Source organism: Phocoena phocoena, chromosome 10 (assembly GCF_963924675.1).
Source record: "Phocoena phocoena chromosome 10, mPhoPho1.1, whole genome shotgun sequence".
Lineage (NCBI taxonomy): Eukaryota > Metazoa > Chordata > Mammalia > Artiodactyla > Phocoenidae > Phocoena > Phocoena phocoena.
Genome location: NC_089228.1, coordinates 35,474,098 through 35,585,437, shown reverse-complemented (window position 1 = coordinate 35,585,437; position 111,340 = coordinate 35,474,098). Strand labels below are relative to the sequence as shown.

The window sequence follows — 111,340 nt, the reverse complement described above, 5'->3', positions numbered from 1 at the left end:
ACCCCTCAAGCCACAACTACTGAGCCCACGTGCCATAACTACTGAAGCCCGTGTGCCTAAAGCCCATACTCTGCAATAAGAGAAGCCACTGCAATGAGAAGCCCGCACACTGCAACGAAGAATAACCCCCACCCACCGCAACTAGAGAAAGCCTGCGCACAGCAACGAAGACCCAATGCAGCCAAAAATAAATTAATTAATTAAAAAAAATTACCTGGCATGAAAAGAAACAGGAAAAATACCAATTGAAACTGACCCAGAACCAACACACATATTAGGATTTGCAGACAAGGACATTAAAACTAGTTATTAACTAAATAATTATTATAACTATTCCATATTTCAAAATGTTAAGTAAAGGATGAATAGGCAGAGCACAACAAATGTTTAGGGCAGTAAGTAAAACTATTCTGTATGTTAATGTATTGATACATGTCATTATACACTTGTCCAAACTCATAGAATGTATAACGCCAAGAGTGAACCCTAATGTGAATGTGGGCTTTGGGTGATAATAATGTGTCAATATAGGTTCATATCAATTGTAACAGTTGTACCACTCTGGTGGGGGATGTCAATAGCTGGGGAGGCTATGCATGTGTTGGGGTAGGGAGTATATGGGGGCTCTACCTTCCACTCAGTTTTGCTTGTGAACCTAAAACTGCTTTTAAAAATGAAAACTATTTAAAAAAAATAAACAGAAATATAGAAGATACAAAAAAAGACCCCAATTGCACAATAATGTCTGAGATTTTAAAATATGCTGACTGGGATTCACAGCAGATTAGACATAGCAGATAAAAATTTAAAGACATAGCAACAGAAAGTATCCACAATGAAACCCAGAGTGGGGGAAAAATTAACAGCACCAGTAAGTCATGGTACAACCTCAAGCAATCTAATCTATATCGAAGTGGAATCTCTGAAGGATAAGGGGATGATGGTACAGGAAAAATATTGGAAGAAGTAATGGCAGACAATTTTCTAGACTTGATGAAAACTATAAATCCATAGCTCCAAGAAGCTCAATGAATCCCAAGCACAACAGACACAAGGAAAATACACCAAAGCACATCATAATTAAATTGCTAAAAAGCAGTGATAAAGAGAAAATCTTAAATATATCCAAAGAAAAAAGTCATGTTACAGGCAGAGGAACAAAAAAAAATAAGGATGACAACAGATTTCTCTTTGGAAACAAGGCAAGTGAGGAGACAAGGGGGCAAGCCTTTAAAATACTGAAAGACACACACACACACTCAGAATTCTGTGGCCAGCAAGGGTGTCAAGAGTTTTTCAGACATCCAAAGCTAAAATAATTCATCTCCAGCATTTACAGAAAATGTTAAAAGAGGTCCATCAAGCAGAAGGAAAATTATTCCAGCTGGAAACAGGGATCTACACAAAGGAACAAAGCATACCAGAAATACGAACAGTATGGATGACTTGGTATAGTAATGAAGCTTTGGTGAACTGTTTTCTGGAATTGCACATGCAGGGCAATTCGTTCCAGAGGTGACATGATTTAACATTTCTTTATAAAAATGTCCTTATTCCTCTAGGGGTGGACGCAAGGCAGGAAAACTGTTTCTACAGATAATGAAGGGCAGGAAATGAGCAGTGCATCTGCATACGCCTTTCCCAACCACCACAGTGAAGTTTTTCTCAGGTTAATTGTACTCTTTTGCTACTCATTTCTCATTTACCCACTTTGTTGGACAGCTATTCATGTGCCGTCTGCCCCATGCACAACACTGCAACTGGCTATGTGGAGAAAAAGAACCAGAAAATTACCCAGGTTTTAAGGATTTCACAGTCTAGAACCAATTGCCATAATAGCAAGTAATAAATACAACTGCCTGATGAGAGGAAGAAATATAGAAGAGGCAGGGAGGGATTCCTCCCAACCAGAGATCTAAGGAAGGCCACTTCCTAGGTAACCCTCCAAAGCGTGAGAATTTAGAAATATTTAGTTAAGAAAGGCTGCAGCTTATCTGTCAAGTGTTGGCAGCTTCTGATGAAAGTATTAAATTTCTGGTTAAAATATAAAATTTCTCCTCCTGCTTCATGCCCCTGCCTTCTGTTACTCTACTGTGTTTGAAACTGGAGGAGCGTGGAGGGGGAGGGGGAGGGGGAGAGACACAGAATGGATGGTGAAGCAGCAAAGTGGAGGAAGATAGTTTTCACCACCGGAATATCTTGATGATCTCCAAAGGCCGCTGGTAGCAGGGTGAGTGGCCTTGGAAATTACGACTCTAATTTGGGCTTGCTTGCAGATTTCTCAGGTGTGTAGGGGGTGTGAACAGAAAGACGACCTTTTGGTTTGGGAGCTTTGGAATCTGTGGAGAAGTGTGATTAATTTTTCAAGCACTCTATGCGTTGATATCCTTTTTGTTTTCTCTTGGTTTAGTGGACCCTTTCTTGAGAATTTCAGCCCATCTTGTCTTTGCTAAGGAAAGCCACAGAAAGGTGACATTCTGGGCCTGGGACTTGACGTGTGTGTGGGAATCTCCCATTCTGTTCATTAGCCAGGTTTGGGGAATCACTGGCCCAGAGGACATGAATTAGGGCTGGTCCAGCTTTGGATTCCTCTTTTCACAGGACCCGGGCCATGGAAAACATTCAATAAAATATTGGTTGGAGAAGGGAAAAAAAAGAAGTTCCTCTTCCTGTGAAAGTAAAATTGGAAGTCTTTTCAGGCATAGTTGAGATCCAGATTACTGACATTAGCATTCAAGGCTGCTTTCTTCCTCCCGCAGCCCCCCACCGTGTGTGCCCTCTAGTTACACTAGGCATGGGCTGTCACCCAGATAGGCTGTGCCTTCCTTCTGAGAGGCCTCTGCCCCCCAACCCAAGCTTTCTCTTCCTCCTCCTCAGTCCCCCTGTTTTCTTCCTGTTGTCAAACTGCCTTGTGTTTTTCTCAGCACTAAGTGATCGGCACCATCGCAGCCTGGGGAGGGGGTGGGAGGGAGAAGAGGAAGTGGGAGAGACCATGGAGGAAGTGACAGAAGCCCGGGAAAGGAGCATTTGGTCCCTGGCTGCAGTGAGACACCTCACATTCTGCCCACCCTGTCCTTACCACAGAAAGGACAAGAAGTGAAGGCCTTCAAGTCCTATGAAAAAGACAGGAACTGGTGAAATCTGAGTAGGGTTTGTGGTCACCTGAGACGTTGTACAAACGTGCATGTCCTGGTCTTGGTGATGCACAATAGTTATGTAAGATGCCACCACTGGAGAAAGCTGGTTGAGGTCATGAGACATCTTCTTTTTTAGCAACTTCTTGTGAATCCACAATTATCTCAACAAAAAAGATTTTAAAAAATGGCAGACCCACAGAACAGGAGAAAATATTTTCAAATCATAATTCTGATAAGGGACTTGTATCTGGACTACATAAATAAAGAACTCTTACAATTTGTCTCAGTTTGGGCTACTGTTATAAATTACCATGGACTGGGTGGTTTAGCCAACAATTATTTATTTCTCATAGTTCTGGAAAGTCCAAGATCAAGGTGCCCTCAGATTTGGTGTCTGAAAGCCCTCTTCCTGGTATGCAGATGGCTTTTTAGTTATGTCCTCACGTAACATAAGACAGATCTTATTTGCTTCCTCTTTTTTTTTGGCTGTGTTGGGTCTTCGTTTTTGTGCGAGGGCTTTCTCTAGTTGTGGCAAGCGGGGGCCACTCTTCATCGTGGTGCGCGGGCCTCTCACTATTGCAGCCTCTCTTGTTGCGGAGCACAGGCTCCAGACGCGCAGGCTCAGTAGTTGTGGCTCACAGGCCTAGTTGCTCTGCAACATGTGGGATCTTCCCAGACCAGGGCTCGAACCCGTGTCCCCTGCATTGGCAGGCAGATTCTCAAACACTGCGCCACCAGGGAAGCCCCTTTTGTTTCCTCTTTTAAAGGGGCATTAATTCCATTGTAAGAGCTCCACCCTCATGACCTTATCCAACCCTAATTATCTTCCAAAGGCCCCACCTCCAAATTTCATCACACTGGGGATGAGAATGTCCACATATGGACTTTGAGGGGATACAAACATTCAGTCCATACAATTCAATAAGAAGAAGAAAAATAACCCAATTTTAAAAATAGGCAAAGAATCCATATAGATATTTCTCCAAAGAAGGTGTGCAAATGGTCAATAAGCATATAAAAAGATGTTCCACACCATTATCCATCGTGAGAATGCAGATCAAAACCATGAGATACCACCTCACCTGTAATAAAAAAGATAATTACAAGTGTTGGCAAGGGTGAAGAGAAATTGGATCTGTTATGCATTGCTGGTGGGAATGTAAAATGGCACAGCCATCAGCCTTGCAGTTCCTCAGAAAGTTAAACATAGATAGTTACCAGCAATTCCAATCCTAGGTATACACCCAAGAGAAATGAGAACATATGTCCCCCCAGACCACAAATGTTTATAGAAGCATTACTTATAGTAGACAAAAAGGAGAAATAACTGATGAATGGAAAAATAAAATGCGGTATAACCATACAATAATATATATTATTTGGCAATAAAAAGAAATGAAATTCTGATACATGGGTGAACCTTAAAAACATATGGTAAGTAGAAGAAGGCAGAAAAGACCTGTATTATTTTGTCAGGCTCACCTAGCTCAGCCTCGCCTGAGAACCGAGAAGTCCCCAGGGCACCCCTCACCCCTGTAGCCATGTCACATGCACGGCTGTGGGGTGGTGCAAAGAAAAGTGGTCCCTGGCCTCCCCTCCCTGCCAGCTGGGCTGGGAGGCCCTTCACTGGTGCCAGGAGTTTGTCCTGAGGCTGTTGTGGGGCCCTGTAGCTGACCCTCCCCAGGCCATACTGACCTCCCACTCAGCTGCCTAAGCCATGAGACTTGGCCAGGCCTTTCTGGCTGGGAGGTCAGGCCAAGGAGAGCCTTGGGCACTGTGTCCTGGCTTCTCATCCTCCCTGGCCAGGGGCTGAGGAGGAAATAACAGGTTCCTCGGACTCTCACGAGGGCCCAGCTGACTGGGCTTCCTGCACATGCTTGGCCACACCGCACAGCATGTGGGGTCTTAGTTCCCTGACCAGGGATCGAACCCGCCATCCCTGCAGTGGAAGCACGGAGTCTTAATCGCTGGACCTGTAGGGAAGTCCCTACCAAGCATGTTTTATACTATGTCTTCTCAGCCAAAGAGAGGAAGCAGGGTTTCAAAGGCTCATCATGGGCTCTGGGTCCATAAGTGTCCCAGTTTCCTGTGTCCCTGATGTCTTAGGACTAGGTCTGGGGCCTTGGGAGTATTGTCACTTCCTTCATATCCTGCCTAAGCCCCAAGGGCCTGCCCGCCCAGGCCTTTGTCTTTTCCCTCACAAGCTGTGTGGGTTTTGAGAGGCTTAGCAGGCTGGGGTGTTGGGGGAGCTGCCTGTCCTGTCCCTCTGCTTGGATTATCCAGGGCTGCCCAGGTCCTTGGGGCCATGGCTGATGCATATAGATGGGCCCAGCAGGTCTACCCCAGCCTCCCTGCAGGCCTGGGCCTGTGTCCATGGCTCAGGTGCCCTTTTCCCACCATTTGCTTCTAGAAACTTACGTGCATGGGCCTTAGGCCCCAAGGACCACAGGTGGCTTTGCTGACAGCTGTACAGAATCTGAGCTCCAGCGTGCTCTGTCCACGCTCCCCATGGCCATGGTCCTGCAGGACCCAAGGCCCTTCTCCAGGTGCCCGCTGCACAACCCCTTCTCCAGGGGGCTGAGGGTGCAGAGGCTGAGGTCTGGGAGTGAGAGAGAACCGGGTTCCAATCCCAGCTCTGCCTTTTACTACTGTGCTGGAGTAACTGGTGTCTCATCTGAGCCTCAGTTCTACCTCATCTGAAAGATGGGGATGATCCAGGTGGAAGGGCTAAATAGATGTATACACATAAAGCGCTGGCTTGCAGGAGGTGTTCAGCAATGTCACCTTCACCTCCCACTCCTCTGGTCCTGGCTGGCTGCAGCCCAGTCCTGGGACAACAGCCGCCGTCCCACTCCTCGTCTCAGCCCCACCTTGGGGATCCATTCCAGGCATCACAGTACCAGGGATGACCACCAGGTGGCACCCACCCCAGCTCCCTGTCCCCAGGCTGCTGCTTTGCAGACCTCCATGGATTTCCTTACTCTTTTTTTCTGGTTTACTGTAGTTTATTTTGGATTATACAAGAAGGGGCATCAGAGTTGTGTCAGGACCCAGAGCTCTGGCTGAGAACTATCCTCTTCCCCCCATCCCACTGGTCCCAGGCGGGAAGAGAGGGCTTGCCTGCTCCCCTCCTCCCCCTACCCATGTGGGCTTCCTGCAGTGCCTGGTGCCAGCCTCCCTGGTGTTTGCCCTGATGTCCGCTTCTGGTGCTTAAGTTGCCTCCAGTTGGTGCCAGGAGGCTGATAAGCCCTGGCTCAGGACTCCTCCCCGCCCCTGCTCTTCCTGGCACCCTTTGGAATTGGTGTTAAACACAGGCACACAGCCTCTGGTCCAGCCAAGCTGGCTGAGTAGCCTTGTGAGCTGACTGTGGGTGTAACTGCTTCATACTGTCCAGGTTGTTGGGCAGACAAATAGACATGTCTGTGAGTGTCTCATCTCCCCAAGGGCTCCGGATTTCCTGGGAACCCCACCAGTGGCTGGGAACACCCAGCTCTCTTTCCCTGGCATCAGTTTGTCCTAGGTCGGGATAAGGTTCGATGCATTTGGCTACAGGCAAGGCCTACCGTAGCTGAGCCCAGGGAGCAAGGGAGAAATAAGCTGTGGTCACGGGGGTGAGGGAACCAGCCCCACGTAGAGGCTGGAGCTCGGGCCTGGACAGCTTTCTAAGTGTGAGCAGAAGCTCCTGGACCAGCTGTCAAATACAGAGTCCGGCCCCAGAGGCAAGGCCCAGGAAACTGCATTTTCACAAGTCGTGGGGAGGCAGTTCTGCACACTTGGAATTGAGGACTGCTGGGTCTGTGGTGCTGGGTGGGAGATTCTTGTTTTTCTTGCTGCCTGCAGCTCTGATGCCGACCTGAGAGCTTCATTCTTTCTCAGGATGGGGCTACCTGTTTGCCTCTGCTTCTCTGAGGCTGCTGGTTAAGAGGGCATGGGAAGGAACTGGAGCAATAAGCGAGTGCCCTCCCTACCCCAGGAGACCTCGGACCACAGGGGTCAGACTATGAGGCAGCTCCCTAGACCCCTGGGGCCGGGCCAGCTGAGGGTGAGAGCTTCCGCCTCTGGGCTGGAAGGCAGGTTGCAGGCGAACCTGGTGGTGCTTGGGAAGCAGCAGCAGCAGCTCAGAACCGACTGCGCCAACCTCCCTCCTTCTCCCTCCACCCTTCTTCCTCTGAACCAGCACTGGCTGTATTCACATCAAAGAAAAAACATTTCAGGAGCCAATTCATTTTTCTCAAAACATATATTTATGACTCCTCTCGGCACATCTTTGAGCACCTCTGCCAGGATCTCAGGAATGTGTAGAACTCACTCCCACGCTGTACCCCACACCCCCCCACTAGGCCTTGGTGACCAGGCCCCGCACGGCTTGCGCGATGGCGTCCTTGTCAATGCCGAACATCTTGAGCAGTTCTGTTGGTTTCCCGCTTCTTGGCACATGGCTGACAGCCAGGCGAGTGACAGTGACACCAGGCTCGCCCATTACTGCAGAGGCCACTGCCTCACCTATGCCACCTGGACAAAGGAAAGGAGGTGAGTCAGGTGATGCAGCCTCAGGTGAGCAGTGGGCGGGTCCCCAGAGCCCCTAGCTGCCCCCCCAGGCCCTGAATCAGTTGGAGTTTATTCCCTTTCCCAAGGGTGGGGGGATGGCATATATACCAACCACCGTGCCCTACGCCTGTAGCCAGAGCAGACATCACCAATCACAGTACTTATTTTTTTCATAAGCCCAAATATGGCCTCTGAATCACATTTAACACCATCCTCTGGGCAGCTGTCATCAACCGACATCTGCACTTGACCTCAGGGTCTAAGCCCGTCTATTCCCCTGGGGCCTGCTTTGGAGGAAAGAGTAGTGTGTATTTGTAGAGGATGGCTTTGTGAAAAACTCATTAAAGCCAGAAATTGTGTCGCTTTGCCGGTTTGATTCTGCACAACAGCCTTAACGTTCAGGTACTTCAGGGACATGACCACTGTATGCTCTTAGCACGGCTGGAACCCTCTCGGGCTTCCTGGGTCAGGCGGGGATCCAAGGAGCCATTCCAGCCATTGAGTTCAAGGGTCCCCAGGCCAAGCCTGAGGTCTGTTAAGAGGCCAAGTCCCAGCTGCTCTGGGTTTCCTGGGCCGCAGCTACCTTCCTGGGGCTGGGATAAAGGAGGACGTCCAGCCCTATGCCCCCAGCCCTCCCAACCTGTGTGTCCCTGGCTCTCTCACCTTCATAGTAGTGGTCCTCCACGGTGACGATCCTGCCCTTGGTAGCACGGGCACTGTCGAGAATGAGCTTCTTGTCCAGGGGCTTGATGGTGAAAGGGTCCAACACACGAATGTTGATCTTCTCTGTGAGGGGAGGAGAAGTGGGGCGGGCTGAGGGGAAGGAGCTGGGCACCATGGGTCTGCCCTTTGGGGGCCTTTGATGGGCACCCTGCGAGGGGGCCTGTCACACAGCTGCCCACCCCCAATGGCTCGGCCACCTCCTCTGTTGATCTGTGATGCCCGTGTCCTCCACACCCACCCCTCCACCTCGGAGCCTCCCTGGCCTGACAGGAGCAGCAGGTCTCATGCAGGAAGAGGAGCGCCTCCTCTCTCCCCTCACGCCCTGGGCTGCAGTATCTTGGCCTTTGGACCGACTGTCAGGGAAAGCCAGAGGGACGGCCGCCTCCAGGGGTCTGCCCTGAGGTAAAGTGAGGGCATGTGGGGTGGTGGGGAGGGGAGCTGTGGCTGCAGGCAGGACAGTGTCAGGTCAGGAGGATGGGTCAACCCTCCCCCTGGATCTCCAGCCCGTCTCGCTCCTGCTCTGGCCCTCCCCCCAGTTCCTCAGAGCTCTGTTCCTTCTGCCTGGGCCTCTTCGATACCCTCTTTGCGTATCAGTTCCTACTCACATCTGAGGTCATTTTCTTTTCTTTTTTTAAATTTATTTATTTTTGGCTGCATTGGGTCTTCGTTGCTGCGCGCGGGCTTTCTCTAGTCGCCGTGGCTTGTCTTGTTGCAGAGCACGGGCTCTAGGCGCGTGGGCTCAGTAGTTGTGACTCCCAGGCTCTAGAGCGCAGGCTCGGTAGTTGTGGCGCGTGGGCTTAGTTGCTCCGCGGCAGGTGGGATCTTCCTGCACCAGGGCCTGAACCATGTCCCCTGCACTGGCAGGTGGATTCTTAACCACTGTGCCACCAGGGAAGCCCTGAGGTCATTTTCCTAAGGACACTCATGTCCACCCTCTCCTGGGTGCTCAGCACGGCTGAAATCTGTTGTGATTCTACTGCAGGGGAGGCTAATGCCTGTCTTCCCTACAGCTAACACTTGTGAGCTCACAATGATAATAATAATGCCAGGTCACGTTTATTAAATCCTCAGGACAGCCCCGTGGGGAAGGTGATAGTACCTCCATCATGGATGGGGAAACGAGGCACAACGATGCTGAATAACAGACTTAATTAGCAGCCAGCTAAGTAGATTCAGGCTCCAGGGCCTCTGATCTGGCCACCATGCTGGGCACACAGTGAGTGTTCCAAGCCTGGCTTTTAGTAATATTCTCATCATTTAATTAGACGAGATTTTTCTTCACCCAAGACTGGGTCTGCAGTTAGCACCCCATCTAAAACTTTGTGGGTCCCACCCTCCTTACCTTTCTTTAGCAGGTCAGCAGCAGCCAAGGCCTCATGCAGGGTCACCCCAGCCCCGATCACAGTCACCTGGTCGTCCCTGCTCTTCAGGACCACCTGGGGGCAACATGGGGGCCAGTGAGGCTCAGAGTCTGATAGACCTGGGTGGGTCCCGACCTCAGGCTCTCTCTGTGGGGTCTCATTGGGGCATAAACCACACTGACCTTGGCCTGTCCGATTTGGAAATCCTCATTGTTGTTGTAGATGATGGCGTTTTCTGGGCGGCTGGTCCGGATGAAGCAGATGCCCTGGAATGAAACAGAATAACTGAGGATTTCAGGATGCAGGACTTCCAACCTTGAGGACTGGAGTCTTTCCTCTGCAGCACGTGCCTCTCCAAATACTCCTCCTGCGTGACAGCCAGCCCCAAGCCCCAGATGGAAGATAACTTCTCCATCAGGTAGACTGGCCTCCAAGGACTGCACCCCCCCGCCCCCCACCCCAGAGTGCTGTGGCTCACCCCCTGCCCTCAGAGGGACGAGAGCCATGTGAGACATTCCAGTCAATGGCAGCGTGGCTCCTGTTCAGGACTCAGTTCATTCCGTCTTGGAGAATTCAACTCAGGGAGGGCAGACAGGCAGCAACTGCTGGATCGGCAGGGGCTGCCAGGATGCTCAGTGGTGAAAGAGAGCGGTGATCAATTAGCAATGTCTGCCACGCAGCAGGAAGGGTGGTGTGTATTTCATTTTTCCTGGTCTAACTCCTCCAAAGCCACAACACCAGTGCAAGGTCAGGAGACACCACTCTGGGGCAGCAAATTATCAGCTCTGGGCCTGCATACTGGCCTCCCTTCCCGTCCCTTTAGGGAAGCGCTAGCTGCCAGCTGAAGAAAGAACAGTTAAGTGACCTACCTTTTTATTGGCTGCTAATTCCACTGCCTTCTCCGTAGACACCCCATCACTTGGGTAAAAGACGGTTGACATGGGGACAGACCGAAACATAGCCAGATCTTCCAGGGCCATCTGGGAGGGCCCATCTTCCCCTGGGGTGTGGGAAAGGATATGCTGAAGTAAGACCTCATGCGTGGAATGGAATCCTGGCCCCAAACCCTGTTTCAGAAGTCCGGGGACAGAATTTCGCGCCAAGCTGGCGGGCTATCCCCGGCAGTGTGACGTGCTAGCTCGGAAGTGTTTTCTGCCACCGTCATGGTTCGTCTGCTAAACCGCATTGTCGCTGTGTCCCAGAACATGGGCATCGGCAAGAATGGGGACCTGCCTGGGGCCCCTGCTCAGGTAAACAGAATTTGGTGATTATGGGTGGGAAAACCTGGTTCTCCATTCCAGAGAAGAATCGACCTTTAAAAGGACAGAATTAATATAGTTCTCAGTAGAGAACTCACGGAACCTCCACAGGGAGCTCGTTTTCTTGCTAAAAGTCTGGATGATGCCTTAAAACTTATTGAGCAACCAGAATTAACAAATAAAGTAGACGTGGTTTGGATAGTGGGAGGCAGTTCCGTTTATAAGATATCCAGGTGTTCCTTCTGATGTCCAGGAGGAGAAAGGCATTAAGTACAAATTTGAAGTATATAAAAAGAACAATTAATGTGAAAGTGATTTCTGATCTAAAGCCTCCCCCCCCCCCAAAATTATGTATTTTTTGTTGTGGAGAGTGTTGTTGACTTTAGATCTATGGTTAATTATTTCTAAGCTAAGTACTTTTTTTTTAAGCAAAGTACTTTTATTCCCCATTAATCTTAACTAGACTGTATCAGATACCATTTGTGAAACATTTCTTGCTGTAACTGCCTGAATGCCCATCAAGAGTCAAGAATAGGTGACCAGCACGTGCCTAGGGTAGAACATCTACCAAGACAGCCCGAAGTGGCAGAGTCCCCTGGTAGCATGAGCTGAAACCAGAGCCTATAGAGCTAGGAGCTAGGCAGATGGGTCCAAAGGTCAGAAATGGATTATAAACAGAAGAGTTAGCATTCAGTTACTAAAACTAGATGAAAAAAGGGACTGTGAATTACTGTATATCACACTTTTGAAAAACATTCTGTTCACTTAGACTAGGAGTCAATAAGTTGAAAACTCCAGGATACTCCACAGAGATAGTAAAGAGGCAGGTACGAGACTACCTTTTTGGTGGTTAAAGGAGAAGGTCTGAGACCTTAAAAAACTTTGTTTCTGATCTTCAATGAGATTGCATGGGATGTTACAATGATAGAATAAGAATTGGCTGCTCTTTACAAAAAAGAATAACCTAATATCAAGCATAATGGCTAAAATTAAAAATTCAAAGAGGTGAAAATTGAGAATGAATATTGCTAGAAACCAAAATTAGTAAGTTAGAAACTAAACACAGAATTAAAAAATGAAAATTAAAACATGTTTTACCCATCACTTTAGCAAAGATTTAGATTAAGTATCAAAAAAAAAATTAGCATTTTCTGCCTTATAAATTGGTACAACCTTTTTAGAGTGTAAGTTAGCAATATCAATTAAAATTCAAAGTATTCTGGGTTTGGACCCAGAACTTCCACTTCTAGAAATTAATCCTGAACAAAGAAATGGACCCAAGAGTATTTCTTGCAACTTTCTTTTTCAAACTTGGAAACAGCCCAAATGTTGATTAAAAAGAAATAACTAACCAATATGTCTATAGAATATAACATCTGCAGCAGTTAAAGAGAATGAAGTACTGACAGAAAAATGACAAAAATTGCTACGTAAAAGAAGCAAATTGTGTATAATACTCAAAATGTTTAATAAATGTTCATGTGTGGGAAAAAGCAAAAAAATAAAATAAAATAAAAAGAACTCTGGGGACGTCACAGGTGTGAGCACCCGGCCACAGCTCCTTACCGATGGACACGCCGCAGTGGGAGCCGCAGAGGTTGATGTTGCTCTCGGAGATGGCTGCCATGCGAATCTGGTCAAAGGCCCGCGTAAAGAAGGCTGCAAAGGTGCTGCAGAAGGGCACCGTCCTGTCACGTGTGGCACAGCCCACGGCGATGCTCACCTGGGGGCAGAGTGGGTGGTGTCAGCCCAGAGGAGGGGAGAGGGTGGCCAGGGGGCCCAGGACCCCCAGGGCCACCTCTTGGGAGGTGAGGGGTCCGTCATCCTAGTAACTGTTAATTCTCCTCCTCCCATGCAAGTGATCCTGTGCGCTCACGGACTCCACAGTCTGTTTCCAAACTCCTTCAACTTGAAATCGTAATTTCACAAGTTCTCTTAAAATCACCCTCCTGGGGGACACTTTTCTAGCAAGAAAAGCCTTTCACAGAGCAGGCCAGTAAGCTTGAGCATGGATGGTCCATCCTTCCCAGGCCTCTGCAAGTCTCCTTCACCATCTCCCTGCCACCCCAAGGCCTCTGCAGAGACCAGCCCTCGCAACCCCTCTGTATGCCCAGAGGCCCCAGGCCCCAAATGCTGGCCCAGAAGCACTGAGTGCAGGCATACTGGTTCTAAATTGGCATCACCTCCACAGCTCTGAAACCCACCAGCTGACAGGAGCCCTCCTTCCCCAGCCCCCCACCCCCCGGCCCTGGCCCCTCCAGCTGCCAAGGCTGGAAGCCAGAGACAACTTCAGGTTCAGGTGGAGGAAGAACTCTGGATGCAGCAGAGTCAGGCGGTCTCCAGCGGGAGGAAGCTCCCAGTTCCTAGAAGCCTGCAGGCCAGGCTGGGCTCCTCGGCCAGGATATTTTGAAAAACAGGACAAAACACTGTTCCTTATGTAACAACCATAGATCCTGACAAGGAGCTGTTAACCCAACTGTGTGCATGACAGGGGTCCACAAAGTCCTCTCATCTCTGTATTCCACAGGGTGGCAAGGGCCAAAGCCTTGTGCATAAAAGGGCCCAGCAGACTTTGGCTGCTAGTTCCAGCCTCCTGGCTGTGCCTGCCCTTCCACCTGGAGGGCCCTTTACCCCCAGAGAAAGCCCATCCACCACAACGACTGGCCTGCGTGCAGCATCCCCTGCTCAGCTCCCCGGTGTGCACTCACCCAGCCCTTGGGTGTCACAACACCCCTCCCCCACCAGTTACTTGAGGTCAAGGGTCAATGCTGGGTCCTAGCTGTTTCTAGGGCCTAGCAGGCACCTGGCACTGCCAAACACAGATGCTCAAGGGAACAGGAGGGGTTCAGCCCTGCCCCTGCACCCCTCAGAGCCCAGCCGCACTCACCATGTTCTGCTCAGCAATGTAGCACTCGATGAACTGGTCTGGATGCTCCTTTTTGAAGAGCTCAGAGAAGGTGGAATTCTTGGTGTCCCCATCCAGGGCGATGATGCGGTCGCTGGCGTGGCCCAGCTTGGCCAGGGCCTGCCCATAGGCCTTGCGGGTGGCTATCTGTAGGGAGGAGAGTGGGAAGGCTGAGCACCTCGGGGGGCATGTGGCCTGGAGCCCAGCTCAGCCTCTGGGCCATAGCTTCCACCAGGGAGGAAAAGGGTAAAACAGCAGAAGAAGGAAGCCCAGCAGCATACGGCCCTATGGAAACTTCTGTAAGGGTGCCAATAAGAACTTAAAACGATGAATGTCTTGGGTGCAGCCTCTCGTCTCCAGCCCGGCTATGAACCATCTGAGCTGGAAAAGATGTCCTAACACCCCCATTTCCCCAGCCCTGTGAAAGAGGCCTGTGAACGCGCTCCACTCTGCACGAGAATACACTGAGGGCCTGGGAGTCAGAAAGCCTGACTCAGGTGGCACTGATGGGTCCACAAGGGGGAGTGCCCAGAGCCGGGCAGGCCTGCCCTTTGCCTTTGCCTGGCCAGAAGTGGGGGAGTCCTGAGCGCAGGCCAAGGCCACGATGGACCGGGGCTGGGGTGGGGGTGGGGGACTCAGAAGCTGTCAGCTTTGATCCCAGTAGCTTGCTGTGTGACTATGGGCAAATCCCTTGCCCTCTCTGAGCCTCTCTGCATGTAAATAATTCCAGAGCTGGCTGGCCCCATGAAAGAACTGGCAGGAGCAACATCTCAGGGTTCTTCCTCACCCAGAACTAATCTAATCTCTCTTCTCTTTCCCAGCCCCAGCCCTGGGGAACCAGAGAACCGCTGCCACCCTAGCCCAACCAGTCCAGAAAAGTGAGGCCCAACTGGGTACCTTGTCCCCAACTTTGTAGCTGGGTGGGGTGGGCATTCTGATGTTGGTAATGTCCACCGAGGGGGTGTCCTCCTGCGGGGGTTTCGCCAGGATCTTCTTTTTGCTCTGGATCTGGCTGTAGATTTCCTGGATGATCTGATCAGCCATGTTTTTGGGGAGGGGCTTCCCATGCCAAGACTCCTTATCTTCTATCCCTATGGGTACAACGTAGGAGGGCAGAGGGACAGGTAAGGTGAAAGCTCCCAGAGGGCCAGGAAGCTGCTCGAGGGGGCCTAACCCTCCACACGTCAAGGGCAGGCCACTATGGGGGTCAGGGAAGGAGGACCATGGTGACCAGCACTCAACTGCAGGCCCCTGTTGAGTAGCAGCCCAGTCCCCCAGGAGCTCCCAGTGGGGAGGGGGCATGTGTGGTAGATGAATGTTGCTGGCATGCCACCCCATCCCATTCCCCTTGCATCACCTCCCCACCCCAAGCCTGCACAGCGTGGGGTCTGCTGTAGAAATCACACTCAGTTTGTTGCATAGGTTGGGAGAGGAAGCTGAGGCCTAGGGCAGGGGGAGCACTGCCAAGGTCACCTATGCATCAGTGAGCAGCAGACGGGGCTCTGTAAGCCCCCAGGTGCAACCCCCGTGTGGCGGGGCATCTTGCCGTGTGGGGACCAGTGAGACTTAATAACCTTCTCCTCTAAGGTCACCTCAGATGTCACCACAGCCTGGAGAAAGCCAAGGGCTAACCCTCCCAAGCAGCCCCCAGGAGCTGAGGTTTCCAGATCCCACGTGGTGGTAACACCTGAGGAGTCAGCATCAGCGGCACTGAGGCCATGACTGTATCCCAGAGTCCTCTCCCAGAAGGTTCCAGAGCTGTGTACTTCTTCCCAGATACCAGTGAATATCCTCATTTACCTCAAGTCCACACAGGCAGAGGGGGACGTGACCCCTGGTGGGCAGGGGCAGAGCTGGACACATGGCACAGTGAAGCCAGCCCAGAGCCTGCAGTTAGCCCTTTTAGTGCCAGACTCCCTGTATCCCTGGGCAAGTCCCTGGCCACTTCTAGCCCCATCTTCCCATCGTTACAATGGGCAAGGGCCATCCCAGCCCCAAGCAAGGGTCTGGAGCCCGTGCCTAGGTGCTAGGGAGGGGCTTATGTCTGCATGGCTCTCAGGCCAGGCACAGGAACCATCTTCCAGACGCTCCTGGGCTGCCCACCTGCACAGGCCTCTGGAATCACTTTTCCATTGCATGAGGGGTACCCCGCTTGCCTCCTAGGGAAGAATCTAGGTCTCCCCAGGCTTTCCTGGGGCTCCCGGCATCAGCCCTTCGGCTCAGGGCAGACAGCTGGAGCCGTCAAGGTCGCTCTGCAGATGCCAGGCAGGGAGTGTCTTCTCTCCTTACCCACAGTCCTTCCCAAGTCCTCCCTCTCCTCCTGCCTACACATGACCCCCAGTCGAGACCAGCCAAACCAGGCTCTAAATCCCAGCTCAGCCACGCTGCCCAGCAAGTCTCCTGCTCCCCCTTCCCTGGACTGGGTGCACTCCGCTGAGGAAGCAAGCGGCTGGCTCAACCCCAGGCACGGGCTCTCAGAGGCATATGCCTCCTAAACCACCCCCTCTTCAGTCAGCCGCAGGGCCCGGTCCCGGGGTGGTGGGTGGGAGGAGACTCGAGCATACAGACCTGTGATGCCTCGACCCTTGAAGGTCTTGGCAATGATGACCGTTGGCTGGTTCTTGACCTGCCCAAAAGCTTTGCACAGCTCCTCCACGCTGTGTCCATCTACGATGATAGCGTGCCAGCTGGGGACAGAAAGAGGGCGTGAGGGGTGAGGGCCCTGAGAAGGGTCCTGGGGAAAGGCCCTGCCCTCGCTGCACTGCACGGCTGCGATCTGGAAAAGAGCTGGAGGAGCTGGGGCGCCTCAAACCTGCCGGATTCCGATTTGCGTTTAATTTTCACATTGTTTTACTTCCTCTTGTTTGCCTTTGAACAGATTTCCCTCCTCTCCTAAGTAATGCAAAGCCTAGTTACTTATTGTCTTTCATTCCTGAGCTATTCATTTCCTACTGAAAGCTGCTTTTAGGACAATGCAGTGGGTTTGGAATCTACTGCTAGATTTTTGATGAATTTTTATTTAAGGGACACATCCGATCACTCTGTAGATGGTGGACGTGGTGCCGGAAACTTGTATGTCCGCCCGCCTGCAGGGGACACGGGTTTGCGCCCCGGTCCGGGAAGATCCCACATGCCGCGGAGCAGCTAAGCCCATGTGCCACAACTGCTGAGCCTGCGAGCCACAACTACTGAAGCCCACGTGCCTAGAGCCTGTGCTCCCAACAGGAGAAGCCACCGCAATGAGAAGCCTGCGCACCGCAACAAAGAGTAGCCCCCGCTTGATGCAACTAGAGAAAACCCATGCGCAGCAACGAACACCCAACGTAGCCAAACATAAATAAATAAAATAAATTAAAAAAAAAAGAATAAAAGCAAATTATTAAAAACAAACAAAAACCTGTTGTTGTCCCCATTTTATAGACATGTAAACTGACATACTGAAGGTGGAGTAATCTGCCCAAGGCCGCAAAGCAAGTTAAGTGATGAAGCCAGGACTTAAGGAATCTGGCTTCGTAGCCACAAGGTTATGGACACAGACCCAAGGATGCTGCCGGGGTTATACTCCAAGTCCCCAGCCCGATGTGGCCTTGAGGAGGTCTGTCCCTGAGGCATGTTGTGGCTGTTTCTTCCCCTGTCCAACAGAGAATCTTTCTTCTCTTCATTTTCTCCCTCTGTAAGGTCACTCAGGTAACAGCCCTGTGTCTGCTGTGTGATCAGGTACTGCAACTCCAACTCAACTTTCCCTGGTCATCGGCTCATCTATGAAGGGTGGCCTTGAAGGCCCTGGGCCCTCAGAGCCCAAGTGCAGAACTTGTATTTGGGGTAGGGGAGGGACATCAAGGTGAGGCCCTCTCTGGCTGACACCCGCCCAGATGGACCTCCCTGCTTTGTAACACGTGACTGAATTCACAACCATCCAAGGCCCATGGGGGAAATCTGGAAATCCTGTCTCCCATTTCCCTATGAGAGGCCTGTTCCTCCTCCTGTCACAGGAGGTAACCAGTGGCCTGACGTACTGAGCGAGCCTGGTCCACACCGTGCACCTCCTGCCTCCTCACCCAAGAACAAGGTGAGGATGTGTGAGATCACGTTATGTGGAAGCTCTGAGAGCCATCACACCACCCAACGTGCAAATAAAGGAACTTGCTCAGAGCTGGGCCTCAGCCCACAGATCCATGGCACTGGCCAGGGCGGCCAAATGCCCTGTGAGTCAGACCCTGAAGGGAGACCTTCTTCTGATGGGGCTTAACCTCTGGCTTCAGCCCCTGCGTCTGCAAAGCTTTTGGTACAGAGGTATCCTTTGCTATGAGGGTGCTCAGGCCACAGTTTCGTACGTACCCGAAGGACTCGCAGCGCTTCTGGTAGACGTCCATCTGATGCTGCAGCGGGGTGGGGTCGCTCTGGCCCAGGCGGTTGATGTCAAGAATGGCGACGAGGTTGTCCAGCTTGTAGATGGCCGCAAAGGCCATGGCCTCCCACACGGAGCCCTCTGACAGCTCCCCGTCTCCCAGCAGGCAGTAGACACGGTAGCTGTGGGGGGGGAGGTGGGGGGGGGTTAGAGACCGGCCCCCCTGCCTGGCCCACGTGCCCCTGGCCTTTCCCTCTGGGACGTGCAACAGCTGTGCCTACCCCAAGTCCACACCCAGTGAGGAAGGGGCTGTGAAGGAAGCTGTCAGGAGCTCCAGAAAGTAGTACCAGCTGCCAAGAAACAGCTCCAGACAGCAGCGTGGAGTGGTTAGGGCATGAAGAAAATGGTGAGGTTCACAGGGGCTAACTACTCACGCTGGGCGGGAGGGCCCTGAGCCGCCCGCTGCCGGGGCACACCCACTTCTCTCCACCCCACCGTGAACCAGGACTGCTGGGGGAGCCCTGGGACTCGCTAAGTGGGCCAGAGAGACAGAGCACCTTTCTGCTCAGAGGAACTGGGCCAGGGAGGCCATCTGTGATGCACCCTAGAGGGAGGCTTCAGGTGAAGATGAGCACGCACGAGGGGCCTGAAGGCCGGGATCACGGTGTGGGCAGGTGCCTCAAAGGACGGTCTCCTCCCAAACTTCTGGGGCTGGTTCTTACCCAAGACTAGAGCTGGGCCTAGGCTTTCTCCACCCCAGGGTCTATCTCTTGCCATCAAAACAGGCAGCCATGATTGTTCCAAAGGCAGTGTGACACGGTAAAAAAGAGCAATAAAGTTGGGATAAATTACCCAGAAACAGAACCTTCCCTGGCTGGGGAGGGTGGAGCCATGGGGTGAGGCTGGAGGCAGGGGGACCAGTTCAGGGACCTTGACCCCAACCCCCAACCCCCCAACTCTGCTTATCACTGAGTAACCCTCTCAAAGAAGGTAAGTGCAGTTGTTATTCCCAAGAAAACACACAGACAAGGAAACAGGCTCAAAGGTCAAGGCACCTGCCTGAAGATCACGCAGTTGGGGAGCAGCTGAGCGAGCATTCAGACACAGGCCTGACTGCCCGGCCCAGGCTGTCCACTCCTTGCTGACTAGGATCGCACACAGGGGTAGGGGCAGCAGGATGCCGAGACCCCCTTTCCCCCGCCCAGCGCCCAGATGCGTGACCCCAGGGAGCGAGGCTGGTGCCTGGATGGCTCGGAGGGACGCAGCCGCCCTGTTGCTGAGTGGGTTGGGCCTCCAGGCCTCCCTGCTGCAGGGCCAAGGCAGGGGGAGCTGAAGAGAGGTGGGGACGGCTGTGGTGCTGCCAGCATGACTCAGCACCCCTGCAGGCCTCCAGGTCAGGGAGGGCTCCTGCATCCTCCCCTTGCCACGCCAGGCCCGTACCTTCGCTTCTGCGGCCTCCAGCAGGCCAGGCCACTGGTTCCCCCACAAGGAGCAGAAGGTCCCACTCACAGAGGCTTATCTGAAGCTGGGTCTTGCATGCTGCAAGGGGGGGCCCAAAGACACTGCAGGGGTGGGGTCTGGCACAGCAGCTCCCGAAAATGACCAGCCTGATGGGGCTAAGCCAGAGAAACCTGTAGGGAACTCGACTTCCCCAAAAAGGGATTCCAGGGAAGCAGATTGGCTGCCTTCCCAACCCCACACCCACTTCCAAGGAACCTGAACTGGGGCCAAGCGTGGAGTTCCAGCATAGCCTCAGACTCAAGTCAGGAGGGCGGTGTGGGGAGACACTGGGGGTGCTTGTGAACAGGAAAGGGGGCCCTGCAGAAGCCAGGGCCAACCCTGAGGCCGCATATTTCCTGAAGCTGTTAGATTCAGGGTAGGGCTACAAATGCCCACAGTCCTGAATTACCATAAAGAGAAGAGACCCTAACGAGAGGGCCAACATTTGCTGCAGGAGTTGGGGAACCACCTCAAATATCCAACAACAGATGACGGTCTAAACGTGTTACAGCATCCCCATAAAACAGAACAGTATCAGTCATTAAACCTAGCTCTTGGACTTCCCTGGTGGCACAGTGGTTAAGAATCCGCCTGCCAATGCAGGGGACACGGGTTCCAGCCCTGGTCCGGGAAGATCCCACATGCCGCGGAGCAACTAAGCCCGTGTGCCACAACTATTGAGCCTGCGCTCTAGAGCCGGGAAGCCACAACTACTGAGCCCGAGTGCCACAACTACTGAAGCCCGCGCACCTAGAGCGCGTGCTCTGCAACGAGAAGCCACCGCAATGAGAAGCCTGTGCTCCGCAACAAAGAGTAGTTCCCACTTGCCGCAACTAGAGAAAAGCCCACGCACAGCAATGAAGACCCAACACAGCCAAAAATAAAAATAAAATATACAAACACTAGCTCTTGACAGGGTGTGAGAAAGTGTTCAGATTTTTCTAAAAAGCATGTAAAATTGTATAAATACTAGGATTATAAATCCATTAAGTTTTTTCTCACAATAACATGGAGGAAATAGGATACACTGTTAAGTGAGACTGAAATGGGGGAGAGGTGGTTAAGAATAAGGAAGAAGTTTCTTTTTTTTTTTTTTTTTGGCCACACCTCTCAGTATGCAGGATCTTCATTCCCCGACCAGAGAGTGAACCCATGCCCCCTGCAGTGGAAGCTCAGTCTTAACTACTGGACCGTCAGGGAAGTCCCTCGTTTCTTTTTAATGCATTCCTGTATTTTAGATTAGTATGTATTTTATAATAAAAAAATTATTTAAAAGAGAAATGGGGAATTCCCTGGAGGTCCAGTGGTTAGGACTCAGTGCTCTCGCTGCCAGGGCCCCAGGTTCGATCCCTGGTTGGGGAAGTAAGATCCCATAAGCCATGTAGTGCAACCAAAAAAAAAAGAAGAGAAATGGAAGAGACCCAATTGGATGTGTGCTCCCTGGTTGATGGCTGGACAGACCTGACTGGAGGCTGGATCCAGGACCTCTGGCAGCTGGTGCAGCCTGGTAATTCCCTTAACCCCTCAGCCTTAGCCAACCCTGGCCACTGAGAACCCAGCTAAACGCTATCTCCCTACACTGGCTTTTCCCATTATGTTAAGGTCAGGAAACGACCCTTCACGAGGAATTATTTCAAGCAACTGTAGAGAATAATTAACTCACAGCTCTGGTTCTGTGCCAAATAAAATACTCTTAAACACACATCCCATTCTTTGTGACTTTCTTCACTGCAAAGTGAGTCACTTCTGGGTGTAGCTGAGCCTGGCCCCAGAGCCCAGCCTGGGAGGCTATGCCGTCAGGTAACACTGGCCTGAGTCTGGAAGGCCTCGCAGCCCCAGCCCACCTCCTGGAGAGCTGTCTCATGAGCTTGCCCTGCACATAGTAGGTGCTCACTGGGGTGGAGCATCCAGTCAGGCTCCCTGTAGCCACCTGCCGCCTGCAGGCCAGACTCCCTTGGCCTCTCCTCTGGGAAGCTTCCCGCCCACAGAGCTCCCCGAGCCTGCTGTGCTTCCCTCAGGCCCCTCAGAGCAGCCTGGGGACCCTGAATATGGACTCCAGATGCACACCCTGGGTTCACATCCTGCCTCCACCATAAGGCAAACACCTTACCTCAGTTTCCCCACCTGTGAGAGGGGCAGCTGTACGCACCTTATCACCTCATCAAGGTGAAACCCTATAAAGCACAGAGCACAGGGCCCTAAACGGTAAAGGAGTGAAGAAACCACTCGGACGGTAAAGGAGTGAAGAAACCACTCGGACAGCCTGCAGCCGACACCCCTCCCCTCCGCAACAGACACCTGTCTGCAGGCCACGGCGGATGGCCTTGCAGCTGAAACCTGCCTCGAGGAGCTTCTCTCCCAAGCTGCCTGGTGCTGCAGCAGCAAACCTCTCTGACCAGGCTGCTCACCCTCCACAGGCCACTCTCTCCAGGGTTCATCTCTTCCCTGGCTGCCACGTGGGGGTCAGGGAGGCCCAGAAACACCCCCGGAACACCCCATTTTCTCCTTTCCCGAGGTAAAGGCGAGTGGCTCGGGCCTGGGTTCTCGGCACCTAGTCAGGCATTGAGAGGTGGGCCCACCTAAGACTTCCGGGGTCCAGGTGCCAGGCTTGGGGGGAACACGGGAACTCATGAGCCAAAGCGCTCTGGCCAAAGAGCATGTGACTCTGGACGCAAGGCTGGCCCTACCAGTCGCTATCCAGGGACTCTGGGCAGGTCCCTTCACTCCTCTGAGCCTATTTCCTCATCTGAAAAGGGAGCTGGTCCTGGTACCAGCCTCATGCCACACATGCATGGTTAGTTACTCAGCTCCTACTCCGCCCTGGGCAGGCCAGGAGGTGCTTGGAGCCAGCGAGTAAAGCCGGGCCACCAGGACCCCTCCCAAAACCATCGTGGGTGGGGATGGGGAGTGGGAGTGTTACCTGGCTTTGTCCAAGTATTTGCCGGTGTAGGCCATCCCGCAAGCGGCCCCGAGGCCTTGGCCCAGGGAGCCCGTGGCCACGTCGGTGAAAGCTTGTTTCTGTCATGACAGGGGGCTACAGTTACCACAGGCAATGTTTCCCAGAAGTGCCTCCCAGGATTCTAGCCCTGTGGCCTTGGGAGCCTCGAAGCCACACCCCACCCATACCCGGGGTGCAGGCAGGTCTGCAGAAGGCAGTGTGTGACTTCTCATTATTCCCCTACAGCAGTAATTGTGGGTGTGGTTCAAATACCAGCTCGGCCCATGGGGAGCTGTGTGACCTCAGGCCACGGACTGAATCTCTTTGGGCCTTGGTTCCTTCACCTGTAAACAGAGCCCACATTATTCACCTCACACAGTGGTTGGGAGAATTCATGACAAAACTGAAGTATTTGGCCTTAGTGGGTGCCCAGATGGGGCGTCACAGTTTCCATGGTAACCCCATGAACTCCAAACGTTTGCAGCGGCCCGAGGAGCACACCGGGCCCCTTCCGTGGGTGTCACCAGCATCCTGCTGTGACCCCCTTAGAGAATCCCTGGTGAACCTCTTCGCCCAAGCTGTGTCTAAGTGGCCAGGGAGGCCCAGCAGGGAAGGGAAGCCGGTGTTCGGTGCCTGGGGAGAGGCCCTCCCTGCAGTTGACCCAGAGTGCCCTGGGCTGGGGCCTTAAAAGTCTCACCTTTCAGCACAAGCTTGGGGTAAACAGCGTGTCCCCAAACCCCTGCTTCTTCCTCCCTTTAATGCCCTCCTCTGCCCTCCAACACCCTCAGCTCCTCAGTGGGTGCCCTGCCCCCTTCCCGCATGCCTTGAGAAACAGGAAGTGGAAGCAGAGGCCTGGAGAGGCTCCTGGTGGGGTGCACTTACCGGGACAGGGTGCCCGTCCAAGTCAGAGCTGATCTTCCTCAGGTTCAGCAGCTCTGCCTCGGGCAGGAAGCCGGCTTCAGCCCAGACGGCATACAGGATGGGCGCTGCGTGGCCCTGCAGGGGATGGACGGTGGGGGGATGGGTCAGATGAGGAGCTGTTCCCACCACGCCCCGAAACCCAGGGCCTGGCCAAACCGAACCTACCGGCCTGGGTATCCCTTTCAGGAAAGGAAGCAAGTGAAGGCTACCTTCCCTCCTTTCATCCCTCTCCAGCCCAAGGCTCCCACAGCCAAGGCGGAGCAGGCCCTAGGACAGGTGCAGGGGGAGCGCAGCTGTGAGGACTGAGGCCAAAACCCCAGCAGGCAGCCGGCCGCCCTAATCCCTGGGTTCTGGCACGTGAGTGGACTTGGACAGACTTCTAGCTCTCATGCCTACCCCGAGAGACCAGAGGCCATGGAGCCAGGCCTGGGTACAGGTGGATTTCGGGGTTTCATGGCAGTTTGTGGCTATGGTTCTCAAGCGGGGCGGCGGGGGGAGGTGGTCAGTGAGCCCCATCCCAAACCCTACTGCAGGGCATCACCACTCTTGAAGGAGCGAGCATGGCCTGGGTACTGGCACAGCAGAGACGCGTGTAGAAAGCCACAAAGCTATATCCCCGACCTGGACTCCAGTCCTGCCTGTCAACACCAAACATGGGTGGAACACCCAGAACCATTTCCATTATCCCCTCTACTAATTTGGTTGTTTATTCCTTAGCTTGGGGTTAAGCTTACCAGCTGGGTCAGCACAGAGCAAGACACTGAGGGAGGGGCCGGGCGGAGCAGCTGGAGAAGAGTGGTGAGGGGCTGGGTTCACACCAGGGAGGTAGGTCCCCTTCTTACCGTTTCAGGGCCCGCCCAGCCCCAGGTGAAGGACAGAGGGCTGGCCTCCTACCTTGGAGAGCACAAAGCGGTCGTTGTGAGGGCTCTGGGGGTCCGTGGCCTTGTAGCGCATGGTGTGGAAGAAGAGGACAGCCATGATCTCGGCGGCGCTGCAGCATGACGTGGGGTGGCTGCGGCCCAGGAGAAAGACAAACGCATACGTCACAGCCCTGCACCCCTGATCTACGGGGCTTACCTCACGCCCACAGACAGGGACCTGGAGGTGCAGGTCCCAAGGAGCCACGGGCTCCTCCCTCCTGGGAGGGTTACATGGGGGTCTCAAGGAGGCACTGCTGGCAGCATGGGGGTTGCACCCTCCCAGGGGCCAACAGTCTGGACCCTCAGAGTCACGGTAATTGAAGAATCCTGGGGCTGGACTAGAGTCAGAAAGGAGGAGGGGTCCAGGAGACTGCGGTGGCCCCTCTATGAACAGTTAGCTAAGTCCCCGTGGGACTGCCCAGGACTCTGCCCACTTGTCGGGGCAACTTGGCGTCCCAGGCCCCCAGGGGTGCTGGGCCTCCTACGGCCCTGGGCACGGGCTAACGGACGAAGGCTCCCAGCAGCCTCCACCCGCAGGGTTGCTAGTCTGAAAACTGGGCCTTCGGGCTCTCCAAGAGCGTCACTGGGCAGCTCAGCAGGCTTTTAATGGGCATTCTGAGGGCTGGTATCGCCACCAGAAACCATGTTTCTGCACAGAATTTAACAGGCAAAGCAATCTCTTATCTTCTACAAAGGCTACAATCCTAGAAAAGATAAAAACTCCTTCTGCCTGAGACAGGGCTGGGCTGGCGCTGACAGCAGCAAGCGCAGGCTCAACGGTCTCCCTTTTTCAGGCTCTTGTTCTATTGGCTGCACAGTTATTTGAATGGCTACTGGGCAAAGGACTTAACCGGAGAACGTACAAGGATTATGTCTTAAGAAATGCGACATATTCAGGTTTCTTAGGACCCACTTGATTGATTCAGCCCCAGCGCCCAGGAGTGGAGACTGGAGTTCCTGGCAGGACAGCTGTGATTCCTGAAGCCCTCTGGTCCGCAGTTTGATTACAATGTCAGCCTCAGGGCACGTGCCTCCCAGCCGCTCCCTCCATGCAGCTCAGCCAGCTCAGCGCAGCCTTCTGCCGCTGCTCTGAGGCCCTTCACACTAAAACATGCCCACTGCCAAACCCAAGGGCACATGCACCACCTGGAGTTCAGTGGGCCTCCCTCCTCCCTGCCAGCCGGCTCCCACCATGGGTTAGGGGTGAGTCACTCCCAGAGCAGACACATTAGTAGAGAAATCCGGAACTGTCCATGCTGGTTTAGTACCCACATCCCCAGCACACAATCGTCTTATACTTAACCATTTCTACGAACTCCTGGTCATGGGGAAAGACACTAGACCTGAAAGAGGGAGGTGAGGAAATGTGAACGAGAAACCTTTCCCCGCCTGGCAGGAACCCAACTCCCTTGTCGCTAGCACAGAATTCAGCTGGAGGACACCCCCGTCAACACCAGCCAGGCTGACCTCCTGCCCTTCCCCTCCTAGGGCAGCCCCATCCCTGAGGAACCCCTCTTTCAAAAGTCATGACCCTGTTAGGAGAACAGTGGGGGAAGGATGTGGGTGGAGAGCAGGCCAAACTGCTCCAAGAGAAAGAACGCAGACAGGGACGGGAGCCTGGCCTGCCCTGCGCACCTGGCGGTTCCCAGGAAGGGGCTTCCGGGAGAAAGGGCTGTGACACAAGCACTTTTTGCACATGGTGGAGGTGTGCCTGGCCCCGGCAAAGCTGACGTGGTGGGAGGGAGGTCACCCACGAAGAGACACCAGAAGTTGAAAAGTAGTCGATTTGAACCCTTCCTTGTGAGACCCATGGGGGTTGAGCCTGTATTTCCTCCAAAGCCTGCATCCTGGACACACTACTAGCCCTACCTTCATACCTGCTAAATAAAAACATACAGAATAAGGGATCCTTGGGGGCCAGGTGTCTGCTCCACCGCACCCCAGAGCTTCCAGGGAACTCCCTCTGAGAGGTGTCCCAGGTGGGGAATATGGGCCACTCAGGCTGTGACTTCAGCACATGCGTCACCTCCCTGAGGCTCAGCTTCCTCACTGGTAAACGGGGTGCTGTGTGGGGATGGCGGGGGGTCCCTAAGACAATGAACTCAAAGTGCCCAGGTGACCATCGGCCACCACCACCTGCTGGAAGACCAGATGCCACACTTCTCAGGGCCTCCAACTCCTCATCTGCAGGCTGGGACCGCGACCCTCTGCGGACCACGGGGCAGGCAGGAGGGAAGAAGTGAGCCGAGAATTGAGATGACGCTCTGCAAACCGTAAACTGCTCGACACACAGGAGACAGTTACTCTCAGGTGCAGCTTACGAGAGGAACTTCAGTGTAGAGTCTGTGGTCTGAGGGCCTGAGATTCTCCTGTAACCCCAGCCTGCCCTGGGGGGACAACTGTGGGCGGGGGCCCACCCCAAGGGGCTGTACAGGACAAACCCATGAATGTAAACTGGCAAGAGGCAGGGAGGGGTGTGGGCAAGGTGGGAGGCTGCAGGGAATTTTATCCACCACGCAGCTCTTTGTGACGCATGGGGGTTATAAGTTTGTTCCGAAACCTGTCCACTTACTCCTAATTAGTTCAATCTATGAAGGTGGTGCTGAGGCCTTACAGCTGGGCCTAGGTAAGGCTCCCAAAGGCCCCCCACCTCTGGGAGGACATTCTTCCAGATGTCCCCACCACCACCCTTCCCTTCAGCATTCACTCTGCTTGCTCACAGGTTTCCCTGCAGAAAAAGTGCAGAGAAGATCCCTCACCCCCTGGCTGGGCTCCTCTCCATTATCAGCAGATAATGCTGCCAGCTGCTGGAAGATGGCCCTTCTCCCACCCTACACATGCCATACACATGCCTCAAGGCCTCAGAAAGTGAACCAGGGAGGTAAGCACTACCAACAGCCTCTCCCATGCTTAAAAATACAAAGAAAAATAATCTGTTATGAAGAAGAAATAAGTCCCCGAAGGAAAAAGTAAGAAATATGAGTTGAAAACCAACAGTTAAGGTCCAACCTAAAACGTTAAAAAATACAGTGAGCTCAAAGACACTAGAAAGATAAAAAATGGAAATTTATGAAATAGGAAGCAAATGTACAATTTTTAAAAATCGAAGTCAAGAGTTAGCTCTTCAAAAAAGAAAAAAAAGGGACTTCCCTGGTGGTGCAATGGTTAAGAATCTGCCTGCCAATGCAGGGGACACGGGTTCGAGCCCTGGTCCGGGAAGATCCCACATGCCACAGAGCAGCTACGCCTGTGCACCACAACTGCTGAGCCTGCGCTCAAGAGCCCACGAGCCACAACTACTGAGCCCATGCACCCCAGAGCCCGTGCTCCGCAACAAGAGAAGCCACCGCAATGAGAAGCCCACGTACCGCAACGAAGAGTATCCCCCGCTCGCCTCAACAAGAGAAAGCCCGCGCACAGCAACGAAGACCCAACACAGCCAAAAAGAAATAAAGAGGATATTTAATGACAATATATTCCTATAATGGAATACTATGCAACAACCTCAACAAGATCTCACAAATACAACACGTGAACAAAGCACACTGCTGACAGATCTCTACAGCAGGGAAGACCACACTCTTTATGAATTTATACAAACGTCTTAAGACTATAATAAAACAATAAAATGCAAAACTCAGTGTACAGTTCTTTCTGGGGGAAATCCTCCTTCTGTGAGGAGGGAGAGACACCCAGCAGGTTCTAAGGCACTATAACGTCCTAGTTCTTAAGCCTGGAGGTAGGTACACCCAGGATAGTTATTTATAACATGTACATCATTTATATTCTTTTTTAGGTATATATTAAAAAAAAATACTCAGGGGACTTCCCTAGTGGCATTCTTAACTAGTGGTTAAGAATCCGCCTGCCAATGCCGGGGACACGGGTTCGATCCCTGGTCTGGGAAGATCCCCCATACTGTGGAGCGACTAAGCCTGTGCGCCACAACTACTGAGCCTGTGCTCTGGAGCCTTCGAGCCACAGCTACTGAAGCCCGCGCGCCTAGAGCCCGTTCTCTGCAACAAGAGAAGCCACCACAGTGAGAAGCCCACGCACCACAACAAAGAGTAGCCCCCACTCACCGCAACCAGAGAAAGCCCGCGCACGGCAATGAAGACCCAACGCAGCCAAAAATAAATAAAATAAATAAATTTATATATTAAAAAAAAAATTTAAGAAAGAAAATACTCAGGCAAGAGAATCTCAGGATGCCAGGACACAAGCCATCCTTGTTCTTCCTGTTCCTAGAACCACTTGGGCTGGCTCCTGCCTGGAAGGACTGCCTCCACACCTCAGACTGTGAAGAAACAGAGCTATGCCCCACACCACTCTCTCCGAGAAGCCCTCCCTGACCACACTATCTAAAATACCTTCTTCAAGACTTCCCTGGTGGTCCACCGGTTAAGACTCTGCGCTTCCACTGCAGTGGGCTTGTGTTTAATCCTTGGTCGGGGAACTAAGATCCTGCATACTGCGTTAAAAAAACAAACAAAAAAAAACCTTTTTCCCCTTACTCATACTTGCCGCCAACTGACATTATGTGGCTATTTGTTGCCTGTCTATCCTAGGTGCAACTCCAGCTCCAGGAGGGCAGGGAGTTTGAGCCTTTTCACTGTTGTAGCCTCCGGCCTAAAGAGCAGCTGGAACAAAGAGTGCACAAATAAATGATGTATCCTGGCTCCAAGACTCTAGGGACGTGACCTCTCTGAGCCTCAGTTTCCTCAATGGAAAATGGAGACAGTAGCAGAATCTGACTGAATGAGGTAGTATTTGTGTGTCAAGAGCTTGACACAGTGCATAGGAAAACGGCAATTGCTCAGTAAATATCAGCTCTAAAAATACCAGATACAAAGTCGAACCTCCTTCTCATTTTGAGGACGGGACCACCAAGGTCCACGGAAGGGGGAAGTACCTTGCCCAAGGTCACACAGTCTACCATCAGAAGAGCTAGGAGAAAAGCAAAATGCTAAGAGAAAGTGAAGAATGGATAAACAAAATGTAGTATATCCAAACAATGGACTATTCAGCAACAAAAAGAAATGAAGTACTAATTCATGCTACAACATGATGACCTTCCAAATATTGTGCTAAGTGAAAAAAGCCAGACCCCCAAAGACCTCATTCTGTAGGATTCCATTTATATGAAATATCCATTAGAGTTAAAATGGGAAGTGGTAAATTCACTAAAACTTACTGTAAATCACTGTCGATATACTAAATTTACTAAAAGCCACTGGACCATACACTAAGAATGTTATGATATGAAAATTATACCTCACTAGAGCTATAAAAGGATGATCTTTAAAAGGAAGAAGGTGCTCAGAGCCCAGCAGAGGAAATACTTGAGCAGCCACACTCCCTTACCCAGTTGTGCAGCCCTCAGAGATTACAGCCAGGCCATGGGGGAGACTGACTTCTGAGCAAGAAGGCCAAACAGTGCAGGCCCCCGCCAGCTAGACCCACATGCTGGGGCAATCGCCCGCTCCCACCAGCCCACCCCACGGAGTGGACTTCACCTCACTGTTCAGGGCAGGAGCACAGAGTCTGCCTAAGGACCCAGCGTCCAGGGCTGGTAGCTGTGGTCTGTGGCAATAAGGGAGTTCCTGATTTTGTGAGACTGGGCTCTAGTGACAACAGGCCTCTGCCTAAAGAGGCAAAGTGAAGGGGAGTAAGAGCTGATGGTCCAGGGGCCACAGTGTGGTCAGCTAGCTCACGGGAAGACAGGAGAACACCTCAGACCCTAGCCAGGTGGCTGCACCAGGTTCCCAGCTTCAGGAAGCACTGCCCGTCAGCCCTGCTGAGTTCGGAGGCAAAGAACAGGGTCATCGCGGGACAGCCGGGTGTCCACACACAGAGTGGGGAAATGCTGCTGCTGGGGTAACCTCAACGGGCTTGCTCTTGCCTCACTCAGGGCCAGGCTGGGGTGAAGAAAGCAGGCCCAGACGGCAGTTATCTGCCCAGAGACAGCACTCAAAGCCTCTCAGAGTACCAGAGCTGGGTAGCAGGGAGGGATGTACTTCCAGCCACTTCAAGGTCACGTGAATCCCCCAGGACATGAAACCCACAACAGGAGGTGGCAGGACCCCAGAGCTGGCTCATTCTGGTCCCCCAGCCCCACCCTGGAGAAACCCAGTTCAAAAACCACCTATCTGTGAACTTCTCCTTTAGAGATGGGGAAACTGAGGCCCTGGGATGGGAAGGGTCTTTCTGACAAGGGCACAGCCAGTCGGAACACAGCCAGGGTTAGATTCGTCTCCCTGTGCCCACCAGCCAGGCCTGGCCAGACCTTACGTTCCTGAGTATCCACCCCAACACTGTGGGTCAGAGTCCCGGGGACTTCTAGGCACAGCCTGCACCTCCAGACCCGGGCCTGACTCTGATGGCGTCCTCAGATGACACTCAGCACTGTTTGGATAATGCCAGTCTAGCCCACTTGGTGAGAACTCAGAAATCTCCACCATGAGCCTCAGCAGTAAGGGCCCCTCTGACAAGGCCATCAAGTCTTATCTTTTAAAGCCTGGATGAGCTGAACCCTTGCCACGGCTGCCACAGCTCCCCCAGCACGCGGAGGGAGGGGCAGGTGACCTGGAGAAGCTGTGGGTGTTGCCACAAGGAGCCCTCTGTGCAGGCTCTGTCCCTCAGCTCCTCGGACACAGAGGCCAGTGTCCTCACTTCCCGGGCCTGGTGACGTCCACTGTCACTTGGTCAGTGATGGCACAGGAAGGGGAAAGCTACCGAGATATCAGGACTTCACCGAATCCTGAACACCACGGCCTGGTCCTCACTGATCCAATGTCAGTCCAGCCTCTGCGGTGACCATGAGAAGACTTTGGCCTAAGTGCTGTTTCACCACCGGGGCGTAAGCTCCCCCAGAAAGGAGACAACCTGACAGGATGGTCACTTTGGCCGCGACTGCGCAGAGCTGGGGCCTCTAAGCTGAGCCTTCACTCGATGGACCGCACCCATTGCTGTGAGGGAGTAGCCGGCCTCAAAACCAACATCTGGAGACCTGTTCAAGTCTTCCTTCACTGTTTGTTTGTGTGTTGTGTGCACACAGAGCTCTTGGCACATGCCTTTCAAAATCCCTTGTGAAAGAGGTAGTAATCGTAATGTTACTTCCTTCTGGAAAATTAAGTTTTTTCTAAGTATTTCTTTTTTTTTTTTTGGGCCTTGCAGCATGTTTTTTCCTAAGTATTTCTTTCCTGCACTTTTTACGCATGCTTAAAACGAACAGGAATCACTGTATCTTGTACTTTTTCTTTTTGTAAATGGACACTTTGAGTTCAGTGAGTTCCTCCCTAAGGCATTACAGTGTAAACCTGGGTGTAACTTAGTTGCCAATCCAGTATCTTGTCCCCATAGAAATCAGAGTTTAACTATCTAACAAAGACCCAGGAGACCCGTTGGACACCCTCTCCCTTTGGGAGCCCCCCTCCCCCAGCTGTAAATGTTATTTCATTTCTTTCCAAGTGCCTTCAAACTGACTGAGATCCCTCATCACTGTGCCTTATCTTCCCCTTTCAGGTTTCTCTCCGTATTCTGGCCTGGTGCTTGCTGCCTGCCTGCCCAAGAAGTCTTCTTGGTTAATGGGAGCCCCTCACTGGACAGCATGGAACAGCTACCAATGACCAGCTTGGGCAAGTCACTCAACACACTGGCCTCACTCTCCTCATCTATGAAATGTGGTATGACAGCATCTGTCTCATAGGGTTATTCTCAGAAGCCATAAGATTATATTAGCAATAGAGGATGCTCTGTGCCACACCAGGGATACTTATCGACCACTCAGGATCCCTGTAATTGTCTACAGGTTTTATCTAGACCTGTAAGATGCTCAGAAGTGTAACACTGTTTTGTGTCCCTCCAGCTAGATCGTCAGGAATCTAGCTAGAGAGCTCCTAGCATACAGCAGGGCTCAACAAGGTTCTGCAGGGCAAATGATCCCCTGAAGTGGTCAAGGGAAGGGGATCCAGTAGTACTTACCAAGCGATATAGGTGTGCAGACCTACTGTGTGCCAGGCAGGGGAGAGGGCACCAAGAGTAAGCCAGATCCCTGCCTGGCCAAGGGGTACCCCACATAATCGGGTATCAGCCAGAAGCAAGAAGACTTGGCTAGGAAGGTTTCTGGAAACCATCCCCCACCCACACTTCAATATCATTTCATGAACCCATCACATGCTGTCTGGGCAGCCTCATGCCCCGCCCCAAAGGGCTGGAATCCTGAAAACCACTCAGTGTGTAGGCCCTACTACTGTTCCCATTTTACAGAGCGGGGAAACAGGCTCTGAAGCGACTCACTAGCTGACCCTCTCAACTACCCCACCTGATGCCTCCAGCTGCACAGTGGCCAGTTATCATTACTGTCCCTTGCAACTGGCCATCTTCAGAGAAGGCTCCTTGGGATGGGCAACAGCCTTTCTCCATCTTCTGAGCCATTAGGGCTGACGGGAAAGAACGCTGGGGGATGGGCCTCTGACTTGAGGAAAGTGCACCTGGAGGCTGGCCCTGTATGTTCACCCCAAGGCCCTGGGGCTTGGTTCTTGGTTCTCTTAACCTTCCAAGTCTCCCCTCTTCCACCCCATCCCCTCCTCCTGCCCCCACCCCAGAGGAGATCTTAGACCTTCCCTTCACAAGGGATGCCAGGGTTCTGCATCCACGTGGCCACCTTCCTCCTCACTCTCCACTCCTGGAGTCTCAGCACCCCTGCTCCAAAGCCAAGAGTGGCAGGAATGTGACTCTGAACAGGAATGTGAGGTGGAGAAGGGGACGGGCAGTTTGAGGTAGGGACAAGGCCGGGGCCCCCAGGCTCCTCTGCAAGATGAGGGGTTAAAACAGGTGCTCTCGAGTTGGGCAGCACGGGTTCAAATTCCAGATCTCGCCGCGTGCGACCTCGTGCGAACGTTACCAATTACCAGGGAGGAAAGGGTCCTGGGGCCGCGCGTGCTGAGGGCACGGTACAGGGCTTGTCTCTCGGCGAGTGGGCACTAATGGTGGCCTTCCCGGCACGGCCGGCGAGGGGCCTCCGCAGTGCGTAGCCGCGCGTCCCCTGCGCCTTTGAGCAGCGGGGAATGAGGGGCCGAGCCGGCCTGAGGCCTGCTGGGAGCCGGGCCCCAGCGGGCGGAAGCCGGGCCGAGCGCGGGCGCGGCGGAAGGCTCCTCCGGCGCTGACCTGCGAGGCGCGCGCTCCGCCATGTGACCGCGCCCCCGGCCGCCTCCCTCGTGGTGGCACCGTGCAGCGCGACACGGAGCCGGCGTGCCCGCGGCCCCGGCGCCCTCGCCCTGCGCCCCCACTCACCCCGAGCCGGCCGCCGTGGTGGCCTGGATGGAACTGATGCGCAGGCGGTTGGCTGTGTCCTTCAGGGCCTGCAGCTTCTGCTGGTCTGGCTTATGGTAGGCCTCCATGGCGCGGCCGGGCGAACGGGCGGGTGGGGAGGCCGAGGACGCGGAGACGCAGCGCAGCGCAGCTGCCGGCAACTTGCTAAGGCTGGCGTTAAGAGTGCCGGGAGCCGCCCGCAGGGGCGGGGCGCCGGCATCACCCCAGGTTGCCCCGCCCCGCCCCGCCCCCGGACCCGCGGAGGCAGCCCCGCCCCAGCCCTCCGGCGCTGTTAGGGAACCGAGACCGTCGGGAGCCTGGGAGTCTCTGGACCCAGCCCGATGCTGTCCACCCGCCTAACCTCTCCGTCCCTCTTTCCTTCCCTGCGGGGCAGCTGCGGGCTGCCAGGCTCCTGTGAGTCAGGCTGCACTGCCATGCCGGGATTAACCACAGACACAAATAATGTGATAATAACTGCAGGTTCTAGGCCCGGCTCAGGGTTCTTCTGTTGAATCGCATCTTCACTGCAGACCGCTCTCCTTCCTCCACAAAGCCCTGGAGTGAAACTGAGAGGGGAGGCTTCATTGATTGTACCTTAGTAAAAATGAGCAAACTGAAACTGGCAAGGTCAATTAAGGTCACAGGGCTGGTGCGTGCAGGGGGCTCTGCCCTAGCAAACACGCCCTATCCTCAAGCCCCAGCCCCAGAGAGGGACCCCAGGGCTTGAGGAGCCTGTAGGAGGATGAGGATTATGAAAATGAGAATACATATTAGTAGTAATGATAATATCAGTTAATGTTAACTGAGAAATTACTAGAGGCAAACCCTTCATAAGTTATTAGGGCCTAATAACACTGTTGACTCTTAGGGAGATCACTAGATTTGGTTTCCAGGCCTGTAAGGACAGGAGAACCCACCTCTGCTCTTACCAGGTCCCCTGGCCCCCAGGGGGACAAAGGTCCCCCGAGTGGGAGTAGGGAGGGGACCGTCATCACAGATGTTGTCGGTGGAGTTCACCCACCCCACATGCCCCAGGAGGCTGATACCCTTTACCACGTCTTATACAGGAAGAAGCTCCATTTTACAGAGGACAGAGAAAGGTATCCCCTCAAATCAGTGGCTGAGGAGGGGGCTGCATGAGATCTGTCTGATGCTGAGCCCCTGAGCAAGCTGAGGGAGGCAAGCAGCCAGGCCTTCCTTGCCTGTGTCCCCTCTGTGTCTTTTGCCAACACTCAGAGCTCTGGGTCATGAGGGACAATGGACTGAATGTGACTGAGTCCCCCACCCCACTTCTGGGTGCTCCTTGGCTGTTCCTCTGCTGGCCTGGCTCCCAGATGCCCAGCCAGACCCTAAGCCAAGTGCATCTCATAGCACTTGGGTCCTGCTGGCCCAGCCCACGGAGGCCTGCCCACCCAAGGTTGGGTCCAAAGCTGGCAAGGGCTGAAGGCTGGAATGGAGTGAGACAGCCCCAGGGGTATGCCATGTCAGAGACCTGACATGTGCCTCTGCCCTCAGTCTGATAAGAAAGGACATACCTTTGAAACCCTTTGGAAGCTCTGTGCCTTCCAACTCTGGCCTTTAGAGCAGTGTTTTCCTGTTCCAAACCTCAATTTCTCCCTCTGCCCAATGGGACTAATCCTTGCCATTCTGCACCCACCCTGGTCTCTAATGGTGACACAGTTCTCTCCATGGCTCTGGGGATCCAGCAGTGATGGAATAAAATGCCCCTCCACCTGCCCCACTGTGGGGCTCTAGGGACCCCTGGGGCAGCTTCTTGTCATCCCAGGATTCCAGGTGAATAAGACCCAGTTTGGCATCACCACAGCCTTCTCCTCCTGCCCCGCTCCCCGACCCCCCTGGCCTACAAGGTCTGGGCGCCTTAGCTAAGGCACACTGCAGAGCCAAGGTCTAGCTCCTCCTGCTGCTCAGACCTGGGCACCCAACTAGACCCTTGGACATGAAGACCTCCACAGTGCTCGTGCCCTTCCACTAGGAACTCTGTGCCTGGGAGATGATGTTGAGGGAAGTTCCATGGGCAAGCATGTCTGCAATGGCAGCAGGCACGGGCTGGTGGGGCCCTACGTGGTCATTTCACCCAATCGGTGTGAAGACCAAGCCTCCTGAGAAATGGGGATACTCTAAAGTATCCCCATTTCTGACTTGCGGACAGAAATTGGAAGGGCCCGTGGGGAACTGTAGCTCCTAAGGGTCCCAATCACCAGACATGACAGTCCCCTAGTTGGCTGAGTCATAAGAATTGCCTGAAACAGTTATTCTACACACGAATCCCTGGTCACCACATCTAACCTTCTGAATCAGAATCCCTAGGGTGGGGCCTGGGACTCTGCATTTCTAAGAAGACACTCAGGCAATTCTGTTTTGGGGCTCCGAGAACTCTCCATAGAAAAACATCAGGGAGACCTGGACAGACCTGAGTTCAACGCCTCGCTGGTTACGCCATGGGGCTAAGTGAAGCACTGAAAGTCCAGCTGTGGTGGGGAGATGTCTGTGACATGTAAACAGAGTAAAGCAAGGTATAGAATAGCAGGTGGAGCGTGATCCTATTTCTGTCAAAAATAAATTAAAGTGTGCACACGCATGTGTGTGTGTGTGCATGCATGTGTACCCATGCATGTGTGTGTTCGTAAGTGTGTCTGGGCAGAACAGAGGCTGCAAGGACAGACTTCAAGCCATGGGGGACTTTGGAGGGTTGGACTGAGGGAGACTTTGGGTTTCTACTTTACGAATATCTCTTTGGCTGGAATTTAGTGCTAGTGAACACTGTTGACTTTTATAATCCAAAAAAAAAGCAAAACAAAATTCCGTCTTGAAAAAAGCACTGTTGAGATTGTGAGATGCATTTTTTTAATTTTAATTTTTAAAATTAATTAATTAATGGCCGCTTTGGGTCTTCATTGCTGCGCGTGGGCTTTCTCTAGTTGTGGCGAGCATGGGGTACTCTTCGTTGCGGTGCGCGGGCTTCTCATTGCGGTGGCTTCTCTTCACGTGGAGCACGGGCTCTAGGTGCACCTGCTTCAGTAGTTGTGGCTCGCGAGCTCTAGAGCACAGGTTCAATAGTTGTGGCGCTCGGGCTTAGTTGCTCCGTGGCATGTGGGATCTTCCTGGACCAGGGCTCAAACCCACGTCCCCTGCATTGGCAGGTGGATTCTTAACCACTGTGCCACCAGGGAAGCCCTGGAGATGCATTTTTATGAATGCGCTTTTTCTTGTAATTCTTCATGATTATGTAAAGTTGCCTCTGTGTTTCATAAGCCAGGCTGTTTCCTTGGATGTTTTTGAGTTGGGAGCAAACCTCCAGGCGGTGGGTGCTCACCAGTGGGAGGTCCCTCCTGCCCTTGCTCTGCTATCTACATGAAATTCAGGGCAGAGCTATCCTGATGTGCTTCTGCACATCCCCTGAGTGGACACCAATGAGGCGTGAACAGGTCCCGAGCAGCTGTGTTCCTGAATGACAGCACTGGGCATCACTTTGGCAGGTCTGGCCCACGTGCGGCTCCTGGGTCAGGCCTGGGCTAGTGCTGGGGGCCCTAAGTCAGCACTGGGCTTGCAGTGGAGGTAACACCCCAGTCTGGGTCTTCAGAACACTGTCTTTGACTCATATCCGGGGCTCAAAGCCTGTGGGGGCCTGGGATGGGTCCTTGTGTGAGGATGTGTCCAGCCTCGTGTCCACCAATGCGTAGCAGAGGGCCCACCCTTGGACACTCTCTAACGGGCTTGTAGGTTGATGAAGCATTCAGTTTTAATAAATCCATCTCTCCTCTCAATGCCGGCAATTTCCTTCCAGAGGCATTTTTGGGGTAAAGTTTCTTTTGATAATGTTGCCCCCAGGGACGTGAGATGACACACAGTTCAACTCACAGAACCTCTGATTTTTCTGATTTAACTTTTGTTTTTGTTCTTGGTTTTTAAAAACACTGCCCCCCCTCCAAAGGTAAAAGTAAAGTACACTCATTGTAAAAACCTGGAAGGTATAGAAAATTTAGAAGTAAACTAAAATTGTATGTAATGCCACCCAAAGAGGACCACTGTTAAAGTCATTTGTTCGTTTGACAAATTTTTTTTTTTTTTTTGGCTGCACCACGCTGCATGCAGAATCTTAGCTCCCTGCCAGAGATTGAACCTGTGACCCTTCCAGAGGAAGCTCGGAGTCCTAACCACTGGACCGCCAGGGAATTCCCTCATTTGACAAATATTGATTTATTACAATTGTTTGAAGAAAATAAAACAGGGTCAAGGGTCAGGGAGAGGGGCTGGAGAGTAGAAGTGGGGGTCCCTTCAATAGGTGTTTGCTACTATAGTTTCTTTTGTTTTCTTATTGTCAGGATCACATAAAATTTTTCATTTACATTTTCCCATTAGCATTCCCAAATTCTTCAAAGACATCGTTTTTACTAGCTGTGTATTGTCCCATCATGGAGCTATGTCCTCATTATTAACCATCCCTCAGTGATGAGTATTTGGAGTGCTTCCAGGTTTTCACCAAGATGTATTACCCTGCAGTTAGGTACCCTGTGGTACCTAAATCCTTGTCCTCCTGGCAGCTTAGCTGGGAGTTTTCCCAGAGTTTTCAATGGGAAACTGCTAGGTCAGAGGGTGGCAACCCTTCTAAAGCCCTTGATACACATTTGGCAATCAGCTCTCCAGGAAGTCTGGTTGTGACTCAGTCACCTCTGCCTCTCAGCCATGTGCTTGGGGGAGAGGGCAGAGGGAGGGAATCCAAGACCTGCATGGCCTTGAGTGGATCCCTGCATGTTTCTGGGCCTCTGTTTCCTTACATTTGTAAAATGGGCTCATTCTCACAACAAACAGAGGTTTCTTCTTGTTTTCCCTTTCTCTGCCTGGGGAAAGCAAATTCAAGGTGGGGAGGCTACCCTCATTTTCACAGCTGTAAGCTCTTCCTGGCAGTGGTATGTAGGCAGCAGGAGGTATTAGACCCCCTTGGCCAGTGAGCAAAGGGAAAATCAATGAGAAGAGACAATTCTGAGATGAGTTTTATAGATGGTTTTCTCTAGGACACCTGCAGACTCTGGGACCGTGGGCACTGGGCAAGAGCCCCATGACAGGGAGGCAGCGGTGGGGAAAGGGAACCTGGACACAGGGGATAACTCACCAGCTCCTCGACTTTGCTAGAAGTCAGCTCTAACCCAGGTGCACATGGCTCTCTCTCCTTCCTTTCTCATTTTATTGCTTTTTAAAAAAATCACAACTTGGGAATTCCCTGGTGGTCCAGTGGTTAGGACTCAGTGCTTTCACTGCTGGGGGACTGGGTTCATTCCCTGGTCGGGAAACTAAGATCCCATAAGCCGCGTGGTACTGAAACTGTGCACCTCAGATTGGGACTTGAATCCACATGCCGGGACTCGAACCCAGCTTAAACCCAGATTGGGACTTGAACCTACGCGCTGGGACTCGAACCAGTCAGGGTTTGCTTCTTTACTCCCAAATCTTCTCTCTGGATTCACTTTTCTTCTTGCAGAAATGTATCTTTTAATAATTTTTTAAAATAAATTTATTTTTATTTTTGGCTCCATTGGGTCTTTGTTGCTGCACGCAGGCTTTCTCGAGTTGTAGTGAGCAGGGGCTACTCTTTGTTGTGGTGCACGGGCTTCTCATAGCGGTGGCTTCTCTTGTTGCAGAGCACGGGCTTCGGTAGTTGTGGCACGCAGGCTCGGTAGTTGTGACGCCCGGGCTCGGTAGTTGTGGCGCACGGGCTCGGTAGTTGTGGCGCACGGGCTTAGTTGCTCCACGGCATGTGGGATCGTCCCAGACCAGGGCTTGAACCCATGTCTCCTGCATTGGCAGGCAGATTCTTAACCACTGTGCCACCAGGGAAGCCCATCCTCTTGTCTTTTTTATTTTAACTAGCCTTGTAGGTGCAAAGTGGTATCTCATGGTGGTTTTGTCACTTACTGCTTAAAAAAAAATTATACAAATAACAACACATGTTCTTTGTAGAAAATTTCAGAATATAGCAAAATACTGTGATAGTCTGTTTTATATGTCATTCTGAAACTGTGCACCCCAAATTGGGACTTGAACTCACATGCCGGGACTCAAACCCAGCCAAAACCCAGACTGGGACTTGAACCCACATGGCCGGGACTAGAACCCGGACCAAACTTCCAGTCTTCCAACTGAGATGGCACACCTGGTTTCAGGACTTAATGAAGCTCAGGTTTTTGATGTCTCATTGCAGAAAGGATTCAGTGAGACAAAGTAATAGGTAAGAAGTGAGAAACACTCCACAGACAGAGTGTGGGCCATCTCAGAAGGTGAGAAAGGCACCAAGGTATGGGATTGTCAGTTTTTATAATGGTGGGTAATTTCATAGGCTAATGAGTGGGAGGAGTATTCCAGCTATTCCGGGAAGGGGCGGGGATTTCCATGAACTGGGCCACTGCCCACTTTTTCATCCTTATGGTTGGCCTTGGAACTGTCATGGCACCTGTGGGTTTGTCATTTAGCTTACTGATGTGTTACAATGAGCGTATACTGAGGCTCAAGATCTAGTGGAAGTCCACTTGTCCACCATCTTGGACCCATTTGGTTCTAATCCATTTATGTCATGTCCTCGGGCTATGTCATTCTTTTAAAGGTTGTGCCCTGCCTCCCTTCCCTCCTGTTTCAATTCAGCTAGGCTGTGTCCCCAATTATTCAATCAAACACTAACCTAGGTGTTGCTGTGAAGGTATCTTGTAGATGTGATTAAATCCCATAATCAGTTGATTTTAAGTAAAAGAGATTATTCTAGATAGCTGGGTGGATCTGATTCAGTTGGTTGAAAGGTTGAAGAAGAAAAGTGACTTCTTCTGTGGCAGCTCCAGCCTCCTCTGCAGTTTGTGACTTACCTATCAGTCCCCTCGGCCCACCACCTTGGAGCAATCCAATTCTTTGCCACAAATCTTTAATATAGACCTACAGGTTCTGCTTCTCTGCTTGTATCCTGCCTGATACACAAAGAGGAAAACTTCATCCCCCATAATCCACCATCCAGAGGTCACAAAGGACAACATTTTGGTTATTTCCTTCCAGCCTTTTTTTTTCTTTTTCATCCATGAACATGAATATTTTAAGTAAGGTCATGATCCCTCTGGTTTATATCACCGTGCATCTTAAATGCTTTCCCGCAGAGTCCACATGCTTTTCTCCCCCAGAATTATTACTGGCGCAGAGGAAGGTCATCCACTGTCCCCACTTGGTTGGACGTTTACGTTGCTTCTGCGTTTATACTGTGTCAAACAATACTTGTGCTTTCACTATAGCTAGCACTTGCTTCTGGGAGAGAGGGCTTCTTTTCTGGTCATCACTGTGTGTCCTTGGCCAATCCCAGGACCAGATTGGGTGGTCGACCCTCTGAGTCACCCCCAAAGGCCGGGGCTGCAGGCACCTGGCACTCCTGAAAGGTGAGCACCAGCATGGAGCCCAGCGCAGCCCTGCCAGGCCTACTTTCTTTGCACACAAAGGAAAAGTGCCTAGTCATTGCAGCTTGCGGTTTGAGTAGCAGAGCCTGGGCACCTCCCTGGGTGGGGAGTAGGGAGCTGCCTCAACAGCCCCCATCAGTTCCTGTCTGGGTGTGCCATGCCAGGCGGGGCTTGGGCAGTGCTATTGACAGTCAGGGCACTTCTAAGGGCAGCCGGGCCCGCCTGCATGGCCTGCGGCACAGAGTGGGGAGAGATTGTCACCCTGTTCCCTCTTCTGGTATCTCCTGGTTTCCTTGAGCAAGCTGGGTGGTAGAGGTGGCTTTTGTTCCTGTGGATATTAAAGATGAACATTTTTGTTTTGTTGTGGGGAGATTAAGTGGATTTTCTCCTGGGCAGTTGTTGAATAGCTGAAGTGGTGGTTATTTAGGGTAGGGCTGCAGCAGTCTGGAGAAAGGCATGGAGAGGGATCCTTTCCCTGTTTAGAGCCACACGGCTCCTCCTGGGAAACATGAAGCCGTAACAGTGTTTGGCTGGGAGGAACAGTCAGCAGCCACAGGAAGTCCCAAACCCAGGTTGGTTGCCCTCCAAACACAATGGCTTTTTCTCCCCACCCCACCCCTAGAATTAGCAATGACATCTAGTCAGCCTTCCTTCTGGTGACTTTGATGAGGCCTCAATTGACCCTTTGATTCTCTCATGAATTCACTCCTTTGTTGCATTTACCAAGGCCTGTGTGCCAGCACTGTGCTAGATGTTTGGGGAAGAAGATGATCCTGTCTTGGTTCTCAGATCACAGGTCACAGGTCGGCAGGGGCCACATGGCCCTGTCCTGTGATCTGTATAAGGAATTGCCTGCTGAGACTGCAGATCAGGGAAGGCTCCAAGGAGGAAGTGACAACCGACAGCAAATTTTGAAATAACAGTATTCCCTGCCACCAAACTGTACCTGTGTCATGCTGGCATGGGTGATGGGAATTGAGACTATAAACGCATTTCAGATCTGGACCTCGGCTTCCCAGCTCGGCCAGTATCCTGGCAGGATGCCTCTGAGCCACTCCCATGCACCCCCCACCCCCCCACCCCCGGCCTAGGGCTGAGAAAGCCCTCTGAAGAGCCATACCTGGGTGGAAGGGATAACAACAGGTGACTGGCAGCAACGCCACTGTCATTTCCAAACGTGCTTCAAAATTCTCCAGGGACCCGAGAGCTTTTTCCACGTTCCACAAACCCAGAGGGAGGTTTGAACGGAACACTTCCAGGTCAACTCTTGCCTCTGCTGCCCCCTAGCTGGGTGAACTTGGATGGATGGCCTTCGGCAAATCACTCAGTTGTCAGTTCCTTCACCTGGAAAACGAGGCAATGACATGTGTCCCCCAGGTGGTCAGGACGGTCAAAGTCACTCTATTCCACAGAGTGACGTGCATCCCTGCTCCCGAAATCGCAGTTTACCACGGAGCCCAGGCTAAGGGGACAGGGTAGGCGTGTGTGGGGCTGTGCCCATAGTGTCCAGCACTGAGTCTGGGACAGAATAGCTGCTACCCCCAGCCCCAAGGGTCAGATGGGGATCAACAAATAGGGTGTGTGTGTGTGTCTCTCTCTCTCCCACCTTCCCTCCTACCTTTCTCTGAGGTTGACGCACTGGCCCATCAGTTAAGGGCTCCAAAGTCCTTGGGAAATGTTAATTAATAACCTTGCCATCTTGGGCTGGAGCGCAAACAGCTCCTCAGTCTCCTTTTGGGCAGGAGCCCAGTGAGTCAGGGCAGGCGATGGAGCGGGGCGGGAGCTGGCTCCCAGGTGTGTCAGCCCTGGACGGGCCCTTTGTGGGAGAGCGGTCGTCTTCTGGGTGAAGGGGAGCTGTGTCAGAGTGAAGACCAGGGCTCCTATTTACGGGGGCATTCTGAGAATTTGTGTAGTCATGCCCAAGCATTTCCATATTTAATATGGAACATCTGATTATAAATTACTTTAAAACTTCTCCTTTAGATCACAGTTAAGGTCTTATTTAAAAATTATGTAGGCATAGGTTACATTCTCTATGAATTCTAGGTCAAAATGGTAAAGGTGAAATGACAAAATATTTGTTTAAAAGGGGGTGAGGTGCCTGCTAGGGTGGAGACCACACAGGAAATGGGGGTGTTGGCCGGCAACATTGCTAGCGTCCCCTTTCCCATCAGGGGGCCTGTCGGGGTAAGGGTCAAACACGGTGCCAGCAGGACGGGAGAGGATGTCAGCCCTTCTGTCCAGGGGAAAGACCCCTGCCTGGGAGAGGCTGGGAGGGGCAGTCTGTGGGGGCAGGAACGTGTCAGATATAGAAACAACAAAACGGGGCTTCGTTAGCAAAATGTGTAGGGGTCCAGATTTTTGTACATGCTTCAGAAGCCAGGGCGCTATTGCCAACACTGAGAAATTCCACAGAACATGGCGGGCGGTTTGCTGGGGGTGCCTCTAGAGCTTTGCCAGGGCTCAGGCAGTACCAGACCCATCTTTCTGGAGGGGCAGGAACGTAGTAAGCAAGCAGCAGTTCCTGTGGACTGTGGCCACCTTCTCAGCTCCAAATTCTGGGGCCCTTTTTAGACTGATGGGCTGACGTCAGTCTAACCACAGCCAGGGCCTCTGCCCCTTCCCAGGATGACAGGAAGCTGGTGTCGTGAGTGGCCCTTTCCCAAGGCTGCACTTTGAATGGCCTCCACCTCCGAGGGATGTGGGGAGGGTTAAAGAATACACATAGAGCACACAGCACACAACAAACGTCGGTTATGATTACTTGTGGGACTGTACTTCAAATATATTCCAACTTACGTGAAAGAAGTGCCTGTGAAACATGATGTGACTGTCATGCGGCCGTTGTATCACCTACTTCCGAGCCATTCTACCGCCGGGCATAAGAGATCTCTTAGTAGCTTTACTTTTAGCTAATTTGCCTGGTGAACCTGAAGAGATATATGTAAGCCCCATCCGCCCGCCCGCCCTGCCATGGGTTCCGTCTGCATGAGCGTGGCAGCAAACTTAGACAGGTGGAGAATCTTGAATTGATCTAAGCCCTTTAGAAACCTGTTGGTGTCTTCCCATTACATTTGGGGGTAACAGAGACCCCAAAAGACACGGCCTGAAGGAGAGAATGCAGGCTGGGCTCCAGCGTTTGCTTGGTTTAGTGACTGTTTCGCTGCTCTTCCCTTCAGCTTTCCAAGAACCTGGCTTCATCTTTAGAGGAAGCCCCATGGCCGGATTTCTAGCTGCTCATCCAGGAGAGACAAGCTGGTTCTTGTAGCTCTGACAAACACAGAAGCCTCAGCAATTTCTAACTCATACACGTACTCAAAGACCAGGTATTTTTTTAAATTAATCACTTAATTAATTAATATTTACTTATTTTATTTTTGGCTGCATTGGGTCTTTGTTGCTGCATGCGGGCTTTCTTCAGTTGCGGAGAGGGGGGGCTACTCTTTGTTGCGGTACGTGGGCTTCTCATTGTGGTGGCTTCTCTTGTTGCGGAGCATGGGCTCTAGGCACGCGGGGATCAGTAGTTGTGGCTCACGGGCTCTAGAGCGCAGGCTCAGGAGCTGTGGCGCACGGGCTCTGTTGCTCCGCGGCATGTGGGATCTTCCCGGACCAGGGCTCGAACCCGTGTCCCCTGCACTGGCAGGCGGATTCTTAACCACTGCGCCACCAGGGAAGCCTAAGACGAGGTATCTTTTAGCAACAGCATGAACCAGGATCCATAAACGGTGAGTGAAAACATCATTAGAAACAACCAGGAAGCCTAAAATCCCAAACCCTATGGCTCTTGTTCACGATCCAGTGGCCTTAGTTTTTCACGAAATTCCAATGAACCTGGTTACCTGGTTTCCTAGGTCATGACAGCTGAAAAGCAGCACGTGAGTAGGTCACACTAGCTTTTACTAAACAGTGGTAATGTGTGACCTAAGGAATTATAGAAAGCAAGCTAGAATAATTTATCTTGGAGGCGATGGAGTCAAGAAAGAAGTTCTAGACCAGCCCTCTGGTCTGCTTGGCTTCAGGTCCCTAACTCAGTACTGGCTTAATAAGCAGCAGGCCCTGTCACTCTCGGCTTCAACTCCCTTCTCCCTAAAATGGGTTATTGCGAAGATCAGGAAAATAATGGACAGCAATGCTTAAGTGCTGGATGAACATGCATTAATGATGACTGGGGTGTGTGTACAGAAGTCATAAAGCAAGGGTTAAGCATATGCTCTGCTCTAAAAAAGCAGGCAGGTATAACAAACATTTTAGAGAGAATTTCATTTGGAAACACACTTAATGTGAACAATTACTAGGGAGATATATGATTAACACTTTTTTCCTTTTCCCTATGTCCCATAATGATGACATTTTTCTTTCTTCCCTCCCTCTTTCCTTCCTTATCATCCTAGATGCCTGGCACATATGACAACTCAACACACATAAACTGAGTGAATTTGGGAAGTGACCTGGAAGGTTAAGTCCCCTGTAAAACAGTGTTTTTGGTCATGATTAAACCTGTACCCTCCATCTGGGGAAAACTCAGAGGAATAAATGGAGTTGTTTTGTTCTCTCACCTCACTCCCTCTCAGCAGTAGGAGACTCTGGAAAAGTGTAGCAACTCATTCAAAAGTTCCTATTTCTGTAAATTCAATAAAAACACAATTAAAATTTAGTAGGTGCTAAAACTTGGTTTTGAACTTTTATTAAAAAAATATATTTGCAAACATATAAAATTTAGGATGAAAAATGCTCATCTGAAAACAGGTAATAACTTAATATTTGCAAACATACACGGATGGTATAAAATCCATACCATTAAAAATGTTAATGATGCTGTATTGCGCTCATGGAACAAAAATCTTGCTGTAACCCCAGAGCTTCTCATGCTCACATTTCAGGGTGCTGAGACTCTGGTACACTGAAGGTCATGAGAGCCACATGGCCAAAGCAGGAATACAGAATAAAAAACCATTTAGAACACATACTGTTAAAAACACGTTTCTTAAGGAATCACACAGATAAAAGGGAAACACAATTTTGCATTTTCCCCATTCAAAGTGAACGATATTGCATCATAGCATTTCAAATGAAGATGTCAAACACAAAACTGAGTGAAACATTGCACACATCTCTCCTGCTGAATTTGCTGAAAAACAGGCTCCTTGAGGCCCCGGCCCACTCAGGGAAATGTTCTCAAGCACAGCTTTAAAAAGCTCAGTGTAAGTTGCTTTACTTGTTTCAGATCTTAACGTTTTAGACACCTGAAAACACAGGGCACTATTGGTTCCAGAAGGCCCTTTGAATACAACTGAAGAAAACCAAAGACAAGTAAGAAAGAAACACGTGCTCAGCAGCAAACGCGCAGCGAGAATGCAGGACACACGTCCCTGTGATTCCTCGTCTTCACTCACGTGGACTGAGCCCACTCGTGCCTGTGCTGCCTCTCATTCCTCTGTGTTTCATTTTCCCCAGAGTTACAGTATGATGGCTAATTTTGTTTTTTAAGCAGTTAGGCACCTTCAATTTCATGTTGCATTGTTAGTAATACAATGGCAGTTATGGCCTCTACTACCAAAATGAGAAAATTTCAAACTACATTCTTTGGGGAGGAGAGTAATAAAGCTGCGTGGTTTAAAAATATTTACCTAGTAGAAGATCTGATGGGGTTTAAAATTTTTACAAGAAAACATGGGTGGAAAAAGAACAATTCTTGACATGCAAAATCGGGTCATATTCTAAACTTAGCCTGTGCATCCTCCGGCAGAGAAGGACCCAGGTCAACTTGGGCTCTTAACAAAACCCCACTCCCAAAAGCCTTCCAAAGTAAGCCATGGACACTCACATTCACATGCAGACGGCATGAATGCTTCTGAAACTGACAGTCACTTGAAAACCTAGGATTCAAAGTCACACCTTACAAACCTCGGGAGAGATGCACAATGAGGAGGAGCTTCTTCCTTAAAGGAAAGGAGCAAGGCTGTTTGGGAGGTGGGAGTCCATTCAAAGACACCACATTAACTACAACTAAAGAAGAGTAGTGCCACCCACCCAGGTGAGGTGGGGGGCATACAGACAGTCACGGTGACCTAAATGCAGGTCACCTGAAGTTCTGCAAACCTAGCAAGAAGCATCTCTGTTTTGGTGTCCGTTTTGATTCAACTAAGGTTTAAAACTAAGATTCCAGTAAAGTCACTGCAGCAATGTAAACATGCAACCTAAACTAGCATGAGGTTCTGGACAGAAGCCTGAATGAGGAATAAGGCAACTGAACTGCGACTTTCGGGCCAGGGTCATCCAACTGCAACTGTTCAGGCTTGGCCTGACTTCTCTAGGGACTCATTCTGGCCTGAACTTCCTAGTCATCATGACGGGGGACTTCTGGCTTCTGAATTTTCAAAATGCTTTGAATACATAAATCTGGGAGTTGAAACAGGTTTACCCTTTTCAAGTCTCCATGACTTGGGCACTTAAAAATTTACTTTCACACTAAGGAAACCTTATCACAGATTCTCTTTACTGTCTGTCATATTCATTCCTTGGATTAAAGGGTGAAAATTAACAGATTTGATTAAAGACCCTCTTCAGGATATTCTCTCAACTCTCTCGTAATATTGTCCATACTCAAATCATCATTTCAATTCAAATGTCTATCATAACAAGAATCCCTCGATTCTTCCGCTTACCAAAGCCCACTGAGACTACACCTGGGATGCGAGCAAACCTGCCAGGGCAACTGTTTTCTGAGAACAGTCATGTGGCTCCCTGGACACCATCTCCTGGTGTCAGCAACACTTCACGTCTTACTGTAACTTTCTCTTTCCCAGGTGACACGCAAGCAATTCATTTTTGGTTGCTGAATTTACACACTACCTTTGAAAACAAACTATTCCTAATGGAGTATGAGAACTTAAAAGCTTCCCTGACTTCTGCGCAATTCACAAATAACTAGGTAAATGCAATAGAAGACACTAAATTGGGAAGCAGAAAAGTGGCCCAGGAAGCATGTTTAGATTAACAAAAGCCAATCAAGGTATTCTTTATGCTAAAAAACTAAGAGCAAACTAAAACAAGTATGTAATTCACAAGTAATTTTCTAAAATCTCAGCTAGAAAAAAAAAAATCTGTGGACTTATGATTGAGTTACCATTAAAGCTTAAATGATTGTTCCCGAGGAACCATTACATCTGTCAGCATTATTCACAGCTAATCCTTATGCTAGCTGGTTGAGCCAATTGGGTTTTACCCCATCATTAAATAGTGCTCAGAAAAGTAAGCAGTGCATCTTAATTGGTTAAATACTACAAAATGACCTGTATCATAGAAACGAAGACATTTTCATTCAAAGAATATCTTAAAATTACTATTGCTGAAATAAATCAAAATCTACATTAAAATATTACTAATCACCATTACATGCCATAAAAGAATAAATATAAATCATGGCAGATCAATAGCAGCATAACAAAGCATCTTTACATATTTTCACACTTCGGGCTGCAAAAGTACTCACAGCCTAGGAATACATTGGTAAAGTTCTGAATTTCACACTTTGTTTTTAACTCCATATTCTATAATAAAGTAAGGGCAGTGTGAATAACAGCTCCCTTTTCTGCATAGCTTTAAAACTATTCTCAGTAGACTTGAGGAATGGAACCAGAATGGCTTTGTCAGATTGGTCCACTGGTCCTTTTGTCAAAGTGTTAAGGAAAACAATTAACAATGACTTCTCACTGTGTTTAGACAGAAAAGGAAAATAAGGCTATGATTCACACACAAATGCAACATTTTCAAAACCACTGGAGAGTAACTTAAAGTGAAGATTTCTGATAGAATTCGGGCCTTACCAGTCCCAGCCTTTATTTCAAAGGTGTGCCACGCCTGCTCCCATACCATGACAGGGCCTGCAGGGCCCGATTCCAATGTATCCCCACACTGGGAGCCTGCTACATGGCAGCACTGGGGACACTTAAAAACAAAACACAATTAAGAAATTTCAGAACTTTTAAGGCCCAAGTGAGGCATTCATATAAAACATACTTCACTTGAACAAATCAGTCCTAATTTGCCAGCTTAAACTCTGACCCTTAAAACACGAAGCTATTTTGCACAGAGCTGACTTCTGCTCTGTTCTGAACTTGACTACCAGCCCAATGCTCACGTTTTTAGGGGGGGGAGTGGAGGGGAGAGGGGTGCAGACTGGGCTGAACTCTGACTGCTGCAAGGCTGGTGACCCCTTTTCCCTAAGACCTTGAACGTGAAAGTGAGTTGAAAATCAGATTCCTTATTTCACAAACTTGCTTAGATCTGATGAAAACACCCACACAACTCAACACAATGGTCTTTTTTTTTTTTTTTTTTTTTTTTTTTGTCAAAACAAAGGTCTGCTGGTGATGCTTCACAGTGAAACCTCCATTATCACTGGGAACGTCACTTGAAAAACATTCTTAAGGAATGAGTCTCTTTCTCATAGGCTCAATTTCAGGATTCTCAAAACTCAATGTTCTGTTTAGAAGTTTCCATGATGAGGCCTATTGTTTCTGAGGTCGCCATTCTGCCTTCGGATCGACTCTGCTCCAGTCATAGGTTGTGGCTGTCTTTGTTCTTGGTCAGAACCTGCAAGTAGACTTCATGAAGCGTACTGAGGAAGCTGGAATCATTCTGGAAGAGATGGTAATGTCACATTCACCTCACTAGAGCTTACTTTCTTGATAACTGCTTAGGAAGAAGCTGTATACATGATTTGTATAACTAATTACCCAAAGAATCCCACCACCCAGAGATAACCATTAATATTTTGGAATTCACTCAGATCTTTTTCCACCTGGAGCATATGCCCAAGAAGAGAGAAACACTGGTTCTGGCTAGTCTTGAATTTTCTTTATGAGCTGATTTTCTAAGAAGTCATACAATTTTTTTATTTTTAAAGAATGAAATTCAAAGACGAAATTGATATCCTACATACCTTAATTAGATGTATTAATGTATCCTGGAGCTGAGACTTGCTGAGGATAATGGAAGGCTTTCTCTGATTTTCTGATGTTCCAACAGTGAGAGGAGAAGGGGAGCTTGCTTTCCTCTCAAGGTCTGAGGACCTTGTAACTGTCTGCTGGAAAACACTTGGGGACAGCAGGACTGAGGACACTGCTGAAGTTGTTGCAGGAACCAGTGGGGGGCCTGCCACCTGCAGGGGAACAATGGTCATTTTGCACCGAAGTGTGGAAGTCAGCAGCCACGTGGAGTAGTGGACGCCTGATAACAAGCATAAGCAGCAGGAGACTGGAGCCCAGAGTCCAGTGCTAACTATCTGGGGTTCAGATAAACATTCAGGAGCAGCATCTGGGCATTTTACGTCTGGTTAGGAAGCTTGTTAGCTGAAGGATAAAGAGTCCATTTACATGAGAAGGATGCCCTAGAGTTGTTATGAGAAGCCAGGCCCGATCATCACAGAAGGGGGACCTGATAAATAACAGCAGGGTATGCACAGTAAGAACAGTCCTGTGATACATCAAACATGTAAAGTTTTTCCATGAGGGGCACAGAAATGACTGGAAGAGGGTGTGAATGAACTTCCTGAGGTGATGGAAATGTTACATACCTTGGCTGGGTCATTACCCAAGGGATATATGTATGTTAAAACTCAATTAAAAAATCTGCATGTTAATATATATATGTTTTATTCCAATAAAAAGAGAATTTAAAAAACCCAGTTATATGAAGCATTAGTTTCTTTCTTTTAAAAAATATTTATTTATTTGGCTGTACTGGGTCTTAGTTGGGGCATGCGGGATCTTTTAGTTGTGGCAGGTGGGATCTAGTTTCCTGACCAGGGATCAAACCTGGGCCCCCCTGCATTGGGAGTGCGGAGTCTTAGCCACCGGACCACCATGGAAACCCTGAGCCTTAGTTTCTTTGGTGGTGTTCAACGTATTTATTATACCATTACAGGTATCAAAGATATATATATATATTTTTTGCGGTACGCGGGCCTCTCACTGTTGGGGCCTCTCCCGTTGCGGAGCACAGGCTCCGGACGCGCAGGCTCAGCGGCCATGGCTCATGGGCCCAGCTGCTCCACGGCATGTGGGATCTTCCCGGACCGGGGCACGAACCCGTGTCCCCTGCATCGGCAGGCGGACTCTCAACCACTGCGCCACCAGGGAAGCCCCCAAAGATACATTTTTAAAAACATAAATCTAATACCTATCTCCTTTCATTTAGATGTACTTCTGGGCTAATAACGGCTAACCATTAGAATACACAAAAGAGTAATAATTAGTATTTTAAATAATTCTCACATTTTGATACAATCAACAGAGAGCTATATATTTTTTTCCTCCTATCTGTCACCCTCCTCATTTACAAATAGCCAAGAGCTTGCCATAGTTTTGAGAATGTGGTTTCTGGGTTCTGAGCAATTTGGTTTGTTTTTTTGGTGCAACACCAGGCTGAGAGCTTCCGCCAATCACCATGCAGCAGGACAAGCTACAGAAAAGACCCGTTAACAAGACCAGTCAGAAGCTGGCTATACTTTAAATTCTGAGACTTGAGGAGCGGTGTAAAGGCTCAAAGGCAAAAGGAATGTAAAAGTTTAAGAACTGAAAAAAATTAGTGTGCATGTCAAGGCTGGTAGGTAATGGAAGATGAGGGCAACTTTTAAAAAATGAGGCAGGGGAGACACAGCAAGACCCAGAGCACACAGGCCTGGGAGGCTTTGTCGTCAGAGCAACGGGAAGCCAATGAGAGCATCGTAGTGATGCTGCCCTCTGTTTACTGAGACACCACAGCTCTTCCAGGGCAAAGACAATCTCCTACTCATAGGCACCAGGCTGACTTGCTCTCAGCAGTCGCCCATTCACAAACACTGAGTGAGTGCCCCTGCTGTGGCCCACCCTGCCCTCCCATACACACAGTCAGGGAAGACATCACTGCAGACAGATGCCTTGAGGCCTACAGAAGCCACAGCAATGAACTCTGCCTAGGGGAGTAGGAGGGGGCATCTAAGATGGGCCTAGGCTTGAAAGCTAAAACTTTTCACTCAAGTGACAGTGTTTTACTTCACACTCAGCAGAAGAACTTAAACATACTGTGCTCTTCAGAAAAAGGGAATCCTTACCGGGATGGCACTGGATAACATCAGAGGCTGGGCAAAAACTTCAGGATCCTGGTTTTGCTGCATAGACTGCAACGTTTACAAAGAAAAGATGAACAGGTGTAGCAAGTTTCAATTAAGATTTCTTAGTTACTGTGGAAAAATCCAGGTTAGCAGCAGTAAGGAATAGTTCAGACATGATCTGGTTCCTAGACTCCTGAGGGGAGAGGCTGACCAGAACTTGTGACGATGCAGGGTGAGAGCTCTGGGACAGTACCCGACCCCCTTCAGTTCCACCCGAGAACAGGGGTGCGTGCAAAGCCTTGAAAGTGTCTCTAAGGAAAAAGCTGAAACCTGTGTCTCTTATAAGAGCTGGGACAGCCCAAGCCTATTTTTGCTGTTGAGGCTGTAGAGATGCAAGATCCTGGCAGTGTGATACCTCCTGATAAGGTGATTTAAACTTTGGACAGGTGGCACTAAATAGTCTTCATACAGAGTCACAATTCCACATGTTAAATTTTATCCCCATTCACTGGGAGACAAAAAACCTCCTGTGCAGAGCAAATATATTGGAACTCAATAAAGCCCAAGGTCCTAAAATTCAATACTGCCACATAAATGAAAATGTACATGTTTATAAGCTTCCTTTGCAAGGAGGCATGCTGGAGAGCAGGGTGCCATCCCGGAGGGCAAAATCTGGAGGGGGTGGCATTCACCACTGCTGGTTGTACTTCCAGAACAACAGGAACAGTGGCAGCAGACACACTGCAGGGGTGTGATACCTAACTGTTAAACAGAACATTTTCTCCCCTCCTTATACTGCAGATAGAAACGGCAAAAAATGACAATTTAATGATGTAACCGGGACACTAGGTTTCCTCATTTTCTGTACAGAATTTCAATGGAATGGAAAAAATACTCCATTAACTAAGAAATAATATTCAATTATTATGATGGGCTCTTCTATATAATATTATTTGGTAAAATGTTAAGAGTTGGGGATTATAATTATTAAAGGGCATGAGACTAAAACCCTGAAAGGTTCTACCCCCTTTCAGTTCTGTGACCTTGCACAAGTCACTTCCAACTCTGACCTGACTTCCTCATTTGTAAACTCACCGACCTTATAAATTGAGGGACAAGCCTCTTCTTCACCCCCACACCCACTTCACCACTAAGTCCCACTGACCCTGCTTCTTAAAAAATCCACGGGTCCACACTCCCCAGTGCAGGCCCCCACCAGCTCAAGCCTGGGTGACTGCCCCAGCCTCCTTCCTGATGGGTCATTCTACTTCCATCTTCTCCTTTCCCGGCAAGCCACCCTTGGCTCAAAGCACTTAAAAGACTCCCCAGGGCCCTTAGAACAAACCTCTAACTCCTTGACACAATTTACAAAGTTTTGCTCATCAACAAATACCTGCTCCCCTACATTTCTTCCCATGTAGATCCAGCCACAGTGCAAGTTCAGCAAATGCCCTCTCATGTCCAGGCCTCTGTACGTGCTATTTTCCTTGCTTCCACATACTCTTCCTACCTCTAGAAGAGGTCTGGCTAACCTCTACTGAGTCTTCAGATCTCAGCTGAACATCAGTTTCCTGAGGAAACTTTATTTGACCCCAGACCTCCAAATCTGGGATGGTCTGATGGCAGCCCTAACGCTCCTGGCACAAGGCAGGCACTCAGTGAGAGGTACTGAGGGAGCCAGGGATGGAACAAAGATTGGGATAATCTGGATCCGTGGTCCCGAGTCAAATAAGAACTTCTGGAACTGTTAGGCAAAAATAAACAAAAAACCCTAAAATGTACACCCGAGAAGGAAAATACAAATACTGTTTCTTAGCTTTTATCAGTTGAAATAACTTTGGGAAGTGAATTGAGTTACACCACCAGTTACCAATGGTCTGGCTGATCACTGCAGGGCTTCTCTCTCCTTTCTTCTAGCTCCTGACACACTCAACAGCTGTCTCTTTAAACAACTGTCTCCTGTCAATTAAAATCCAGGTCTTTGCAGTTTCATCCCACCCAGATACAGCCACCCACCCTCCTGCCAGTACCTGAAGGGGAGCAAGCACCATGTTGCTCAGGGAGGCTGAGGCTCTCGCTGCTGCTGTCTTCGTGGGAGGCTCTATGAAGCTCTCAGGCGTGGCCAGCTGGCCAGCTGCTGCAGAAAAGCTGGGTGCTACTGCACCTTTCCCAAGTGACTGTGTCTGTATTTGGTCATGCTGTGGGGTCAACCTGAGTTTCTGGAGAAGATCAACGCTTGGGAGGGATGTACTGGCTGTGTTTGTCACACTCAGCGGGGCCCTGAATGGGCTCTGGCTGGCAGTCAGACTGGTGTGGCTCAGCTCAGGGGCTGGCTGACTCAGAAGTGGAGACCTCTGTCTAGGTGTGGTCTTCACTGCTTGCATCATGGTGGTGTTTCGGGGTAGGCTTGGGGGAGCCTGTCCAGTAGAAGCTTCTGCTGGTAGAGTAGGACTAAGCACAGGGTGCAACGGGATCGTATAGCTTGGGGCCTGCTTTTCGCTGGACTGTGTGATGGAGGCAGGAGTGATTAGCACCGGGGTGGTGACTTCAGGCTGGACTGAGTGGTGGGCAGCAGGATGGACACCCAGGTTTTCCGACTGAGGGGCCCCTCCTGGCTCAAAGGAAAATGGTAGGAACGAGCTGGGCTCTTTCTGGGAGGCATCTCCTGGCAGCTTCTCCACTTCTTCTGAATCCAGACCCAAAACTGTTGGCTGTTCCTTTGGCAAAGAGGTTCCAAATAATTCTTCCACTGTCAGATGTTTGTGTCCAGACGGAGCAGACTGAAAAACAAATCAAACCACCCAATGAAAGAAATCTCTTGCAAACAAGCGCATCTAAACTTCCTTTCCATCAACCAGAACAGTTTGCAGAAGCAAGGTTGGGTGGAGTCTGAAAATAGGAAATGGAACAAACTGAAGATGTCCTCAGGATTAAGGCCTAGGTACATCTATCTGGTATCCCCAAGGTGGTGGACAGAAATCTGCATTAGTAGTAAAATTCCAATTTTCCGGACTCTAGGTGGTAGCTTAGAATTCACCTTTTTTGTTGTTGGCAAACAGATATAAGGTGAAGGGGCAATTACTTTACTTCAAAGTTAATTGTGCCTAATTGCCCTATGTCAGTCACACATGGTAGGGAAATTACACTCAAGAGGACAGAGGGACCAAATGCTGATCAAGCAATCATACCTTTATTTTCATGACTTTTGACTAAAAGGTAGGCACTGCACCTTGAGGACTAGGCCTCAAATACCAGAAAATAAAATTAACTATTAAAGAAAATTAAAGTATAGCTGATACAACATTATATTAATTACAGGTGTACAACATAGTGATTCAATATTTTTATAGATCGTACTTCATTTAAAGTTATTATAAAATATTGGTTATGTCCTCTGTGCTGTACAATATATCCTTATAGCTTATTTATTTTATACATAGTAGTTTGTACCTCTTAATCCCCTACCGTGATCTTGCCCCTGCAATTTAACCATTTTTTAAATAGCTAGCCATTCCTCCTTCCTACTCCCGAATCACAGAATCCTTAAGAAAAAGCGAAGCATTTAAGCCTGAACACGTTACATTTACATATAGTTTAGTGATCTGGTTTATTGACGCCACTGCAACGACTCAAAGGAGAAATATTCGTGCCTCCCACTTGGGAGCTTTCCTGCCCCTTCCCTTCAAGGAGTATTGCTGAATTCATTTAACCTTCATTTGCTGAGTATGCACGGGGTGGCAGGTTCTGCTCTGACCTGGGCCCAAAGGACATACCAGGAAGTAATGAAAAAGAGTCCTACCCTGACAGAGCTTACATTCTCATGGGAGACAAAGTACTCTAAGAACACAAGCAGCCTCAACTTATGGTTTTATCCCTAAAGTGTATGGACTTCTTAGTTGTTTACATATATGTTTACATGAAAAAAAATTCACTGAAAACACATGATTTTCAGGGCCCCAGAAAGTCTATAAAGGCCTTAAAGTACACTGCATCTGAAATACAATGATGATAACACTATGGTATGATCCCATTTCTACAGGAAAACAAGCTCAGTTTTCCCCCAATGTTTGCTGCGTCCATTTGACAAATAATTAATGGTGTTAACCAGGTGCCAGGGGCATTGGGCTGTGAAGGGTGGGGAGAAGAAGAGAGAGGGAGCTTCTGGGCAGCAGGCTCTTAAGGGAAGGGGATTAGGGATCCCCTCTGTTGAGAGACAACAGGGAAGGGAGGACTGAGGATGCAGGGGAGCTTACACACGAGGGACAGAAAAAGTTTCAGGGGCGCCGCTGTGCACTTTCTCCCTGGTGTGAGGGCAGAAGCACCTGCTGGGTGAGAGAGAGGTGGCCGGGAGAGCGTAGGTGGTGCGGAATAGCTGTTGTGGAGGAAGAGGCAGAAGCCTCCTCCAGTTGTAAAAAATTACAACTTCGTACCAAATCATTCATTATATCTTAGAAAATAGTCAATGAAGAGAATTCTATTAATATTAAAGCTAACATAATGTATCTTGGCAAGTTAATGTGACGAGAGGCTTTGTTTAGGTGAAGGAACTCTCACATGGCACATTCAGGCCCCCGCTAACAATGCTGTAGTGAGACTAGTAAGACTGTCTTGTCACAACACTTTCTAGCACTTCAAGGGATTTTCCAGATTCAGTCTCACTCTAAATACTAGGCAGCACTAACACCTCATCATAAACTGTGGATGTGAAGAACTGCAAAAGACTTTATATGGTTTAATATCCTTACATTTTTACTTCTGGAAAACTGCAGAGCTTAGGGTCTGAAATAACAAGTACCTAGGTTCAAGTCCCAGCTGTTAACTCGTAAAATTACAGCATTTCTATGTAGTGCGCTCATTTGAAAACTGAGGGCAACTGTGGCTAATTGCCTCACAGAGCTGTTGTAAAAATTAAGTTCTCGATATAATGTCTGGTGCCCAACAAGCATTCAATAATTGGGAGTTGGCTATTATCATCATTATATGAACCCAGATACAGTCTTTTTTTTTTTTTTTGCTGCAAAAAGCTTTATTGTTTCCATTTGGTCCAAGGCTTGGGAGAGGGGGTCCAGGGTGGTTAAAAGCTGCCTAGTGGCTGCAGAGAGGGGCTTCAGGCAGAAGCCCTGACACCAGAGGGGCTCCTCAAAGGCCACTGGGCTCTGGAGGCTCTTAATCATGCTTGAGGGTGAGCCTTTCGAAGAGATACTCGCCCAGCCCAGCCTGGGGACCAAAGAGCTCGCGGAGGTTGGTCAGGCGGTGACTCATCTTCTTCATGAGTTTCACCTCCTTATCTAGGAAGTGGCTCTCCAGGAAGTCACAGAGGTGGGGGTCTGGGTGGGCAGAACCCAGGGCATGCAGATCCAAAAGGCCTCGTTCAGGTTCTTCTCCATGAGAATGGCAGCTTCCAAAGTGTCCTGGGTTTGTACCCCACTAATCTTGAGATGGCTTCTGCATGCCCTCGAAGAGGGCACGGCTGCCACACTGGTTTTGCATTTTCAAGAGATGCTGGGCGCCCTTGCACTTCTTCCCCACCAATTCACAGAAAAAGTGGCCCATGTCCTCCAGAGCCACGTTGTCGTGGTTGAAATAGAAGCCCGGAGAGGAGGTAGGTGTAGGAGGCCCGCAGATGCATGCTGACCAGGCAGCTGATGGCAGCCTCCACCTTGGTGGAATAATTCTGACGAATCTGGGAGCTCAGGGTTGATCGGTAATAAGGAGTTATGCTCAAAAAATGGTGTTAGCTGGTCCTGGTGGCCAAGGATAGCTGAGTGGCTGATTCTGAAGGTTGCGACTGGAAAAAAGGTTGGAGGGTGGTCGGAGGCTGGAGCAAGAGGTGTCCCTGGGTCTCTTCCGTCCAAACACTGCTGAAGCAAGAGACAGATCTGCGGGACTGGTGAGCACATTGCCCCACATATACTCTTAACAGCAATTATGATAAATCTGTGTGTGGATATGTTTTAAAGAATATCAAATAATATGTGGGGATATTAAAAATCTATTAAATCCTTTTAGAATATCATCCCCTATAATGCAAAATAATAACAACAAAACCACTTGATGGGATATGGAGGCTGTGCTATTATAAATCACCCCATTGTTCCCTGAGGCAAGGAGTCATTAAAGACACAGCTGTTTGTTCAGAATTCACTGGTAATGTTTCAAATCCATTCAAAGTAATCCGAAATAGACAATGAATTCTGATATGGGACAGATGTCTCTTTCTCTCTGTCCAGACCACATAACTGTAGTAGAATGCATAGGTTCCAACCCCAGGCTGAACACTGTGATCTACTCACTTTTGGATCCCTGGCATCATAAATGTCTGCTGATGAGCAGAGAGACAATTCCTTCCCCCTTCCCATTTCTAAAAGTTATGGTAAAATATACATAACAAAAGTTACCAATTTAACCATATTTAACCATATTTATACCTAAGTGTAAAATTCAGTGGCATTCAGAATATTCACAATACTGTCGATTTACACAAGTTTTTCATCAACCCTAATAGAAACTCTGTACCTATTAAACAACTCCCTATCTTCTCTCCCGGTCACCCCCAATGCCCCACCCACAGACCCCGGTAATCTCTATTCTACTTTCTGTATCTATAAATTTGCCTACTCTACCTACCTTGTTTAAGTGTAATCATACAATATTTGTCATTTTGTGACTGACTTAATTTCACCTAGCATGTCTTCAAGGTTCATCCATGTTGTAGCAGGTATCAGAATTTCATTCCTTTTTATTTTTATTATTATTTTTTTGGCTGCGCCTCGTGGCTTGCGGGATCTTAGTTCCCCAACCAGGGATCAAACCTGTGCCCTCTGCACTGGAAGCGCAGAATCCTAACCACTGGACCACCAGGGTATTCCCAGAATATCATTCCTTTTAAAGGCTGAATAACACTCCATTGTATGTATATACCACATTTCGTTTATCCATTCATCTGATGATCGACAATTTGTTTCCACCTCTTGGCTGTTATGAATAATGCTTCATAGAACATTAGTGTAAAAGTGTCTGTTTTAGTCCTTGTTTTCAATTCTCTCAGGTACATATCCAGGAACAGAACTGCTGCATCATATGGCAATTCCACATTTTAACTTTTTGAGGAACCGCCAAACTGTTCTCCAGGGCTGCTGTACCATTTTACATTACCATAACACTTGGCCTTTTGTGTATGTTATTTGGAGAAGTTTCTATTCAGCCCTTTGCCCATTTAAAAAATTTATTTATTTATTTACTATTTTTTGGCTGCATCATGCAGCATGCAGGATCTTAGTTACCAGACCAGGGACTGAACCCATGCCCACTGCAGTGGAAGCTCGGAGTCTTAACCACTGGACTGCCAGGGAAGTCACCCCTTTGCCCATTTTTGAGTTGTGTTAATTCCTTTTTCACACATCATGTTTAGAACAAAATGGTGAAGACTGCTTGGCAAAAGAAGTGCTGGAAAACTACACTAATTCTTATTCATTAATGCAAATTATGTAGTTTTTTTTTTGCCATGCCACACGGCATGCAGGATCTTAGTACCCCAACCAGGGATTGAACCTGTGCCCCCTGCAGTGGAAGCACGGAGTCCTAACCACTGGACTGCCAGGGAATTCCCAATTACGTAGATCTTAACCACCATATTCTTTTATATATGTGTGTGTGTGTATATATATATATATATATATATATATATATATATATATATATATAACACGCGCAAACCAACATTTAGACATACCTACTTTAAAAAACACAGACCACATTGGGACTATCTTGCAGAAACTTAAGAGTCTTTTCCAGGGAAGAATACTATTTTATGTTATAATAAAAGGAGCAATCAAACAATAGGACATGGAGACGCCTCACCATGAAATACACCTTAGGCTTCATAAATGACACGATCCAGGTAGCAATTTTTACCTATCTAGTGGAACACAAATCAACTTTTGAACAACTAACATTACCCACATTTACATGTGAAATGTTTCTACACTTACACTTAAAAACTGGTATCTCTAGGGACTTTCCTGGTGGTCCAGTGGTTAAGAACCTGCCTTCTGATGCAGAAGACATGGGTTTGATCCCTGGTCAGGGAAATAAGATCCCACATGCTGCAGGGCAACTTAGCCCACGGGCTGCAACTGAGTCTGCGCGCCGCAAGGAAAGATGCCGCATGCCACAGCTAAGACCCGACAGAGTCAAATAAATAAATAAATATTAAAAAAAAAATCACCTTCCAAGATGATTAGAATGGTGAATGTCTTATGGGGCTTGATGATAATGTTTATTTCAGTATAGAAAAACAGGGCTTACTTTGAAGTATAAATTTAATAAATATTTACTGAATTAATATATACATCTAAGACTGTTGAAAAAAACTGGTATTTTTTTTTAAAGTCTCTCTAAATCCTCCATTTAAAAAAAAAAATATATTTATTTATTTTCTTTCTTTCTTTCTTTTGGCTGCGTTAGGTCTTAGTTGCTGCACACAGGATCTTTGTTGAGGCATGCGGGATCTTTCGTTGCAGCACGTGGGCTTCCCTCTAGTTGTGGTGTGCAGGCTGCAGAGCTTGTGGGCTCTGTAGTTGTGGCGCAAGGGCGGGCTCTAGCGTTGAGGCACGAGAGCTTGGTAGCCCCACAGATCTTAGTTGGAATCTTAGTTCCCTGACCAGGGATCGAACCTGAGTCCCCTGCATTGGAAAGTGGATTCTTTACCACTGGACCACCAGGGAAGTCCCCCAAACTGGTATTTCTAATGGTATGAAATCTACTTCATATTAAAAAATGGGACTTCCCCGGTGGTCCAGTGGGTAAGACTCTACACTCCCAATGCAGAGTGCCCGGGTCTGATCCCTGGTCGGGGAACTAAATCCTGCATGCATGCTGCAACTAAGAGTTCGAATGCCGCAACTAAGGAGTCTGCATGCTGCAACTAAAAGATCCCGCATGCCTCAATGAAGATCCTTCATGCCGCAATTAAGACCTGGCACAGCCTAAATAAATATAAATAAGTAAATAAATAATGAAACCATATGGTAGAATGCTGAACTCTGACGGCAAAAGCAGCAGAAAGTTTCCAATTTCTCCATGCTGCCTCCCTGCAGCTTCTGCCAGGCCAGAGACAGATTCTCAGACTTTCTCTGGTATAGGGTGTGTGGTAAAGCTTTAGGGTTTCAGAGGTATCTCACATGAGGCAGAATAAATGAGGTTACGAGAGCAATAAGAGTTATCATAGACAGAACGCTCATTACACATGAGGCCCTGTGCTACACACTTTACACGCATTACTCTATTAATCGGTGAGGGCAGTGTACTATTATTATTGCCATTTTATAGATGATGACCAAGTTACAACAACAGAACCAGACTCCAACCTAGTTCTAACAAGACAGTCCATATTCTTAACCATTATGCCACCATCCTGAGATGTCCATCAAGCAGATGATAGATTACCTACTCAACTGAATGGTGATATGATCCTCTGGGGAACAGAGGTGCAGCTAAGACCTGAATATCTAAGAGGTGGATACAAGTCAAAAGGTACCAACTTTTGGAAATATGTAACTGGCTGAATCAGTCGCAAGAGGCTGAGTAGGCAGAGCATGCGTCTCCACACAAACTCCCCAAAGCTTTATAGTCTCTGAGTTGGACAGGACCCTCTCTACACTTCTCTGCCTCTGACAAGAAAAACTGGCTGCATTCCTCTAGTAGCTGGGCTTATTTATTCATGGATTCATCTTCCATCATCCATAGAAAAGGTGAAATTTTATTCTTTACTCATCTTTAAAGACTGGATTCTGAGTTCTGTAATGCCTCACTTAAATCAAGTTTTAGTCTGACCATGCCCCTGGGAAATGGAATTCAATGAGTGACACCATGTATGGTACTCAAAAAAAATTCTAATAAACTGTATCAGGGGACTTCCCTGGTGGTCCAGTGGCTAAGACTCTGAGCTCCCTATGCAGGGTGCCCGGGTTCGATCCCTGGTCAGGGAACTAGATGCTACATGCCGCAACTAAACATCTCGCTTGCCACAACTAAATGATCACACGGGCTGCAACGAAGATCCTGCATGCTGCAGTGAAGATCCCGCGTGCCACAATGAAGACCCGGCACAGCCAAATAAATAAATAAATATTAAAAAACCCCCAAGAAACAAAACAACAACAAAACTGTATCAGGTTTTCCATTGTTCCTTCCTCACCCCATAGCTCTTGCTGTTTAGAGAACTTCATATTTCTGTTTGGATTTATTGTGTCCGTGTCAGATTTCCTACCTGATAGTGCCCTGGGCACACTAGAAGATACGATTATTGTTAACCACAGGAACCAAAAAAACAATACAAAACAAACTAGAGAAATAGTCCCAAGGGAATTTTAATAAGTAAATTATGAAACTGAAATAAAATTTAATACTAGTAAGGCTTGACAGCATTACTTGCTCCTCAGCACTAGATGGCAGTGTTACTAAACCAACATACAATCTGCATGCAGGGCCGATTATGGATTTTAGCTAATTGTAGACATGGCTCTGACAATATCCAGATCTCAATATTTTACAAAATGCTGTCACTTTGGCTATAAAATGGAGTTTCTGGGGGTCCATTTCTTCATTTGGATCTCACAGTAAGTCTGTGAGTTAGGCACTGCAAGAATCCTTAATCCCATGATTCAGAAGGAAAGGGGAAGTGACTGGCCCACTGGCTGATAAACCAGACCAGAAGGAATCTGCTCCTTCCCTTGCTGCCTCTCTTAACATATATTTTTTAAAAATTAAGTTTTATATAGCACTGCTTTTTTCTTTGATTTTTTAAAAACACAGCATTGCTTCTAATATATGTTTGACCTTTAGGATCCTAAGTCCAAATACAGTAAAAATGGAGCAAAGGAATGTGGTATACAAAATGTGGTTTAAATTAATTACCATCTACATACCTAAAAACTTTATAGACACATCGCTGACGGGAATGTAAAATGGTACAGCCTCTCTGGAAAACAGTATGGCAGGGCAGTTTCCTATTCAACTAAAACATGCAATTACCAAATTACCCAACATTTGCACTCTTGGGCATTTATCCCAGAGTAAAGGGAATTTATGTACAAAAACCTATATACAAATGTTCATGGAAACTTTATTCATAATAGTCCCAAACTGAAAACAACTCAGATGTCCTTTAACAGGTTAATGGTTAAAAATGTTAATTCCACTCAGCAATGACAGGGAACTATTGATATACATAACAATTTCAATGAATCTCCAGGAGTTATGCTGAGTGAAGAAACATAATCCCCAAAGGTTATATATTATATGATTACATTTATAGAAAATTCTTGAAATGACAACATTACAGACCTGGAGACAGATTAGTCACTGCCAGGGGTTAGGGATGCCAGAAGAAGGCTGGGAGGGTGTGACATGTAAGTTAGTGCGATAACAAAAGGGCAACACAGAGGATTCTTGTGGTGATGGAAGTCTTCTGTATCTTGACTGTGGTGGAAGACACACAAAGCTCTACATGAGATAAAATTGCATAGAACTCAATAAACACATGCACATACACACAAATGAATATGAATAAAACTGAGGAAATGTGAACAAGATGGGTATATTGTATCAATATTCTGGTTGTGATATTGTACTGTATTTTACAACCTGTTACAATGGAGTAAATGGGTAAAGGGGACATGGATCTTTCTGTATTATTTCTTACAACTGCATATTAATCTATAATTATCTCAAAATAAAAAGTTTAATTAAAAAACTATGGTTTTCTGGGACTTCCCTGGTGGTCCAGTGGTTAAGACTCTGCTCCCAATGCAGGGGGCCGAGGTTTGATCCCTGGTCAGGGAAGATCCCACATGCCATGGAGCAACAAAGCCCGTGTGCCACAACTACTGAAGCTTGTGCGCCTAGAGCCCATGCCCTGCAACAAGAGAAGCCACCGCAATGAGAAGCCCGTGCACCACAACAAAGACTAGCCCTGCTCGCTGCAACTAGAGAGAGCCCGCGCGCAGCAACAAAGACCCAACGCAGCCAAAAAAAAGGGTGGTGAGGGACTTCCCTGGTGGCGCAGTGGTTAAGAATCCTCCTGCCAATGCAGGGGACACGGGTTTGATCCCTGGTCTGGGAAGATCCCACATGCCATGGAGCAACTAAGCCCATTCGCAACAACTACTGAAGCCCATGTGCCTAGAGCCCGTGCTCTGCAACAAGAGGAGCCACCGCAAGGAGAAGCCCGTGCACCGCAATGAAGAGTAGCCCCCGCTCATCACAACTAGGGAAAGCCCACGTGCAGCAACAAAGACCCAACACAGCCAAAAAAAAAAATAATAATAAATGAATAAATTTATTAAAAAAACAAATAAATAAAATAGGGTGGTGAGAGAGGCTCTCACCTTTATGGAAGACACTAGAGATCTGAAGGAAGAAAGGAAGCAAGCTACTTCTAGGAGGGAAGTCTTCCAGGCCAAAGGAACTGTAAGTTTAAAGGCCTGTGCTGAGGCAGGGGCATGTGTGGCACATTTGTGGAAAGGCAGGAAAGCCAATGAGGCTGGGAGAAAGGCAGAAAGGTAGAGGATGAGGCCAGGGTTAGGGGGGCCAGATAAGGTAAGGCCTTGTAAGCCACTGCCATGACCCTGGCTTTTATTTGAGTGAGATGAGATACCACTGGAGGAAGGCCATGATCTAACTTATGTTATACCAGGATTACTTTGGCTGCTGGGTTAAGAATAGGGGAGGGAGTGGCAAGGGCAAATGCTGGGAAACCAGACAAGAGGCTATGGCAAAATCCAGATGCAAGATAGTTTTACATGGACCAGGGGATACGACATGAGAGGATGACATTACATTGCCGCTTGTACATACATACTTTGACAGATGAACAACAAATCAAACTTGTACTGCATTAAAATCCTTACAAAATGTTGACTCTGTTAGGTTACCTTAGGTGAAGTTAGGGCTTTAGCTGTACAAACCTTATCTTGGGACCCGGATGGCGTCTCTTCTAGAGTCTCGGTGCTTCCCAGATTGGAGATCTGAGTACTTGGCTGTAACCCAGGGCTGGAGATATTTGAATTGCCCATCTGATTCTTAAATTAGAAGGAAAAGTATATCAGGTGAAAAGCTTGCTATTCTTTGGCTCACAAAACAGCATTCAAGGTTACTAGAAATATTATTTTAAAAGTCAAGCATAAAATCCCCCCAAATGTTTGCTCTGGACCTACATGTAAATTAACCTGTACAATAAAATTTCTAGAAAGCCGAGCACCTGATTTTAGACAATAGTGTTAGTAACAACTGCTATTTTTATAACCCCTTTAAGGAAAACCAAATAGCATTACTTTATCATGTACTCTTTTCCATTTTATTTTTTAAGTTAATATACAGTGAAATTAACTTTTGGAGTGCACAGTTCTATCTGTGTACCTATCGCCACAATCAGGATATAAAACATATTGATCACCCCCCCAAAACTCCCTCGTGCTATCCCAATGCAGTCATGCCCTCCCTCCACTCCTGGCAACCAGTGATCTGTTCTCTGGCACTAATTCTGTCTTTTCGAGAATGTCATATAAATGGAATGCTGGCTTCTTTAACTTAGAATAATGCCTTTGAGATTCATCCAAGCTGTTGTATGTATTGGGCTGGCCAAAAAGTTCGTTTGGGTTTTTTCTGTAACGATCTTAAAGTTTTTTAATCATTTACCTATAGGAGGACATTTGTGTTGCTTCCAGTTTTTGGTGACTATGAATACAGCTTCTACAAACATTCATGTACAGGTTTTTGTGTGGACAAAAGCTTTATTTTCTAGAGTAAATTCCTAGGAGTGGTAATTCTTGGTCATATGGTAAATATACATTTCTTCTAAATTTTTGTACTTTTATTTTTTACATTTAGATCTACTGACCCATTTTAAGTTGATTTTTGTATAAAGTGTTACATTTAGGTTGAGGTTCATTTTTTTGGACATATGAATGTACAAGTACTCTAATACCATCATATATTTAAAAAATTAAATTAAAAAGGTCTTTAGGGACTTCCCTGGTAGTCCAGTGGGTAAGACCCTGCACTCCCAATGCAGGGGGCCTGGTTCGATCCCTGGTCAGGGAACTAGATCCCGCATGTATGCCGCAACTAAGAAGCGTGCATGCTGCAACTAAGACCCAGAACAGCCAAAATAAATAAATTAATTAAAAAAAAAAGTCTCTAAACATCACTATCACAGATGACAAAACATTGTAATAAAGTGTTTAAAAATTCCTGTTAACTTGTATCTTTGTTCTTAGAAAGAATCCTAAAAAAATGATCACTAGATGGACATGGAATTTTTAGAAACTTATGTATTTAGGCTATATAATCGAGCATCTAGTGAGCATTATCTGTGTCAAAATAGACACCAAAACCAGTTTAGAACAGTCAAGGGACCGGACTTTTTAAAAACAGAAGCTCCAAACTTTAGTTCAGAGACAGATTAACTTTCTTGACACCATATTATAAAGATATGTGCCTAGTGCAGGAGTAGGTACTGAATGTGAAATGAATGGATAATATGCATTTTTTTCTATTCAAATGACTTAGTCCTTGTATTATTTCAGAACACCATTTACTCAATGTTACGCATTTAAGCAGAGGTGAAATAGTCTGTGAAAGCTTATGAACTGTCTTATCTTCTAACATACCTCTTTGTGCAACACCACCATCAACCAGTATCAACACCTTATGGGGAATCCTTGGAACTGAATTGTATTAGAGAAAATATAATGGGTTGGCCCAAAAGTTCGTTCCAGTTTTTCCACAAAATGTTACGAACTTTTGGGCCAACCCAATATAAACTGAAAACACTGCTCACAACAAGTTCTTAAGATGGAAGGTGCAAATGTTCAGGAGCATCTTTAAAATTGGAAATTTTCACATAAAAATCCTGGCTTGTCATTTTTCAGAGAGAAGCTGAATAATTTGGCACACCAGCCCATTTGGTAATGACTGGTTATAGCTGAGCTGCAACTGACCAGATGACACAGGGACAGGCTCTCTGTTGGTTTTACTTCCACTCTGGTTCACTGTGGGCGCCACTGTGGCCCACCTGGTTTTGGGACATGTGAGTCTGCAATACTTACTTAACTCAACATAAGCTATAAGAGGGGTTGTACTTTAAAAGGTTTCCAGAACTTCAAATATTTTATTACACTTATGCAGGGCTGTTCTCGGAAGGTTTGTTTGTCTGTTTATTTATTTATTTTTGAGGGTTTATTTTGGGTTTGTTTGTTAATGATAGTAACCAGTATTCATAAGAATTGGGGGAAATGGACAATCACAAACAAACATTTTTTTTTTTTTTAATTTTGTTTTTGGCTGCGTTGGGTCTTCATTGCTGCGCACGTGCTTTCTCTAGTTGTTGTTGAGCAGGGGCTACTCTTTGTTGCGGTGCACGTGCTTCTCATTGAGGTGGCTTCTGTTGTTGTGCAGCACAGGCCCTAGGCATGTGGGCTTCAGTAGTTGCAGCATGTGGGCTCAGTAGTTGTGGCTTGCAGGCTCTAGAGTGCAGGCTCAGTAGTTGCGGTGCACAGGCTTAGCTGCTCCGAGGCATGAGGGATCTTCCTGGACTAGGGATCGAACCCGTGTCCCCCGCATTGGCAGGTGGATTCTTAACCACTGCACCACCAGGGAAGTCCCACAAACAAACTTTTGGGAAGATAATTTTACAGTATTCGGTAAAAACCTTAAAAATGTCAAAATCCTTTGATTTACCAATCCCATTTCAAGTAACTTATCTTAAGAGAAAATTAATGCTAATTAATAACAAGACAGCTACCAAAGGTATACTTCTGAGTTCTTAAACAGAATTAGAAAAATCTAGGATATTGTTTATATAAGGCACAGAAATAAAAATATACAACTATTAACATCACAGTTTGCTTTTTCAAAAGCTTTTCATTCTACCAAATGAACTCTCCCAGGGACTCCCTGTGAGATAAATACTGTCACAAAAAGATACTGTTCTTTGGAAAAAAAATAGGTTACAAAAAAGTTAATGAAAAAGTAGTTTTAAAACTAGTTAATAAAACTGTGTACTTAAATATTATCACACACATTGGGACATATTTAGACAAATTTGTAGAAGGGTAAATAACAAGGTATTAGTAGCAATTATTTCTAGGTGGTGGAATTATTTTTTTCCCCGTTTATTATAATTTTAAAATATAAAGTTTTCTATAATTAATATGCACTGCTTACATAATAAGAAAAATAAGTGTTCCTATTTTTTTAAGAACAAAAAAATCCCTACCAAAATCTAGGATTACATCCTGTGGCTAGATGTGACTCAGAATGGGCCAACCTTAGTCAAGGCCTGTGTTTCGGCTATCTTTCTTTACATTAAAAACAGGAAAGTTGGGGGACTTCCCTAGTGGTCCAGTGGGTACGACTCCGCACTCCCAATGCAAGGGGCCTGGGTTTGATCCCTGGTTGGGGAATTGGATTCCACCCCACGTGCATGCCGCAACTAAGAAGTCCACGTGCTGCAACTAAAAAGATCCCACATGCCGCAACGAAGATCCTGTGTGCTGCAGATGGGACCCGGCACAGCCAAAATGAATGAATAAATAAATAAATGAATGAATGAATAAATATAAAAAAAACCCAGGAAGTTGGTTAAAACAAACTACTATAGGACTTGGGGAGAAAATGTTTATTATAAAGTGTTTTTATTTTCAAATAGTCTCTATTATAAATTCCTCACTCAAAAGTCTGAAATTTCCAGACTTCCCTGATGGTCCAGTGGTTAAGAATCCATCTTGCAATGCAGGGGACGCCAGTTCGATCCCTGGTTGGGATCCCACATGCCAAGGGGCAACTAAGCCTGCATGTCACAATTAGAGAAAAGCCTGCACACCACAACAAAGCAGAAGAGCCCGTGTGCCGCAACTAAGACCCGACGCAGCCAAAAAAAAAAAAAAAAAAAAAAAAGTCTGGAATTTCATTCACTGTATTATATACACTGGACAGGGAAGATTTAGAATTGGGATTAAATTCCATCACTGAGGCCTAGCTTGTACCCCTGCCCTTGAAACTATCAATCTCCCAAGTCTCTACCTAAAGATAAAGGGTCCATCTGGAACCAACGGCACCAGAGAAGAGCCCACCCAAACACTAAGATGTGAATTCATGGGCCACTGCTAATACTAACTCCATTTGATTAGATGATAGGCAAGTGCAGACAAGAAACGAAACTCTTGTTTAAGGACGCGCCACCTATTTATGGACTGTTTTCAAAAATAGAAAGAACATATTATGAAGTAAATATCACAGATTTAACTAAATTCCCAAAGGTTTAGTCTTAATCCAACCACAGAAATTTCATTTATTCCACACCATGGAAGAATTTTCTTTACAACAGTAATTACTGCACTTTCCATATTTTCTACTTTTGCAATGTTTATTAACTAGAAATCGTGTCAGATTTTTTTTTTTTTTTTTTGCGGTACGCGGACCTCTCACTGCTGTGGCCTCTCCCGTTGCGGAGCACAGGCTCCAGACGTGCAGGCTCAGCGGCCACGGCTCATGGGCCCAGCCGCTCCGTGGCACGTGGGATCTTCCCGGACTGAGTCACGAACCCGTGTCCCCTGCATCGGCAGGCAGACTCTCAACCACTGCGCCACCAGGGAAGCCCCGTGTCAGATTTTTATTCTGCTCATGTGACCTAGAGTTCCTTTACAGCTCTGTGTAGAAAAACAAGGCTTTAGTTCTTTCTTTCCTTTGGAGATTACTCGCTTCTCAGCCTGAGGGGAAAGGCGAGCCATCTCCTGGAGTGTCTGCTCCAGTGTACAGTGCCTATACTTCCTATCCTGTGTGGCACCTTGATCTACTCATCACTGAGAAGAGGTGACAGAGCTCAGAACTTATTTGTTACTTGTTGTCAGAACACCAAAAGGTCTGTATAAAAACAGAACAAGGCATCTATGTAGATAACCCATATCTCATTAAGGATATGAGAGGGAATTTATGGTAATATATGGTAACCTAAAAGTTTACAAATGATTCTTGAATTTAATCTCATCTAGTTTCCGAAGAATCAAGGAATTCATTATAGAGATGACTGCTTTTCCTATATTAATTTTCACAGATCCACAAATTCTTCGTAATTCTCTATGAGACACTGAGGAATTTGGTACAAACTGAAACTTCTCATGGGCTCTCAGTACATTTCTCTGCCCAGGAGGTGGGACCTTTGGTGTCTGAACATAGAAGATTTGTTGTAGTTTATGGTGAATATGACTGTTTTTAATTAGAGGCAACTACCTTCTAGAGCACTGCTTCCAAAGTTTGTTCCCCGAACTCTAGATTCTTGAGATGTTAAAGGGCAGTATGTGAAAAATGGTCCTGTAGTCAAGTCAATCTGGAACTTGAGGTTACTGTTTTGTTTATTGTGGGACATCTCAAAGTCTTGAGCACTGTAACGCCCCAAGAAGATGGGGGAGGAGAAGCCATTCTAACAATGTTTTCTTAACTCATTTGACCAATTAGAACCTCTTTTCAAGGACCACCTGTTAACAATGTAGAGGCTAGTGTTAGAGAACTGTTAAGGGAGCTACAGTCTTAGTGTTTTTCACACCTTGTTCCTTTAACTTTTGGTGAGATGAAGATTAAACAAAAAAAGCTTAACTTAACCCAATGTTAGTAAAGAGTAAGATGACAATTACAATTCTGCTGAAACAAAGTGCAGCAGTGGAAACCTTCCACCTCACTCCAAGGAAGCGTGGGGCTTTGAAGTGCCGATGTCAGGAGAAAAGCCAGGACAGTTCCAAAGCCACAAGGTTTGAAGACCACTGAGGAACTGCCCACTGCTTGGCACATAGTGGACAGTTCATAAGTATGTATTGAATAAGTTAATGAATGCACCACAACTTCCATTTAATTCAACTTTGGGGAGAAAATGTTATTGATTAACTTTTAAACTAAAATACAGAGAGGGACTTCCCTGGTGGTCCAGTGGCTAAGACTCCGTGCTCCCAATGCACGGGGGTTCGATCCCTGATCAGCGAACTAGATTCCACATGCCGCAACTAAGACCCGGCTCAGCCAAATAAATAAATAAATATTAAAAAAAACACAAACAAAACCCAGGGAATTCTGGTGGTCTAGTGGTTAGGACTCTGCACTTTCACTGCTGAGGGCCTGTGTTCAGTCCTTGTCGGGGAACTAAGATCCCACAAACCATGTGGCGAGGCTTAAATAAATAAATAAACTAAAATACAAAACAGAAAGAAAAAAAAAGCATTCTAGAAAAGCCTCTCATTTGGGTAATATTCCAAATGATGCTTAATGAGGGTTGTGCACCTAGCACCAATTACAGACCATAAATTATACGCTTTGGTATTACAGGGTGCAAGTTATCAGAGTACTTTTCAAAAACTACATAAATTCCTAAGACCTAGCAGAGCCTGCAGGGTGGAAGAAGAGGCGTAAAACCTTTCCAGAACTACCTGCTACAGGCTAACTCCTGCAGTCCAAGATCATTTTCTCCCACAGTAATTTTACAGGAATAGAAAAAGAGCATTCTAAATTTTCTGAGGTAAGAAAATGTCTTTCCTTATCTTTTAGGCTTAAAATTATAAGACATGTTTTCTTTTTGAAATACTTATTCCCGCTGGCCCTGGAGGTGACTTCCCCAGCCCACGAGCCCCCCGCAGGTCTCCTCCTCCCTTTAGTTCTCCCACTCAGCATGCAGAGTCTCACCCTCTCATACTCATCCTTGGCTCTGCTTAGCATCTCCAGGATGTCGATGGGCCTGTGGTCACTGCAGCCGTTGGCCTGGCTGGGACTCTGCTTATCCCGAGCTGCTTGCTGGGACCGCCGTGTCTCCTCTTCTACCACGCTACAGGAGGAGAACCAGGTTTTAGAAAGACCTCTTTTGATACAATCTGACCCAAGAACTCTTTTGCTGTCCATCTTCCAAGGATACAGGAAGAATGCCACACGGTAACATTGTCCTCACAATACAAAACACAGAGCCTCGGTTACCCCATCCCAGGAGTATTCGACTACCTACTTCGCCACCTCACTCACAACAGTACCAACCAATATATTTCACTGTCAGAAGGCCAAAAATACAGAATTCCTTTCCAGAGTGGGTAGAAGTAGGTACCTTTAAAACTCTACTGAATTATCTCATTCTCTCTCTTTTTTAAAAGTATGTCAAAATCAGTCAAACTAACTGGTGAAGTAAATTTGAAAATGGACAATGCCACCAAGACCAAGGAAGGCTGCACAGTTGAACAACCCCTGGGGAGAGTGTGTATTGATAATGGGGTAGCAAGGAGAAAGATCAGCTTCTTGAAAACGGAGGTCTTGGTGAATCTTCAAAAGTTAACGATAGCACTACAAGCAAACAAAAGATTTCCCTTGTTCTCTCCTTAAAAAATCACTCAGTGGGTGACTGAGGTTAGGGTGACTGTGGTGATGCTCTTTATTTTGATTGGTGCTGCTTAAGCTAATTCTGCACTTGAAAATATATAAAGCATGAAAAGTCAAGGTCTAAGTCGAGGGTTGCGGTCTTCAAATCTATCTGAGGGGTTTCATTTCTTAGGAACATCCTCTCTCCCCTGCCGCATATTAAAGTCTGAAGCAATTATAGCAAAATGTGAGAAACTGAAAGCTGGGTGGTGAGCACATGGATATTTTATTGTTTCTTATATTTTTCTTCAAGCTTGAAATAAAAGTAATAAATTTTAATGAGGCAACTAGTCTTATTTTCTTTTAAAGATCCATTCAGGTTTCAATCCCAACTGTAATGAATAGGCCTACCTGCCATGGGATATTATAGGTACAGCCACAACTTGATAATCATATTAATTGAGAACTTTGAGACAGTGATGATGACAGGCAATAAAACAATTCAGTAGCAAAAGGCTTGTTTTTATGGACTAAGAGGAGTAGAACAACAACAGGCCACCCAGTGTCAGCTTTACTGCTTTAAAACAGCCTGTCCAGGAACTCCCAGTAGTGTGTGTGGGATGGTTCTTTTATTTGAAAATACTGGGTTAAACAATATTAAACAGATTCTTTTTTAAACAGCAAAAACATTCTGAGTTTTTAACATGCTAAAATGTATTACGATTCTCCAAGGATGGGCTTATAGATTTCCCCAAATTTATTTGACCGTAGAATCTTCTCTTGAAGCAGGATTCTTATTTGGAAAGTGCTGCTTTAAGGTAATGGTGTCATTTCTCTATTTAGATTCTTACAGCTCTTAATAGGATTATTATTTATAAAACAAATGTAGAATCATGGACTTGATGGCAGACTGAAAGAAGACAGGCATGTGATATGAGGATCAGACCAATTAGAATATTGTTTCATTTATATCCATACTGGTAATCAACTCTTGGGAAAGAAATACTGTATTGTGACAACTGTGAGGCCTGTTGCAAAGGAAAAAAAGACTAGAGAGATCTACATTGGTTATTTCTTGACGGTAGATTACAAGCGATTTCACTTTCTTTTTTTGTACTTCTCTTCATTTTCCATAATTAACAGGCACTCTTTTAATAATCAGAAAAAAGAGTACTATTAAAAATGACTAATTAGTTAATACTCAGTCATAGGCCACATCAGCCTGAATCCACCTTCTTGCTCTCCTACATAGCTTCTCAGTTCTTATTAACACCTTTTGGAATAAATCAATTTTTTACTTGAAGAATTTTTATTATATTGTGGCTGTCAAAACAGTGATAAGAACTAGATTTAACAGAATGGGCAATAATGGGCACTTTTATTTAGATGCACAATATGCCCAAAAGAATTTTACCTGTATTTCTGGTTAAGAGAGGTGATATTCTGAAATATGTAGCAAATAGAGGCTGTATGCAGGCAAAGTTAGAGCAGAGAAGGATAAAGTAACCTTTTTATCTTTGGTGACCAGAACACCATTTATCACAAAGTTAATGTTAACATTAGGTATTCTCTTCAGCCATAAATAGGCCAGACACTTGAAAACTCACTATCAACAGTTTCATGAGGGCATTCACTAATCAGTTTCAATACCACCCCTGGTTCTAGTAAAACAAGCTTAAAGCTTAAGCAAATGTCCCTCTTTTGGGCATTTCTAGTGAAGGAACCCTGAATGTCCTTCTTTTTCCTTTTTGCTTCCTGTTTCTACTTTCTCATCCTATTTCTAGGCTCAATACAATAGTTTCAGATAGGCCTTCAGTCTTCTGCTTTATCTACATTCTGAAGTCTTGCCTTAGGTGCACCTGCCCTGAGAGAGAAAAAAGCTCAAAATGGTTTCCTGCAAATAGCTGTTAGTTCTGCAAGAGCCAGGTTCTCTCACTTTGGGCCCAAAAGCTCTCAATCTGCAGGAGAAAGTCTATATATTAATATATTCCAAAGCACAGATATTTAAGAAAAATATTCTGGATTTCAGGACAACCAAGAATCAACAAATCTTTGTCTTCGAAGTTATCAGAAGCTGCCTCTGCTGTCACTTTCAGAACTACAAAATAGTCAAATAAATGGGTTTGTAAAAAAAAGTTTATCTTTTTTTTTTTTTTTTTTAGAGAAGAGTTGTTCTAAAAAGAAAGTCTGGTTCTAGAGAGCCAACAACACATTTTCAAATGAATGACACAAGTTCATAAGGAACAATGTCCTTGGGGTGCACACAGTAATAAACATGGCCTGCCAGTGGCTCATAGCTACAGCAAACAAAGCAGGAAGCAGATAAACATCCAATTGAGACATGTTAGCAGTCCTGGACTAAAACGTGGCCTTAGCCATGTGCACTTCTTTTAAAATGCAAATATACCTGGAACTGAGATTTTGGGCCTAATTATTTACACTTTTACAAGAATTAGTTTAAAATTAGACTGTTAAAAAGAAAATTAAGACTGTTTTCCCCCAGGCATGTAGGTAAAAACCTTGCAGGAGAGCAAAGGGAATTTTGATTTGACAGAGGGGAAAGAGAGGTCTGCATTTCTGAGGAGATTCAGGCAAAAATTGCAAAGGAAATATAAGTGCACCAGAACTTGCCGCCCACTGCATCAGTTTGTCCAGAGCTCTGTAGCACCTCAGGCCCCTCTAGCACCTAAGTGTCTTGGGCTCCCAGAAACCAGAATGGCAATACCAGCAATACAGATAAGCCACATGAGGGGTGGCTTCTGTGGGCCAGTCTGAGAAAGCTCGATGAACCATCCCTCAGAACATCAATCCAATGAAAATTACTTTCCAAATTCCAAGATTCTGGTTTATAAGAACTCTCCTGGAACATAATCCATTAGAGGATTGGGTACTACTAAACCTAGAATCTGTGTCAAAAATAAGTTCTCTTAAAGGAAGTAGCCACGGATGTGTGCAGAAGTTCTCTATCAGTTACTGAACACAGTTCTACCTGCTACAGTGGAAATCTGGAGAGAACCTAAGTCAGATCCACTGCATGTGGTGGTTAGGCTGTGCACTGGATATGGAGGATACCCTCTGGAGCTAGGCAGTTCAATGGCTCTAACCACATGTTTAACAGTTAAATTATGATCTGTCTGCAGGACTGAATACAATGCAGTCATTATAAATACTAGAATGCCCTGGAAAAATGCTGTTGACATGAAAAGTAGGATGTACAGTATGATCTTACTTTTTTAAGTGTAAAGAAAAAAGTGTTGCTTGCCATTCCAGTTTAAGAAACATCAAGCCTATAGCTACTGCAGTTGCCCACAGAGAGTGTGCCCTGAGAGGAATTCAGTAATGGAGAAAAACAGGAAACATTCTGTGCTCTGGATATACTGGTCCTTAGATTAAGATGCATATCTAAGGAATCATTTCAATGACCCCAGATTCTTGCATCTTCTCATACATAGAAAAGCACTAAAATCATCAACTTGAGATGTCTGTTCTTTGCTATTGGCAGTAATCTTTTGATGCTTGACTACATGTTTTTCTCAGCAAAAAAGTTCATATATCCTCATTCTTTTGGCATTCCATTCTCTAGCTCCCTTTTTTTTTTTTATTAAAGTATTTTAAAATTCTTGTTACTATTGCTGAGGGTCATATTTTGAATTCTTTTTTTCTTACCTTTTTGGTTTAAAAACAAAGTAGTCTTTAGCTGGTTTCAATTATGTAAATATATTTTTTCCTATGGTATTTTCCTCTTGGTGGTAACATCTTAAGTAGATTTTTTTCTGATGTATATATATTAAAAAAAAGTTCATATATAACTTGGCTCCTCCTTTACCTCCTGGGAGCAATTCCTCAGAGCTCTCTGAGAGGCTATCTCCCAGGCTATAGCGCTCAGTAAGGCCACTGAATAAAAATTAACTCACAACTTTTATGTTGTGCATTGTTCTCTCAGTGGACATAAGAAACAATCACACACATCAACCCAAGGTACATGTAAAGAAAAAGACTGGAATCAAACAGACAAAAACGGTAATGCTAGTAAGTAGTAGGATTATAGATAATTTTAGATTACTTTAAGCTTTGCTGCCTTTTTCAAAACTTTGACAATAACAGGAAATCAGGGGAAAATACGAGTTAGTGGACTCCAGTAACAAAGAGAAAGGGGAAAAGTCATTTTTTCATCTCCCATATATCACTAATTAAATCTATGGTGTAAACAGAAATACTTACTCGGCCATGAGTTTGGCTATGCGGTGACAGTCATTCTTGTCATAAAACCAGATACTGTATATTGACACTTGAAAAACAAAGAAAAAAAAATAAGGGGAAATGAGGTTTCAATACTTGGGTAATATGTAAGTAATATATTATCACCATAAAATGTCACAGAATTTACCATGAGGACCTCAAACTGTTAACAGTTACTCTAAAGAAAAAAAGAGCCTCCCCGCAAACTGTTTAATAATAAAATTATTAATAAAATTAGGACAGCTAAAATATTCAGATGAAAATTGCAAATATTTTTGGTTTTAGACATCATTACCAGATCTCATCAAGCTTAAGATGCCACTAAAGTACAAGATAAACTATTATTTTATGTATTATCAAGAAAAAAAATGCTGCCAATTAAACTAAGAATTAACATTGATTGTGTGGAAAGGGAACGTTGCCTACCATTCCAGTAAATATCGTATGTTGCCCTAGCCTGCCATCAAGCCACCAGCCACTGCAGCGCCCCCTACCCCTCTATGGTGAGCCCTAAGGCAAATTCAGGATGGAGACAAACAGCAAACATTGTGTGCTCTGGATACTGGCCCTAGATAGTTGCATATCTAAGATGCCTATCTAAGGAATAATTTCAGACCTTGCATCTTCCCATACACACAAAAGCACAAAAATCATTAACTTAAGGTATCTATTTTTTGTGATTAGCAGTAATATTTTGATGTTCAACTGCATGTTTTCAGCAAAAACTCCTACATATCTATTTTTTGTGATTAGCAGTAATATTTTGATGTTCAACTGCATGTTTTCAGCAAAAACTCCTACATATCTTGGCTCCTCCCTTACCTCTTTGAAGCATTCTTCAGAGTTATCTGAGAAGCTATCTCCTGGGCAATAGTCCTCAGAAAGGTCTCAATAAAATTTAACCTGCAACTTTTAGGTTTTGTTTTTCTTCACTTGATAATTGTAAAATACTTTCCAAATTGATAGTCAAATGTGGGGGAAAAGGTGTCTTAATTGTTGAAAAACCATGTTCCAAAACCAAACACCAGAACCTTTATGAGTCTCTTGAAATTTAAAAATATAAAATTAATACCACATTACAGTAAAAACAAAGCTTTAAAAAACAAACACCAACTCCAGACCCATCCTATGATCGACTCTATTCACACGTGAAATGGAAGTGCCCAGGCTGAGCTCCATATCACACTTCTTTTCCAATCTTTTATTCCCAGTATGGTGATTACCACTAAGAAAGCCCCCACAAAACAATGAATAATAAACAAGCTCCTGCTGTATAGCACAGGGAACTATATTCAATATCCTGGGATAAACCATAATGAAAAAGATAATAAAAAAGAATGTATATATGTATATAGCTGAGTCACACTGCTGTACAGCAGAAATTAACATCGTAAATCAATTATACTTCAATAAAAAAATAAAGAAAAACACTGGTGAATGGATAGATGAACTTTATAAAGATGACTAAATATAAAACTACTGTAAATACTTTTTAAAAAATATTTATTTCTATTTATTTATTTTTGGCTGCGTTGGGTCTTCCTTGCTGCACAAGGGCTTTCTCTAGTTGCGGTGAGCGGGGACTACTCTTCGTTGCGGTGCACAGGTTTCTCATTGCAGTGGCTTCTCTTGCTGTGGAGCACTGGCTTCAGTAGTTGTGGCACGTGGGCTCAGTAGTTGTGGCTTGCGGGTTCTAGAGTGCAAGCTCAGTAGTTGTGGCAGATGGGCTTAGTTGCTCTGCAGCATGTGGGATATTCCCAGACCAGGGCTCAAACCCTTGTCCCCTGCATTGGCAGGCGGATTCTTAACCACTGCGCTACCAGGTAAGTCCAAAACTACTGTAGTCCAAAACCGCTTTTTTAAAAAAATTTATTTTCTTTCTTTATTTTTTATTTTTGGCTGTGTTGGGTCTTCATTGCTGCACGGGCTTTCTCTAGTTGTGGTGAGCGGGGGCTACTCTTTGATGCGGTGCATGGGCTTCTCATTGCGGTAGCTTCTCTTGTTGAGGAGCACAGGGCTTCAGTAGTTGTGGCACGTGGGCTCAGTAGTTGTGGTGCATGGGCTTAGTTGCTCCGCGGCATGTGGGATCTTCCCAGACCAGGGCTCGAACCTTTGTGCCCTGCATTGGCAGGTGGATTCTTAACCACTGCACCACCAGGGAAGCCCCAGATACTTTTTGAATTTATTTTTTTACTTGAACTTTTAATTTTTATACAATTTTTAAAGGTTACTTTCCATTTACAGTTATTACAAAATTTTGGCTGTATTCTCTGTGTCGTACATATAAATACTTTCTGGATAAGGTAGATATACTGAATACATAAGTCAAAATAAACATAGCGATAGGCATGGCTCATTGCTATCATGTGTACCCACTGTGACACAGCACATCCCAGGTTGCAGCCCCTTTCATACTTACTGTGACTCTCTGGCACAGGAAGGGCAGATATGCTTTTATTTTTTTTAATTAAACTTTTAGTTTTGAAATAATTGTAGCTTAACATGCAACTGCAAAAAATAAACAGAGATCCTGTGTGCCCTTTGTTTGTTCCAGTGGTAACATTTTGTAAAACTATAACATAATATCACAGCCAGACTACTGACATTGATAAAATCAAGATACAGAACATTTTGGGACTTCCTTGGTGGCCAGTGGTTAAGACTCTGCCCTCCCAATGCAGGGGGCCCAGATTCGATTCCTGGTCAGGGAACTAGATCCCACATGCATGCCACAACTAAGAGTTCGCATGCCACAACTAAGGAGCCTGGAAGCCACAACTAAGGAGCCCACCTGCTGCAACTAAGACTCAGCAAAACCAAATAAATATTTTAAAAATATATATTAAAAAAAGATACACAACATTTCTGTAACCACAGGGATCCCTGTTGCCCTTTTATTGCCACAGCCATCTCCCTTGGTACCCCTCCCCCATCTCTGACCCCTGACAAGAACACTAATCTGTTCTCCATTTCTATAACGTTGCCATTTCAAGAATGTATTATAAATGGAAACATAGAGGATGTAACTTTTTGCAACTGACTTTTCTGTCTCAACATAATTCTCTGGATATTCATCTAAGTTGTTGCTTGCATCAATAGTTTGTTCCCATTTTTTGCTGAATAGTATCTCACGGTATGGATGTACTAGTTTATTTAACCATTTGTCCACTGAAGGACATCTGGAGTGTTTCCAGTTTTTGGCCATTATGCATAAAGCTGCTATGTTCGGGTATAGGTTTTTGTGAACCTAAGTTTTCACTTCTCTGGGTTAAATGTCCAAAAGTACAGTTACTGAGTCACAGTAGTTCCATGTTTTTTAAAGAGAAACTGTTAAACTGCTTTCCAGTTTTACAGTGGATGACACATCTAGTCTCTGTGCATCCTTGCCAGCATTTGTTGTTCTATTTTTACCTTTATGCATTCTGATAGGTGCATAGTGGTAACTCATGGTGGTTTTAATTTACATTTTCCTAATGGCTAACGTTACTGAACGTCTTTTCATCTGCCTGTCATCTGTATATCCTCTCTAGTCAAACGTCTGTTTATGTCTTTTGACCCACTGGATTGTTTTTTAAACTGTTGAGTTGAGAGTTCTTCATATATTCAATATACCAGTCCTTTGTCAGACTTGTGGTTTGAAAATATTTTCTCCTTTGTCTGTAGTTTTTTTTCATCCTCTTCACGAGGTCCTTCCAGAGCAAAAGTTTTTAATTCTGACAAGGTGCAATTTATGAGTTTTTCCTTTTATGGATTATGCTTTTGATGTCAAGTCTAAAAACTCTTTACTGACCCCTAGATTCAAAATTTTATCCTGGGCTTCCCTGGTGGCACAGTGGTTAAGAATCTGCCTTGCCAATGCAGGGGACAGGTTTCCAGCTCTGGTCCAGGAAGATCCCACATGATGCGGAGCAACTAAGCCCGTGCACCCCAACTACTGAGCCTGCGGTCTAGAGCCCGTGAGCCACAACTACTGAAGCCTGAGCGCCTAGAGACTGCTCTGCAACAAGAGAAGCCACTGCGATGAGACGCCCATGCACCGCAATGAAGAGTAGGCCCTGCTATCTAGAGAATGCCTGCATGTAGCAATGAAGACCCAAAGCAGGCAAAGGTAAAATAAATAAAATAAATAAATAAATAAAAATTTTTATCCTGTTTTTTCCCTAAAGGGTTTATAGTTTTACATTTAAGATGGTGATCCATTTTGAAGTTTTTTGGGGGAAAAAAAGGTTTAGGTTAAGGTTCTTTTTTTTCTTTTTGGTGCAACTGTTCCAGTATTATTTGTTGAAAATGCTCTCTTCTATTGAGAGATCTTTTGTACCTTTGTCAAATATGAGTTGGGCATATTTGTGTGTGTCTATTTCTGGATTCTTTATTCTGTCCTATTTATTTGTTTATCCCTCTACCAATACCACATCATCTTGATTACTGCAGCTATATATAGGCTTTAATATTGGGAAGAATAATTCCTCCACTTTATGCTTCTTTTTCCAAGATCGTTTTAGCTTCTAGGGTCTGTGTCTTTCCATATAAATTTTAGAATAAGTTTGTCTATGCCTAAAAAAATCCTTGCTGGGATTTTGACAGGACTTGGGAAGAGCTGACATCTTTAGTATGTCAAGTCCTTCAATGCACAGATATAGCACATCTCTCCATTTATTTAGGTTTTGATTTCTTTCATTTTGTAATTTTCAGCACATATACCCTGTATATTTTTTGTTACGTTTACCCTAAGTATTTAATTTTCTTTGTAGAGATTATGAATGGTATTGTTTTTAACTTGGGCTTCCACAGGTTCATTGTTAGTATGTAGAAGTCTGATTGATTTTTGTGTGTTGATCTTGTATCCTCAGACCTTACCAAACTCACTTATTAGTTCTAGGAGTTTATACATAGACAATCATGTCATTTGTGAATAGAGACAGTTTTATTTCTTCTTTTACAATTTGTAGCCCTCTTCTTTTTTCTTTTTTGCCTTATTGCAGTGGCTAGATCTTCTAGTGCTCTGTTGAATAGCAGTGATGACAATGGATATCCTTGTCTTGTTTTCAATCTTAGAAGGAAGACATTCAGCCTTTCACTTATGATATGGTGGATTAGAGTGACTGATTTTTAATACTGAACAAGCTTTACAGATTTGGAATAAGGCCCATTTGGGCATAATTTATATTTCTTTTCTATATATTGTTGGCTTTGCTAATATTTGGTTAAGGATTTTTTTCATCTAAGTTCATGAGAGATACTGGTTTGTGGTCTCCTTTTTTTTTGTACTGTCTTTGTCTTGTTTGGGTATTAAATACTGGTCTTACACAATCAGTTGAGAAGAGTTCCTTCCTTTTCTGTTTTCTGGAACAAACTGTAAAATTAGTGTTAATTCCTCTTTGAATTCTCCAGTAAAACCATCTGGGCCTGGAGATTTCTTTTTTGAGAGCTTTAAAATTATGGATTCAATTTCTTTCATGGCTATAGGACTACTCATGTTATCTATTTTATCTCGGTTGAGTTTTGCAGTTTGTTTTTTTCAAGAAATTGGTCCATTTCTTCTAAGTTGTCAAGTTTATGAGTATAAAGTTGTTAATAGCATTCTCTTATTACAGAGGATGTGTAGTGACATTGTAAGCAGATACGGTAGGAGGTCCCAGGAGAAAGAGAACCAGGCACAGCTTTCTTGACAGAAGAGAAGCCATTTTTGGACTAAGACATTTTGTGTTCTAAGCCTGGCCACCATGCTTGCCCCTGAACAGGTCCCAGTAACTAATGATCTTAAGGGAACAAAAGAGTGCAGAAATAAGCTATTATCAGGCAAGAGAAGTAACAATAACAAAGATAACATATCAGTCTTAGACTCCCTGTTCTGTTTCAATGGTTAAGACTAGCCTGAAAAGCTCAACCACCAGATCAACTGAAACCTAAGGAATGATGATGTTGACCTTTTCTGACCCTCAATCAACTGTAGAAGCTTGGACTCTGTGAACCACTCAAGCCCCTTCATGAATATGCATGTATCCTTAGCTTAAAACTCCCCCAATTTTGCTGTTCAGGGAAACCCTGCTTTGGGAAAGCCCAGTAGCTCTTAATTGCTGCAAGTAATAATAAATCCTTTCGGGTTTCCCTGGTGGTGCAGTGGTTGAGAGTCCACCTGCCGATGCAGGGGACACGGGTTCGTGCCCCGGTCGGTCCGGGAAGATCCCACATGCCGTGGAGCGGCTGGGCCCGTGAGCCATGGCCGCTGAGCCTGCGCATTCGGAGCCTGTGCTCCACAAAGGGAGAGGCCACAACAGTGAGAGGCCCACGTACCGCAAAAAAAAAAACCCAAAAAACAAACAAACAAACAAACAAAATCCTTCCTTCTACTGATCTTTGGCTTGGTTTTGTCTTTTGGCTCGACACCCACCAAGAGGCAAACCCAGTTTTGGGGTAACAACGTCCACTATTTCATTCCTGATATTGCTAATCTGTGTCGTGTTTTTGCTTTTGTTAGTCATTACTAAAGGTTTATCAATTTTATCGACTTTTTCAAAGAACTTTTTTTTTTTTTTTTTTGCAGTACGCGGGCCTCTCACTGTTGTGGCCTCTCCCGTTGCTGAGCACAGGCTCCGGATGCACAGGCTCAGCGGCCATGGCTCATGGGCCCAGCTGCTCTGCGGCACGTGGGATCTTCCCAGACCGGGGCATGAACCCGCGTCCCCTGCATCGGCAGGCGGACTCTCAACCACTGCGCCACCAGGGAAGCCCTCAAAGAACCAACTTTTTGTTTCATTGGTTTTTCTCTATTTTCATCTTTTCAATGTCACTGATTTTTCTGTTCTCATCTTTGTTCTTTCCTTACTTCTGTATGCTTTGAGTTATTTTATTTTGTTCTTCTTTTCCTAATTTCTTGAGGTGGGAATTTAGTAGACTCCTAGGCAGTGTTGCTTGAAGGGGTGAGAGAAGTTTCCCATGGCTAGGCCATCTGGTATGCCTTTAGTGGGGAGCCTCTGACCTTCAGAGATGAAGACTGCTACCCAGGCCAGGCTGGTTGTGATGTGACTCCTCCCCTGCTCCCACCACACCTTCATGAAAAGGAGGGAACATATTACCCCAGTGGCCACTTATTGTCAGGGCTTCCAATCCTTCCTGCCAGTTTTGCTGGGCTCACCTGGTATTGTTGGCAGGACTCCCATTTGATCTGGGAGAGGAATGAGCCTAACTGGGGCACCCTCCTTTGCTACACTGGAGGTCAAGAAATACCAGGCCTGGGTCCCCTTCTTCTGTTGGGTGGGAGGGTTGTAAGACAACATGCTGCTGTGTTGTTCTTTGAGTTCTGGGTCCTGCACCAGATCATCTTCCTCTTTCTACTGTTCAGAGTTTTCCTGATTGTCTTTTGTGTTACTTCTGGTTTTTACAGTTGTACTTAACAGGGTAGAAGCAAAGAAAGACAAATCTATGTCATTTTGTTTGGATCATTAGTCTCATTATGTATGCTTATGGATAGAAAACTGAAGCTCATGGAAAGACTACATGACATTAATAAATCAGAGAAAAATAGCCTTATAACTAGAACTCAGGTCTTCTCATTCCTAGGCCAATAATCCTGTCGCTATACACCCAATGCCTCATTAGTTGAAATAATGTAAAATATTTTGTAGAAACAAAAGAGTTAATGGGCTCCAATTATGCTTGAAGACTAAAGCAACACATAAAAGAATAAAGTATAAATAACTGAATAAGTTAAAAATTATACACAGACTTACAGAATATAAAAAATATAAATGCTAGCACAAGAAACTTTAAATAAATTAAAAATCCTTTTTTATAACTACGATTTGAATTTCATCAACACACATTAACATATATTGATATTACCAATACACATTCATTTAGGAAGCCACTGTTAATAAAAGCTTTTTTTTAAAAAAAATTAAGGTATAAACAACATATTATATTAGTTTCAGGTGTACAGTGCAATGATTTGATATTTGTGTATACTGCAAAATAATTACAAGGCCAGTTAACATCCATCAACCACACAGTTACAAAAAAATTTTTTTTCTTGTGATGAGAACTTTTAAGATCCGCTCTCTTAGCTACATTCAAATATGCAATACAGTACTATTAACCATAGCCACCATGCTGTACATTACATTCACATGACTTATTCATTTTATAACTGGAAATTTGTACCTTTTGACTTCCCTCGCCCATTTTACCTACCCACCTCAGGCAACCACAAACCTGTTCTCTATATCTATGATCTCCATTTTTGTTTGATTCCACATATAAGTGGGATCATGCGGTATTATTTTTTCCATCTGACTTATTTCACTTAGCATAATGCCCTCAAAGGCCAACCAAATGGAAGGATTTCATTCTTTTTTATGGCTGAGTAATATTCCATTGTGTGCTCAGTTCTCTCAATACCATTTATCAGAGACTGTTCTTTCCCCATTGTGTATTCTTGGCTTCTCTGTCATAAGTTAATCAGCCATACATGCCTGGGTTTATTTGTGGGCTCTCTATTCTGTTCCATTGACCTATGTGTGTTTTTATGCCAATACCATACTGTTTTGATTACTACAGCTTTATAATATAGTTTGAAATCAGGGTGGGTAATGCCTCCAGCTTTGTTGTTCTTTCTCAAAATTACTTTGGCTCAGCACTTCCCTGGTGGTCCAGTGGTTAAGAATCCACCTTCCAAAGCAGGGGACGCGAGTTCAAGCCCTGGTCAGGGAACTAAGATCCCACGTGCCGTGGGGCAACTAAGCCCATGTGCTCTGGAGCCTGCGCGTCACAACTAGAGAGCCTGTGTGCTGCAAGGAAAGATCTCACATGCCTAAACGTTTTAAAGATGCAATGTAGCCAAATAAATAAATAAAATATTTTTTAAAAAGGGGGGGCTTCCCTGGTGGCACAGTGGTTGAGAGTCCGCCTGTTGATGCAGGGGACACGGGTTCGTGCCCCGGTCCGGGGAGATCCCACATGCCACGGAGCGGCTCAGGCCATGAGCCATGGCCGCTGAGCCTGTGCATCTGGAGCCTGTGCTCCGCAATGGGAGGGGCCACAACAGTGAGAGGCCCATGTACCGCAAAAAAAAAAAAGAAAAAAAAAGATTTCTTTGGCTCTTCAGGGTCTTTGTGGTTTCATACAAATATTAGGATTGTTTGTTCTATTTTGGTGAAAAATGTCATTGAAATTTTGACAGGGACTGCACTGAATCTGTAGATTGCTGTGGGTAGTATGGACATTTTAACGCTATTAATTCTTCCAATCCATGAGCATGGGATATCTTTTTTTTCTTTTTATAAATTTATTTATTTATTTATGGCTGCATTGAGCCTTTGTTGCTGTATGCAGGCTTCCTCTAGTTGTGGCGAGCAGGGGGCTACTCTTCGTTGCAGTGTGCGGGCTTCTCACTGCGGTGGCTTCTCTTGTTGTGGAGCACAGATTCTAGGTGTGCAGGCTTCAGTAGTTGTGGCACATGGGCTCAGTAGTTGTGGCTTGCGGGCTCTAGAGTGCAGGCTCAGTAGTTGTGGCACATGAGCTTAGTTGCTCCGCGGCACGTGGGATCTTCCCGGACAAGGCTCGAACCCGTGTCCCCTGTATTGGCAGGCAGATTCTAAACCACTGTGCCACCAGGGAAGTCCAATGTGTCTTCTTCAATTTCTTTGATTAATGTCATAGTTTTCAGTGTACACTGAAAGCTATTTTAATGGTGAATTTTTTGTTTCACCCTGAATTCAGGTCATTACATTCTATAAAAGACTTCGTGGCCAATCACAACTTTAACAGTTACTTTTCAATGGAAATAAAAGTTTAATTGGCTTTTTTATTGCCATTGTAGAGTGAGATAAAACACTGATATACAGAGTAAGTGAATGGTTTCATTTTAATCAATGAAGATCATGAACATGGATTTTTTTTTTCCCTACTCTGTTCACAAGGGGGTTTCTCTGACCCCACATCTGGCCATGCGTCCTACCATGAGGCAGCTCAGGCTTGCTTTTGTTTCCTGAGCCGTCAGCCTGCTGTGAATAGTTCCCTGTGTTTGGAATCCATTTTCATCGCCCCTCTTCTGTTCACAGAACTTCAAAACACTACCAATGCTTCAAACAGAGTCAATATCCTTGAATAATAGATAATTCTGGAATATTTTATATGATGTAAGTCGACAGATTAAACTTACCTTTGACATCCCAATGGAAGAAGCACAGAAGCAACCCTGTTACAGAGGAGATAATTGCTAAGCATTATCTACCACAGGCTCTTAAGTTATGTTCCTTGCAGCTAAGAATTGCTCCAACATAGAGTAAATTGGATTGGGGTTCTGAAAAGACTTCATATATGGCAATCACACACAACTACCTTTCTCTAAATATGCCTCATCTGACCTTGGCTAAAGAACACACAAAATACAAGAGGCCAAATACAAAAGATACCAATATTTCTCTAATAGACAATCCCATACAACTTAGAGTGATGAGAAAAAAGGATGATATGCAGTACATCAGGCTCAGAGAGGAACACACAATATTACTGGGGGCTAAGCAGAGGCATTTAAGTATGTTTTCATAGGGGATTTGCAAAGCAAACTCTTAAGAAAGAATTCCATGTCAATAATCAAAGTAAGTCCACCCGAGCTGTCAACTTACTTTGACAAATCTTTACTTAAGCCCTACCCCCTTTCCTTTGAAGAAATACACTATAATTTAGAAATAAGATGCACACTTTCCACGCTTGTACATTATCAAGTAAACGGCCAAAAAAGAGCCAAACACTTTCAAAGGCATGCTGCAGAAGAAATAAAGATAAGGAAGCCATAATGATAGCTTAATGGGTAAAGGATAAGAGTCACACTCAATTCTGCCAAAAGCAGACGTGTAGAGGTTCAGACACGCATCAAAGAATCAGCTCTGTCTGCCAACATATCAAATGCTCAGTGCATGCAACTGGCAAGGAGGCCCAGGGAGCTGCCACTAAGCCTGTCACTGTCACTGGTGAGGAAAGACAGACAAGTTCACCAGATAGCTAAAACCATGGAAGACCTTGTCTCTAAACCAAAGCTAAGTATTCTTCCCTCAAGAGAACTTACACTCTAAGGCCCAACACATTTTTGTCAACAATTTGCTTGCTGAAACATCTTGATTAATTATACCACAGAGGATTTAGGGATGTGGCAATACCGTATAATTTTGCTATGGTAAATAATAATGGCATCCTGCTTTATAAGTGGCTTTTATCAATATGAAAGCAAATTATTTAGTTATTGGACACCCATCACATATCATGGCTGTTAACCATTGTCCCAAGTAAGTCATGCTGTTACTGAAGAGTTAGGGGGTGTGACAGGACATTTAAATACCTTTATGTTGTACTTCCATAAAAAATAGCAAAGTGCAGAAAAGTATATTCAAAATTAAACATTTCCATTGCTTTTCTTTTTTCTAACTTAAAAAAATTATTTATTTTACTTATTTTTGACTGTATTGGGTCTTTCTTGCTATGTGCAGGCTTTCTCTAGCTGCGGTACATGGGCTTCTCACTGCGGCAGCTTCTCTTGTTGCAGAGCACGGGCTCTAGGCACGTGGGCTCAGTAGTTGTGGCTCGCGGGCTGTGGAGCACAGGCTCAGTAGTTGTGGTGCATGGGCTTAGTTGCTCTGCGGCATGTGGGATCTTCCCAGATCAGGGCTCGAACCCATGTCCCCTGCATCAGCAGGCGGATTCTTAACCACTGAGCCACCAGGGAAGCTCTCCATTGCTTTTCAAGTGACAGCCCTTTTCTTTTGAAAGTATGAAAAATACAATCGACAAAGATTAAAGTTATTGGATTGTTTAATACTGATAAATTTTAAAAAGCTGAAGGGCAAGACATCCATTTCCCTAGAGAGTCCTGTTTGAGGATCCAGGAGCCAATTATGATTTGATGTTATACCTCATTTTGCTTCTCATCTGCAGTGGCATATGGCACACACAAGATCAAGGAAACCCAAATTAATTTGGAGCCTTTATAAAATCCCTTGAGACTTCTAGAGATTCTGTGAACTGTCACAGAGCTGGGAATCACTCTCATGCACATTGTCTTTTTATTCATTTATTATTTAGATCTGATCTACTTTCTAAAAGGATTTGAGGAGGCTGAAAATTTTCTCAGTATGGTGCCAAGCAGAAAAAGGGGTTTGATAAAGCTTTTTGGGGTTGAGTTATAAAATTATTATAAAATTTATGAAGATGACACCCACAAAGATCCCCTAGACCGGGGAACAAAAACAAGAAAATGTACTTTCAACATAACCAAAAATATTTACCCTAGAATGAGGAAGACCCTTCTGATTATAAAAGTACTGTTAAGAATGGAGTAGATGATACAAACATAAGCCTGCCCTGACAAGTGAAAAAGCAAATGCCTTGACAGATCATTTCCTTTAAGACAAGAATAAGCCTGGTGGCTCCTTATCAGTATCAAAAGGTTGGGAAAGAGAGAGAAGAGAAAGTCTCTGAGGTGGGGTGGGGTTTAGAACACACACACACACACACACACACACACACACAGAGGAAAAGGGGTATGGAGACAAAGATTGCGGACCTGGGATTACGACTGGAGACTGTGGTAGGTGGCAAACAGGCAGGTGAGGCAATGCTGTGAATCTATAAGTAAGGCTGGTAAGTGTAACTGGGTTATGTCAGCAGCTTACCTTTTTTGGACAAAAGAACACACATATTAAAACACCACTGAACACTAACATGGCAGAGAAAGAGCACACCTTCTAAAATTTAAATTATAATGTCCATTTAGTAAACACTGATTAAAAGACTTAGGCCAGGAAATTAAAAATGCTATTTTGCAAGCTCTTTGGTTTGTTTCTAAATTTGGTTCCCCTCTCTAAATTAAATCAAGTCCAAAAATATTTACCAGCAATACTGCTTCCAAAGTCCCTTTTAACACTGTAATTTCAGTATAGGATTCAGACACATGAAATGACCACTGAATGTTTTGGGGGACTAGGAAAATAAACCCCAAAATATCACAACTGATGATTCCTATTTATAAACTTTTTATTCTTTAATGATGGGCAACCCTGAATAAAATAGTGAATCACACTAGGGTTTCACCTCTGCTGTCAGGATCTTTCACCACTATTGTCACACAGTACTTGCCACTCCCTAAGGCAGAGCTTCCCCTGAGCTGCAAGTGATTATGGGTGTGCCCAAATGTTGGATTCATCCAACCCCCACTAGTGGTCTATTCATCCCAGTGTCCCACACAAATCCATATTATCATTTTTATGTATCACAAGGGACAACAAAGGGTGGGAAGCATGGCCCTTGGCTTCCATGCAGCCAAGTTCCTGTTTCCTGGGCTTCTAAAAATCTACACTTAGGGGTTTGGGAAACAGGTCAGACAGTGGTGTAAGAAAAGGGGGAACTTCTTTTCTCTCCTTTCTCTAACTTCTCTCCTACATGTTTTTCTACCAATTTACTAAGAGATTATCCAAACCAGGGTTGTAAGGCAAATGCCGAAGGGGGTATAAGAGACCTCAGGGTGTGATGGATCAGCGAGGCTCCGGTGAGCAGGCCCTACCCAGCACTCTGCTGACTGTTAGTGCTTGCAGGAATGCAGGTGCTGTGTGGCCATACATGCCATCTTATCATAACAAGAAAAGGTAGAACTCCAGATGTGTGTGTGTAAAATACCCCAATTTTTAAAAAAAATTTAATTAATTTATTTATTTTTGGCTGCATTGAGTCTCTGTTGCTGAACGCAGGCTTTCTCTAGCTGCAGCGAGCAGGGGCTACTCTTCGTTGCGGTGCGCAGGCTTCTCATTGCAGTGGCTTCTCTTGTTGCGGAGCCCAGGCTCTAGGCACACGGGCTTCAGTAGTTGTGGCTCGTGGGCTCAGTAGTTGTGGTTTGTGGGCTCTAGAGCACAGGCTCAGTAGTTGTGGTGCACGGGATTAGTTGCTCTGCGGCATGTGGGATCTTCCCGGACCAGGGCTCGAACCCGTGTCCCCTACATTGGCAGGTGGATTCTTAACTGCTGCGCCACCAGGGAAGCCCAAATGCCCTAATTTTTAAAATGTTGGTAGCAAATGCTTATCCTATGCCTTCCTCTAACAAAAAGAAAAAGTTGAGCATGCCTAGAAGCAGTGACTTTGCAAGTAGCTCAGATCTGCCTGGACCCTCCGGGAGACTGAATGTCAGAGGGCTGTCTTGAGGTTTATTCTGCCCACTCCAGAGTGGCTTCAAATCTTCCTGGACAAGTGGTTACTCTGTTTCAATTTTTCACCTCCACAGTGTGCTTCCCTATATTAACACAAGGTGAAAACCTATACAACACATAGTAAGAAGTTTCTGCCACTTAGCTATAAGTAAATGTTGCTTTCCTTTTTGAGTTCTTGAAAGAGAAAACATTAATTACCTAAAAGAAATAAGTGGAGCATACATGGTTAACTTTTTAAATCTTTACAATTAAGATAACACTATAATTTAAAAAAAATGATAAAAATTGCTTTTCCCCTGACAACACTACTTTGGGCGGGGCGGGGCGGGGGGAAGCCAGTAATTAATTAGGCATAATGAAAAGAATCTGCTTTGGAAATTCTGACACATTCACAGGCTCACGAAGTTAACAAGAAGGTACCTGATGGAGCTCTACTAGAATACTAAGTGGTGGCCTATGACAGGAAGCATTAGAGATTTTTGATATGTCTGACCTAACAGTGTCACCAGATCAGCCTTAGAGTCTAAGTCACTGTTTTCATGGTGTTTTTACCTCTTCAATCTACAAAGGTGGCAACAGCAAGGCTCTTTATCTTGGTTCAGAAGGCCAGACTAATGCAGCGCCACAGATCCTTCTTCTTTCACTGATTGCAGAATCATACCAACCACAGCAGCTGCTGCTGATGGGGGAAGACTGCCTGCCTTTCTTCAGGCTAAGTAAGAAGCAGTGTGCTGGATTCAAAGATCACAAAGAATGAACTGTGTAACTTTAAAAACGGTTTATAAATTCCTCTTTCAGTCTCGACGTAGAACTCACATTTTCTGAGTTGACAAATTGTAAACTTCTCTTGCAAGGAAATTTCCTGCACTGTGCTTTAAGTCTGAAGATTTGCGCCAAATGCCAGCAGCCACCTAGCACCTCTACTGTTCCGAGTCTTGCCCTTGAACTGAGAAAGGACAAGCAGAGACCAAGAAACACACACAAACACACACTACAGTATTTCTCCTACTAAAACTTTCCATTTGGCAGCTACATTTTCAACGCTATGGAAATGAATCTCCCTGCTTTTTCTAGTGATCTAATTTTAATTAAAAATGCTGTATATCAAGAGACTGATGCCCGATATAAAGGAAAGGTTACAAGTGAAACGGAAACGAAGGGGTACTTCGCACAGGTTTTTGGAGGTAAGTTCTTAAAAATATTAAATAGCAATAATACTTTTATATTCAATTGTTTTGTTATGGTGATCTGTTGTTGTTGTTAAGCTGGTTACAGAGTGAAGCTTTGTTGATTTTTTTCAAAAGTACTTCTGGATTAAAAAAAAAAAAGTACTTCTGGATTATAGAAAACATTTTAAAATGAAAAGTGGCATTCAGTGAGAGATCCATGCCTTAAGGTGTTGGGTGGAGGAAACATGGAGTTGTCCTTGTTAAAATGATTATAGTTCAGTAAAAAGATGTCAAGTCTAACATGCACACAAAGTAAGATAATTGCTTCTCTTCTGGCTAAAACCACCACCACTAACTTGTCTAAGGACAGAATAAAGTTAGGTGTGAGAAGAGAAAATCTAGATTGTATACTTCTAATTCATGAATCAGTATTGCTGTTAAAAATGACCAGGAAAAACAACACGTAAATACCCTCACAATCCCTCTGGTGGATCACATTTTCACTGTAACGAGCTTAATTATTCAAATTGGCAACTGTTAAGTCTCAAATCACAGATCTTAAATCATTAATTTTTACCACTAATTATCAGGGTTGTTTCAGGAATAAATATGCGCAGCATTGGGATTAATATAGTAGCATATTTCTTTAAGAATCTTGACCTTTACCAGAAAGGCAGAGGTCTGACATTAAAAGTTCTAACACAATTTAAAGACTTCTGCTTATAATTTTCTAATAAAACAGAATCTCAGAACTAGAAACATACATAAAATTCTTTAAAAGTACACAATACTGTTAATCAAAATGATATACCGTGTGGTAAAATGCTTAGCAAAAGATATTTAATAAACATTAATGAATTAAGATGTGCATCTGAATTAAATAATCACCTTGTTTGTTTAAAAACAAAGGACAAAATAAATAGTTTTTGCAAAAGAAAATCATTAAATGCTAGAATCGATTTTACAGAGCTTAGTGGTACCACAAACCTTTATCTTAATATTTTCAATTAACCAGGTCATACTGTGAACTGTCTAGCTGTAACAAAGAAAAACCAGTTTTGCTTGCTTTCACTTTTTTGTTGATTCACATACCAAATTTTGGATTTAAAAAAATTGCTCAGAACCTACCTTACAAAATGGCCTTGGGGCATGTCATAATTAAGTCTCTCTCTCTCTCTCTCTCTCTCACACACACACACACACACACACACACACACATAAATAAATAACAGATTCCAGGTTGCCACGTTCACCCTGAGAGATACCCACAGAAGTGGAAATCAAAGCACCGCTGACATTGATCTTGGGGAAAAGAACCTTCGAAGAGAAACATACTTAGTGAGGCATGTTTCTTGTAGCAGGTGCTCACCAAATGCTTGAAGGAAGAGTGGATAATAGAAGCACAATTTCCTCACTGTGGAGATAAATGTCCTGTGATAAGATCAGAAATGTATAGATCGTATGGATGCTTTTTCAGAGGCCGGTTGCTATATGGAGAACTACTCTAGTACCATTTACTGAACCTGACAGAACATTCTTCTCAGCATTTTTTAAGATGTGATGGAAGAGATTTTAAACTACTGACCCAGTTATTTTATTGAGTCCATTTATTCCTAAGTTTTGTTACACTGCGTTTTTTCCAGGAAATTGTCCATATAATCCAAGTTTTAAACTTACAGGCAGAAAGTTCTTCATAGTGGTTTCTTATTTTTAAAAAGTTCTTTGCAGTGGTTTCTTATTTTATTCTCTATCTTTAGTTGCTCTCTATATACAGTATATATTATTACTAGTATTGCCTATTATGCCTCTCCTTACTCTTTTTTTGTTGTTGGATCAATCAAGTTATAGGGGAGAGTTTTTTGTTTTGTTGATTTGCTCTACTGTTCTATTGCAATTCCTACTTTCTGCAATTAATTTCTACTCATCTATATTTTCCTTCAACTTAAAGATTTCTTTTTTCCTCTATAACTTTTGTGGCTGGGTAGCCTACATATGGTATTTTTTATAAAATTCTATACAGACTTGAAAAAAGTGCAAATTCTTGAACTGCTAGAAGCAGGGTTCTTTATATGTCCATTAGATCAAGCCTAACTGTGTTGTTTAAATATCCCATAACCTTATTAAATTATCTGCCTTATCTGTCAATTACTGAGGTGGCCTGTTTAACTCTCCCATTATAATTATGGATTTTAAACATTTGATATGTAATTCTGACAAATATTAATACAAGGTAATACCAGTCTGGAATTGTTTTACCTTGCAGGTTATTTACTCCTTTTGTCATTATGTGGTAACTTTTATTCCTGATGATGTTTCTTACCTTAGAATCTATCATGTGTGATTTACATAGTTACATCAGGCTTGTTTGGTTAATAGTTACCTTATATCATTCTATCCCTTTACTTTCAACCTTTCCTGGTTTTTGAGTTTTAAGTTTTTTTTAAAACAGCATTTTAGGCAAATTCTGTATCTTTATCCAATCTCAGAATCTCTTTTAACTGGCAAGTACAGTTCACTTAACATTTGTTCTAAATACTGATTTATTTATTTCTGCCATTTTATTATAACTGGGCTACTTCCCATGGTTTCTATTTATGTTTTTCCTATCTTGACTTATACTGGCTTAAAATCAAGACATCCTATTTTTTGTTCTGCAGTGATTACCCTGAATCTTTTGGGTAATCACTTGGCTTAAAGTCTGTTGTTTGGGCTTCCCTGGAGGCGCAGTGGTTGAGAGTCCGCCTGCCGATGCAGGGGACACGGGTTCGTGCCCCGGTCCGGAAGGTCCCACGTGCCACGGAGCGGCTGGGCCTGTGAGCCGTGACCGCTGAGCCTGCACGTCCAGAGCCTGTGCTCCGCAACGGGAGAGGCCACAACAGTGAGAGGCCTGCGTACCGCAAAAAAAAAAAAAAAAAAAAAAAAAAAAAGTCTGTTGTTCATCAATTTATTTACCCTCTTCTCAGTCTTGGAATGCTTTATGTTTGGAAAGCTTTTATCTTATATTATTGCTGTCTAGTATTTTTGCTTCACTTTTTTTTTTTTTTTTTTTTGTCTTTTTGGCGGTACGCGGGCCTCTCACTGTTGTGGCCTCTCCCGTTGCGGAGCACAGGCTCCGGACGCGCAGGCTCAGCGGCCATGGCTCACGGGCCCAGCCGCTCCGCGGCACGTGGGATCTTCCCGGACCGGGGCACGAACCCGCGTCCCCTGCATCGGCAGGCGGACTCCCAACCACTGCGCCACCAGGGAAGCCCCACTTTTTTTTTTTTTGCGGTACGCGGGCCTCTCACTGCTGTGGCCTCTCCCGTAGTGGAGAACAGGCTCTGGACACGCAGGCTCAGCGGCCATGGCTCATGGGCCTAGCCGCTGCGCGGCATGTGGGATCTTCCCGGACCGGGGCACGAACTCGTGTCCCCTGCATCGGCAGGCGTACTCTCAACCATTGCGCCACCAGGGAAGTCCTGCTTCACCTTTTTAATACCTCTACTCAAACTAGTCATTTTATTGTTTTATACAGTTAATGCTTATTTTGATGTACCTTCTTTTCTTTGCTCATTATGGTTGTTGCTTAAATCTCATTACTTCTGTGTTCAATCTCCTTATTTCTGAACTATAGCCTTTAGAACTGCACTGGTAAAATTAAATTAATTAAACTAAATTAAGAATTAATTTACAATTAAAAACTCAGTTGTACTAGGCACATTTCAAGTGTTCAATAGCCACATGTGACTAGTGGCTACCATACTGGACAGGATTGCTTTGGAAGTGTATACAACAAGGGTCTGGGGAGACAACAGTTCTGTTTTTGTTGAAAAATGTCTTTATTTTGCTCTCTTGAATTACTGAATTGTTTGTTTTTTCCTCAGTACTCTGCATATATTATTCCCCTGTCTTTCAAATTCAGTAGCTGCAATTAAATATGCTGTCAAACTGGTGCTCTTTGTAAATAATCAATCTCAAGCTTGGTTGCTTCTGTCTTGGCCTTTGATGTTTTACCATCTGTCCAGGTGTGTATTTATTTCTATTTACTTTGCTTGGGGCCTTATTTTACTGCCTAAATCTGAGACTTCTGTCTTTCATGGATTCTGGAAAATTCTCAGTCATAATCTCTTCAAATATTACCTCTCTCTATACTTTATCATTCTGAAATTCTTCTCTGTCATATGTTAAACTTTCTAAGACTTTCCTATCCTATCCTCTCTTTCAAATTTTCCATTTTTTCCCTTTCTGGAATGCATCCTGGATAATTTTCTCAGATGTCTCTTCCAGTTCCCCAATTCTCTTTTCAGTTGTTATAAATTCACTGTTGAGTCCAGGCAGAGAGTTTATTTCAATAACTAAAATTTTAATTTCTAGAAGTTTTACTTGGTTATTTTTCAAATCTACCTATCATTTTATTTTATAATCTACATTGGATATTCATATCCATTAAAGTCTCTATCTGATCATTTCATTACCCAAAGTTTCTGCGAAGGGTTGGCTGTTTGTTTTATCGTAACTTTTACTGACTGAATTCTTTCTTTGTATATATAGTAATTTTGGACCACGAGGCTTGTCAATAAGATGCCTGGGCAATCTGGATTAAGAATATTTCTCTCCAGAAAAGTTTAGTATTTGCTTTTGCCAGATGTTCTAGAGTACTCAACAGCTGATGATCAATTTTATGTTAATTTTTTGGCCTGGGTAAGAAATTATACCAAATGAATGATATAACTTGAATCTCAAATCTGCATGAGAGACCTCATGGTTACAATTTTCAGGGGAGACATTTTCCCTCTAACTCATAGCCTAGACTGAGGTAGATTAGCTTGCCTGTCATCTCCCTAGGTTCGTGGGGATATCTCTGATATCCTTCTAATTTATTAATATATAACTCATTAGGGCACCTGGGTGAACGTTGGTATGTACGTCTCAGCTCCAATGAGCCACCTCGTGAGGGGTCAAGGTCTTGTCTCCTGATCCCATGTAATTATAATGGGGTCCTTATGTTAAGGGACGTTCCCTATCCCCAAGAACCCTTTAACCAGCTGGCAGCTGGTGTCAGCACACAAGCTTCCCACTTTGGCTTTCGGTTTTCACTTTGATGCTGACCCATTAAAATGCCCCCATTCCCTTTCAGGCTATACTATACATTTAATATTTTATATAGCATTTCTAAGTGTTTATAGGAGGAAGATTTTCTGACATCATATTGCTGGACAGGAGTTTTTCTTTGATATGCCTATGCCATAACTCCTCGAAATTCAGAGTTCGCAAGAATGGTTTTATAATCCAGTTAGCAAAATGGATTCTGTTCACAAATGAAAACAGATCAGCAGATTGGTAGTAATGCATATGTTTACACAGCAAAAGAATTATGATTTTTCAACTAATCACAGATAAAATGAAAACTATCATAAGTGTTTTTAAGGGAGATGTGTCCACAGATTAAAACAGCATTACATTATCCTACAAAATTTTAGCCAGGAGGGGGCTGTGTGTTCCAGCACACCATGACCCACTGATCAGAGTTTTAAAAAATTTGTAGCCTCCAAGATTTCTCATCTTTAACATATATTTATATATCTTCAACTTATCATACCGCAGGCTGTCTAGTAATTGCCCTTACAACACTTGAATGTAATATTTGTAAAGGTAAACAGAGTTCCCAGCTTGTCATGGTGCTAATCAGAAGGGATGGAAAGAAGCACACTATGGGCCTAGGTTATAAGAGAGCCTGTATAATATTAAAGTCTTTATGATTCTTTCACTAATAAGATCATTTGGCTTAAGTCCAAGATGGAGACAAAGTCTATAATATTTTATATTTGTAAGTGCCTGACAAAAAACCTTTACATATATGGTGCTCTCTTAAGATAAGCAGGTCAGATCAGTGGTTTAAGTGATTTATCCAAGGTTACAGTTGGTAAAATGGCAAAGCCTAGAATAGAATTCTTGTCTGCAAACTAAATTCCGCGCAGAAGAATGTTACCATGGCAAAGCCACCCTCAGGGATATCTTCTGCAGCCTTTGTATCTAGAAATCATTTGTAAAATTTAAAAAGGAATTACTAAATGAGAGGCATAAAAATCTAATCTAAAGCTTCCCAACTGCTTGTTCAGTTCGGGTATGGCATAACAAAAGGGTGTGTTTCTGCATGGATCCATGCTTTAGACCTCTGTTGTCCAATATGGTAGCTACTGGTCTCGTATGGCTATTCAAATGCAGACTGATTAAATTAAATAAACTTAAAAATAATTTTTTTCTTGGTCACACCAGCCACACTTCAAGTGCTCAACAGTCACATGTGGCTGGCTGGCGATTGCTATACAAGACAGTACCCATATAGAATCTTTCCATCATCACAGAGTTCTGTTGGATAGCACTGCTCTAGAATGTGGATTGATGAAGTAATGTTATCATTATAGCAGAGTAGAAAGAACATTGGTTTTGAAGCTCAACAGACCTAGATTTGACTTCTGCCTGTCACTTATAACCTCTGTGACTCTTGAGCAAATTTCTTAACTTCTCTGGGACTCTTGTTTCCTCATCTGTAAGTTGGGAATCAGAAATAAGGTGCTGGGAACATCATTTTGGTTAATAACTACAGAATCTGCAGTCTCCACAACCCTCATTGGGGTCTTGTGGCTGCCCAAAGTCCTTGCACAGTATACAAAAATATACTGCTTCCAAAAGGTTCAAGAGAATCACCAAAGCTAAGCTTCTGGAAGGCATAAGCATTTCCTCTGTAAGATTTTACCTTTCTCTTGGGGTGGTGGGGCTAGGGTGTGTGGGGAGTGTATAAAGAAAACCTAGGGAATTCCCTGGTGGTCCAGTGGTTAGGACTCCACGCTTTCACTGCTGTGGGCCGGGATTCAATCCCTGGTCGGGGAACTAAGATCCCACAAGCCGCAAAGAATGGCCAAAACAAACAAACAAGAAAAACCACTCAAAAAAATATATAAAGCAAAACAAACAATTTAGAACTGGAAAAAGTTATAGCTCAATATTCTCTCAACTCTGAAAACTGATTTAAGTGGAACTAGATCTGAGGGTGTAACTTGAGTAAAATGGGTCAGGTGTCTTGGTGGTATTTTCCAAAAGAAAACAACAGAAGAGCAGCTACAGAATCATGTACAATTACCTGTATACACAATCAGACACTAATTAACTTTTTATTTAAAGAACAATCCCTAAACAACTCAATAGCCTGCTGACCTGACAAGACTACTTTTTACTTTTAAGACTAGGTAGACAAAACATATACTCAAGAGAGGCCTGAACACTCCCAGAATCACTTTATGCTGCCTCTGTCACTTCTCCCCGATACAGCTATTCCTTTAAATACTTTCCCCAAGCTCCTCCTCTGGACTGTTTCTAATATATCCACAGTATTGTGCTTGACCTTTTCAGGCTTTTCTTTGGTCTGAAAGCAAACTGATGTGCTCTTGAATTTCTAATTAGCAATATCAGAAACTGTAAGGCCCTTGACATGATTCAGTGCCTCAATTAACCGAGGAAGGGAATGACCTGGTTAAGTGAGTCTTCTGTTTAACTAAGGAAACCTTTGTTTCAACCTCTTGTTGAAAATCTTTCTAAAATAAAAAGCAGTAGTGCACTTTTTCCCTCAAGAATATTCTAATTAATATAAAAAACACTCCTGACAATTTAAGGTCTTATCATTACAGCAAATCAATCTATGACACTATAGTGCGGTTAAAGTTATAGTATTGATCCCAAGTAACACATGAGAAATTTACTAGATTTTCACAAAATAAAACCTAACATTAGCCTGTTTTTTTTTTACAATTTGCTTTCATTTTTTCCACACATGGACTATAGAAATAGTTCCAGATATTTTAGGCTCCGATTAAATTTTGTTTTATCAACACAACATTGTACATCAACTATACTCCAATAAAAATTAATTAAAAAAAATTTTGGTTAATCATGGTTCACTTATATTTGTGTTACCTTGCACTTTCAACTTCACAGGAAACTTTACTTGTTAAAGAAATATAATGAGATTCACTTCAGGCTTATGCTAAATGGTAATCAAGTCCATGGGCCTCTGATAATTTCCCCTACTGACTACTTTACTAATCAAACTTTTCTTAGAGGCAATAGCTAGATTAAACTTTCAGGTAATAAAAAGCAGAATTAAACCAATTTTCCTTAAAAAAAATTGGATCTGTGTTACTTTGCAGAATTTCCCCTTTAACAGAATGGTCAGCGTAAAGAAAACAGCTATTTGAAGTAATTCTACTGTAACATTAGTTTAAATAAATCCACTCAAACCATCTAAGAGAGGTAATTATCTGGACAAATAGTTTACTGAAAAGTCAAGAGACAGATTTTATTTCACTTAAAAGTGAGCTACAGAGAAGAATTTGGGGTTTCTAGCTTCAACACAGACCTTGTCATTTCTCATTCAGGGAATGAAGAGATGCATAATTTCTAGTAGTTTTTTACATTTTATACTGAAGACATTCCCCCCATACCAGTTACCTCCCAGTCAAGTGAAATTCAAACTTTTACTTAAGGAGCAAAGTTATCTCCAGCAATCTCCTTAGATGATGTTTACAGCACAATCACCTTACCACCGTAACCAGTTTTGATATCCCTACCATCAATGCCAAACAAATCGCCCGTCTTCTTTCCTCAAACACTCATACTTTCAATACCCATGCTGAAGTACAGGAACCAGGTATACTTTTTAGTGCTTTCCTTCTTGAAAGGGCCACTCTAGCTTTGCTGACCACACCCAACCATTTTTAGAGTCTATAAAATGCCTGAAAGGACCCTGGACTAGGAAGCAGAAAAAAGGGTTACAATCCTCACTCTTCAACTGAATAGCCGCCACTCACCTCAGGGTCTCAGCTGACTTAACTGCCTGCCTACCCCATAGGTTATTATATTATTAACATTAAAGTACAATAGCTCTTGGCCCTGCACTTTTACCTAACAGATACTCAACTAAATAAACAGATCGAAAAATACCACAATCAGGGCAAAGATAGTACTTTCTTTGTGGACAGAAATATCAGTATCTGTCCTGTGTCTCTTAAACTAAGTTCTGTTGCTCAGGGGCATGGGCAGCCAATAATACATGTTACAACAAAAACAAAGGGTGAAACTTATGTTCAGAGAACAAACAATAGGAATATAATGTAATGCTATTATATGGAATAGTATAGTTAACTAAAATAATGTAATAAGTTACTGTATACAAAAGAGTGTTTCAATTTTAGAAGCCCAATTTAAAAGCTCTGATCTTACTAAGAGACTCATTTATAACCACAAGAGTATAGACCATATTTTTTATTGTACCTTTAATTTCCAAGAATAATGTGCTGACAGAAACTGAAGTCACTCAATTTTAACTGTAAACATATGCACTGTAGTTAACAGATAGATACTCACAGCTTGCATTTCTATATAGTAGAAATGGTTCATGGAGCTGAAATTCCAAGTCTTTATTCACTGGTTCAACTAGATTGTGCATATTCAGTCGATTCACAATGGTAAAACCATGGTAAGGTGAAGCTGACCTTAGATTTAATAGAAGAAAAAAAAATCTGTTATTGTTCATTTGCAGAAATGTTATCTACCTCTTTATTTCCATTTTAAAGAATGAATACAATATTGCATTATATAATATTATTGGCACTTAAAATTGTAAACAAAAAAATCTAAGTCAGATCATACCCCTCCTCCTCTCAGAAGCTTTCTCGGTCCATCAGAGTAAAGACCAACATCCTATCTAAGGCCACCAAGGCCTCAGGTGATGTGTGCCCTCTTGACTTCATCTCCTATGCCTCTTCCCTGTTCCTCCTGCTCCAGCCACACTGGGCTCCTTGCCATTCTTCCTACAGGTATGTTTCCACCTAAAGACCTCTGCCTGGGCCACTGGCCTAGAATCTAGAGTTATCCCATTTTCCTCAAGCCTTTGGTAAACTGTCCTGTTCTCACTGAGGCCACTAGGGAACTACCCTTTTTAATGCTCCCAAACTCAATACCTCTAATCCTCCTCTCTCTTTTTCCATACCACTTATTATTTTTTGTATTTATTGTCCTTCTCCACTAAACTGTAAGTTCCATGAAAATAGGGTTGTCATTTTTTTAGATATGTCCCAAGACAGACATATAGTATATGTTTAATAAACATATGCTCAATAAAAATATAATTTATTTTAAATATGTTGCAGGATTGGTTATAATTATTGCCCACCATTACAATGATTTTTCTTACATCAAATGTGAGAACTATGGAAAAACCTGAGTTACAAAGAAAATGCTTCCAATCCTACAATAAGAAACACCCTTGGTTCTCATATCAGGATGATTCAGCATACGATCCTTTAGATATTTCTCACTTGTATACAACACTTTACGGTTTCTCACTTGTTTCTCTGTATACACTTGTTTCACTGAATCCTTTAGGTTTTCTGATTCCAAATCCAGGCTTCTTTTATACTAAGGTCTCTCCAAATCGACATTCTGACATCCTGGTATATATTTATCCAAAGTCTATAAAATGTTCTCACATTTCCCAAATAGAGTTTCTCTGGTCTCCTTTTATTACAATCAATACTGTGTAAGCCTCTATAAATTTCATTAAATCAAGTCGCTCACTAAACTAAATTTCATCTTCTATAACCAGTGGATCTGTACTCTACTGTAACAATAAGGCCAGCAAAGCACTTTCCAAGTACCAACATTCTAACAACAATTGAAGAGCTTCTAGACATTTATATTGGTAATGAAGACAAATAATGTAGGTGAAGGGTAAAGTGTTTTTTTTTTTAAAGGAGAAAGATGAATAACAGCAAACAAAATGTCAAAAAATAAAAAGTAACATCAAAGCATATACATTTAAAGGAAGAAAAAGATCAGTATTTTTAGACAAGATCTCAAAGTTGCACAGCAAAATTTAGAAGAATATTTGACAAATTCTTGTTAATAACCATCAGTGGAGAAATGGAGAAAGGCAATCCATAAAAGATAACTCACAATACACACACACAGGAAAAGAACCAGGTATCAGTAATAACTCCTGCTGAGTTCCCTAAGCTTTAGAAACCAAAGGAAGGAACCTACCTCAGTCAGAGCAAGACCTAAGAGGGATCCAGGAAAACAAGGAACTCCAATGACTAACATACCCTGTCAGCTGCCTTTAGGCCAAGAAAGTTGCCGAACAAAACACAAGCTGCATTTACAAACCAATCATTTTTTTAAAAATCATGTTTTAAGACGGTAATTCTCAGAAAAATTAAAAATAAAAAATGTGTAATTATGAATAATTTAGGCTTTCTAAAGGACTCTCAAACTAAAAATACATATTACTACAGACACTGACAAAATCCAAAACTTTTGTGGGTAGATGGAAAGGGGACAGAACCAGAGTCTTAGAAGATAACTTTTTGTTTAGTAATCACACAACAGCTAGTCCATCTATTCTCTTTTTCTCAACTATTTTTCTCAATGTATTCTATTTTTCTTAATATGGGGGGAGGGAGAAAGGCAACTGCTTTAGACTCATTCTTTACTAGAAAATGTTTTCCATTTTGCTAGGTTCCTAAATCAATTCTAGTTCTGTTTGATTCTGAATCACAGGAAGTGTCAAAGAAACGACATTACTTGGTAAGGATCTCACAGCAAGGGATGGATGAATACTTGAAGGGTCAAGCAGGAAGGTCCCAAAGACAAATATACGATAGGGTTGAATCACTCCATATGACACCATTCACCATCAAATTAAAAAAAAAAAAAAATTTTTTTAAAAAGCTTACCTTCGATATACAAATAAGGTCCCTTCTATATCAGTCTTCTCCTATAACAGACAATGAGACAATTAGTTTTTTTTCCCATAATCTAACCCCAAGTAGTCCCAATGGAGAAGAAATACTTCATGTTTAAGATCAACTTATTTATTTTAAAATTAATCACCTTGAACAGGTCAAGCAGGTCTTCTCCACAGACTACTATTACCGGTTTCTTTTGTATCCTTTCTATTCTACTGATGTGTATTAACTGATATGCAATGTTCTATCTAGCAACACGCCTGTATCTGCAGCAATTTCCCTTTCCTTTTTTAAAATTTAAAGGAGAAAAATTCTAGAATTAGCATTCACTTTTTAAAACTAAAATGTTTTAGCCAAATTTCTTAATTTTAAAGCCAAGGTCCTGTATAAAGCAATTTCTTCACCTTTAAAGTTTATCAGTTACTAGGGGAAAAAAAAAAACATTTTCTTATAGGGCACTTTGTTTCATCATTGGGGGATTTTGGTATATTTTTATGAGTAGCAAATTTAGTTAAGAGTTACTGTCAAACACAATTAGTTTGTTATTTTTAAAACTGTGTTGAAGAATCATGAATATTGAAACTATACTCTGTCTTAGTGTAATTCTTATAGGTCTTACAAATAATTAAAAACTGTTTTTTAGCTTAAAGTAAATGTTTTGATTAACAAAGTACAACTCATCATCCTTCATTTGCTGTGACAAGAGCGTATTTAGGTTTTAAACACAGTTACAGGGGCTTCCCTGGTGGCGCAGTGGTTGAGAGTCCGCCTGTCGATGCAGGGGACACGGGTTCGTGCCCCGATCCGGGAAGATCCCACATGCCATGGAGCGGCTGGGCCCATGAGCCATGGCCGCTGAGCCTGCGTGTCCGGAGCCTGTGCTCCGCAACGGGAGAGGCCACAACAGTGAGAGGCCTGCATACCGCAAAAACAAACAAACAAACAAACAAAACCACACAGTTACAATGTTTTTAAAAAAGCAAAAGAAACACATTAGTCTACAGTTCACAGCCCAGATAGGACCTAAATGGTTTAAGGTAATCAACAAACTTGGCAAACTTAAATGTCAGCCATATAAAATTGAATTTGCTGGGATGAAAAAATAATTTAAAAAAATATTTACCATCTTGATTTCTTCCAGGAGTATTGCCCTAGCTTAAACATCATAATGAAACTTTTCCTTACTAAAAATTCAGAGGCTTTTTCTTGCCTTTCAAACTTTATTAGTGCAAGAAATTGGTAATCAACAGTTTCACAATGAAAGAAAACTTGCCCAAATAAACCACTGTGCAAAGTTACAACTCACTGTAAAATAACAATGAGAGAAGAGACTTTGGTTATACTCCATGTGCCATGACCCAAATGAATGATGGCAGCTTATTTTTCAGTTCAGGTTATTATAGCTTGTATTTCATATTTAAAGGTGAACAACACAATTAAAATTCCAAAATATTGGAAGTCTGTGACAAACTAGAGATAAAAGCCTAAGTCCATGCCCCAAATAAGTCCATGCCCCAAATCTTCACCATTTGTCTGCAACCCATATTACAAAAATTCATACGTAGAGCAAGAAAAATGATTAAGAACGATTCAAACTAAAGCAATGTCTAAAACAGCCACACTTAAAAAAAAAATCTATAATTTTGTTCTCTTTAGCTTCCCATACCTCCTCCTTCTCTTACAGGAGGTGAAGGAAAGAAGATAAAGCAAGATGACTTTGAAAACTCTCTTCATATGAATTAACTGTTTATAAATGCCAAATGATTTTTCACAAAATTACTAATTAACTATAACCTATGTATCTGCACTATGTTGGAAAGGACATACTACGATAATAATCTTTCAGTTTTGTTAGTATAAAATTTCAATTCTTACTGAAATGTTAACGTCAATCATTAATTCGATCCAACAAATATTTACGGATTATTTCCTAAGTAAAGCCTATATAGCTGAATGAGTTAATCAAGAAGGTTCAAATTTTTTTTTATGGGAAATTTTGTTACCTTTATTTGTTTGGCCACTTGCACGGCTTGTGGGATCTTAGTTCCCCGACAAGGGATCGAACCCGGGCACCCTGAAGCGGAAGTGCGGAGTCCTAACCACTGGACCGCCAGGAAATTCCCTAATTATGTTATTTAAACAACGGACGAAGCTTCAAACGAGCTAACAAGTCAGTGAACAAACTGAATGCAACTTTTCGGATCCTCTCCCGTGCAAAAAAGACAAAAAGTACTTAGTCTGATGGGTGCATTCAGAGGTGACATCACCAGCAGCATTGCTGAACAGACACAGGGTCTCTTTTCCAAAGGTTTCAAGGTAATCCAATTAACATGGAAGTCATTTTCCTAAGCGCCTTGAAATCTTTTCCAAACTCTGGAAATACAGTGTAGTTCGATAAACGCAGGACTTATCCCCAACCCCTCTCTTCCAATAATTGAAACTAACTGGATTTCAAGCTCTAAATCCAAATGACCTCTGAGAAGGGAGCCCTTATTTATGTCTATTGGGGGGAGAGAAGGAGTGTTTATTTTATAGATTATGTACATATACTTTATCTAATAACGCTCAAAGCTTCAAACACAATCTTTCAGGCATCTTTATGACTCCACCGGTCTCATATCCTCTAACACACCTGCAAAAAAGGCAAGTCGCCCACATCCTCGAACCGGACCCCATGGGACTGATCCTCTTCCAACCCTCCCCTCTATCAGCTTTTCCCCCGGATGTTTGGACCTACTTCTCTCGCTCCTCTCGCCCAATCTCTGGCTCCGCCGACACCCCTCAGGCGCCAGCCGGACTCTTCTCCAGTCCCTGGCCTCGCCCCTGCCGCCCTGGCCTCCCTCATCGGCCCCCACCCAGAACGGTCCCCGCGGCCCCTTTAAGAGGCGGCGGCCGGGCGGGCGACTTCAACGGCCTGGCTGCACTCACCCACTGGTTGGCCTTGGGGCAGAAGGTGTACAGTGCGACCTGGCCCGTGAGGTCTGCGATGCTGGTGATGTAGGGGTCGTGTTGCTTCAAGGCCGCTAGGCTCATCTCTTGCCCAGCTCGACTCAGCGACTCCATCTTGAATTCCGGAACCTAGCCCCTCTGGCGGGGGCGGAGTCGCGGACAGGAAGGTGCCATGGAGCCAAAGTTCCCTCAGCTGCGTCAGCACCCTCATCTTCCGCCTCTCAGCCGGGCCGCGCGGCGAGGCGGTACGTCAGCTATTATGCTCCGCTGCGCCCACGCCCGGGACGCTGGGTTCCAGTGTCGTCAGGTCCCCGTGGACCTACCGTCCGGGCTGGCGTATGTCGCCGCGTGGCCGAGCTGGTAGGCCGGGACTCAGTTGCTTCTTTTCCGCTGGCTGAAAGGTCCCGGCGCCCGGATCAAGGCTGCTCGGGAGCTTTCTCAGCGTTCCTGCCGGACTAGGCTCCCAGGGCCGCAGAATGGAAACCTCTCTGTGGCAAGGCAGTGCTCCACTGGCAGTTTAGAAAGCACAGAGAAGCGGAGAGGAAGGAGGGAGGGAACCCCGAAAATTACCCCAGATCTCGGCTCTCTTGGTGTTTTTATGAAGGAAAATTTTGATAAAAGCCAAACTAACCCTCCTGTAACTATACAAGAGTGTCTTTTATTATCCACGTTTACTTATTTTCCTCGTCTGAATCCCACGAAAATATTTCTATCCAGTCTTGGAAAGAGCCCGTGAAGGCTTGAGTTTGTCTTGGATCGTTTAAAGCTTTAAAACAATAACTCATTCTTTTAGCAAACATCTGTTGAGCATTTTAAGGCATTTTAAAGGGCCAGGTACTAGCTGAAGAGGAAAACAAGGCTTGTAAGGTATAGGGAGCTCTGCCCCACCGCCGACTTGTTAAAAAAACATTTTCTTATAGAAAAGATACCCCAATGGAATGGAAAATTTTTGACAGAAAAAAAAAAAGAAAAAGGATAGTTAGTTGTATTGTTGATGATTTTACATCCCAAGGCCATTTGTTAATGGAAAGATACTTCATGTCTTACATTCTTTGCAGAATCACGTTACGTATACAAATGAAGACAAGGAAACATGTATCATTCATTTACCGTTCATTAAGCAAGTATTTATTGAACTCCTAATTGTGAAAGGGTAGCCCCCTGGAAGCTTCAAAGACAGCTTTCTAGCTCTGGGAGAAACTGAAAGAAGTAGGGGCAATGCTAGAGACCTTTCACTTGAAACCCAGATGATGGAGCCAATAACTTCATCTGGTCAGGAAAGTATAGGAAGGCTTCATGGAGGAGATGCTGTTTGAATTAATGTTTCAGGGATGAGTAGGAATTCATCAGAGAAGAAAGGCAAGGGCTTCCTTTCATCTCACAGTCTAATGGTAGAAATGTGTTCATCCTCATTTGCTGGTTCATTTAATTGAAGCTGGGTGGAGAAATCACTGGCTAGTTGTTCCACACTAGTCAGGGGGGATCTGGTATTAGAATCCAGGGACTACTGCCCGCTACCCCAGGGTCCTTTTATCCACACTATGGCTGCCTTTCTTCATAGTGGAGGCAGAGCCCTACATCCCCTCTACCTACTTTTTTTTTTTTTAACTTTTTATTTTATATTGGAGTATAGTTGATTAACAATTTTGTGTTAGTTTCAGGTGTACAACAAAGTGACTCAGGTATACGTATATATGTATCTATTCTTTATCAAATTCTTTTCCCATTTAGGTTGTTACAGAATATTGAACAGAGTTCCCTGTGCTCTACAGTAGGTCCTTGTTGGTTATCCATTTTAAATATGGCAGTGTGTATATGTCAATCCCAAACTCCCTGACTATCCCTCCCCCCCACCTACTTTCAAGGGAACATTTAAACAATCTGTACCCTAATTTTTTTTTAATTGTATTTTTTGAATAAGTAATACATCCCCTTGTTACAGAATTCAAAGGCACACCTGAAACAGAATTTAGGTGTTTTTAATTCTTATTTTTTAATTGAGGTAGAGTTGACATATAACATTATATTAGTTTCAGGTGTGCAACATAATGATTTGATATTTGTATATATTGTAAAATGATCACCACAATAGTCCAGTTAACATCCATCACCACACATAGTTACACATTTTTTTTCTCATGATGACAACATTCAAGATCCACTCTCTTAGCTACTTTCAAATACGCAATACAGTATTACCTGTAGTTACCATGCTGTACATTACATTCTTGTGCCTTATTCATTCGTTTTTCTCTTATGTAGATTTCCTGAAATAATCTAGGACATTTCCTTTTTTATTTATTAAATATATATTTTTGATTGAACAGGGCTAGACTAGTGAAGAACACCAAGTTATTTTAGGGAGTTTTCATATTCAGAATAGAAAATTGCTTCGAAATGCATGTTTGCATGGCCCCAAACATGTTAATGTTGACTTTGATGCCCTATACAGCTCTTAAGATATATTAAAGAGAATGTGAGTATTTTGGAATTGAAAATCTTATTTACTTTGAGGCCTGACTTTGCCTTATATTTGTGAATGAAACCTTAAGACCTTTCCCATGTCTTTTAGACCAGGGGTCCCCAACCCCCAGGCCTCAGACCTGTAGTGGTCCAGGAACCAGGCCGCACAGCAGGAGGTGAGCGGCGGGCTAGGGAGCGAAGTTTCGTCTGCCCCTCCCCATTGCTCTCCATTGCTCTGAACCATTCCCCACCCCCCACCCCATCTGTGGAAAAATTGTCTTCCATGAAACTGGTCCCTGGTGCCAAAAAGGTTGGGGACCACTATTTTAGACGATAGGCTTTGAGAGGTCAGAGATTCCATCTCAGTCTATTAGGTCTCCAGTACCTAACACAGCCCCGGCAAAGAGTAGACTCTCAATAAATACTGGTGAATGAATGTTGTCTTAAAACCCAACTCCCTTAAGGCCATGGAAGAGACTTGTGGGAGGGGTGGGGAGGTGGGTGGCTGGGATCATGTGATCAGAGGTGGGAAGGAGTCTTACTCTGCACTGGAAGACCTTTGGTAACATTTGCGTTGTGTTCCATGAATGAAAGTTTTTTAATAAAAATAAGTTAAAATATGAAAACCTAAAACCCAATCAGTCCAACCCATGTGTCTCCCACTCTGAGTGGTTCTGTGGTAGAAAATAAAACTTGCCATTTAAAACCATGGGCTCTAGGTCCACGATGGTGGACAAGTTGATTTCCACTAGACCTTGAGCCTCAGTATACCCTCATTGTAATACATCAGCAAGCTAAATGACACACCCACAGGAGCCATGGCAGTTCCGAGGCTGACCATAAAAGGCCAATAAGTGGGCTGTGGCCCAGTTCCTAGAAATCTCTGCCCCTTTCCCAAAATTGTTGGAATGATCCTCCCACTCATTAGTCTATGAAATTACCCAGCCTATAAAAAGTAACCACCCCCACACCTTGGGGCCTCTCACCTTCTGAGATGGCCCACATTTTGTCTATGGAGTGTGTATCTCCCTGAATAAACCTTTCATTTAAAAAAAATAAAATCATGGGCTGTAAGGTAAAGGGCACTAAAATACATCTACCAGCTGTGTAGCTTTGTCAGTCCCAGACTTCCCATTTCTCCAGTGTCAAATCCCAAGTCCTTGCCATGGCCTAGGAGGAGACATCGCTGGGCCTGGTCTCTTGCTTTCTTTCCATCTCCATTTTCTGTGAATTGCTCTTTCAAATTTTCCATCCCAGCCCACTGACTGACATGTGCTAAGTGAGTCTAGTCTCAGGGCCTTTGCACTTGTTGTTCTCCCTTTCTGGAACATTCTTTTTTTTTTTTTTTTTTTGCGGTATGTGGGCCTCTCACTGTTGTGGCCTCTCCCATTGCGGAGCACAGGCTCCGGACACACAGGCTCAGCGGCCATGGCTCACGGGCCTAGCTGCTCCGTGGCATGTGGGATCTTCCTGGGCTGGGGCACAAACCCGTGTCCCCTGCATCGGCAGGCGGACTCTCAACCACTGTGCCACCAGGGAAGCCCTGGAACATTCTTGTCTCTGATATCCCTGTGACATAATCATGGCTCATTTCCTCACTTTCTTCATAGCACTTATCTGTGAGTTGTAGTTATTATATTCACTTATGTTTTGTCTGTCTCATCAGCTTAGTGAAGCAGGAACCATGTCTGTCTTGTTTACTACCACATTTTGACACAGAAGCCAGGCTTAATAAGTATTTGTTGGATTAAATGGAA

General features: G+C 45.2%; 2 protein-coding genes and 1 pseudogene across 4 annotated transcripts; 1 reads left to right on the top strand and 2 right to left on the bottom strand.

Annotated features, from left to right (window-relative positions):
• Positions 1 to 7,358: 7,358 nt before the first annotated feature.
• Positions 7,359 to 34,087, bottom strand: TKT (transketolase). 2 transcript variants are annotated; one of them, XM_065885216.1, is made up of 14 exons: positions 33,855 to 34,087; positions 24,535 to 24,652; positions 23,602 to 23,715; positions 22,702 to 22,799; positions 18,272 to 18,463; positions 16,502 to 16,620; positions 14,831 to 15,024; positions 13,916 to 14,080; positions 12,595 to 12,751; positions 10,639 to 10,769; positions 9,952 to 10,035; positions 9,751 to 9,844; positions 8,349 to 8,471; positions 7,359 to 7,649 (listed from the first exon to the last, which is right to left on the bottom strand). In XM_065885216.1, exons 1-14 carry the CDS (start codon positions 33,959 to 33,961, stop codon positions 7,474 to 7,476), a joined length of 1,872 nt encoding a protein of 623 aa, XP_065741288.1. In that variant the 5' UTR covers positions 33,962 to 34,087; the 3' UTR covers positions 7,359 to 7,473. The 2 variants fall into 2 exon arrangements, with proteins under 2 accessions (XP_065741288.1, XP_065741289.1); XM_065885217.1 differs by lacking the exons at positions 23,602 to 23,715; positions 33,855 to 34,087 and having other exon boundaries at positions 24,535 to 24,631.
• Positions 10,933 to 11,332, top strand: LOC136129836 (dihydrofolate reductase pseudogene; annotated as a pseudogene).
• An 11,882-nt stretch (positions 34,088 to 45,969) lies between the features above and the next one.
• On the bottom strand, positions 45,970 to 107,342 carry DCP1A (decapping mRNA 1A). 2 transcript variants are annotated; one of them, XM_065884858.1, is made up of 10 exons: positions 107,100 to 107,342; positions 104,160 to 104,200; positions 101,791 to 101,918; positions 77,016 to 77,082; positions 72,138 to 72,276; positions 65,378 to 65,491; positions 54,440 to 55,189; positions 52,410 to 52,475; positions 50,259 to 50,477; positions 45,970 to 49,954 (listed from the first exon to the last, which is right to left on the bottom strand). In XM_065884858.1, exons 1-10 carry the CDS (start codon positions 107,232 to 107,234, stop codon positions 49,874 to 49,876), a joined length of 1,740 nt encoding a protein of 579 aa, XP_065740930.1. In that variant the 5' UTR covers positions 107,235 to 107,342; the 3' UTR covers positions 45,970 to 49,873. The 2 variants fall into 2 exon arrangements, with proteins under 2 accessions (XP_065740930.1, XP_065740931.1); XM_065884859.1 differs by lacking the exon at positions 65,378 to 65,491 and having other exon boundaries at positions 49,874 to 49,954; positions 107,100 to 107,234.
• Between the last annotated feature and the right edge of the window lie 3,998 nt (positions 107,343 to 111,340).

What these genes read in the sequence shown, in the direction of transcription:
- TKT (XM_065885216.1), bottom strand. Translation starts at nt 33,961, where the DNA reads ATGGAGGCCTACCATAAGCCAGACCAGCAGAAGCTGCAGGCCCTGAAG. An exon ending in ACCACGGCGGCCGGCTCGGG is followed by an intron (nt 24,653 to 33,854) that starts GTGAGTGGGGGC and finishes CCTGGGCCGCAG; the next exon opens with CCACCCCACGTCATGCTGCA. An exon ending in TGCTGACCTGCTAAAGAAAG is followed by an intron (nt 8,472 to 9,750) that starts GTAAGGAGGGTG and finishes CTCCCCTCACAG; the next exon opens with AGAAGATCAACATTCGTGTG.
- DCP1A (XM_065884858.1), bottom strand. Translation starts at nt 107,234, where the DNA reads ATGGAGTCGCTGAGTCGAGCTGGGCAAGAGATGAGCCTAGCGGCCTTG. An exon ending in ACCTTATTTGTATATCGAAG is followed by an intron (nt 101,919 to 104,159) that starts GTAAGCTTTTTA and finishes ATTAAATCTAAG; the next exon opens with GTCAGCTTCACCTTACCATG. An exon ending in ACTATATAGAAATGCAAGCT is followed by an intron (nt 77,083 to 101,790) that starts GTGAGTATCTAT and finishes TTGTTTTTCAAG; the next exon opens with TGTCAATATACAGTATCTGG.